Raw genomic sequence first — 144179 nt, 5'->3', positions numbered from 1 at the left:
TTTGGCCACCTCATGCGACGAGTTGACTCATTGGAAAAGACCCTTATGCTGGGAGGGATTGGGGTCAGGAGGAGAAGGGGACAACAGAGAATGAGATGGCTGGATGGCATCACCGACTCGATGGATATGAGTTTGGGTGAACTCGGGGAGTTGGTGATGGACAGGGAGGCCTGGCGTGCTGAGATTCGTGGTGTCGCAAAGAGTCAGACACGACTGAGTGACTGAACTGAACTGAACTTTGCATGAAGCCACGAGGAAAGAGGCATGAGTAATAAATGTTCCCCAATCCCACCTGAAACTGCTAACTAACATGATATTTGACCAGAAAGTAAAACAAAGTTTGTATCTATTTGAGTTGTTCTAAAATTACTACATACTTGTAACTTTTTCTCCAGCATTATTGAGATATAATTGATAGATAACATTATGAGAGTTTAATATGTACAATCTGTTGATATCATATACTTTCATATTGCAAGGTTTCCCTGGTGGCTCAGATGGTAAAGAATCTGCTTGCAATGCAAGAGACACAGGTTTGATCCCTGGGTCAGGATGATCCCCTAGGGAAGGGATTCTTGCCTGGAGAATCCAAAGAAAAGAGGAGCCTGGTGGGCTACAGTCCATAGGGTTGCAAAGAGTCAGACAAGACTAAAGTGACTTAGCATGCATGCAAGAAATAATCACTTAGGTATTTGGCCTGTAAATGCATCAGTGTTGTCTCTTTTGAACAATAAGTGGAAAATAACATTATTGGATTACAAAAGTTTCTGACTTAGAATAGCTTTACTGGTATAAAGATGACCTTAACACTCAACCCTGACACCACCTCCCTCACAGTGTTTTTGAAGTGGAAGTGTACACGCATCTATTTTGGAGCATATCCCTAATTTGGGGAAATATACATGTCACCTAAATCACACTAATTAAATTTTAGTCCATGCTTAGTATCAGCCTCTAATTCCACCTACCCTGCAGACCCCAAATCCACATCTGTTCTTTGATAAAAGATGGAGAATAGGTCTGTTTTGCCAACTTCTAAAATGGGAGCTTATTCCACAATTATTTTGACAAATTTGCTTCAATGAAAATTTGCAACATTGGAAACGGGTCCAAAATGCAGGGTCACGTGCTTGACCACCCAGCCAAGTTTTGCCAATGGCAAAATTTAATTGTCAGGCAGTGTTCAAATTCAAGTATGTGACTACTGATGTTATTGTTGATGACTGAGGAGGAGAAAATTATACTCATTTCTTTTTTCCTTATTTTGACTTACAGAAAAACCTACAGAAAATTTACTGGTGTATAGACTACACATTACCACCTCAACTCTTCAGTTGTTTACATTTGTTTAATGCATTTGCTTTATCATTCTCTCTCTCTCTGCCTGTGGCATTCTTATGTATTTGCATATAGATGCGGGCATGCTAAGTCACTTCAGTCATGTCTGAGTCTTTGGACATGCAACCCCATGGACTGTAGCCCACCAGGCTCCTCTGTCTGTGGGATTCTCCAGGCAAGAATATCGGAGTGGGTTGTCATGCCCTCCTCCGGGGGAACCTTCCCAACCAGGGATCGAACCTGCACCTCTTATAGTCTCCTGCATTGGCAGGAGGGTTCTTTACCACTAGTGCCACTTAGGAAACCCTTTGTATACATGTGTGCATATTTTTTCTGAACCATTTGAGTGAGTTGTAGACATCATGATGCTTTCAGCTTGAAACTTTAGCATTCTCTAAGAAAAAGGATATTTTCTTATTTAAGCACAACACTGCTATCATGGTCAATATTTTTATAGCTGAGCTATCTAAGAGACAGTCCATGCTCAAATTTTACCAATAGTTCCAAGACTGACCCCTCCAGCTCTTTTCTCCTCATCCATGACCATACATGCATTTAGTTGTTTCCTTTAATCTGAAATATTTCCTGAGACTTGCTTTGTATTTCTTGCCCTTGATATTTTTGTTGCTATTGTTCAGCCGCTAAGTCATGTCCGACTCTTTGCAACTCCAAGGAATGTAGCACGGCCAGGCTTCCCTGTCCTTCACTATCTCTTGGAGTTTGCTCAAACTCATGTTCAATGAGTCAGTCATGCCATCCAACTACTTCATCCTCTGTCACCTTCTTCTCCTGCCCTCAATCTTTCCGAGCATCAGGGTCTTTGCCAGTGAGTTGACTCTTCACATCAAGTGGTCAAAGTATTGGAGCTTCAGCATTAATCCTTCCAATGAATATTCAGAGTTGATTTCCTTTAGGATTGACTGGTTTGATCTCCTTGCTGTCCAAGGAACTCTGAAGCGTCTTCCTAGCACCGCAACTCAAAAACATAAATTCTTCATCACTCAGCCTTCTTTAAAGTCCAACTCTCACATCCATACATGACGACTGGAAAAACCATAGCTTTGACCATATGGACCTTTGTCTGCAAAGTGATGTCTCTGCTTTTTAATATGCTGTCTAGGTTTATCATAACTCTGCTTCCAAGGAGCAATTTGAAGTATAGTATGGGCTTCCCTGGTGGCTCAGAGGTTAAAGCATCTGCCTCCAATGCGGGACACCCGGGTTCGATCCCTGGGTTGGGAAGATCCCCTGGAGAAGGAAACGGTAACCCACTCCAGTATTCTCTCCTGGAGAATCCCATAGACAGAGAAGTCTGGTAGGCTACAGTCCACGGGGTAGCAAAGAGTCGGACACGACTGAGCGACGGAACATAACGGATATTTGAAGTATACAAGCAGTTATTCTGTGAGGTGCCTCACATATAGAGTTTGCAGTTTGAGGAGTTAAGTTATAGGACCCCATTGCCTGAATAGACCTGCCCCATCAACACATCCGTGTATCTGTGATGCCCAGCATTGGGGAAAGTGCTTTAAATTGAGACAGTCTTTCCTGAACATTCCTAAAACTTCTGTATAATTTTAAGTCCATGTTTTAAAACTGATTATAGCACTTTGTGATAATATTAGTTACAAAACAGGCTACTTAGCTATAACAGAGACTCAAACATGGCTTGTACTGAACCACATTTCCCTCTCATTAAACAGGTTAGGGAAGAATGTTCCAGAGCGGGCTGGGTGCCTCTGCCCTGGTCAGCACGCAGTTTCTCTCCCTAAAGCAGAACAGCTGCTCCGGGTCTTCCTATCACCCCGTCAGTGGGAAGGGCCAGAGAGGTGTATGCACATCCCTTTTTAGAGTGATGGTCTGGACATATGGCAGCGTCTCCTCTGCTTATGCACACCATAGTGCAGAACCCAGTCCCACAGAACACAGCAACATGCAGGAGACACTGGGACATAGGTCTCTCACGACAGCCACACATCTGCAGTGCCATTACTAAAGACAGGGAGAATGGTACTGAAGGTGCATCTGACAGTCCCTGGTCTGGAAACTAGTCACACATGGCACTATGTGCTCAGTCGCTTCAGTCGTGTCTGACTCTTTACAACCCCATGGACTATAACCCATCAGTTCCTCTGTCCGTGGGATTCTCCAGGCAAGAATGCTGGAGTGGGTTGTCATGCCCTTCTCCAGGGATCTTCCTGACCCAGGGATTGAACCTGCATCTTTTATGTCCCCTGAATTGGCAGGTGGGTTCTTTACCACTAGTCACACATTAACACTCTGATCAGCAGACCATCACAGAAAGACTACACTACCCAAAGATACAACATATTGAGAAAGGGGACTTAGTGAAAAGTCCATCTTATATAAAGTCTGCCTAGGCAATAAAGCCCCAGTTGAGAAAATGCAAAGGAAATTGCTGAAATTGGAGACTTCTTAAAGATCCATTAGATGCCTGAAAAAAAAGTTCCATTGGCCTCATCTCAACCTTGTTCCTTACTGAACACTGTCCTTTGTATTAGTACATTACACTCCAGTGACACAGAACCACTTGCAGTTTTCACTACACACTGGTTTCACGTTCTTTCCAATTCACATCTTACTTGTACTTCCACAAGGAAAGTCCTCCTTGCCATCACTATCCACTTGGCTAATACCAGCTCATCTTTTAGCAGATCTCACCTCCTCTAACTCTGGGAATACAACGAGTCCTGTCAGACAGATTACATCCACAGGTCTCAGCATCCCAGCACCTTTACACATCTGTCTACTTGACTCTATGCTTCTTGACATAGATAGAGACTGTCTTGCCAGACTTGGACCTTTGTGTTCTGTGGTTCTGAAGTGCAGGTCCACTTTGATTACTTTGTCCTTATGTTGGAGGGTGACTGTAAGGATAAAACTGCTGCTGCTGCTAAGTCACTTCAGTCATGTCCAACTCTGTGTGACCCCATAGACAGAAGCCCACCAGGCTCCCCCGTCCCTGGGATTCTCCAGGCAAGAACACTGGAGTGGGTTGCCATTTCCTTCTCCAATGTGTGAAAGCGAAACGTGAAAGTGAAGTCGCTCAGTCGTGTCCGACCCTTAGCGACCCCACGGACTGCAGCCTACCAGGCTCTTCCATCCATGGGATTTTCTAGGCAAGAGTACTGGAGTGGCTTAAAACTAGGAGGTCATAAGAGCCATAGAAGGTATTCTAGGACATTTGCAGGGTACGCTCGAGATGGCTTGATGGTTGAGGGAGAGAAACCAGTGAAGAGAGAGAGACCACAGATAGGAGAGAAAACAACCTGGTCAAGAAAAGAGGAGGGAGCAGAAATAGGAGAATGGGGCTTATCAAAGAAGATTATCTAGATATGGAAATGAGAATAAAGAGACCGTAGAGGAAGTTACAGAGAAATGCTGAAGTAGGGAGAAGGCGAAGTGAAGTTAGTTGTGTATACACGTCCATAAATCAAGAAGTCATGTCCCAAGTTCCTTTCAAATTTCTGTGCTTATGTCAAAAAGGTTAGCTTTTAAATTTGACTTCCTACCAAAATACAAAGCAATATCTGTCCTTCATTTGAGACCCAAATTCTTTTTCCTATACCATTTTCATTGGAAACTTAACCTTCACGTAGAGTTCTGGTAAAATCTAGCAACTCCTTGTTTACAGTGACTTTTATATAGCTAGCATAATTTTAGGAAATAAATAGAAGAGGGATGTGAAGCAAAAGACTTGATTCTGATAAGCAGTAACAAAGTACAGATATTGTTTCTTGATGACTTTCGAATTATTTTTTAAGAGAACTGAATTGTATGAAAATAGTAAATATCAACACCATAATCTAGTTCATTACCAGACTCACACTGGGCAGAGGGAAAGGTTTACTTGTTTTGTTTTGTTTTAATCTCTCTCTTCCATTTGTTCTGTCCTTTCACTCTGTCACATCACGTTTTTCTGAAAGCATCACCTCCTAGGTGATCCCAGGCAAATCCTATTTTATCGTCTTGGGTGATATCTCACAGATCCCAGTAAATCAAGATTTACAGCTGATAATGTCGCCTTTGCAAAGGGGGTGTTAATACCCCTTTGATACAACTCAGCCAATCCAGAATTCTCATCGTGGGTAACAATTAAATGATGAGGCTTCCCAGAAAGTGCTAGTGGTAAAGAACCCATCTGCCAATGCAGGTGACATAAGAGACCTGGATTCAATCCTTAGGTCGGGAAGATCCCCTGGAGGAGGGCATGGCAACCTATTCCAGTATTCTTGCCTGGAGAATTCCATGGACAGAGGAGCTTGGTGGGCTACAGTCCATAAAGTCACAAAGAGCTGGACAGGACTGAGTGACTGATCACATGTACACAATTAAATGATACAATCAATGATTTTGGTGCAACGCACCTTAGGAAGGAAACCAGAAGGGATCTCATGAGATTTTCTTTCCAATTAATGCAGGTGATTCTTCAAACTTTCTGAAGATGAGAGCTTCTGCTTTCCTTCCAAACAGTGGAGTTTGGCTCTGAATGTGGTCTTTTGGGGGGTTCGTCAATGGCTAACAAGAGATAGAAACAATGAAATAATAGTAATCGGTGCTTATTCAATGCCTGTTATGGGCCAGACATGTACTACCCACATTAACTTTGTTATTTTCTTTTATTTCCACAGTAATCCTGTGAGCTACCACACTGGCCAGTGTTCACAAATTAATAGCAAACCAATGAGTAGGAGGTAACTAGTGCAGCAGTGGAAGCCCAGACACTAGACCATGACACTGCATCCCAGGATTCCCAGGAAGAAAACATCTGTGATTCCCTTCAAGGCCCAGGAGACAACAACCATGACCTTGACTTGTACACAAAGTCACATGCCCGCAGGATTCTATGCCTAAAGGGTTCCAGGTGCCAATTGTTTTTGCTCTAAGAATTGTAGTTGTCACTAAGATTTATACCAGTCATTTCACAATTCTACTATAAGAATCTCATAAAAACTAAATCAAACATTATAATAATAATAAATATATTGAAGTTCTGTTCATAATAGCCAAGATGAAATAATCTGAAGGCTCATCAATGGATGAATGGATAAATAAAATGTGGCATAGATAGACAATAGAATACTCTCTGGCCTTAAAAAAGAAGGAAATCTTGCCACACGTGACAACCTGGGTGAACTTTGAAGACCTTACACTAAGTGAAATAAGCAAAATAGGCACAAAAGGACAAACAATGCATGACTCCTGTCATCTACAGGAGTCAAAATCATAGACTCAGAGAGTGGAATGGTGGTTACCAGGGTCTGGGGATATGGAATATGTGGAGCTGCTGATCAGTGGCCATAAACTTTGCTTTTCAAGGTGGATAAGTTCTAGAGATCTGCTGTACAATTCTGTGCCTACAGGTAGCACTGTATTGTACATCTAAAAGTCTGTTAAGAGGGACTTCCCTGGGGGTCCAGCAGTTAAGACTTTTTGCTTCCAATGCAAGGGGCAGGCACGGATTTGATGCCTGGTCAGGGAACTAAGATCCTACATGCCACGTGGCATGGCCAAAAAAAATAAAAAATTAAATAAAAATCTGCTTAAAGGGTAGATCTCATGTGAAGTATTCTTAACTAAATAAATAGCATCTTTTTATTAAAAGCAGTGATTGGCCTTTGAAATAAGTATATTTTATTTGAAAAACACTTTTTGTGCTCTTTATTGATTGTGTGTGGACATACACACACACACACGTGTGTGCGCGCACACACACACAAACATGCACACAGGCACACAAATGATTTACCGCCAATAACATAATACACTTATCTGTTTTCATATATATCATGTGTTCTCAACTGTACTCACAGCATGCAAAAACGGCTATAATTAACATAACGAGGTAAACTGATGCCCTGTTGCTTTTCGGCTTCACTGTGTCTCCTTCTGGGCTGGCATGAGATTCAACCTCCAAGTAGTCTTTGGCATTTGATAGCAAACTTTGCTTTGCAATACCAGTTTTTAAAGTTCTTATCTACAACAGGTGTTCTTGCTATTCTTCTGACTGCATTTTATAGCTTATTTTGGAGGTGACTGTAAGGCATATTTCCCCATCCTACCCCTTCCTTATCTAAAGAACATGACACTAAAATTCCCCTAAAAATATCTCCTTTATTCTCTTCCCTGTGTCTCTTCCTATTCTAGTCTCACCACAAGAATTTTTTTTAATCTAATAACAAAAATGGCTGCTTTCCCAAAGCTCAGAAAGAATTGAAATGTGGGCAATCTGGCTCATTTCTCTATTAACCATGCAGTCAAGGTATAAATCTGACAGCTTTCTCAGAAATATCTTTGCTTGTCAGTATCATGGTAATGATTCAAGAACAGTTGGGCTAAACACCTCAGACTTTTCTAAACACACAGCTGATGCCATGTTCTTTTCCTTTTATGAGCTGTTGTTGACATTGAGATTTTCCACAGCTTCGGAGTCGTTCTTCTACCTCTGTTGGAAGGATGGGCTATTGCAGTCAACGTGAGTTGCTCTGACAAAAAACGTGCTTAGAACATCCTCTGGTGGTGATAACGGGAATCATCGGTTTCAACACAATTAAAGGGTCACTTCCCCATTTCACACAATCAACACGTCCCTGGATACATAATAATAATAATAGAAATACCTGCTGCTTTAAAGGCATTTCCATTCCCAGGCCACTTGCTTTAGTCCCTCTGCTGTCAAAGCTGTTAACACATAGTGGCAATATCTCATCACAGGACTTGTTATCCACTATTTTTCTATCACAGGTGTAAATCTGAAAGTGAAAAGCAAAGAGATCTTACAAGCCGGTTTTTCAAAAATTCCACAAAACTTTTGAAAAAAAAGTTCTCATGTGCAAAGTTCCACAAAGATAAATAAAATATTATTCCATAAAGATGAGCATTAAAAATTACTCCACACTAAGAAAAAGTCAAACTCATAGAAACAGAGAGTAGAATGGGGGTTGCCAGAGTTTCGGGGATGAGGGATGTTGGTCAAAGGGTACAAACTTCCAGTTATGAGACGAATAAGTTTTGAAAATCTAATGTGCAATATGGTGACTATAGTTAATGATACTGGATTGTCTACTTGAAATTTTGCTAAACTAGTTGATCTCAAGGGTTCTCACTACACAGACACACACACACAGTGGTAACTCTGTCTAACTCTGTGGTGGCAATCATTTCACAATGTATACCATATCATATCATCAGGTTGTACTTTTTATTGTGGCCACCCCACACAATATGCAGGATATGAGCTCCCCAAGCAGGGAAGGAAACTGTGACCACAATAGTGGAATCTTAACCACTGGACCACCAGGGAAGTCCTGTGTTGTACATTTTAAATACAAGCCATTTTATTTGCCAATTACACCTCTATGAAGCTGAAAAAAAAACTTGCATAAATAAAAATGAAACATTATTCCACAGAGATAAACAAAATGCGTTGCTTGGATTTCTTAGTCATGGAAATTAAAATCTAAACTGTCTGATTCTAACAGTTTGAGATTCCAGAGCTGCTAGGTGACATTCCTTCTCTCAATGGCTATGGTCTTCAGGCTTTGTTTCAAAGCTGCAAACACTACTAGAGACTGTTTTTTTCTTTCCCCAACAGTAAATTATAGAAATTGGTAAACAATGACAGTCTTTCTGGGGAAGGAAGGGCTAAGGCATCAATTATGAATTAATTAAGCTTACTGGCAAACAAAACCTGTGAATGAGGTGAGAATCAGCATTCACTTAAACCAGTGATAACAGCGGCTGAGAGCATCACGCCTCCTGATATAGGCACGTGTTCTCTGTATTTTATTACACATCATAGAATGAATTAAAACTAATGAGGCTGGCTGGTATGACTAATTTCTTTAATGATTTTGATTAATGGAAAGTTTAAAGAACGTGGCACATGACTATCTGTTGAATGTCATGGTACCGATGTTTCATACATCAGCTGGCTCCCATGGAGGTCATCATCCACAGGAATTACTCTGTAAATGTTTCCTTTGTAAATCTTTCAGGATGTAAAAAGGTAAATGTGAATATGCTTTTCCCATTCACAGACTGGAATATTGAACTTAAGGCAATCATATGTTGAAAATAAGAACACTACAGTGTTAAAGAGGGCTTCCCTGGTGGCTCAGATGGTAAAGAATCCGCCTGCAATGCAGGAGACCTGGATTCAATCCCTGGGTTGAGAAGATCCTCTGGAGGAGAAACTGGCAACACACTCCAGTATTCTTGCCTGAGAATTCCAGTCCTTCAGAGAGCCAGAGTCCACACCAGAGCAAAGCCTAGAGACTAAGCACTCACAGAGAGCCTGGGAGGAAGGTCACACCTTATGTTCCAGATGCTGAGACCAAGGGCAAACACCAACACTAGACGGAGCAGCCCTGTAGGAAGCACTGGGTTTGAACACACTTCTCAGTGTGGTCTAAGTTAGTGACTACAAAACATTAGATTTACAAAGTAATAATTCCCTGTGTGATGACATCACCAGAAGGCAGGTGACCTATAAAAGGCAGCTACTGTCTCCATTCACTAGACAGTTGTGTGACCTGAACTGATGAAATCAGAAAAAAAACACAGCCACAGTATTTTTTTAGTCTTGCTCCCCTCACCACCGCCCATCCTCAAACCCATGGAACAACAACAGAAAAATGTATATTTTTGTTCATTGAAGGGTTATAGGGAAGGAGATCTCATAATGTCCTAGCACATAAGAGATGGGATGTAGAAATCAGCACCTACTCACCTATTATCACACAGTGAGAATGAATTAAACATCTTTAATATGCTTTCCTGACCCTTTATTATTATTATTACCTGTGTGTTTGAGTGTATGTGCTCAGTCGTGTCCAACTCTTTGTGACCCCATTCAGTGTAGCTTGCCAGACTCTTAGGAATTTTCCAGGCAAGAACACTGGAGTGGGTTGCCATGCCCTCCTCCAGGGGATTTTCCTGACCCAGGGATCAAACCCTCATCTCTTGTGTCTCCTGCATTAGCATGCAGATTCACTACCACTCTGCCACCTGGGAAGCCCCTTATTATTACCTAAATAACCATAAATACATATATAAAAGTCAGCATACTTTTAATACAAACACTGGTTCTCCTATGCCCGAAGAACATTACTGTGTGTGCCTGGAAATATCCCTCAGGGCTGGGGAGAAACTGTTGTATAAATGTAAAGCAAAGTGATGGAAGAGATTTGCCCTGGAATTAAGCTAGGAAAATATTAGAGAAATGTTAAGAAATAATCAGGAGAACTGGTTGTATTACTTTCTGCTGGGCCTGCTGTTTTCAGTGTCATTTATCATAATTCATCATTGGGCCTGATAGCAATACAAATGTCTAGCAACAATAATACTTTGCCTCCACCTAATTAGCTAATTGTTTTCCCAATTCAGATCATCAAATATTCTTGTACCCTCAATCAAATAGGTGCAATAGGGATGCAAAGAAGATATCATATGAGTCCTACTCTCAAGGGGGTTACAACCAAGTGCGTGTGTGCATGTTCAGTTTTTGCAACCCCATGGACTGTAGCCTGCCAGGCTCCTCTGTCCATGATATTCTCCAGGCAAGAATACTGGAGTGAATTGTCATGCCCTCCTCCAGCGTATCTTCCCAACCCAGAAATCAAACCCACATCTCTTAACGTCTCCTGCCTTGGTAGGCAGGTTCCTTACCACTAGACTACCACCACCTGGGAAGCCCCTAATGCAGCCTAGTACTGGAGAGCAACTGTAAGGTGGAGTGACACAGTCGATGACCACAAAGGGTTAAAGGAACAAAGACAAGACAAGCTACGTGAAATGCGATATCCTCGGAAAGGCAAAACAGCTTATCCTGACACTGTATTTGGTAAGAAGATCTTTCTACTTGAGAAGGTCATGCGTTCATTCTTACTCTCTGGCACATATTATAAATAAAACAGTACCCTCCACAGCAGTGGACCTTGAACTTCAGTTTGCATAAGGATACCTAGAGAAATGGGAAATGTGGAGACGTCACCCCAATTCCTAAGCATCTGATTTGGGCAGGCTTGCATTTTAATGTGTATTCAAGGTGCTCTTGGCATGGGTCCTTGGGCCGTATTTTGAGATATATCACTTAAACATTGATACTTGGCTCAATGTCCTTCAGAAAGTTTACTCCTTTTAAAGTTGCATTTTACTCATTTCTAATGAGGGGGATGAACCTAGAGCCTACTACACAGAATGAAGTAAGTCAGAAAGAGAAAATCAAATACTGCATATATATAGAATCTAGAAAGATGGTACTGAGGAATCTATTTGCAGGACAACATTGGAGACGCAGATGTAGAGAACAGACTTTGGACACAGTAGGGGAAGGAGAGGGTGGGATGAATTGAGAGAGTAGCCCTGAAACATATACATCAATTACCATGTGTAAAATAGACAGCCAGCGGGAATTTGCTATATGACATAGGGAACTCAAACCCAGTGCTCTGCGACAACCTAGAGGAGTGGGATGGGGTGGGAGGTGGGAGGGAGGTTCAAGAGGGAAGGGACATGTGTGTGCTTCTGGCTTATTCATGTTGATGTATGGCAGAAACCAATGCAATATTGTAAAGTAATTATCCCTCAATTAAAAATAAATAAACGTTTTAAAAGCTGCCAAAGTGAAATGACAAGGGTTCGGTAAAGTTTTGTAAGACACTTTATAAAGACCCTGCTCTTCCCTCCATGACACCCATGAGCTAGTCCCCTTTGGCACAACCTACTCTGTACTGGAAGTTAATATGTGGTTGCATTTTTATCAAGGCTAATGAAGAAGTCTCGGGTGGGTTAAACAATAGGAGAGCAAAACTCACACCATAAGGTCTAGATATATCTTGTCCATAAACCATTATTTGGAAAGAAGTAGACATATTTGACATAAAAAGATTTAGAAGAGACAGACATAGACACTTTCACTCCTTTGCCTTCCAAATTTTATGTGATATCTTATCATTATATTCCCAAAATGTGTTCAGGTTTACGTGACATTGATTTGTTTTTAATAAACCCATGCCGCCTGAGTCTCAATTCATTTGATTGTAGAATTCTGAATAGACTATAAAAACAAATTTCTAGAGTTAATGACCTAAAAAATTGCCATTAATTGAAGTACAAGCATCTATTTCAATTAAAGAATGTCACAATATTTAGTTTACATCTCATAGCTACCACCGTAAATTTAATCATTGGCATAATTTATACCAAAGAGCAATTTGAATAATTTAATACACTGTACTTAATGTTGGTCATTAGATGTAATTGCAAATTTATACTATTATAAATGCAATATGCACCGTACTAGTCTTTATTCTGTTTATTTCCTGTCATATTGTTTACTATTAAAAAACAAAACAGAGGAAACTATCTCTCATAACCAAATAGCCTTAGAGAAATTTTAACCCATGTAATCTCATGGGCAAAATCCATCTTTCATAAACAAACTCATAAAAACAACAGACTTTATAAATATTTAACAAGCAAGTACTCGAGATTATTCAGCAGATTCAATTATCTATATTCTGATTTCTCTTTTTGTGCCAATTAGCCCTTATCAGCCAATATTCAATTTCTATAGAAAAAAAAGCAAAAATCAGAGGCACGATTACTTCCTACTTCTAACATTCCCATCTCCAGGAGATGAAGGTTGATATCATCAGGGATAAGTTGGGAAGAGCATGGACCCTTTATACTATGATGAGATGTTGCCTCCCCTCGGTGGTCTCCTTCCCCAAAACATCATCCCAGTCAAACTAGGGAAACATATCAGACAAACAAAATTCTATCTTGTAAAACCGAGGGAGGTTCTGCAAAATACATGACCAGTATTCCTCAAAACTGTCAAGGTTATTAAAGAAAAGAAGGCGGGGGAAGCCTGAGAACATGTCACATCCAGAGGAGGCCAAGGAGACTTGACAACTAATGTAACCTGGTGTCTGAATGGAAAAGTGCAGCAGGAAAAGAGCACTGGTGAGAACTAATAAAATGTGAATTCAGCGTGTTGAGGTTGTTGTTGTTTAGTCGCTTAGTCATGTCTGACTCTGTGCAACCCCATGAACTGTAGTGCACCAGACTCCTCTGTCCATGGGATTCTCTAGGCAAGAATACTGGAGTGGGTTGCCATTTCCTCTCCAGAGGATCTTCCCAACCCAGGGGTCTAACCCACATCTTCTGTGTTGGCAGGTGGATTCTTTACCACTGAGCCACCAGGGAAGCATGAATTAAGTATGGATTTAGTTCACAATAATATACCAGTATTGATTCTTTCATTGTGACAAATGTGCTATCGCAACTTGAAGGGTTAACAATAGGGGAAACTACAACCTTTGCAACTTTTCTGTGAACTGAACATAATTTAAAATAAAAAGATTAAAGTTGAAAAGCAATACTATGAAAAGACCATGTAAGATAATACTCAATAATAATGACATATGATTAACAAATGACATATGATTAATATCCAGATTATGGTCTACAAATTGATTAGGAAAAAAAGCCCAAAAAATAGTAAAGTAAGGAAAGTACCAGAACAGTTTTTTTCCTGAAAACAAATAACATATACTCAATAAATATGAAATTATGTTAAATGTACACAGAGATCAAGGAAACACAAAATGGTCACTTTTTAACCGTTACATTAGGAAATGTACACTGATTAAGTCTAGGTCAAGATTAGAGAAACTGGGTGGCTATGCACTGCTGACAGAGCTGTGAATTATTACAACATCTTTGGAAAGAATTTGACAGTTTATATTAAAATCATAAATGCTTAGACCATTAAGTCTAGAAATTCCAAATGTCATTATTTATCCTAGACATATGGTGGCCAGAAAATAGGTATAAAGACATTTGTTGCTGCAATGTTTATCAAGGTAAAAACTTGACAACTATATCTATATTCATAAATAGCAAAGTGAAGTGAAAGTCACTCGGTTGTGTCCAACTCTTTGCAACCCCATGGAATATACAGTCCATGGAACTCTACAGGCCGGAATACTGGAGTGGGTAGCCTTTCCCTTTTCCAGGGGATCTTCCCAACCCAGGGGTCAAACACAGGTCTCCCACATTGCAGGGGTATTTTTTACCAGCTGAGCCACAAGGGAAGCCCATTCACAAACAGAGAAGTTGCTAAATAAGTTACACTATTTGATAGCACATATATACTATGTATATGATACATCAGTTCAGTTCAGTCGCTCAGTCATGTCCGACTCTTTGTGACCCCATGAATCACAGCACACCAGACCTCCCTATCCATTACCAACTCCTGGAGTTCACTCAAACTCATATCCATTGAGTCGGTGATGCCATCCAGCCATCTCATTCTCTGTCGTCCCCTTCTCCTCCCGCCCCCAATTTTTCCCAGCATCAGAGTCTTTTCCAGTGAGTCAACTCTTCGCATGAGGTGGCCAAAGTATTGGAGTTTCAGCTTTAGCATCAGTCCCTCCAATAAACATCCAGGATTGATCTCCTTTAGAATGAACTGGTTGGATCTCCTTGCAGTCCAAGGGACTCTCAAGAGTCTTCTCCAGCACCACAGTTCAAAAGCATCAGTTCTTCGGTGATCAGCTTTCTTCACAGTCCAACTCTCACATCCATACATGACCACTAGAAAAACCATAGCCTTGTCTAGACGGACATTTGTTGGCAAAGTAATGTCTCTGCTTTTTAATATACTATCTAGGTTGGTCATAACTTTCCTTCCAAGGAGTAAGCGTCTTTTAATTTCATGGCTGCAATCAGCATCTGCAGTGATTTTGGAGCCCCCCAAAATAAAGTCTGACACTGTTTCCACTGTTTCCCCATCTATTTCCCATGAAGTGATGGGACCAGATGCCATGATCTTTGTTTTCTGAATGTTGAGCTTCAAGCCAACCTTTTCACTCTCCTCTTTCACTTTCATCAAGAGGCTTTTGAGTTCCTCTTCACTCTCTGCCATAAAGGTAGTGTCATCCGCATATCTGAGGTTATTGATATTTCTCCCAGCAATCTTGATTCCAGCTTGTGCTTCTTCCAGCCCAGCATTCCTCATGATGTACTCTGCATATAAGTTAAATAAGCAGGGTGACAATATACAACCTTGACGTACTCCTTTTCCTATTTGGAACCAGTCTATTGTTCCATGTCCAGTTCTAACTGTTGCTTCCTGACCTGCATACAGCTTTCTCAAGAGGCAGGTCAGGTGGTCTGGTATTCCCATCTCTTTCAGAATTTTCCACAGTTTATTAGTATAAAAAAGGAGAGTGACCCAAGATTTTGTTGCTCAGGGAGAAAAACAAGCTACCAAAGAGTAAATTGTTGCACTTTAAAAAATAAATAGGAAAAATGCTAACAAAATTATATATTTTATCCGGGAACCCTAAATTACATAAACACACAGAAAATAATGTGGGAGATGTTTCCTAAATGGATGGTAGTGGGTACATCTTGCGAGCTGGGGAGACACAACATGTGTTAAGGATGCTTAACAAAAGGACTCCAGCCAGTACCGTCTGCTACGGATTTGAGAACCAGCTCTCCCACTGGGGCTTCCCAGGTGGCACTAATGGTAAAGAATCCACCTGCCAATGCAGGAGATGTACGAGATAGGTTCGACCCCTGGATCAGGAAGATCCTGGAGGAAGAAATGGCAACCCACTCCACTATTCTTGCCTGGAGAATCCTATAGATAGAGGAGCCTGGAAGGAGTCCATGGGGTCACAAAGAGTTGGACATGACTGAAGCAACTTAGCACACACATCTCCCACTGAGTGTCTATTGGTTTCTGAGGAATAAATCCATCCACCATGAATAATTTTATGGCTTCAAAAGCTACTATTTTAACAGCTATATCTTCCAAGCCCATATAAGATGGCTCTAAACTATAACTGACTCTAGCCATGCTCCTTTTTTTGACTTGTATAGTTAGAACTATTTTTAAATAAGAAATAAAAGTACTCTATCTGTATTATTCAGAGACTATCCAGAATCAGAAATGTCCTGAATGGCATTTAAAAGTCCTTGGAATGCTATCATGTGCTCTTGATGTTATTTAAAATTTCTATGTCAGCAACAGCAGGAATCGAACTCACATCCCCTGCATTAGAAGGCCAAGTCTTAACCACTGGACCCCCAGGGAAATCACAAAGAGCAAAAGTTTTAGCAGCACCAAATGTGAAATCAATGTTGTATATATGAAAGAACTCAGATGGAGTTGAAAGTTTCAAGATGTATTCAGTACCAATAAGATGAAGACACACTGACTTCTATAGACAACAGGTAGGATGCAGCAAGGTTAATCAGGGAAGAAGAAAAAAAGTCTAATTGTATTCCTTCCACATAGAGAAGGAATTTTGTTCTTAAAAAATACTGTCTTGTATTTTCAGCTAATTGATACAGACACCATAATATAATCTCCACCTTTTGATAAGTATGTTTGATATATAATTTAGTACTACAATAGTTTGGTCAAAGTACTCAAAGGGTTTCAAGTTTGTTAACTGTTAAATCCAATATGAGGACCATATCACAAAACTCAGATGTTGGGTGCTGCATGGTGCTGAGGTTCAGATGCTCAAATTGGCATCTGGTCTCCTCACCCAAGGAGGCAAGTCCGCCTCCATCTTGAACATTCAGTGAACTTTACATAGTGAAGGAGCTTAAGAAATCTAATGAAATATAATCTTAGTTTAATATGCTTCAGATAGCTACCTTGTTCTTTTCTTCTCCCCTCTGTTTTATACCCCTCAGAACTTCAGTCCAGAGATCATTGTTTTGAAATAACAGAAGCATTAAAATGATCTTAAGTTGATGTGAATGATTAAATTATCTTAAGTTGAAAGTGGAAAATTATTTGCATTTTTGAGAAAGATAATGAAAATGATATGGTTATCTCTGCTTCCTCCCCACCTCAACCAAAAAAAGCTTTAAAAAAATTGAAGTGAGAAATTACTACTCCACTCAACGAATAAGAAAATAAAAAGCAAAGAAAAATTAAATTACTTTCTTTTCAGAGTAGAGCAAAATGCAGAGTTTCCTTATATGAGAATGAAGGAAAAATCCATTTCTGCATTTATCTCATTTTTGTTTCATTATGTTTTGTTTCAATATAGTCTCCACTGCTGCTGCTGCTGCTGCTGCTAAGTCGCTTCAGTCGTGTCTGACTCTTTGCGACCCCATAGACGGCAGCCCACCAGGCTCCCCCGTCCCTGGGATTCTCCAGGCAAGAACACTGGAGTGCGTTGCCGTTTCCTTCTCCAATGCGTGAAAGTGAAAAGTGAAAGTGAAGTCGCTCAGTCGTGTCCGACTAGTAGCGACCCCATGGACTGCAGCCCACAGGCTCCTCCATCCATGCGATTTTCTAGGCAAGAGTACTGGAGTGGTTTGCCATTGCCTTCTCTGATAGTCTCCACTAGGAGATGGTAATATAATGAAGAAAAGAGGTTTGGGCAGAAAGAAAGGTAATAGATTCAAATAATGTTAATTATCTCATTATCTGCTCTTATATTTAAAGTCTGGGTATGATTGCATTCCCTGTGGAAAAAGGAAAATATATCTGGTGGTCTGATTATAAATAGGCCAATATTTCATTCTTGTGTTACAAAAGAAAGAAATTTTAAGTAAATCTATATGTGTGCCACTTATTTGAGTAATATATTTCTAATCCTACAAGCATTTGGGAAAATAATATAATGCAAAGCCTCATTTTCCCCAATGGAACAATGCTATAATCAGAGGGATAACTGTGAGATACTTACAGTTAGAAGTAATAAAGTTGAAGAAAGAGTTAAAATAAAGTAAGATAATAGTCTGGCAAGAAATGAAAATGAAAAGGGAATTTTTATGACTTGCTGCAATTTGGTTTTATCTTGAATGAATATTGAATTCAAGGAAGCACAATTATTGGTGGTTCCTAGAAAAGAATGAATTCCATGCTTAATAGTTAATAAACTCAAATTATATCAAAGTAACTTTTAAAAACTTATTTCTTTTATCTACAGAATTCTATAATATCAGGCAGGTAGCTAGTGGCTATAATCTCCAGGAGACTGTATCACTGTGATCAAAATCTCATAAATTCTGGAAGAGGCCAATAATATAATCAGGACAAATTACAGTGTAATAGAGTATGACTGTTCTTGTGCAAATGTAATGTGACTGTCCCATTATTTGCATCTCATATTTTAAGATAATAGTAAAAGAAAAAAATCATGTATAGAAATTCACTTTTTAAAAAGAACATTAATTTTAAATTCAGACAATATAAATACATTTACTAATCAGTTAAAACTGTGAAGGTCATGTGACTCAGAATATTATATCTGGAATAATTTTTTTATTGTTCACCGTATACAACAAGAAGCTTAAAAGGGAAACTAGAACGTCCATAAAATCAGTTATAATGAAATACGCAAAAATTGATACAAATGCTTGGTCCAGAGTTAGCTATTAGATCAAGTTAACTTCCCCAGGTTAAAGCTTTTAATGATATGAATAGATAGATTAAGGTAGAGATACACATAAAATTTTCATCAATACAATGGAATCACATTAATTTGAAGCTCACAAATTTTATAGATAGATCAAAAATTTTTATAATTTAATAAATACCCCAAAGCTTCAAAATCACATCTGCAGCGATTGCAGCCATGAAATTAAAAGACGCTTACTCCTTGGAAGGAAAGTTATGACCAACCTAGATAGCATATTCGGAGAAGGCAATGGCAAGCCACTCCAGTACTATTGCCTAGAAAATCCCATGGATGGAGGAGCCTGGTTGGCTGTAGTCCGTAGGGTCGCTAAGGGTCAGACATGACTGAGCGACTTCACTTTCACTTTTCACTTTCACACATTGGAGAAGGAAATGGCAACCCACTCCAGTGTTCTTGCCTGGAGAATCCCAGGGACAGGGGAGCCTGGTGGGCTTCCGTCTATGGGGTCGCACAGAGTCGGACATGACTGAAGTGACTTAGCAGCAGCAGCAGATAGCATATTAAAAAGCAGAGACATTACTTTGCCAACAAAGGTCCGTCTAGTCAAGGCAATGGTTTTTCCCGTGGTCATGTATGGATGTGAGAGTTGGACTGTGAAGAAGGCTGACCGCCGAAGAATCGATGCTTTTGAACTGTGGTGTTGGAGAAGACTCCTGAGAGTCCCTTATACTGCAAGGAGATCCAACCAGTCCATTCTAGAGGAGATCAATCCTGGATGTTCATTGGAGGGACTGATGCTAAAGCTGAAACTCCAATACTTTGGCCACCTCATGCGACGAGTTGACTCACTGGAAAAGACTCTGATGCTGGGAAAGGTTGGGGGCGGGAGGAGAAGGGGACGACCGAGAATGAGATGGCTGGATGGCATCACCGACTCTGTGGACATGAGTTTGAGTGAACTCCGGGAGTTGGTGATGGACAGGGAGGCCTGGCGTGCTGTGATTCATGGGGTCGCGGAGAGTCGGACACGACTGAGCGACTGAACTGAACTGAACTGAGATAGTAGAATTATCAGACTACAAAATAAGTAATTTATTATAAGCCAAGGTTAAAATTATCAGCAGCATAATAGAAACTGTTACTCAATGACTTAGATCGTTTGGAGAAAAATCAAGTACAAAGTTTAAAGTTGAAAAATATAGTAACTGAAATTAAGAACTCAGTGGGGGAGTTTTCACAAGACATCCAGCTGAAGAGTTAGTGAAACAGAAGATAGGTTAGATGAAATTAGTTGAGTGAAACATGGCGTAACAAAAAGATTTAAAATAATGTTTAAATGTAGGTGATGTTGTTGCCGATGTTCAGTGGCCAAGTCATGTCTGACTTTTTGGGACCCCATGGACTACAGCACACCAGGCTTCCCTCTCCCTCATCATCTCCTGGAGTTTGCTAAAACTCATGCCTATTGAGTCAGCGATGCCATCCAACCATCTCATCCTCTGTCATTCCCTTCTCCTGCCTTCATTCTTTGCCAGCATCACGGTCTTTTCCAAAGAGTTGGCTCTTTGCATTAGGTGACCAAATTATTGGAGCTTCAGCTTCAGCATTAGTTCTTCCAGTAAATATTCAGGGCTGATTTCCTTTAGGATTGACTGGTTTGATCTCCTTGCTGTCCAAGGGACTCTCAAGAATCTTCTCCAGCACAATTTGAAAGTATCAGTTCTTCAGCTCTCAGCCTTCTTTATGGTCTAACACTCACATCCATCCATGACTACTGGAAAAAATCATAGCTTTCACTATGTAGACCTTGTCTGCAGAGTGATGTCTCTGCTTTTTAATATGCTGTCTAGGTTTGTCATAGCTTTTCTTCCAGGGAGTAGGTGTCTTTTAATTCCATGACTGCTGTGTCTGATCTGATGTTAATCTCATTCAGTCTATTTTTGTGTGTGTATGTATTGTATTTTTCACCTCGCAAAGTTTCCTTTGGTCCTTTATCATGTTTATCATTTCTTTCCTGATCTTTTCCATGTTTTCTTTTACACCCTTGAGCATATTTAAGATTTATAAACGTTGTCTTAAGATCCTTGTCTCCTAATTTATCTCTGTCATTTTTGGTGATGATTTTCCTCTGGGTATTGGGCTAGTTTCCTGCTTATCTGCAAACAAAGTAACTTCTTTATCATTTACTGGTCACTTTGAGGGTTATGTCATTCAGAGTTGGATTTTGTTTGTTTGTTTTCTTTTAATGAGTATTTGCTTCTCTGGCACTTTCACTTGTACACCATTTTGACCCCTTCAAGGCTTGTTGCTAATCTTTATCAGGTGAGCCCAGAGAAGATGACTCTAGGAGTAATTTAGCCCTGAGATGATGGAGTAACCCCTGGAAGAATTTTGCCAATACCCCATGTCATACCAGGAGAAGGCAATGGCAACCCACTCCAGTACTCTTGCCTGGAAACTCCCATGGACAGAGGAGCCTGGTAGGCTGCAGTCCATGGGGTCGCAAAGAGTCAGACATAACCGAGCAACTTCACTTTCACTTTTCACTTTCATGCATTGGAGAAGGCAATGGCAACCCACTCCAGCGTTCTTGCCCGGAGAATCCCAGAGATGGGGGAGCCTGGTGGACTGCCATCTATGGGGTCGCACAGAGTCAGATACAACTGAAGCGACTTAGCAGCAGCAGCATGTCATACCAGATTTCTTCATGCAGGTTGAGATCATGAACTCTCCCCAGTCCTGTGTGAGCTCCTGGAATCCTTTGGTCTACTGCTTCCTGGTGGCTCTTTTCTTGACTTCTGTAGATTCAGCTCCTACATGTGCAGATGAGTATTTAGCCAAAGACTCAGAAGGAACCCTCTGCAGATCTCCAGCACTCTCTACTTTCCCTAGTCCTCTGCCCATGAAGTGTGACTGCATCAGCCTCCCCAAACTGCCATCTCTGTCTCCCTAAGTCAGTAAGCCATCAGCTCCATGTATGTCCTCCCGCCCTGTACCACAGCCTGGAAACTGCTCCAAGCAGTTAACCAGGGCACTTACAAGGCTCAGTCCATTGTGTTCCTTCTCTTGGGCTCACAGTCCAGTTTTCTAGGTTTTATGAAAGAAGAGCAGCTTCTAAAGCATTTAATTCTTCCTGGGCAGAAGTGGAAGTCCTGCAGTAGCTACTATTTCATGCTTTCTTAGGATTTAATAGTGCTAATGCAGCCTACATTTAAACCTATCTAAAGAACTTCCCTGGTGGCTCAGATGGTAAAGAATCTGCCTGCAATGCGGGAGACCTGGGTTCGATCCCTGGGTTGGGAAGTTTCCCTGGAGGAAGGAATGGCTGCGCACTCCAGTATTCTTACCTGGAAAATCTCATAGACAAGGAGGCTGCTGGGGTACAGTCCATGGGGTTGCTAAGAGTTGAACATGACTAAACAACTAACACTTTCAAATAGCTGACAAGTTTAATCATAGGCTGCATTAGCACAATTAATTACTAAGAAAGCATTCTTGCCTGGAGAATCCCATCTACAGAGGAGCCTGGCAGGCTATATAGTCCATGGGGTTGCAAAGAGCTGGACACGACTGAAATGACTCAGCATGCGTGTACACAAATGTAAAAATATAGTATTTTGTCTATTTGTGTCTGAGAGTTTTTAACCCAATCAAATTCCAGGACAAAAACTGTTGGCATCTAAGGTTTTCTTCCTCCTCACCCATCACTTGACTGTTATCTCCTTTTGCTCCTTCAAATATTTGCTTAAATTCCTGTCTCTCATTATAAAATATTCAGTGATAAGACCTGACATATAAGGGAATGGATATGCCCTGCATTGGGTAGGCTGTCTACTGCTCCGCACTTAGGGAATACCAAGAAAACCTTACTGCAATGAGCTGGTTGGTCAAGGGTTAAAGATTAGTCATTTCTGTTTCAAAAATGACAATACATTACTTGTCACTTCCTGAGTGTGAGTCATTCATATCAGCCTGATAGCTGGCATTATAAAGAATAGATCTTTCTTTATGACTTTTTTCCATCAGATTTTTGCTATTTCTGAGGCAAGTGTCACAGAAAAGCAATATGTATATACATTCTCTGAGCAACTGCACCAGGTAAAACATTAAAAGGATGGGAGGCTGGCTTATAACTATGTCTGTGAGGAGGGGCAGGGGACATGTGGAAGGGTGGGGTAATTGAGGGGAAGAATGGAGAAAGAAATTTTGAACACTTGGCCAACAAAGACACTGCTGTCAGTGCTGAAAATGTGAAGAGAATGTTAGCATCAACAGGACTCTACCCCCAAAAGAACTCTAAGGTTTTAATGCTGTATCATAATCTTCCCTACAGTACCAAAATGTTTAAATGCTGTATGTTAGAAAAGTTCTCAAACAAACACAAAGATAGATATTGAGGACATCTTTGGTGGTTAAAGGGAGGATTTCTGCTTCATGCCATGCTTCACATTTTTGACAAACAGGCTGAGCTAATATGACAAGTTTTCTTTATAGTTAATTCTTGATGGTGAGAAAATGAAGTGAAAAAGTGAAGTCGCTCAGTCGTGTCCGACTCTTTGTGACCCCATGGACTGTAGCCTACCGGGCTCATCCATCCATGGGCTTTTTCAGACAAGAATACTGGAGTGGGTTGCCATTTCCTTCTCCAGGGGAATGTCCCGACCCAGGGATCAAACCCGGGTCTCCCACATTTTAGGCAGACGCTTTACCGTCTGAGCCACAAGGGAAGCCCATACATATTCTTAATTTTATTACCATTATTTTAACTCTCTCTAAACTTCAGACTTACAGATTTATTGTTCAAAAGAAATGTTTCAGAAGTTTGACTTGGTGATAAAGAGAAGATGGAGAGAAGATCACAAGAAACCTTTCAGGAAAGCACTACTATTATTCTAGCTTTACCAGCAAAGAATCAAAATGTCCTTGTCAAGACTCAAACTGGTCTAAGCAAAATGAAACCCAAAAAAAGGTGCGGGGGAGTTGGGGGGAAAGCTTGAAAAATTTTCCTCCACACTTATAAGTTCTTTAGGCTGATCTAATAATTAAACAACTGAGCGACTGAACTGAACTGAACTGAATAATTAAACTGACGCGAAACAGATTAACAGGAGAAAAGCAGGTATGACAGGCTCACAGACATGAAAGAGTCAAAGGCAGTCAGGCAATTGAGGCTTATCTCCCATCCTGAGCTAAGGAGGCTGTGGTTGGGGGTAGGGGCGGGAGGGAGACTGGGGCTTCAAAAGGTAGGAAGACAGTTCACAGGAAGATGGGAAGAGACCGCATTTGGTAAACAAATGTTTGGCCATGCCAGGCAGAGACAATGGGACACACACGCCGTACTCACACAAGAGGACACAGGCATTGCCGACTCCCTCCTGCTCACCACACCTGGCCCGTATTCTTTGTGGCTCTCTCTGCTGACTGTTCTCTTTTCTTGATTGTTTATCTGTCCTTTTTACTCAACTTCTTTCATTTCACATAATTACTTTGAAATTTCTGATTTTGTGTATATCATGAGTGCATACCATTTATGGGGACATTGTTTTTGTTGTTTAGTCACTCGGTCATGTTCAACTCTTTGCAATCCCATGGACCATAGCCCACCAGGCTCCTCTTTCCATGGAATTCTGCAGGCAAGAACACTGGAGCAGGTTGCCATTTTCATCTCCAGGGGATCTTCCTGACCTGAGGATCAAACCTGTGTCTCCTGCATTGGCAAGAGGGTTCTTCACCACTGAGCCACCAGGGAAGCTTTATGTGGATATACCACAATTCATTTTTATGTTTACTTGTTCATGTACATTTGGACCATTTCCTGTCTGGGGCTGTCACATACATGATATGAATATGTGTGTGCAAACATTCATATAGACATGTGCTATCCTTTGTCGTGGAGAAACTACCAGACTTCCCACAGTGGCGGTACCATTTTCCATTTCCACCGTTAATGTATGAGCATTCTAGCTGCTCTACCAAAAGCAGACAGTTCTTAGACCAGGCCCTCTATTTAAATCCTTTAGTCAGTTAAGGGGTACATAAAAAGCTCTTTCTGAGTCTTTTGGACCTTGGTCATCTTCAGCATAGAATAATCCACATACCAGAGTGGCACATTTTGGAGACGCTCATTCTGAACTCCTTTAATTCCATGGAACTAAAATATCCAGAACTGGATCCAGTAAGCTTAGATACAGCAACTCAAAGCACATTATCAGAGCTCTCTTGTGTGGACTCTTTACAGCTCCATAGACCTCCTCCTCTATGGGTTAAAATATACTCTTTATGTGGTTTCCCTGGTGGCTCAGTTGGTAAAGAAACCTCCTGCAATGCAGGTGGGGAAGATCCTTTGGAGAAGGAAATGGAAACCCACTTCGGTATTCTTGCCTGGGAAATCCCATGGGCTGAGGAGACTGGCAGACTATAGTCCATGAGGTCTCAAAGAGTCAGATACAACTAGAGCGACTGAGTACACATGCACGTGAAAACCTAGTTAACACCGTCCTCGTAACTCGAGCAGCTCTCTCACTCCTCTGTCCAGGAAACTCCAGCAAAATTCTCAGACTGGCTCAGTTCAGGCCATGAGTGCTCAGTCACTTCAGTCACGTCTGACTCTTTGTGACCCCATGGACTGTAGGCTACCAGGCTCTTCTGTCCGTGGGATTTTGCAGGTAAGAATACTGGAGTGGTTACCATGCCCTCCTCTGGGGAAGATTCCCAAAACCAGGGATCGAGCCAGCATCTCTCGTGTCTTTTGCATTGGCAGGCAAGTTCTTTACCACTAAGCCATTTTGGAAGCCCTCAGGCCATGGGCCCATCCCAAATTATTCACAGTGGCCACAGGGGTTGAGTGTTTAGACTGCCCTCTCTGAGTCACTTTATGGAGGAGGTAAGACCTTGGACTTCCCTCGTGGCTCAGCGGTAAAGAACCCGTCTGCAACACAGGAGACTCAGGTTTGATCCCTGGGTTGGGAAGATAGATCCCCTGGAGAACGGAATGGCAACCCACTCCAGTGTTCTTGCCTGGGAAATCCCATGGACAGGCTGGCGGGCTATAGTCCATGGGGTCGCAAAGAGCCGGACACGACTTAGTGACTAAACAACAAGAAGATCTTGACAACTTTGCTAGATGAGAGAGTTGTAGTTCCGGAAAGAAAATTGGTTGGAAAACAAAAGGTAGTATATTTCCACAGAAATATGCTCAGAAAAACAAGTTGAATATTCAAGATTCCATAATGGTTCGAGGCTGAGCACTGGAGTGAGTAGCACGTATTTACTGACTAAATAAACTTGAGTCTGTGTTCTAAGCTCCAAACCCATGCCCTTTCCTGCACATACAGCCTCTTATTTTTTGAACAACATACCCAAGTCCCTTATGTCTCCTGTAGTGGCAGGTGGGTGTTTTACCACTAGAGCCACCTGGGGAGCCCTGCTGAACTACCCCTAAATTCTCGAAGCGAACAGAATTCACCATGTGGACTGACAAAGAAAATTAAAACATAAAATGATAGTTCTTAGAAGCACAATGCTACATGACACTGCTCTATTGTCAATTCTTTGTACTACTCTTGGCTGCAAGGATTTGCTAATGATCTTGCTAATTCTTTGAAAATGAAGCATTTTCAGTGCACTCAACCCTCCAACATCAGGGGTAGTTTAGCTTAAGAAGAATGATAGAATCTGCTCCCTTAAAGAGAACAGGACTATTATGCTGCTACTATTTCCATCTGTGTCTTTCATCTATTGTGTTTTATCTTCTCTTTTTCTCAGATTCTATCAATAAGAACGCTTGATTTGAATTAATGGGAGAATGAGCTGCTAGTGTCTGTTAAATGTTTTTAAAAATCTGTTTTATCTTTTAAAAATCGAAATGATTTTTCTTTTCCTTTCAAAGTGAAAAAGGAAAGAGGAACCTGAAAATTATCAAGCACCGAGGGAGACATTTGCATTTAGGCTCAGGCACTAAGTTATTTTTCTGTTGTCAACGAACGGAGAGCTTGATTTTAAGTGTTGCCAGCTTCTCTCTAAGCTTCATTATTCCATTCGGCTCCACGATAAAAAGAAAGAAGTTACAGATACTCTTTCTTTATCATCTAGGATTCCTGGGGAAAGATTGAAGCATCCTTTCTGGCTTTGAGGGAAAATGTGTGACTTTCATTAACATGAACAGGAGTGCTTTGCGCTGGAAGAAGAGACTCCATGTTTTAAATGCCTGAGTGATGATTCCTGCAAAGCTGGAAAAGGCTTTTTGTCTCAGGGTCTCTGCCTACTGTTGCAGGACAGGAATTATGAATCACAGTAGGCTGTCCTTTTAAGACAGGCTCTCCATCCACAGTGATTCCAGGACACTTGTGCAGAGAAAAAGATGTCATTGCAAGCAATGCCATGTAGCAGGCACACTTCATCACTCCAGCACTACTAGAGAAGGCTTCCAGGCAACACACTTGTTACCACTGGAGAAAGAAAGACTAAGTTAATTGAAACACCATGTAACACTCTTCTTTTCTCTGGTAGATTTAAGGTAAAACAAAAATAATAGTATTGCTTTTGTAGTTGCAAAGACTGAAGAAAACCCGTTGAAATATATGTGAACACAACACCCTGATTTCTTTTTAGCATCCCATATGTACTATGTAAACAGAAGTACATATTGTTTTTTATGTTCACATCTGAATAAGAAAAATAGCCTTTTAAGTAAAATAATTATGGAATAGGAAGAGATAGCAATGGTTTTTTAAAGATCCAATAAATCATATAAACTCATCTTTTAAAAAATGTTTGTAAGTTGCAAAAGGTATGAACAGAAGAAGAAACGACTGAAATTAATTCTGAAGACAAATCCCCATCAAAATGAGAAAGTGCACCAGCTTACTAAATGAAAAAGCACTCGTGTGGCATAAAGCAGATAGAATAAATCAGCTTTTAAAGGGGTACAAATATTCAAAAGGAGGGCTGTTTAAAAACAAACAAAAAAGAAGTTAGAAGATGATGAAACTGCCAAAGTGAGGAATGGGCCAGGCCAGTGGCCCAGGAGGGTTTACCAGTTCTCCTGGGGCTGCCCTGAATCTCCTAAGCTGGACTCTTGCTCAGCCTGGAGACCCACCCAGTCCACCAACTGGTGCCCTCAACTCCCAGTGTGCAGGCAGAGGACTACCCAGTGCACACCAACTCCCCTGGCCTTGTAGACACCCGGCTCCAAAGTCCTCACAGATTGGTCTTATGCTGCTTGGTCTGGAGAAAGGAGACTGGTAGGAGTCCAGGATGTTGCGAAAGAGTTGAAGGGTCTGGGTGTGTCAGAGCTGACCCAGACATCCTCTCAGAGAAAGTGTAGAAAATAGAAACAGGGTCAGAAACTGCTAGGACAACCACACGTCTGTTATTTTTTACCAAGAAGACACACCCATCCTGAGTATGACCCCTAACAATTGTGTTGTCAGCAAGTTTGCTTGCCTTTAGGATAATAGTGAACACCAAGAATTTACTGGCTGTTTTCCAGGGGCTTTTTTTTTTTACCATGAAATCACAGATTTAGCAATGAGAGCTTAGAAAAGCTGGAGGAAGACACACACAGAGGTCTATTTTGCATTTCCAAAAAGATAAGTAAATCTGAAGTTAGTTGTTACTGAGGCTGACTTGTGTCTGGTGCAAGTTCAGAATCTTTTGTCTAACTGGGAAATCTGTCAGGTAACAAGAATGTGGGGGGAAGACACACAGTGGGAACCTGTCAGAGAGTCTGGAAACACAGTCCTTACCTTTGAGGCGCTCCAACACTACCTAGGAGGATCAGACAGGAGCACAATGCAGTTCTTTTAGGGACAATTTACAAGCAAGACATTTCAAAAGGCAGAGAGCTATTTTATATCTCTTAGAGCCTGAGGAGTCATGTAAAAAACTTGCAAATGACTCTCCCCAAACAGTAAGCTGAGGGCAGCAGCTCACTCATACGTGGACATGTCTATTTGTTAGATGAAGAGGTGAAGATGTGATACAGGAAGCAGCTTCAGGCACTGGCTTTCAAGCCAGCAGGTAGAGCAGGCACGGTCACGTCTTGTCTGCTTCTCTGTTTTGCTTCTTGGCCCTGATCTCTCACTCTATGCTCATACCTCTGGGTGACAGGCTTGTCAACCTCCAGTTTTACACCATTCCAGTCCATGATGAATTATACATGGGGTAACCTCCAGAAGACAGCAACCTCATGGTGGAACCTCTTCTGAGTCTTGCTTCTGCCTCTAGTTGAAGGATGTGGGTGCACCATTTATCTCCAGTCTTTCTGGGGTCTATTCCAGTGCCTGCTACTCAAGGCCTCCATAATCAACATGCATAATGGATAGCTAGAAAGAAAGTGAAAGTCGCTCAGTTGTGTCCGACTCTTTGAAACCCCATGGACTGTACAGCCCATGGAATTCTCCAGGCCAGGATACTGGAGTGGGTAGCCTTTCCCTTCTCCAGGGAGTCTTCCCAACCTAGGGATCCAACCCAGGTCTCCCGCATTGCAGGCAGATTCTTTACCAGCTGGGCCACAAGGGAAGTCCAAGAATACTGGAGTGGATAACCATTCCCTTCTCCAGGGGATCTTCTTCGAACCCAGGTCTCCCACATTACAAGCAGATTCTTTATTAGCTGAGCCTATCTCCTATAAATAAAGATGTAACATCATCATCTAGCTCTCAAAGTCCTCAGGCTGCCTCCTTCATCCTGCCTTTTATCATAACATCTCTCCACTCTCTTGTACATATTTTAATTCATCTATAATGCTTCATGCTCAGACTCTGTATCAGGTCGCTGGCTTCGCTTCCTTCACACCTTTTCTCCTAGTGTTTTGCACACCTGGACCCCTTCTTCTCACCTGCCACACCACCTTTTAAGTCTTATGACACCTTCTCCATAAACATGCCGTCCACCTCAGGATAGTCTTTTTTTCTCTTTTGAACATATAATTTGTGCCACTCCTATGGCCTTTTGAATTCTAACTGGGTGTGTTCTGGGAAAGTTTTGAGTTTTCTTTGCATCAGCACAGTAACTGACACACAGAAATCAGTAACAGTGTTTGTTGAATAAACGAATAGCAGACTTGTACCCTGTCCCCCTCACTGTTAAAAGGGAAAAATATTAGACGTTAGCAACCATGTTTAATTTGCAGCAAAAGAGGAAGAAGGATGCAAATAAGGGAGAGGGGCTTAATTACTGCCCTTGATTTTACCCACTTTCCCGAGCCATCCACACCATCCTCCATGTATCCTTCCTACTACCCAAATGCCTATGCATTTGTGGATACAGAGACCCACTCTCCTAAACAAAACAAAAAATCTGCATCAGGACAGGCACTGTATTAAAGACAGCTAAGGACTAAGTTTGAGTTTGAGTGTACTCCGGGAGTTGGTGATGGACAGGGAGGCCTGGCGTGCTGTGATTCATGGGGTCGTGGAGAGTCGGACACGACTGAGTGACTGAACTGAACTGAACTGAAGGACTAAGTGGGGGCTTCCTTAGTGGCTCAGTGTTAAAGAATCTGCCTGCCAATGCGGGAGATTTGGGTTTGATCCCTGGGTGGGAAAGGTACCATGGAGGAGGAAATAGCAAACCACTCCAATTCTTGCCTGAAAAATCCCTTAGACAGAGGGGCCTAGCATTCTACAGTCTGTGGGGTCACAAAAGAGTAGGACATGACTTAGTGACTAAACAAAAGCAACAGACTAGATGACAAGCATCAAACAAAATCATCGTAATGGGCTTTTCTGACCCCAACAACACATAAACCTCATTTGATTCTATTTTCTGCTTCTGAGTGAGCCAGACCATCATCTTAGGTGGCATCTCAGTGAGTAATAATCCTCTCTCTCCATCATTTAGGGACCCCTGTCAGAGGACTGCTCTCCAGAAATCTCTGCATCTCCAAAAAAAGACAATGCATCAGTTAGATGCAAGTATGAAAGCACTTTGCTTCAGGGATGGTTTTATAGTAAAGGATGGGGACATTTGTTAAATGTTTCTGATGGATAGAAGTTGAAAGGAAGATAATAATATGTTGCTACATAAATTTCACTGGTCCTAAGCGATCATGAAAATAAATGGAATGTGTATATCAAGAAAACTTGTCGATGGTGAGACTATACATTGGGGGTGTTTAATATAAATATAAAAAGGAGCAAAATAAAGCAGTGGTCCAACATGGTATGATTAATTAGGAATGTGGAGGGGGCAGAATTAAAAGGACTACTGTTACCTCATACTTATGTGAGGATCACCTCCCACAGACTGACATCCTGTTATGGAGGGACTAGTCCGATATGTAAGGAATCAAGAATTTTAGTCTCAGGAGTCCTCAAGCTTCCTTGTCAATTAATTCAGTAGTCACTGTGCTGCTGACAAAAGTCTTGCCCACTTCTTACCTTTGCAATTCACTACCATTCAGGTTCAGTTCAGTTCAGTTCAGTTGCTCAGTCGTGTCCGACTCTCTGCGACCCCATGAATCACAGCACGCCAGGCCTCCCTGTCCATCACCAACTCCTGGAGTTCACTCAAACTCATGTCCATCGAGTCGGTGATGCAATCCAGCCATCTCATTCTCTGTCGTCCCATCTCCTCCCGCCCCCAATCCTTCCCAGCATCAGAGTATTTTCCAATGAGTCAACTCGTCACATGAGGTGGCCAAAGTATTGGAGTTATCAAATCCCTTATGATTATATAGTGGAAGTGAGAAATAGATTTAAGGGACTAGATCTGATAGACAGAGTGCCTGATGAACTATGGATGGAGGTTCGTGACATTGTACAGGAGACAGGGATCAAGACCATCCCCATGGAAAAGAAATGCAAAAAAACAAAATGGCTGTCCAAGGAGGCCTATTTTCACAAATAGCTGTGAAAGGAAGAGAAGCAAAAAGCAAAAGAGAAAAGGAAAGATATAAACATCTGAATGCAGAGTTCCAAAGAATAGCAAGGAGAGATAAGAAAGCCTTCCTCAGTGAGCAATGCAAAGAAATACAAGAAAACAATAGAATGGGAAAGACTAGAGATCTCTTCAAGAATATTAGAGATACCAAGGGAACATTTCATGCAAAGATGGGCTCGATAAAGGACAGCAATGGTATGGACCTAACAGAAGCAGAAGATATTAAGAACAGGTGGCAAAAATACACAGGAAAACTGTACAAAAAAGAGCTTCACAACCCAGATAATCACAATGGTGTGATCATTCACCTAGTGCCAGACATCCTGGAATGCGAAGTCAAGTGGGCCTTAGAAAGCATCACTACGAACAAAGTTAGTGGAGGTGATGGAATTCCAGCTGAGCTAATTCAGTTCCTGAAAGATGATGCTGTGAAAGTGCTGCACTCAATATGCCAGCAAATTTGGAAAACTCAGCAGTGGCCACAGGACTGGAAAAGTCAGTTTTCATTTCAATACCAAAGAAAGGCAATGTCAAAGAATGCTCAAACTACTGCACAATTGCACTCATCTCACATGCTAGTAAAGTCATGCTTAAAATTCTCCAAGCCAGGCTTCAGCAATACATGAACCGTGAACTTCCATATGTTGAATCTGGTTTTAGAAAAGGCAGAGGAACCAGAGATCAAACTGCCAACATCTGCTGGATCATGGAAAAAGCAAGAGAGTTCCAGAAAAACATCTACTTCTGCTTTATTGACTATGCCAAAGTCTTTGACTGTGTGGATCACAATAAACTGTGGAAAATTCTGAAATAGATGGGAATCCCAGACCACCTCACCTGCCTCTTGAGAAACCTATATGCAGGTCAGGAAGCAACAGTTAGAACTGGACATGGAACAACAGACTGGTTCCAAATAGGAAAAGGAGTGCGTCAAGGCTGTATATTGTCACCTGGTTTACTTAACTTATACACAGAGTACATCATGAGAAATGCTGTGCTGGAGGAAGCACAAGCTGGAATCAAGATTGCTGGGAGAAATATCAATCACCTCAGATATGCAGATGACACCACTCTTATGGCAGAAAGTGAAGAGGAACTAAAAAGCCTCTTGATGAAAGTGAAAGAGGAGAGTGAAAAAGTTGGCTTGAAGCTCAACATTCAGAAAACTAAGATCATGGCATCTGGTCCCATCACGTCATGGGAAATAGATGGGGAAACAATGGAAATAATGTCAGACTTTATTTTTCTGGGCTCCAAAGTCACTGCGGATGCTGATTGCAGCCATGAAATTAAAAGACGCTTACTCCTTGGAATGAAAGTTATGACCAACCTAGATAGCATATTAAAAAGCAGAGACATTACTTTGCCAACAAAGGTCTGTCTAGTCAAGGCTATGGTTTTTCCAGTGGTCATGTATGGATGTGAGAGTTGGACTGTGAAGAAAGCTCTGCACCGAAGAATTGATGCTTTTGAACTATGGTGCTGGAGAAGACTCTTGAGAGTCCCTTGGACTGCAAGGAGGTCCAACCTGTCCATCCTAAAGGAGATCAGTCCTGGGTGTTTATTGGAAGGACTGATGCTAAACCTGAAACTCCAATACTTTGGTTGCCTCATGCAAAGTGTTGACTCATTGGAAAAGACCCTTATGCTGGGAGGGATTGGGGTCAGGAAGAGAAGGGGACAACAGAGGATGAGATGGCTGGATGGCATCACCGACTCAATGCACATGAGTTTGAGTGAACTCAGGGAGTTGGTGATGGACAGGGAGGCCTAGCGTGCTGCGATTCATGGGGTCGCAAAGAGTCGGACATGACTGAGCGACTGAACTGAACTGAATTCAGCAATTGCTGACTTTTTTTAGCGATTCATCTAAAATCCAGTTAAGACAAAACTATCACAATTTTAATGTTCTAGAACCAGATCAAATTCCACAGCTTAAGTGACAGTGAAAAAGTCACTCAGTCATGTCTGTTTGTGACCCCATGGACTGTAGCCCACCAGGCTACTTTGTCCATGGAATTTCCCAGGCAAGAATACTGGAGTGGGTAGCCATTCCCTTCTCCAGGGGATCTTCCTGACCCAGAGATCAAAACCGGGTCTCCCACATTGTAGGCAGATTCTTTACTATTTGAGCCACCAGGGAAACTGCAGTTTATGACTCCCATGAATCAAATGATCATCTATTTTACTTGCTTCAGATTCTCTTGCTAGAATATTTTCAGGCAGAGACTTTGGAAAGTTCAGCTACTGTCGTCCATTTGGTTGGTAGCAGGAGGACAACTGAAAATCTATGTCTGTGCAGGTTTAAGAGGTTTGTGTATACACCAGAATGAAGCGAAGGGTCCACTCGCTGCATTCGTCTTCAATGTTGTGTCATTATGATAAAGTAGGATTTATCAGTGTAGATGGGAAAATTGAGGAGCATACTTTTACTCATCCATCTGGCCCTCAAAGATATCTTATTTTTTTACAATTTTATTTATCTATTTTTGGCTGTGCTGGGTCTTCACTGCTGCGGGGAAATTTCTTTAGTTACAGTACACCAGCTTCTCTTTGTGGCGGCTTTTCTTGCTGTAGAGCATGGGCACTACGGCATGCAGGCTCAGTAGTTGCAGCTCCTGGGCTCAAGCACAGGCTCAGTAGTTGTGGCGCACGGGCTTAGTTGCTCCATGGCATGTGGGATCTTCCTAACCCAGGGATTGAACCCATATCTCCTACATTGGCAGGTGGATTCTCTACCACTGAGCCACCAGGAAAGCCCCCATGGTGTAATTAATACAACATTAATTACAGGGCTCCAAGCAAGGAGAATGGGCAGCTCATGCTCAAAAGACCTGAACCACCTGATTGCTTTCAAGGAAGGGTTTTTAAAGGGTTTGGGGGTTGAAGGTTGCAGTTCATGGACTTTCTTTTCATTGGGTGGTAGTAAGGAAACAGGACAAAGTTTCAGGAATCTTAATCCTTTCCTTTCAGTTCCAACAAGTCTGAAATCTATGGGCTTGTGGTCAGGGTGTAGTCACCACCTTCCAAGGAGGTGAGTTAGAATCCTAGTTTCTGCAGAACAACTCAAATATATGGATCGATTACTATGGATATGCCTTGAGGAAGAACTAGGTCTGTTTTATAACTGAACTATTATCTAAGCTGTTATCAACCTGTATCTGCACATTCCACAGGGAATTTGGCTTCATTGCAATTCTCTGCTCCTTTACTTGGCTTCTTTAATGTCTGCACCCACAACAGGTACATTCTCTTATTTGACACCACATCCTCCTGCAGATGCCATTGGCCTCCACCGACTATTGTGGTTCTCTTCCCACATTTCAGCAGGAGAAGCTGTACCCAGCTTCCTGCTACTCATCTTCTGGCTCAAAAGATGGTTGTGGAAACTTATGCTGTTGGGGAAAATTGGAAATATCCTAGAGGAATTCAAAATTAAAATAATTCTTCATCAGATGCAGAGATTTGACCATATGAATACTTGACACATTTTTCTCTCTGGTTAAAAATAGGAAAGAAAGTTGCCCTTCGTTAAATCAGAGGACAGAATTAAGAAACTCCAGAAATCAATTACATCAACCTATGTGGCCAATTTTCAAAATATGATTTAGAAAGGAAAATATAAAGCTTCTTTGGGCTTAAATGTTATCTGTCTACTTTAAGCTAACTCCCAACCTAGTGATTATGATAACTAAAATATACCTAATACAAAGGCATGAGATGGCAAAAACAACACAGACCAACTGTTGGTGATTCAGAAATAAGGTCTCCAAGGATGGTATTGAAAATACATGTTCTCTTGCCAAGGATGTAAACATTAGCAACAATGGACCCTTTACTCTTCTGGGAGGAGTGGATGGGAAGGGGTTTTGAGAACAGAGAAACACAAGGCTGGAGCCCAAAGGTGGGAACTACATTGAGAAATAATAGGTGTACAACGTCCATGAAATGTTTTCCAATAAACAGTCTTGTTCAAGGACTAACAGTAAGCATGGCCTCAGGCTCTGGGAGATGCATGGCTCCTTGGAGTTAACTGCTCTCCTGTATTTATCTGGCAAAAGGGTACCACCTAGAACATTTCTCACACTTACGTAAATGAGAAATGCTTCCTTGGTGCTCTGGAAGCATTAACTCCTCTTCCTGGGAAAACCAACTGACCCACAAGAAAAACTGCATTCACGTTTCTTTTCTGCGGATATAGAAAACCAAGATCTGTGAAAGTATAGGTTTTTCTTACCTAGTCCCTGTATTTTCCAAACTGCTTCACGTTTCTGGTTATGTATGAAAACTGAGGTTGACCATCGTAACTACTGAGCCTAAGAGGCAAAATCCTCATAAGAGACTTCACTAGACATGCATGTGAATTGTTTCTTGAATTTTTGGAACTGTGTCATATAAAGATCATTTCTCAGTATGAGTAGAAGAGTAAGGGGAAACATGTTAATTATAAAGATTTTTTTAAGATTATTTTATTCAAAGAAGATTTGCTGAAAACAGCTTCTATTAAGAAATTTATTTAATATGCCTGAAATTTCTGGGAGTTAATTTTCATCCCAGTCTTTTGCTATAATAACACTGTAGATTTCCTTTATGCCACAAAGAAGCATCTTTACGTTATAAAAGATAACATGTTTTTCATGCAATGTATAGACTTTATTATGTATTTTTTTAAAATCCCTTTGGGCCAGATTCTAATATAATTTCAGAAGAAAATTCCTATTGAAGTTGACTGAATTCCAATGTAATTTGAAAGCAATTAAAGTTTATCAAAGGAATTTTGCAGTAGAGTCAATCTGGAAATGAATCCAGCCCAAAAGGGAGTAACACAAGTGTATCTGCTTTTGAACTGTGGTGTTGGAGAAGACTCTTGAGAGTCCCTTATACTGCAAGGAGATCCAACCAGTCCATTCTAAAGGAGATCAATCCTGGATGTTCATTGGAGGGACTGATGCTAAAGCTGAAACTCCAATACTTTGGCCACCTCATGAGACGAGTTGACTCACTGGAAAAGACTCTGATGCTGGGAAAGGTTGGGGGCGGGAGGAGAAGGGGAAGACCGAGAATGAGATGGCTGGATGGCATCACCGACTCTGTGGACATGAGTTTGAGTGTACTCCGGGAGTTGGTGATGGACAGGGAGGCCTGGCGTGCTGTGATTCATGGGGTCGCGGAGAGTCGGACACGACTGAGCGACTGAACTGAACTGAACTGAACTGATCTAGGTCTTTGGAGCAGTGCTAAGAAATTCCTTAAGTTTTATTGACTCACTAAAACTACAGTGTTGCATTGGATGGTAGGAGTGTAAAAGCCTTACAAGGTCAGTCATTCATGCAGATTCATTGAAGTTTTAGAAATTGAAAAGTTTCTTAAAACTCAATAGCATCATCCCCAAATGGGTATTCCTATATAACCAGAAGTAGAAAATTTCTAGTATACTTTATTAAACTGTAATCTAAGTCAAACACAACATAAAGTTTCCAATAAAACTTTTTCTTCTATGTTGTTATCATTCTTAAAAAAAGAAAAAGAAAAACCCATGTGAAGGGTCATGGGTCACCACCACATGCCCTGAGTGTCAGCTAACAGTGTTACACAGAAGTAGCACAGGAGCGACTTTCTGGTGGTCCAGTGGTTAAGAATCCACCTTCCAAGGCAGGGGATGCACTTCCATTTCTGGTCAGGGCACCAAGATCCCACATCTAACTCTGACTGGGGAATAACAACACAGGGGTGACTAGAACCATGTTCTTCTCTAGAACTAGAGAAGACCTTGAGCACCGCAATGAAGACCCAGCACAGCCAAAAATTAAAAAAAAAAAAAAATGAGCAGAAGAAAACACCTCTAAACAAAGGAAGCGAACATAGCAAAAGAGGAACAAATGTTTCTGTGAGCCTCTCTTGAGGGATTATGTTACATCATTGATGTAGAATGCCTCATTTTTTACATAATACTCTACACTATGATGCAAATAATATTCTGTATGAAATAAAATAGAGGTTGCTTTTTATCATATCGATATCTGCTATACTAATATACTCTAACAGAAGTGCGTGGATTCTAAGGAAAATGAGGTTTCTGGGGTGCCTCTTCATGCGCATGCTATCTTGAGGCACAGTCTTGTAGAGGTCAGACTTGAAAGTCATTAATCAGCACATACTAATTAATTGCTCTTAATTAAATAGAAAAATAAAATAGAGAAAATTTCAGAGTAATAAACACAGTAGGTTAATGACTATTATTGTTATGTCAACTTCACTTTCAAGAAACTTTAAGTTATCCAAAAGCAGGAGTCTACCCTCAATCACAATGATGGTATTTGACACACAATTTTGCTCACTCAAGTGAAAATTCCAAAAGGAACTTGACAGCCTAACCTTTTGAGTAATGTACCATCTTAGATGACAGAGCATTACAGCCAGAATGGCCACAAGAGAAGTTCCACAGACCTGCTTCCCAGTGAAATAATCATACCTGATAGAATTTTTTTTTTAAAGTGAGGGGAGAACTTCCCTGGTGGTTCAGTGATTAAGAATTTGCCTTCTAATCCAGGAGGTGCAGGTTCAATCACTGGTCAGGAAGCTAAGATCCCACATGCCTCATGGGCAAAAAACGAAAACATTAAAAAAAAAAAGAAAGAAAGAAAGAAACAGTATTGTAACAAATTCAGTAGAAACTTCAAAAATGGTCCAAAAGAAAAACTTTAATTTGAAAAAGAAGAAGAAACAAAGTGTCCAGAAATTTTCCTAAGGACATGCAACAAATGGAGAAAAATGTATTCAAGAAAACTCTCCTGAATCTCAGTAAGATTATTTGGAATCTGAGCCATAAACACATTCATTCCAGTTTAGTAGGATTAAATACCCATTTTAGGTGGGTATGGCCAGAAAGATGGCGTTCCTTCTTCCTTCAAACCTCAATCAAGAGACCCTTAAAAGGTTTACAGAAGCTAAATTTCAAGAGCCCCTAAGCCCCCTTTCACCACCCAACCCCCCTCACAGACAGAGGTTTTCCACCCAGAGGCAGACTGAGAATACCAGGACCTTGCTCACCTTAACCTCAGCTTATTCATAGGGTGGAAGTTTCATGCTGGGTGAGACAAGCCACAAAAACCAGAGGCTTCACCCCGACCCAGAACACTGCTTGCAAAGCAGGAGAGTCAATCCACAAGAAGCAAACCACTGTCCCCAACCACAGCTCCAGAGCTATGACTCCAACTGCCCAAGTATCTACCATGAACCATCCTGGCTTCCGTTTTCAGGGATATTTGGTGTGGTGTTTTTTTTTTTAATTGCATTTAATGCTTTTCATTATTACAACCTCCACCCAATACATCTAAAACCTCTCAACATATACTTCCTAATTCCACCTGTATTATTTCCAACTTTGTATCATGAAATCCCTCAAAATTGGGTCTATGTTACTGAAGTCATTAGTTTTACAAGAATAATTAGAACGACTACTAATAACATGTACTAAGTACTAGCTTTGTGCCAGGCACTCTACTGCTTTACATAAATTATCTCGTTCTGCCACATCTAATTGCATCTAAGCATATGCTTAAATTTGCCAATAGCACTTAATATTAATTAAAATAAGGATACTGATCATCTTTGAAAGAAATATCTCAATATACTGATGTGAAGCCTATAGAATAAAATATTTTAAAGACTTACAAAATGTACACTACTTATTATGCCATACTATTAAATTTATGTTTCTATTATGGAAAATAAAGCTATAAAATAAAAATAAAGTATCTGCTTTTTATCCTGTTTTTTTCTTACACCTTTCTCAAATTCCTAGAAACCACAGCTTCTCATATGTCGAATAAGTATGATTAGATTCGTATATTCAATTAAATTGTCTAACTAAGAAAGTAATATATAAAGTAAGTATTATGTTCTTGCATTAACTCCCAAATTATATTTTATAGCAAATCACCCTGCCATTAATCATGGTTTGCAGGTTGAAAAGTAACACAGGATAAGATTTTTACTAATCCTTCACATTCCATTTTGAAGCTGTATGCCGCTCTTGATCAGAACTCTCATTTTATTATCAAGAATTACATTATTCTCCGAATGAGTGAATTTTCTGTTGGAGACAGGAAATGAAGGACTGCAAATGCTGGAAATGTATATTTCCTGTCTCAGTGTTAATACATGATATATATGCATTCATATTAACAATAACTCTGAAAACTAGTTTCATTTCCTCTACACATAAGCAATAAACAGTAAGTGCAAAAGTGTGAATACTAGCAGCAGTGATGTGGATACAGAGTATGGGGTTCCATTTGAATGTACAGCCATTTCTAATATTTCATTAGAGCATGTGTACAGGCAACTGTTGCAGATGTCCATCACAGTTGGATTAGATGAAGAAAACAATGCAGGGTTTGAGGATAAACCGAAGCTGCAGCTCAAAGTGTCCGTTTCTTATCCAAGGGCACCATACGACCATTGTCTTCCTCCTTCAAGGCAAAAAAGAAGGAGTCAGTTATGTTACTGATATTCTTCCACAGCAAACTGAAAAGTCTTCTCTACAGTCCAACAGGAGACAGCAACAACAAGAAGTTTTGAAAGAAAACATGAAAATTTCAAAAATATCTTCATGCTCAAGTTTGTCATCTCTGCAATTTTTCCACAAAGTCTATCATAACTTTATTTCTTTGACAGAATCTATTAATGCAAAATTTCATAGAAACATATATTTTCAACCCAAATAAATGAATGCTTGAACTGTTTTCTAAACAAAAAATTTGTATGTCATGCAAAATAATAAATAAAGCTTTTAGTTGTTGTCATTAATTTCCTGTGTAATAATTGCAGGTGGTAACTAAGCACAAAGACCACTTCTTCCTAGTCCCCAAATTATATTAAATAAATAAAGAAATAATAAATAAATACAGAATAACACAGGAAACAAGCAGACATTTTAAGATAACTAAGAGTCTTCTCATTTAGAAAACAATATCAGCTAAGATTTTCATTCAATACATCTACTCGTGTTACAACAGATGGGCTGGGGAAACTCACAACTGGTTCATACAGTTGTTAAACATAAACTAGTTCAGCTTTTTGGGGGGCAACAAATATCTATTAAAATAATGCACATACTTTTCATCCAGAATTACACTTCTTGGCACTTATGATAGAGATACAATCACCTAATTATACAAAAATTTTATGCGTAAGAATATTCACTGCAGAAAAAAAAAAAAACTAGAGAAAAACCAAGCAATTTCCTTCTTTAATAAACTATATGATACAATAGAATACTTTTAAATTCTTCATACAAGATACATGTATGGATTTCCTTGTATATACATACATACACATGACCACACATGTATGTATATATTCACATCAGTTCAGTACAGTTCAGTTGCTCAGTTGTGTTCGACTCTTTGCGACCCCACGAACCGCAGCACGCCAGGCCTCCCTGTCTATCACCAACTCCTGGAGTCCACCCAAACCCATGTCCATTGAATCGGTGATGTCATCCAACCATCTCATCTTCTGTCATCCCCTTCTCCTCCTGCCTTCAATTTTTCCCAGCATCAGGGTATTTTCAAATAAATCAGCTCTTTGCATCAGGTGGCCAAAGTATTGGAGTTTCAGCTTTAGCCTCAGTCCTTCCAATGAACACCCAGGACTGATCTCTTCAGGATGGACTGGTTGGATCTCCTTGCAGGCCAAGGGACTCTCAAGAGTATTCTCCAACATCACAATTCAAAAGCATCAATTTTTCAGCACTCAGCTTTCTTTATAGTCCAACTCTCACATCCATACATGACCACTCGAAAAACCATAGCCTTGACTAGATGGACCTTTGTTGGTAAAGTAACAACTCTGCTTTTTAATATGCTGTCTAGGTTGGTCATAAGATTCCTTCCAAGGAGTAAGCGGCTTTTAATTTCATGGCTGCAGTCACCATCTGCAGTGATTTTGGAGCCCAGAAAAATAAAGTCTGCCACTGTTTCCACTGTTTCCCCATCTATTTGTCATGAAGTGATGGGATCGGATGCCATGATCTTAGTTTTCTGAATGTTGAGTTTTAAGCCAACTTTTTCACTCTCCTCTTTCACTTTCATCAAGAGGCTCTTTAGTTCCTCTTCACTTTCTGCCATAAGGGTGGTGTCATCTGCATATCTGAGGTTATTGATATTTCGCCCGGCAATCTTGATTCCAGCTTGTGCTTCCTTCAGCTCAGCGTTTCTCATGATGTACTGTGCATATCAGTTTAATAAGCTGGGTGAAAATATACAGGCTTGACGTACTACTTTTCCTATTTGGAACCAGTTTGTTGTTCTGTGTCCAGTTCTAACTGTTGCTTCCTGACCTGCATATAGGTTTCTCAAGAGGCAGGTCAGGTGGTCTGGTATTTCCATCTCTATATGGAACAAGTTATTAGAAAACATTAATAATGCTAGGGTATATATTTCTAAACTAAATTTCAAATAAGATAGTGAGCCATGATCAAATATTTTAAGATTATGCCTCAAAGTTATGATTTTGAAGGTAAAATAGGATGCTGTTTATATATGCATTTGACAACAATAACCCAACAAATTATAAATCAAAGTGACTGACATAAAACTAACTGATGATCCACACTGTCAAGCCTCAGAATTTCAGAGCTTTTTAAAGGAAGCCTAAAGTTCTTCCCTGGTGGCTCAGAGGTTAACGCATCTGCCTCCAATGCGGGAGACCCGGGTTCGATCCCTGGGTCGGGAAGATCCCCTGGAGAAGGAAATGGTAACCCACTCCAGTATTCTTGCCTGGAGAATCCCATGGATGGAGAAGCCTGGTAGGCTACAGTCCACGGGGTCGCAAAGAGTCGGACACACCTGAGTGACTGAACAGAACAGAAAAGTGAGCATGCATGAATTTTTTGCAAAAGGAAAATAAACTGGAGGCCCCCTTTCCACTTGCTCAAATATGTTCCACATAACTCTGGAAGTTAGGTGCAAAAAGTGGATCTGTATTCAAAAGAACAGTGAAAACTCTGATCAAATTGAGTAAAACATGATTCTTTCATACGAAATCATCTGTCTCTAATACGCTAATGTGCATTGTTAATCTCCAAAAGGACAATATCATATTCAGTTCAGTTCAGTTCAGTCACTCAGTCGTGTCCGACTCTCCGCGACCCCATGAATCACAGCACGCCAGGCCTCCCTGTCCATCACCAACTCCCGGAGTTCACTCAAACTCATGTCCACAGAGTCGGTGATGCCATCCAGCCATCTCATTCTCGGTCGTCCCCTTCTCCTCCCACCCTCAACCTTTCCCAGCATCAGAGTCTTTTCCAGTGAGTCAACCCGTCGCATGAGGTGGCCAAAGTATTGCAGTTTCAGCTTTAGCATCAGTCCTTCCAATGAACACCCAGGATTGATCTCCCTTAGAATGGACTGGTTGGATCTCCTTGCAGTCCAAGGGACTCTCAAGAGTCTTCTCCAACACCACAGTTCAAAAGCATCAATTCTTCGGCAATCAGCTTTCTTCACAGTCCAACTCTCACCTCCATACATGACCACGGGAAAAACCATAGCCTTGACTAGACGGACCTTGGTTGGCAAAGTAATGTCTCTGCTTTTTAATATACTATCGGATTCCCCAAATGTATGGGAACAGTCACATCTTGATTTAATAAACATCTCGAGGGAACACTGCTCTGCAGAACACAGTTGGGAAAGGGTGTTCTAGAGGCGGAGATTACAAGTTTATGAAAGTAATTCAATTTCATTTTAAGAATATATCCAATTTTCTAAAAATTAAGCTGTGTGCGCTATGCTTAATCACTCAGTTGTGTCCGATCTTTGCAATTCCATGGACTGTAGCCCACCAGGCTCCTCTGTCCATGGGGATGCTCCAGGCAAGAATAATGGGGTGGGTTGCCGTTCCCTCCTCCAAGGCATCTTCCCAACTCAGAGATCGAACCTGGGTTTCCTGCATTGCAGGCAGATTCTTTACTATCTGAGCCATGAGGGAAGCAAAAAAATTAAGCTACCATGGTCCAAAACATCAATTAGACAAAAGATAGATAGATAGACAGATCCTCTTTTTCCTCTGTCAGCCACCATCCCTCTACACACACACACAGACACACACACACACACAGACACACACATCACACACTGTAAACACTTCCTTTCATATTCCCAATACAGTATAGAGCAATTATGGTTGGATCAATATTCAATTTCTTTTATTGTGATGATGTAAATATCATTCAGCTTCCCAGGTTGTGTTATGGTAAAGATCCCATCTGCGAATGCAGGAGACATAAAAGATGCAGGTTTGATCCCTGGGTTGGGAAAATCCTCTGGAGGAGGGAATTCAAACCCACTCCAGTTTACAGAGGAGCCTGGCGGGCTACAGTCCATGGGGTCGCAAAGAGTCGGATACCACAGAAGTAACTTAGCAAATATGGAAATATTATTCAAAGCAGAACTACCTGTATTAATATATCATTCATTTTCCTTTCTTGCACAACTTTTTGTTTTCTCTGGAATGAATCGTTATCTCAAGCTTTCCCCTCCTAGGTTCAGTTCAGTTCAGTTCAGTCACTCAGTCGTGTCTGACTCTCCGCGACCCCATGAATCACAGCACGCCAGGCCTCCCTGTCCATCACCAACTCCCGGAGTTCACTCAAACTCATGTCCACAGAGTTGGTGATGCCATCCAGCCATCTCATTCTCTGTCGTCCCCTTCTCCTCCCGCCCCCAACCTTTCCCAGCATCAGAGTCTTTTCCAGTGAGTCAACTCGTTGCATGAGGTGGCCAAAGTATTGCAGTTTCAGCTTTAGCATCAGTCCTTCCAATGAACACCCAGGATCGATCTCCCTTAGAATGGACTGGTTGGATCTCCTTGCAGTCCAAGGGACTCTCAAGAGTCTTCTCCAGCACCACAGTTCAAAAGCATCAATTCTTCAGCAATCAGCTTTCTTCACAGTCCAACTCTCACATCCATACATGACCACGGGAAAAACCATAACCTTGACTAGACGGACCTTTGTTAGCAAAGTAATGTCTCTGCTTTTTAATATATTATCAAGGTTGGTCATAACTTTCCTTCCAAGGAGTAAGCGGGTACTCAATCTCAAATTGCCTACAGTTGTCTGACTCTCCTCTCAAGAAGTTAAGATATATCATGCAGTCTATCAACTTTGTATTTCTGGAGGAAGCTCTTCTAGAACTTTCTCGGCTGCTCATATCCAGACTTACACCCTCCACGCTGGCCATCTCGCTTCACCATCATGCTGGGGATCTCCTTTGCCTTTCTCCTTTGTCAGATCTCCTGTTTCCTGGATCCCACATCTGTTTCCTTGGATTACTTTGGTCAAGCACATCTGCCGTTTGAGTAGAGGTCTTCCTGCCAGGGTACTGACGGATGAGTAGGGGAGGAGGGCTCCTGGAGATGTAACTGCTTCTCCAAAAGCTATTAACAAGGCCAGATGATTTGAGCCTCCTTCAACTTCTAGACACATCCGTTGCCACCAATTCCTGGGACTTTGAGAGATACCGTCATGTAAACAGCCTTGTTCCTCGTGTGTGATAAATCCATTCCCGCACAACCACCTGCTTCCAAAATACTGTTCCTGCCGTTTCTTCTTTTGTTTTCTCTATTCTTGCAGGTTTTCACACTTAAAAAAAAAAACTCTTTCCTGTTATTTTAACACACTTCATGGCGGAAACAAAACTAAAAGCCTTTCTATTTAGTGGATTAGCATGATTTGATACATAAGCCCCTTTAAATGCATTTGTATATTTTCTAAACTTTCTCTAATAATTCTATCATTTGGAAATCAGAACATAAACTTACTTGCAGGGAAGGAAAGGTGACACGGATGTACAGAATGGACATGTGGACACGGTGGGGAAAGGAGAGAATGGGACAAATGGAGAAAGTAGCATCAATATATACACGCTATCATGTGTAAAGTGGATAGCTGGCGAGAAGTTGCTATAAAACACAGGGAGCTCAGCTCTGCACTCTGTGATCACCTAGAGGGCTGGGATGGGGGAGGAGAGGGAGGCTCAACTGGGAGGGGGATATATATATAATTATGGCTGATTCATGTTGTTGTATGGCAGAAACCAACACACTATTGTAAAAAAAAAGTTTAAATTTACCTGGTATAAAAATCTACAGAAATGACATTTGGAATATACAAAGGTAATCAGGCCGACTTTCTCCCTCCTTAGGACTTCTTCCAAATACTCATTTATCTATATATAACTAATAAGAAAGTTTAACTATAAAAGGAAATTTTCTATTACCCAATGATCACTGTTCATAATGAGACCCTGAAGTAAGGTCATAATCTTAAGAAGTCTTCTAAATCATCAGCTATTTCAATATAATTATAACAGATGCTATCTTTCATGTGACTATTTCTGAACCTTAAATTATCTTCTATGAAGACACCCTAGGGAATGAGCACAAATCAAATTACCATTGAAGAACTTCCTGAAAAGCTCTCAAAAATAAAAAAGCACATGTGCACGTGTGTCCTTCTTAGAAGCTGCAGAGTTGCTTGGCTGATCTTTGTTCCAGGGAGTTTGGTTCAGCTGATAACCCACTGCCGTGTCCCTCTTTGAGTAAGATAAGTCAGTAAAAAATCTCTAAAAGCAGAGTCTTTATACTTCAATAAAAAATATTAAAGAATTTTTTAAAAAGAAAGAATGAGACTCAGAGATATTAGTAACTTTGTCAAGGTCACACTGCTAACTGGTGATGGAGTCAGAATGGAACCCAAGCCATCCATCCACAGATGGGCCACAGAGGGCCTCCATATTCAATCCAGTGCTCGTCCCTGAGAGGAGGGTTTGAGAGACGCTTGTTGCTTCATTCTATTGGGTATTATTTGAATTTTCTGCAGTGAACATGTATCCTATTTAGAGGCACAGGGACAAAGAACAGAAAGAAAATCAAAGAATGACTCTTGCCACAGAAATTTCAATAGGAAAATGGAGATGAACACATTTCAAGACACTGAAGAGTAAAAAAGGGGATGAGAAAGAGGTGAAAAGTAAAAACTGACTGATTTTCAAAAGGGCAAAAACACCTTGAACCCATGATGCAAGAATAAATTAGCCTAACACTTAGGGCATATTGGGGCTTTCCAGGTGGGACTATTGGTAAAGAATCTACTTGCCAATTCAGGAGACACAAGAGACATGGGTTCAGTCCTTGGGTTGGGAAGATTCCCTGGAGAAGAGAATGGCAACCCACTCCAGTATTCTTGCCTGGGAAATCCCATTGACAGAGGAGCCTGGCGGGCTACAGTCCATGGGGTCACAAAGAGTCAGACACGACTGAGTGACTGAGCACCATCTGGGGATGATATTACCAATGTGATACCAAAAATGAAAACTTGGATGTCCTTTTTCCCTAGAAATCTCAATCCTAGGAACCTATCTAAAGAGATAAGGAAGGACTTCCCTGGTGGTCCAGTGGTTAAGACTCTACCTTCTAATGCATAGAGCACAGGTCCAATCCCTGGCCAAGAAGCTAAGATCCCACATGCTTTGTGGTGCAGCCAATAAATAAGTAATTTTTTTTTAAGAGAGATAGGAGGCGATCAATCCTGGGTGTTCATTCGAAGGACTGATGCTAAAACTGAAACTCCAATACTTTGGCCACCTCATGCAACAAGTTGACTCACTGGAAAAGACTCTGATGCTGGGAGGGATTGGGGGCAGGAGGAGACAGGGACAACAAAGAATGAGATGGATGGATGGCATCACCGACTCGATGGACATGAGTTTGAGTGAACTCCGGGAGTTGGTGATGGACAGGGAGGCCTGGCATGCTGTGATTCATGGGGTCGCAAAGAGTCGGACAAGACAGAGCGACTGAACTGAACTGAACTGAAGGAGGCAAAGATATGCAAGGACTTCATAATTATCTGTCCTTTGTCATTTGAAATGTGCAGTGAAAAGAGCTCAAGGTTTGCAGTGAAACCTACCTGGGTGCGAACCTTTGGTTTGCAGTGTACTGTCTGTGACCTGAGCAAGTTACTCAACCCCTCTCAGACTTAGGGTCTTTATTTCTAAAATGAAAATAAAAGAACATGCCTCACAAGATCAATGTGAGCATTAAATGAGATAAAATATAGCCCAGGGTCTGAAACACAAAACAGCGTTCGTTCTTTCCTGTCATCACTCACTAGAATGTGTCACTTAGAATGAAGGTGTAGGGTTTCTCTGGTGGCTCAGTGGTAAAGAGTCTGCCCGCCAGTGCAGGGAACATGGGTTCCATCCTTGGTCCAGGAAGATCCCACGTGCGGCAGAGCGACTCAGCCTGTGTGCCACAACTACTAAGCCTGTGCTCCAGAGACTGTGAGCCACAACTACTGACGCCCACCCACCTAGAGACCATGCTCCGCGACAAGAGAAGCTGCCACAATGAGAAGCCTGTAAACTGCAACAAAGACCCAGCACAGTCAAGATAAAATAATAAAGTAAATAAATTTTTAAAAAATAGATTGAATGTGTAAACTTTAACCAAAACTCAAGAACACACCAGGTTGCTTTGTATATCGCATACATGTTGTTATTGTTTAACTGGTAAGTCATATCCAACTCTTCTGCGCCAAAGTATCATAAACCACTAAACTTAGCTTTTAAAGTTCTTCCCAAGCAAATCTACCTTATGCTATTTTGACACTTTCTCAATCTCAATTAGCACTAAACTCATTAACAAAACTGTTTTATACACAACAGTGAGTCACATTTTTCTTCCTTCTTCCCCAATCCCAAGTGTGTTGTAAGGGTGATTGAGTATCTAATTACTTCTTAATTGAATGCACATATTACACATTTTTCACTAGGTTCAAGTTTAATGCTTTCAGTCCAGAAATCAAAGTCGATGAAACTAAGTTGAATTGGGATTTGAGCAACTATTTTAAGGAGAAGGTTTGTATTATGGCTGCTGCTGCTGCTGCTGCTAAGTCACTTCAGTCGTGTCCGACTCTGTGTGACCCCATAGACAGAAGCCCACCAGGCTCCCCCGTCCCTGGGATTCTCCAGGCAAGAACACTGGAGTGGGTTTATAAGTAAATGTGGATTTTAGCATTATTTCCTATGGAAATATTTCAGGTCCAGAAATGTGCCATAAATGACTAATTTAGATGATTAATAACACTGTTATTCTTATTTACAATCTTTTATTCCTCATTACAGTGATTTTATTGCTCCTGCTGCTGCTAAGTCACTTCAGTTGTGTCCGACTCTGTGTGACCCCATAGACGGAAGCCCACCAGGCTCCCCCGTCCCTGGGATTCTCCAGGCAAGAACACCAGAGTGGGCTGCCATTTCCTTCTCCAGTGTGTGAAAGTGAAAAGTGAAAGTGAAGTTGCTCAGTCGTGTCTGACCCTTAGCGACCCCACGGACTGCAGCCTACCAGGCTCCTCCATCCATGGGATTTTCCAGGCAAGAGTACTGGAGTGGCTTGCCATTGCCTTCTCCGGATTTTATTGCTGGGACCAACTAAATATAATCATTCTTGAAATAAAAGATACCATTAGAGAACCATTGATTGTACCCCGACTAAAATTAGAATGAACATTCATTCATGTTTGTGAAAAATTACATGAGTTTCTCTGTATCATAAAGGTTACTAGAACTCTCACATGCTGCTAACACAAGAAAAACATAAATCTTGGGATACATTCATCTAAAATATTCATTTATGGCAAACCATAAAAAATATTACTATCAAAATGGTGCTCCAATTCAGTTCATACTTTACCAGGAGACTATATCTTGAGGTTTTTTGTTTTTATTTTTCCTTTTGCTTTATGCAGGAGTTAAAATTAAAAACCTCTGAAGTACGTATCTCATACAATGAAGGTTTGTTTGCTTGTTCCTAGATATGGAAATCAACCATCTGTAATAATTTAGTTGAAGGCCTCTTCAGGCATAAGACTAGATTAAATAACTTTCTGAAATCCAATTCAACTCCATGCTTCTAAGATGTCTTTGAAAATATATTCTGCAGACAAGCCCTCAAGACTTATGAGTTTCTAACCACTAAAAGTATAAGAATTTAGAAATTTCTTAGGCATTTAAAGAAGCAATGTGATAGAAAATTTGTTGTTTTTTGGTCAATAAGTCATGTCTAACTGTTTGCGACTCCATGGACTGCAGTACGCCAGGCTTCCCTGTCTGTCACCATTTCCCAGAGTTTATTCAAACTTATGTCCATTGAGTCTGTGATGCCATCCAACCATCTCATCCTCTGTCATTCCCTTCTCCTCCTGCTTTCAATCTTTCCCAGCATCAGAGTCTTTTCCAAAGAGTTGGCTCTTTGCCTTAGGTGACCAAAGTATTGGAGCTCCAGCTTCAGCATCAGTTCTTCCAATAAATACTCAGGGTTAATTTCCTTTAGGATTGACTGGTTTGATCTCCTTGCAATCCAAGGGACTCTCAAGAGTCTTCTCCAGAGCCACAGTTCAAAAGCATCAATTCTTCAGCACTCAGCTTGCTTTATGTCCAATTCTCACATCTGTACAAGACTACTGGAAAAATCACAGCTTTGACTATACAGACATGATAGAAAATAGACTCATCCAAAGCCAACATGGTTTTACTGTTTTAACCATTAATTTATTCTGAGACTGGTATTGCTGTGTTTAATTGCTCAGTCGTGTCCGATGCTTTGGACCTCATGGACTGCACGCCATCATGCTCCTCTGTCCATGGGGATTCTCTAGGCAAGAATACTAGAGTAAGTTGTCATGCCCTCCTCCAGGAGATCTTCCCAACCCAGGGATCAAACTCAGGTCTCCTGAATTACAGGCAGATTCTTAACTATCTGAGCCACCAGGGAAGCCCATGAATACTGGAGTGGGTAGCCTATCCCTTCTCCAGGGGATCTTCCGGACCCAGGGATTGAACCAGGGTCTCCTGCAATGCAGACGGTTTCTTTACCAGCTGAGCTACCAGGGAAGCCTGAGAGTGATATTACATAATGTCAAATTTCTTGATAGGAGAAACCTCCATATTATCCAACAAATGTTTCAGATTCTGTATAAGATATTGGGCATTGTCTAGACTATTTTAGCATTGTATGCTACCCAAACTAGCTTTAACTGGCATGTTTGTTTAATTAAAACTGAAGGATCACAATGATCAGACTGGCCATCATAAAAAGACTACAAGCAGTAAATAAGGGAGGAGTGTGAAGAAAAAGGTACCCTCCTCCACTGTTGGTGGGAATGTAAATTGGTACAGCCACTATGGAGAATATATGAAGGTTCCTTCCTTTCCGTTCCGTTCCGTTCTGTCGCTCAGACATGTCCGACTCTTTGCGACCCCGTGGACTGTAGCCTACCAGGCTTCTCCGTCCATGGGATTCTCCAGGCAAGAATACTGGAGTGGGTTACCATTTCCTTCTCCAGGGGATCTTCCCGACCCAGGGATCAAACCCGGGTCTCCCGCACTGGAGGCAGACGCTTTACCTTAAAAGACTAAAAATAGAGTTACCATATGACCCAGCAATCCCACTCTTGGGCATACATTGAGAGATAGTTCAAAAAGATACATACATATATAGTTCAAAAAGATGCATGCACCCCAGTTTTCACTGCCACACTATTTACAATAGCCAGGATGTGGAAGCATTCTAAATGTCCATCAACAGAGGAATGGAAAAAGAAGATGTATTACATATACACAATGGAATATTACTCAGCCATAAAAAGAATGAAATAATGTCATTTGCAGCAATATGGATGGACCATAAGAAAACTGGAAGAAAGGCTAGTCTGCAAAGGATGATCATGGGACTTCTCTAGTGGCCCAGTGACTAAGAGTCCATGTTCCCAATGCAGGGGGCCTGAGTTCTATCCCTGGTCAGGGAACTAGATCCCACATACTGCAACTAAAAAGAGATCTCATGTGCTGCAACTAATCCCTGGTGCAGTCAAATAAATAAATAAAAATCAATATTTTTTGAAAAACACACAAAAGTAACCAAGTGGATTTGAACAGCAACAAAAGAAATTTTTTTAAAAAAAGGAAGATCATAAATTCAATCTGTACTGAGTCTGAGACTCAGTATATAGGTCTTTGGCACATGCAGAAGAAAAGTCATGCAAACAGCTGGACATGCAATTCCAGAGCTTAACAGGGAGACCTGGTGCAGGCATATAAATGAGGGTTATCTGCATTTGGTGGTAACAGAGGCTGTGGGTGTAGGTGATTCACCTACAAAGAGAAGAGGACCCCTAGGCTGAACCATGAGGACTCCAACAGCAAGTGCCCTCCGGAAAGGTCCCTTTATGTGCTGGGTTTTCATAGTTCCCTGGGTCTATGACAAACACGCTTTCCTAAGTTTCAACGACGGAGGGGACAACAGAGGACAAGATGGTTGGATGGCATCACCAATTCAATGGACATGAATTTGAGCAAGCTCCAGGAGATGGTGAAGGACAGGGAAGCCTGGCATGCTGCAGTCCATGGGGTTGCAAAGAGTCAGACATGACTGAGCAACTGAACAACAACAAAGTATCTATGAACTTCATCATGGAAAAGAAGAACTGGAAAGAACTGACAGTAAATGAGGTGGAAAATGAAATGAATGCTTCTTTGTAAATAATATTTTCTTAATAATCCCCAAACTGGAAAAATAAAATTTAAAAATTGATTTGAGGAAATACCAGTAACGTGTTTAGGTGAGGTAAGCCTGATCTTGGTGTCTTTCTTATGGAAAATATGTGAAGTTTAAAATAATGAAATCTACTATACTTACGGTATCCTAACATAATAATGTTCACCATAAAAGCTGACCCGTGACTGCGAAATGTTTTTTCTTCCTCCCAAAAACAATTTTGTTTAAATTCAAGTGAAGGGGAAGGGATAAATCATTCATCAATTTTACCCTCAATAAATAATTAACATTTCAATACACACAAAAAAAGAGACAGATACGGAAGTAGGGATTATTTTCCTTCTTTGGTCGTCTTGAAGAAATGTCTATACAGCTTTGATATTTTTCATTCTTGGGTTATTAACAGCTTTTATATCATACAACAAACACATAATAGATGGGTTGAGCACCCTTGGTATTTTGGCCTTTTCTTGAAATCATTTTGAAGTCCTTGAGGAAATTCATTCATTTTTGGACAATTCTATATGATACAGTAAATAGAAAACAGTTATATCCATCGAGCTCTCATTTCTCACCCTAATGCTGTATATCATATTAAATTATTACAGTGAGTCAAGTCCAAGTTCTATTGACTAAAAATATGGCTCTGAGCTTTCCATTTATCCTGGAAGGATAATAGCTTTTGCCTACTTGGTCATTCAGAGTTGACATTATCCCTTCCCCACACAGCCCCTTTTCCATAATGGCTTGGCCTTTTCTAACCTCCAACTTTGTTAGGTTATAAAAGAAAACTGATACAAAATTGATGCTAGCTATAGCATTTATTAAACTTAAGAAGACAATGTTATTATTAACTGCAAAAGTATACATGGGGAAGAATTCAGTACAGTCTGAATGTGACTTCAAAGACCCAGAAAGGGTTTCTGCCCAAATATGAGGGTAAGTTTGACACAAGAATCATTCAGAGATACTTATCTTTTCTCTTCTTCCTTTTTTCTGTTTTTTGTTTTTTTTTTTTCTAATCTATTTGGAGCACACTTATAGTTTCCCCTTATTTTGAGTTTTGTGGCATTGGTTTTTACAGTAAATAATTATAACTAACTATAGCCAATTATTGGAGAAGGAAATGGCAACCCACTCCAGTGTTCTTGCCTGGAGAATCCCAGAGACGGTGGAGCCTGGTGGGCTGCCGTCTGTGGGGTCACACAGAGTCGGACACGACTGAAGTGACTTAGCAGCAGTATAGTCAGTTATAGGGACTTCCCTGGTGGCTCAGACGGTAAAGTGTCTGTCTACAATGCGGGAGACCTGGGTTCGATCCCTAGGTTGGGAAGATTCCCTGGAGAAGGAAATGGCAACCCACTCCAGTACTCTTGCCTAGAAAATCCCATGGACGGAGGAGCCTGGTGTCCATGGGGTCGCAAAGAGTTGGACACGACTGAGCGACTTCACTTTCTTTCTTTCTTTCTAGTCAGTTATATGTACGTAAACATGTGTGCTGCTGAACAATTAAGCTGAGTCACAGGGGAAACAGGCCAATTTTTAAACAGAATAGCTTTCTAACAACTGGCTAATATTTAATGAAACAAACAGGCAAGTAATTATTTCATTCAAAGGTTAGTATCAATATTATGATAGAGTCTGAAGTCATATTCAGACTGTACTGAACTCTTCCCCATGTGTACTTTTGCAATTTATAACATCGTCTTCTTAGATGTAATAAATGTCACAGTAGCATCAAATTCTATAATACCTACCTTCCAATGAAATAATTACTTGTCTGTTTCATTAAATATGAGCCAATTTTTAGAAAGCTATTCTAACTGTTCATATATTTGCCTGAATCCCCTGTGACTCAAATATTGTTAAAGTGTACACATGTTTGCAGTAACTATAGCTAATCATAATTGTTTTCTGTAAAAACCAATGTCAAAAAATTCTAAATAATCTCCTTTCCCTCCCTTAAAAGGGGAAACGACAAGTGTGCTTCCAATAGATTAGGAAACGAAAAAATGGAAGAAGAAAAAAGTTAAGTATTTCTGAAAGATCCCTGTGTCAAATTTACCCTCATATTTGGGCAGAGACCCTTTCTGGGTCTTTGAAGTCACATTATTATGTCAAAGGCAGCAAAGAAACTGTCCAGAAACCTTGGTCTTATTTCTGGTTTGTTGTTAGTAACAGGTTAGGTTTGGTTTGGTTCTCCTACACCCACAAAGCTCGATGGGTAAATTGGCTCCCAGAAATCTGAACTAGCCTTGTATCTGAATGAGTTATATGTGAACTCTTTAAACAAGTACAAAACCATAGTTCATACTTCTTAAATGGTAATATAAAAAGTCCCAGGTAATTCATGGGAATAATAAGTCTCGGTTATCAAAACCCTCCAGATGTCTAGACATGTCATGTAAAAATGAATGTCATTTTAAATCCCAAAACTAAAGTTATTTTAGTAAAGCACAGCTAAAATAAATCTGAATTATTTTGAACACTTTTTTAGAAAGCTATCAGAAAAAAAGTTTTTTTCCTTCTCAGTTCTAAGAGCTTAAATGAAACATTCATGCATTAAATTCAAAGTCTGACTGTCAAATCATTTCACTTTAATAAAAATTTGAATTACCTGCCTTAGGGCATTATTAAATATCAAATAAAAAGCACACATCCATAAGTCTGATTTCCCAGTATAATTTTTATGTAGAAGTATGACTAGATTTGTATTATACATTTCAAGATAAAAGGATCAAAAATGTATTCATGAAAGGATACAGTCAGAAGTGAACTCATCTTTGAGAGAATTTCTGCACATTCTTAAGAATCTGGGGGAAAATGACCCCCTTTCAGGAATCTCAGCCACCAAGACAAGGATAGCAATCCATCCTCTCTCTTAAAATATCTATACTGTAATTAACTGAAGACTTTTGGGAATTACACATTGTCCTCCTATCATACAATGAATACAAAACATATGTATCTGAAATATATGTAATCTCCTCATAAACATTTAAGGGTATATGTGTGTGTCTAAGACAGAGATAACATAGGGATGATTATTTAGATGTTTAGAGAGGCAATTTGCATGGAGGGCAGGATATGGATCAAAAACTCAAGCCAATAATCTCATTTCATAAAAAGTGTCATTTATAGTTACTGATACTCACAGAAGAGTATACCAAACCTACACTGGATAAATTCATAAACTCATGTTTACCAGCCACACTGTGCCTCTCTGCCTGCCCTCCGATGAGTCCTGCCTGCAAGCCCTCCCCCCACCCTATGCTCCCAACTTCTTCCAGCTTCCCCAATCCCCCTTAAACAGTAAAGCAAGTCACAAAACGCTGTCTATAAACCACCACCTCCTTCCTTCCTCTGACTGCATGGAAAGTGTCCATTCCCTTAACAAAAGTCAGCCTCCACTTGTGCTTAGAATTCCATCCCCTGGCAACTTTTCAGAGACTTCACTGCTAGGATTAGCCCCTCGAGAAATAGCATCTTCAGCCCTGCCCACCTACTGGCTCATTCCCCACCCCTCATATAGAAAGTTCCAATATTTATTTTGTTAAAAAAAAAAAAAAGCCTTCATTTGGAACGAAACTGGGTCATCTGTAGAGATATAGACAGACCAAGAGATGGTCATACAGAGTGAAGTCAGAAGGAGAAAAACAAATATATTAACGTGTATATGTGGAATGTAGAAAAATGGTACAGATGAATCTATTTGCAGGTCAGGAATATAGATGCAGACTTAGAGAATGAATGTGTGGACACAGCAAGGGGAAAGGAGGGCGTGGGATGAATTGAGAGAGGACCACTGACGTATGTACACCGCTGCTGCTGCTGCTGCTTAGTCACCAATTGTGTCTGACTCTGTGTGACCCCATGGACTGCAGCCCACAAGGTTTCTCTGTCCATGGCATTCTCCAGGAAAGAATACTGGAGAGGGTACACTCCACTCCATACTGAACACTGTATGTATGAGAATACTGGAGGAGTGCCTTGCTCCAGAGGAACTTCCCGACCCAGAGATTGAACCCAGGTCTCTTGCTACAGGTAGCTTCTTTACTGCTGAGTGGCCAGGGACGCCCCATATACACACAACCATGAGTAAAATAGATAACTAGTGGGAAGCTGCTGTCATCACAAGGTATCTCCACCTCCTCCCTTCAAACTCCACTTCTGCCCACTGCAACCTATATCCCTTATCCTCCTGCTATCCTGAGGGCCTGAGTGTGGAGATGCTCCCTGACCTCTGACCCTTACTGCTTATGACAGAGGGCTCTGTCAGTCAGGCTGCCTGAGTCCAACTTCCACTTCCACTGCTCAGCAACTTTGGGCAAATGACCTAACTTCCCGAGTCTTTGGTTAACTTGTCATAAAGCAACACATAAGGTTTTACGAACACATGAGGTCATCCCCATGTATTATTAGAACATTATATGTACACACACATGCAGACACACATAATCTATGCCCACGACTCCCACATTCTGTTCAGACCTCTTTTCTGATCTCCACTCTTGAAATTCCAGCTTCCTTCATGACGGGTCCACCCACTGTTGTGATTGACAGGCCACTCTCAGTTCTCTCTCTCTCCATCTCAGACAGAACCTCCTCCAGCTTCCCTGTTGTCACTCTGCCTACACAGTTTCTAAAGCCCCAAACCCTAGCTGTTATCATTGATAATTCCATCTCCTCTCCCTCACATCCAACTTACCCCTAGATATCACTTTCAAGGACTCTTTCACAAATGTAAACCTCTCTCCATCTGCACTGTTCCTAGTCTGGTACCCAAACCTCCATGCCTTGCACCTTGGTTACCCAATGGACTTCTAAAATAGCTTTCTACTCCCCAAGCCTGACCCACAGTAATCCAGTCCATTCATTCTCCAGCCACTGTGATCTCTTGAGAATAAACAGGGGTCAGGCCACTCCCCTGAGAACCCTTAGATGTCAACACATTGACAAATGAAATAAAGACTGACAATGCCCTTGAAGACAGGGCCCTGCCTGACCCTCCCTTTCATCACCACACCCCAGACTCAGAGGGCTTCTTTCAGGTATCTCAGCGCATCAAAGTCTTACCATCTCCACAGGGAGGGGACCCTCGAGGGTCTTTGCAAAGATATTCCCTCTAGCCAAAATCTCCTCCACTCCACTTTTTTGTTCTTCTCATTCATGGAATTTATTACAATTTGTAATTGTACTTTTGAAATGTTTTTACATTGTCCTGCTCACCATCTCAGGCTTAAGCTTTGGTTTTTTTAAAAATATTTTTTGATGTGGACAATTTTTTGAAGTCTTTATTGAATTTGTTACAATATTGCCTCTGTATTACACTTTGTTATTTTGGCCATGAGGAATGTGGGATTTTAGCTCCCTGAACAGGATCGAATCCACACACTCTTCCAGGAAGGTAAGTCTTAACCACTGGACCACCAAGGAAGTCCCAGACTGAGCTCCTGGAGGCCAGAGATTTCAGTCCCTCTGTGACTCCCCCATCCACTGGACCACGGACACAGGGTGAGAGGACATACCCCCAACGGACCACTAAACGGTCAGAGCTCTGTCCTGACTCCTAGGAAACTGTTCCAACAGACACTTTGCTCTCACGGGAAGCAGCGGTTTCACAGCAACACACTGACCCAGGCATGTGACCCTAGGCAATCTACAAGGTGAAGGAGTAAACCCGTACACAGGCATTTATATATATTTTATATTTTCCTTGTTTGTGATGTTTATTTTTTTAGCTCCTTAAGGGTAAGTAATACATACATTGAATCCAATATATTAAAGTGTATAGATTATTAGAATATTCCATCAGTAAAGAAACATGCTGCATTTATATAATCACCAAGTACTTCTTGATCTATAGAATAAAATCACTTCCACAGGTAAGTATTATCACTCTGGCCCGATCTACCCTCACCACCTACCCCAATAAGCAAGATGACCAAATCTGCACTGGACAAGTGGCCAGCTTTGAGGTTCAACAACTTCCAGTCCCTTTCTTCATGCTCTCCATTCATCAGGAGATAACAGCTGCAGTTTCAAGCTATGACAACACAGCAAAGTACCAAAGAAGAAGTACTTGCGTGTGACCATTACCCTGCCTTGGGTGCCTTCCCTTATGAAAGCTGATATTAAAGAATGAAATAGAATGAAAGGCTGCACTGCTGGGAAAACATAAGGAATGTAGATTTTTCCCTAATAGGGCATGAAATTTTTACAAAACACCTGACTTGTAATGAATGGGGCTTGAGAATGTGTCCTAAATTTCAATGAAGTGCATTCACATTGTGAAATTAACAGGTTCATCATGAGAGGGGCTTTCACGTGCAGGCTCAACCGTGTGCCTGTTTTCCTCATTTAATCCGCACGTACCCAGATGAAGACACATCAGCTCCTGGTTTCTTTGGCTACTGAAACGCAGCTCTAATGACTCTGTCACTGAGTGGCTGAGTGGGTCTAAAATTGTCTCCCAAAATCCCATCACAGCCCTCCACGAGCTCTGCCCCCTTCACGTGTGTCCTCAGCCTTCGAAATTCTTCAATCTGAAAATAAAAGCAAAACAAAACAGATTAATTGTCGACTGGCCACGAGCAAGATGGGAATCTCATCGATGACTTAAAATATGCATAAATTACAAGCATCTAAAAAGAGAAACTTAAACTTCAAAAAAGAGAAAAACTGAATTCATTCTTCCAGAGCTAAAACATTAGACACAACCTCTACGAGAGGAAAGAAGACAACAGAAGCAGAGATAGGAAGGCCTCCAGATAAACCCAAACAACCATCAAAACCTGCTGGATCTGTTCATGCAAAAATGATATACACCTCTCTCAAATAGCTCTTACGGGTTCAGTTCTAGCGGTCCAGTGGTTAAAATTTGATGCTTCCAATGCAGGGGTCACTGGTTCTATCTATGGTAGGGGAACTAAGATCTCCACATACTGCTTGTTGTGGCCAAAAAGAAAAAAGAAAAAGGAGATAATCTGTAATACCTAAAAAAAAAAAAAATTCTATGTCTGTCGTAACATAATAAGAAAAAGTGAACAAATGAAGAAATGTTCTGAAATGCTTCCCAAGTATATCTCTATAACGAATCATGGTGTTAATGTATGCTAACACTGATTATATGTTAAATATATTAGATGGAGGCTTTTTCATCAAAAAACTCCCTTTGCTGCTTGTTGAGCCCTCCAAAGAGCAAAGAATGCCTCTGATTTTTCAAAAGTTTAAGCCCATCTTCTTCCTGTGGCAACAGTGATTTTCAAGTTTATCTCCCTTCTCAGGCAGCCTCCCCAGATCCCGTGGTTTCCAGTTACACACTATTGGTTACCACAGTCCCAAGAGACCATTCCCATCAGCTGCACTGCAGTCTCCCTAACTGGACAAGTTGCACCTCCTGAGAACTCATAGTCTGCCAGACACCACCCACTGGAAGTGTTTGAGCAACAACACATGATGAGCTTTCGCCAAGCTCACTGCCATCTAGCAGTTGATTTACCTTTGTCAAATCATCTATTATTTTCTTTAAATGCCACATAAAATCACATGAGACATTCTTTATTCCTTACACAAAAGGAGAAACTGGGGCCAGACAGCTTACGGAAGATTCCAGATAATCTGGATCTGACAATTCCAAGGCCCTTCCCAGTCCCACAGCCACCTCTTCAGAAATTCTGGTCATCAGCAGACCCTATAGCCAGCATATATCCCAGGACATTGAGCAAATGTGACCTGAATAGCATCAACCGACCAAAGCACCACCATCTGTGAATCAGAGGCTTCTACCCACAAAGGTTCACACAACACCAACACAGACTTAACCCAATCATGAAAGGAAAAACCCACAAGATAGTAACTAATTCAGGGTTCTAATGAAAATCTAGAAATCCCCAGACTTCAGAGGACCCATGGGACTCCTATAAAATTTCACTGGTCCATTCTCCTAAGAAGAGGTTCCCTGACTCCAGAAGAGTCAAATCTCACAAGATTCTGATTCAATCCACTCACATATGAATTGGAAATCAGAGGTGGGAAAAATTAAATGGCTTGCTAGATCAGAACCCAAGTTAGAAATTTGACTTCTAGGGTTTCCCTGGTGGCTCAGCAGTAAAGAATCTGCCTGCCAATGCAGGAGACACACGTTCTATCCCTGGCCCGGGAAGATCCCACATGCCACAGAGCAACAAATCCCATGCGCCACGACTACCAAGCCTGTGTGCTAGAGCTTGGAAACTCCAACTACTGAAGCCAGTGCACCCGAGAGCCTGTGCTTTGCAGCAAGAGAAGCCACCACAATGAGAAGCCCTTGCACCGCAATGAAGAGCAGCCCTGCCTGCTGCAACTAGAGAAAAGCCTGCACAGCCATGAAGACCCAGCACAGCCATGAATAAATAAATAGAATTATAAAAAGGAAAAAAATTTGACTTCTAAAGTTCTATTTTCCTATGTCTTCAAATACTGTTTGATTTCCCTAAATGGGTTAACCCTGATCCTATTAGAATTGTCCTATTTTTTAAAATAACATCTAGATGCTGTTTTTATATGGAAGTGCCAGTCATATACGGAGAAGGCAATGGCAAGCCACTCCAGTACTCTTGCCTAGAAAATCCCATGGACGGAGGAGCCTGGTAGGCTGCAGTCCGTGGGATCGCTAACGGTCGGACACGACTGAGCGACTTCACTTTCACTTTTCATTTTCACACATTGGAGAAGGAAATGGCAACCCACTCCAGTGTTCTTGCCTGGAGAATCCCAGGGACGGAGGAGCCTGGTGGGCTTCCGTCTAAGGGGTCACGCAGAGTCGGACACGACTGAAGTGACTCAGCAGCAGCAGCAGCAGCAGCCAGTCATATAAGCCATGAGCTGTTAAATCTATATAATGGTTTCTCACTAGACCTTCTCAGGGGTTTATAGGAGGGAATATGGCAGCACTCATATTGCTTGTTGCACCTGAAAAATGTCTAGAGTCAAATCTTCATGAGGATCCCTTATAATTACTTGTGAGGTGCATTGTAGTTTTTCCTAAGAATGGAGTGAAAGGGAACCTTCTTAGTCAGAGGAACCTATGATTTTTCAAAAACAAGATGAAGGTCAAGGACACCAACTGCATCCAAAGGCTGGTTCTTGTCCAGTCTCTGCTACCCAAGACCCAAACAACCCAACTGCTCTTCCTTTTTAAGCTGTTTCCACCTGTGAATAACCAACATGATGGTGATAACAGTAGTCCAGGGTTGATATGAGGTAAATAAGATCATTCATGAAAACCCTCAGGATAGTTCCAAGCACACAGAGAATGTTCATAAATAACCACATGACTTGTCAAGTCCAACAGTCAGCATTTGGAGATGATTATTCAGCTACAATTTTGTATGCAAAAAAGGAGACTAGAAATAATAAACCAACTGACTAGGAAACAGAAGGTTATCTTTCCTTCCATTCCCTCTGTGTGTGTAAGTAAGAGCTTACATTATCTGTGTGTGTGTGTATATAAGAGCTGCAATCAGAACCTGTAAACCCAGGACAGGGTCACCAATGAGCACTGTGGACTCAAAACTTGACTGTCTCAAGGTATTTCAAGAAATACTCCATTTCTTATTGACTCTGAAGCTTATTCCAAAGCTGAGTTAACTTTATATTTACGTATTCTGAACTGAATCTAAATCTTTCAAGCCCCAGGCCTCAGCCTGAAATACCTTCTGTGAAAACAACTTCTTCTAGAAGAGAAGATCTGAGTCAACAGCCGGCCAGTCTCCAATCACTGCCTTCTCAGAGAGAACTGCTTCACAAGAAATGTTTTTCTCTGATCAGAGTGATGCTTTGAAGACTTCAAACATCAACAAAGATACGGGGGAAAAAACACATCCCTCTGAAATGCCAATTTTTCTGAAGTAACCACCCCTCAGAACCCTTTAGTCACTTCAAATGGTTTCGAGTGCGCACTCTGTTATCGCACCCCAAAATGAGGCACGGTGAGAAAGGAGCAGGATAATATTCCGAGTAAAAGTCTTCAACTAAATTCAAACGCCAGGGCCATGCAGGGGCCATCATTATCAATCAGGACGTACGAGGTCATCGATTTTTAATGCTCCTCTACTTAAACATGGCATTTGTGTTCAGCCAATTTAAAAGAGAGAGATGGAGAGGAGAGATTTATCACTTGGGAGACACGTTCTCACCTGTGAAGGTAGAAAGCTGAGCAGCCACTGTTCCCTCAACCGGGTGGCACACCCATTGGTCTAAGACGTTCATTCCAAACTTCACTGATGTCTGACCTTGATGATTCACTCAAAGTTCAGCTTTAAAACTGCTTTCTTCATGAGAGCAGTCAATAGGCTAATTTCTAGGATCTGAAGTTTGGCACACATTGCTTTTAGTAGTTCCCGGGGTCCTACACACATTTTGTAATAGACTTGTTTTGATTTACATCTCATGTGTCATCATGTTAAAAGAAAACTAACACATAAAAGTCCGTGTTCTCATCTTATTTTCCTTTATCACCAGGAAATTAATACATGAATTGCTGTTGCTGTTTACTCGCTCAGTCATGTCCAACTCTTTGCAACCCCATGGACTATAGCCCACCAGGCTCCTCTGTCCATGGGATTCTCCAGGTAAGAATACAGGAGTGGGTTGCCATTTCTTTCTCCAGAGGATCTTCCCAACCCAGGGATCGAACCCACGTCTCCTGCATTGTCACTGGCAGGCCAGTGACAATAGTTACAGATCATTTTTTTAAATGTTTTAAATTACACTTATCCAAATCCATCCAATTGTGTGGGTTTCTTCCTGTAGCATAGAGTCTGCTAACCAGAACAACACTAAAAAGTCAACCAACCGACCAGGGGCTCCCAGTCCCAGACACCAGGATTCTAGTGCTCAGGAAGATGTAAACGGTTCATGACGGGCTCAGCTGTCAGTACTCAGGAGTCAGGCACCGACTCCTCCTCCTGGACTAGCAGGCAGAGGATGGAATCCACATCTCCTGCACTGGCAGGTAGATTCCTTAAGGCTGAGCCTCCAGGGAAGCCCATAACATCAGCTACTTAGTTACGTATGTTACCCCTATAAGAGGACACACTATTTCTTCAAAACAAAGCTTTGTTGCTCGGTGTAATCAACTTAGTAGCCATCCACCTGCCATTTGCTCTTCTTTTTGTTATTTTCTATATCACTCCTCTCTGCCTCTGTCTCTGTTTCTCTGCTCCTCTTCAAGTGCAACAAGGTGAGGCTCCTCAATTCTTGGTTTTGATTCTAGAATCACACCTTGGCTCTGTAGTTCCTCTCATTTTTACTGCCCTCTCTGGACCTTCTCTATTTTGGACTCTGCTTTCTCTGGAACTATAAAGCAGCAACAGTGAAACATTCAAATCAAGGACAGACTGATTCATTTTCTCCTAAGATTACATTTTTTTCCCTAAATCACTCTAAATTGCAATTTAATGTACACGTGAGTGTGTGTGTGTGTCCATTTCCACACTCCTGCTTTCTGAACAGATGCTGGAATGGAGCTTTGCACTAACAGCACCTACACCTTCTTTTCTTGAAAAGAAACCGGAAAGTTATCCATTCCCAAGAGTAGTTGAAATTATTCCTTCAAATACACATTCCTTTGGCTTTAGCTCCCTTTGAGGAAGACACAGCTTATTTCCCAATAATTGAGGAGCACGACTTAGTGAGTTAGGTTTAGACATTGTCACTGGCCTCACTCAGGGGGATGGTACAAAGCGAGGCTCCCTTTGAAGCCTACAAGACCAAAAGGCATGATGAGTTATCTCTGGGTTGTTGCATAATTTACTGGATGATGTGGAAGTAAGTCATCACATTACAGACTATTGGTTAACATCCCTAATACTGTGCCAGCGAGAGAATCCTTTGTAAAATTCTAAGTGGATTTGAGAATTTTTTGTGGCTCAGCCCGGTTCATTCAAACTGACTTTCAATAAATAGACATTTACCGTGGTTACAGAGGAAAACTTTATTTTTCATTAAAGATTTGACCTATTTTTAGAAAAGTGCCCCTAAACTGCTGAACAAATGTGACCGCAGACCCTGAGCTGCTTCTGCGTCCTCTGCCAGTCTGACCCTTCCCCTGTAACTAACACAGTTGAAACTCTTATCCTGGGTCCCTTTCAGCTCAATGCTACCCAGAAATATCTCACTTCAGTTAATGATTCAGTTAACTGGCAATGACAGTCCTTGTTCATGAATCTTTTCTTGCGTTATGGCAACACTGAAAAGCAATGAAGTCTTTCTTCATGGCAAACTGGCTGGATGGGCTGGGGTGTGGGCCTAGAGCAGCCAGAACAGAATAAAGAAAGGGATGCTGGAGGAATGATACTGGAGAACATAAGCCAAAGCTCAGCAACGAGAAGCACCAAGATCCACCAGTGAACACACCAGGGCAAGAAACAAGAGTCAAGGGTGAAGACTTCCCTGCCTGTGGATAAGAATCCAGCTGCCAGTGCAGGGGACATGGGTTTTATCCCTGGTCCAGGAAAATCCCACATGCCAAGGGGCGACTAAGTCCAAGAGCCACAACTATGGTGCCTCAACTCTAGAGCCCGAGAACCAGAACTACTGGCTTCTTCTCCACGTGCAGTAACTACTGAAACCCATGCACCCTAGAGCCTGTGCTCTGCAACAAAAGATGCCATTGCAATGAGAAATCCTTGCACTACAACTAGAGAACGCCCATGTACAGCAACAAAGACCCATCACAGACAAAAATAGTAAAACAAATAAATGGAATTAACTTTAAAAAAAGAGTGAAAAGTGAGAATCAAGCAGTGGCTCCCTGGGCATGTGTTTACAAGGCATCGTTACAGTAAGTTCCCTATATAGGAAAGAGTTCTGTTACAAGAGCATGTTGGTAAGTCCAGTTTGTTTGTAAGTCCTACAAAGTTAGCCCAGGTACCCAACTAATACAACTGGCTATATAGTACTGCTCTGTAATAGGTTTATACTTCTCACAGAAATAATACATAAACAAACACAAAAAAGAAAACATTTTTGACCCTACAGTACAGTACCTTGAAACATACAGTAGCACAGTGCAACTGCTGGCATACTGGGGCACGTTTGCATCTTGAAAGTTCACAACTTAAAGCTTCATATGTAGGGAACTTACTGTATTTTCCACCTGAATGAGCTGCACTCATCTTATTTAGATTCTCTGTAGCATTTGTCACTGTTTACCTCCCTTCTCCACAACTTGGAAATCCTCTCTCCTGTCCTGGATCCCAGGACATCACTCCCTCCTGGCTGTCCCCAAGGACTGTGGGCAAGCCCTTGACTCCCTGTGTCCTCCACCTGCACGGAGGTTTTGTATTCAGCTGGGCTGGCTTGTCTCTTTCTCAACCTGAGCTGAACAGATCATCAAATCCATTTCTTTTTCCTGCACATGAAGCTAGAATTCACTTCTCAGCTTCCCCTACAACCAGGTGTGGCCATGCGCTGAGTTCCAGCCAATAGAATGGAAGCATAAATGGTGTTCTCCATTTCTCAGTGTAGTATTTAGAAAGCAGTCTCCCTTCAGATCCTTCCCACGCTTTCCCCTCCTGCTCACTATATGCCCACACCTAAGAGAAGAGAGGTATTAAAGATGGCAGAGTGTCTTGCAGCCCCATTCCCTGAATGGCTACACAGAGAAAAGCCTTGACTGTGAAGCAAAAATACATCTGTTGGATTTTATGAGTGCAAAAAGAAAATAAATTCTTACTGTGATAAGTCACTGAAAATTTTTTAAGATTTTTGTGATGTGGACCATTTTTAAAATCTTTATTGAATTTATTACAATATTGCTTCTGTTTTATGCTTTGGTTTTTTGGGCCTTGAAACATGTGGGATCTTAGCTCTACAACCAGGGAGAGAACCCATATCCCCTGCATTGTAAGGCAAAGTCCTGACCACTGGACCACCAGGGAAGTCCCCAGTCACTGAAGTCTGGGGTATATCTGTTACAGCAGCTACCATCTTTGCTGTTAAAGTTCATCTATATCTCATTAGTCCAAACCTCTATTCTTAACATTCAACTCAAATTTCTAATATCTTCCCTCTCCTTTAATAGACTAACTCCTAATATTTTTCAGGAGTTATTTCCTGGACCTTCCAGTATGAACTGGGTTTTGGTCCTATGTGTTTCCAGAGCTCCTTACTTATGACACAACATAGTTGCCTGTATGAACATCTGTCTCTCCAACTCCACAGTGAACTTTTAAAGAATAAACACTGTGTTTTAATCTCTGAATTGTCTGTTTCTGGTGGCACTCAGGAATAGTTTCTCATAAGAAAAAAAAAAGACTGAATAGATAAAGGAATTGAGATTTGTCATATTAAAAACAGGAAGACCCAAAGGTGGTGTGATCAAAGTTTCTAAAAGAATGAAACAATGAAGATGCTGAATGGGTATCTTTTAAAATTAATCCTCAGAAAAAGAGAAATAAGAAACTGTCCAAAGCTGAAAGAGGTGTTCTAAAGATTTAAGGACAAACAAAACAAAGCTTTTCTGAATAGTGAGTAAACTTGAACTTGTTATAAAATATAAGAGGTATAATAAAAGTCTGTAAAGAATTTCTAAAGGAAACTCAGCTTATTTATTGAGCATATTGTCTAGGTCTTTTGAGATTGATCATTAATAACGTTGTCTTCTTAGCATTAACAAATGCTACAGTTGGTATCAAATATTGTGATACTAATAACATCAAAATCAATGTTTAAACACATTGTAGTGACCTTGCATCCTTCCCCACCAGTAACATCCCAGTGACAATTCACCTTGGTGCTTCACACACTGCATTAGCATCTAGAGCACCTATGCTGCACCCAAGGTGGGAGAGAGCAGACCAAAAGTGGGCTAGGGAACAATCCAGAACTTTACAGGCCATTCTTTCTAGGTCCCCCACCCTCTCCATACAGAATTTTCCTGTACAAGCCAAGAAAGAGCTATTAGAAAGCCTGAGTGTGACTTACAGAAATAACCAGTGTTCTCACCTCACCTCCAAGAACATTTTCCTCTCCAATACCTGAGAAATCCCACATGATACAGTAACTAGACTAATGAACACTTTGGGTATTTCACTGACTTCTATTTACTCTATAAAAACTGACTTTTAAAGTACAGATGGTAAATGGGAGCTGGGTTTTGTTCATCCTTGACCTTTCAACTGCTTTCACTGGCTCGAGACATTTATCTGAAGAGATATGACTGATCTAATTGAGCCAAAAGGAGCAAGAACATGAAACAGACATTTCCCTTTTACAGAGAGAAAATTTACCCTTCGTCCTGGAAGCTTAAAGCCCTCCTCTCACCTGTAGCTGGGATATCGTCAGAGGGTATCGGAATAATATCCAGGTCACACCTTCACTGCAGGGCGGGATGGTGAGAGAGCCTTCATAGACCCAGTAATCACGCAGCAAGGGGTCTGTGCCACCACATGGACCAGTCACAGAAAGGTGAGTTAATGAAAAATAACTTGGGAGAGTCCAACAATCATTTTTAGAATTACAAACTGTCCAGACAACATGTCTCAGAGGGATGTCATTTTTAAACTGCAGCCTCACATATATATTTTTAAACTAATCATATGACGAGAACAATCAATAGAAAACATGATGTATCCTCTATTACTTATAGTGATTTTGTATCAGTGAACTCCTACACATATTTAAATACGGTTGTATAAACTAGATATTTAAACACTTGATATACTATACCAGACGTGTGTGTGTGTGTGCGCGCGCGCACACGCGCTCAATTGTGTCCAACTGTTTGTGACCTCATGGACTGTAGCCTGCCAGGCTCCTCTGTCCATGGAATTCTCCAGGCAAGAATACTGGAGTGGGTTGCCATTCCCTTCTCCAGGGGCTCTTTCCAACTCAAGGATCAAACCCTTATCTCCTGCACTGCAGGTGGATTCTTTACTGTCTGAGCCACCAAGGAAGCTCAGTGGTAAAATGTTTATTATCTCAAAAAGTTTACTCCCAAGTTTAGAACAATCTGAAACTGGTAACAACTACAAAGAATATTAATTTTAAAGAAAGTTTACTAACTCGTAAGATACAGTTGTGTATATTCTGAGAAAAACAATGCAGTCACAGTCACAGTTAAAAGTCACCCAATGCAACCAAATAAATGCTTACCTGGTAATAAAGTGTTAGGATTAAAGCAGGGTATTGTTTTGGACTTTCCCTGGAAAAAAGAAAGCAACATACCCCACGTTAACACAAAATTTTAGAATAAGAACATTTATAAGCACTAAAAATCATGGTTGAAGTCTTTTCGTTTTGGCCACACTGCACATGTAGGGTCTTACTTCCCTGACCAGGGATCAAATCCATGCCCCTTGCGTGGAAACGTGGACGCTTAATCATTGAACCCACCAGGGAAAGCCCTGAAGTCTTTTCTGAATGCCAGACCCCATAGCTTTGTAGGTGTGTCAATCTGTCTTCTCACTGCAGTGACAGGGCTTGGTCCCAACAAGACGTTCCTGCTCTGAGTCTATAACTATTTTTGCTATGGCCATGGCTCAGGCATTTCCCTATAATTCCTGGTGTGAAACTTAAAATTGTCCGTCCAGTGTCTGTCTGCCCCTCGACACTGCCTTTCCTGCTCCTGGCGTAGAGATGTGGGCCTTGAGCCAGGGAGTCTTTAGAAATAACTTTCCTCCTGAAACTCTACTCTCAGTTTCTAACCTTCTTGGCGGCACGGTGTGTACATGCTCAGGGGCTTAGTTGTGTTCGACTCTTTGCAACCCCATGGACTCCAGAATACTGCAGTGGGTCGCCATTTCCTTCTCCAGATTTTCCTGACCCAGGATCGAACCCGGGTCTCCTGTGTCTCCTGTACTGCAGACTCTTTACCTGCTGAGCCACTGGGGTGAATCAGCCTAAGTCACCTTCTCAGGGAGGCATCATCTTATGACTTATGTGAGCTTCTGTTGCTTTTCTTTTCACATAAATACTCTGAAGTGTGGTTGCCACAATTTTTATTTCTTTCATTTACACTACCTTCCTATAGCCAGAGGGCAGAAAGAGGTACTCAGGAGGACTGGGTTGCTCAAATCCTACACAATCCCCCCCAAAAAGTCCTGTCTTCAAGCATAGCCCTTGGCTGCCTCCTGGGAGATCATTTCTGAGTCCTTGAAATAAGCCACTGATAAGAGTGGCTCTGTGTGCCTGAGGCCTTGGGCAGGCTGTACCAGTTGGACCAGATAAGTTTATCCCAACAAAGTAATTTATGGTGGAAGCCTGGTTTTGCTCAGAGTGGGGATGGGAGGGCTGGAGTCAGCATAGCTGAAGTTATTCCCTGAGGCACCACCCAGGCATAACTGACCCCCAATAAAATCCCTGAACACCAAGGCTCGGGTAAACTTCCCTAGCTAGCAGCGCTTCACAAGTGCTTCATTGCTGAGAGAATCAGATGACCCCCAGGCAACTCCACTGGGAGGGGACGTCTGAGAGCTTGCACCTGGCTTCTCCAGGACTGCGCCCCATCCACCTTTTCACCGTGATGACTTTTGATCTGCATCCTTTCACTGGAATAAACCAGAATCAAGAGACTGACAGCTTGTCTGAGTCCTTTTAGGGAATCTCCAAGCCTGAGGATAGGCATGGAAGGCTCTTACCTAACCAGTATTATTATTTTCTTTTAGAGAATGACTTACCTTATACTGAATATCCTGGAGGATTTCAGTCACAGCCTTCAGGCCCACGTGTTCTTTTCCGATCTGCAATGTATAAAGTATAAACCATAGCCACTAGGCATTTAAATACGTAAGTAAAATAACCAACTGAAGTTTAAGTTCACCTGAAAGTCCTTCTTGGGAATACAAGACTTACTTCTTAATAAATAGGTCAACATCTTAACTAAAGGTAATTAAAGTACAAGAAAGTATTAGATATGTTCCTGGACATTTCCAAGAATCTATTCTAAATTTACCTTTCTAGGTACAGATTTTACCCACTGTGCTACATATTTATATTTATATATTTATAAACATATTTATGTTTATATATATCTAATCACATAACACTGTAATATAAAAGTTGCGAGGATATTTCTAAATTAGAATTATTCACACATGCTCAAAGCCTTCTATTTTTACTTTTAGCATTTCTAGATCATTACTATAAAGACTGGATTCATGTTGAAAATTTTTTATTAACTCCAAAAAATAAGTATGTGATTTCATATGCTAAAGTCACTGAAATCGAGACAGTTATTGATTATCATTGGACATAACTCTATAATCACCTATTTGTTCTTAAATAAATAAGAATATGCTGTTTGTAGCTTTCTATTTTAAAGCATTATATATCATTACATATTTTCAGTGCATAAAATGTCCCAAGGAATTTGAGACTTTGATGTGAAGTATTTGTGACTCTAAAAATTTTAAGTGTAATCTCATTTTTAATTTTTAGTCAAGTTTCAACAGTTTCCGTCCATGCTAATGGAAGGCAGTCACAACACAGACCATTTGTAACCTCAGATAAACAATCCTTGTTATGGTTTACTTTTTGTTTTGCACATAAATTTTTGGAGAATGATCCACAAGGACCTATAATAGCTGTCACCATGTTCACATGCCCTGTTTCTCTCCATTGTGAAACAACTTGGGAAAACACTAGGTCAAAGGGGATCAAAGGAAACAGGTGCGACAGGAAACTTACAACCTAAGACAGGCCAATCAGTTCCAAATATTCAATTTTATATTTTCCAAGTGTTTGCAATTCCTGAGATAGGCTCGAGAAATAGAAAATGAATTACTCTGTGTGTGTGTGTGTGTATCTTAGGCAAAATGTACTCCTTGGGGTCAAAGCGTGGACCTGTAGGCAGACACTTGCACTCCACTTTCAGGGAAAAACAGACTCCTTTGTTGTATTGGTGGCTCAGACAGTAAAGAACCTGCCTGCATTGTGAGAGACCCAGGTTCAATCCCTAGATCAGGAAGATCACCTAAGAAGGAAATGCCTACTCACTCCAGTACTCTTGCCTGGAAAATTCCATGGACAGAGGAGCCTGGCAGGCTACAGTGCATGGGGTCACAAGGAGTCAGACATGACTGAGCAACTAACACTTCCACTTTCCGTTGTACTGGTTTAAGCAGAAAGTAGTATTTGGACGCTTACACCCACAGGTGGGCTCTGTCGTCACTTCATGCATCTCTGATCAGAGCATAATTCTTTGAACAGCCCACATCTGAACACTGTGAGGCCACACAGTTTAGTGGCCCAGGAACAAGGTCACTTGCGTTGGATGCTGGGTTCTGACCTTGACTCACTTTTCAGTCTTCAGCAAGTTTACCTAACCTCTCTGTCCTTCAGCTTTCTCCTCTATACAGCAGGGAGGATAAAAGGGATGCAGTTGAAAATAAGACTCAGTCAATCAAAAACCTTAGAATAGGGCACGGTGCATCAGAACTCAGTGATTATTACCCAGGTCACTCTTACTCAGAATGCTGCTGCTGCTGCTAAGTCGCTTCAGTCGTGTCCGACTCTGTGCGACCCCATAGACGGCAGCCCACCAGGCTCCACCATCCCTGGGATTCTCCAGGCAAGAACACTGGAGTGGGTTGCCATGTCCTTCTCCAATGCATGAAGTGAAAAGTGAAAGTGAAGTCACTCAGCCGTGTCCGACTAGTAGCGACCCCATGGACTGCAGCCCACCAGGCTCCTCCATCCATGGGATTTTCTAGGCAAGAGTACTGGAGTGGCTTGCCATTGCCTTCTCCACTCAGAATGCTACACAGCATCAAATACAGCACTTAATAACTATTACTGCCTCCTTCTATCTATAAGGGTTCTATACTTTGTGGACATAAATATATTTTGCAACCAACTCCAGCAATCACTCCATCTCGTTCCTTCCTTTCTTTGTCAAAGTCCTGTCTGAAGAGGTTACAGCCACCAAAAAGAAAACACAGATGAGGCTCTGCACAGCCCGGTCCCTAAAATCCTAAAACAGTGCGGGTGACAGTGAAACCTGGAGCCAAGAGTCCACCCGCAACTAGGTAACTGCTGACCTCTGCCCTTCACCGTCTTTCACCACTGCCCAGAATGCCAGCCCTCCGGTCAGTTTCCTCTCTGAGAACCTCAGCCCTGCAAAGCCCTGAATTTTTCAACTTCTACGGCAATCTCTTCACTTCCCACCACACCCTCTGGATGGGACGATGCCACATCCTTGACAAACTCCCTGACACCTCTGGGTCTCTGTGAACCCCTTGGATCCACTCAAGGTCTTCACTCCAAGCCTTTTGAGTGGACACTGTGCAGCCTCCCTCAAAGATGAGATTAAGAGTTCTGGCCAGTGCCTGGCTATTGACTTCTGATGGGTCTTCTGTTCCACAAGCCCAAGGCCAGCCCCCTCTGAGTGAACTGCCCTCCTTCCGTGCTATCCTGCTCCACTATCACTCACTGATCCACTGGTCACAACCAATGGTTGTTCCCTCCTGCGGTCGCCCCAGAGGACTTCAGCATCCCTGGGTGTGACCTGGCCTCTCTCTTGACCCCTCAGTCCATGCCCCTCAGCTCCATCCCACCTCTGTCAACCAATCCTGAGAATGTACCCTGGATTTGTTTTCACTCTGACACCCACAAGTCCACAGACCATCCCCTGTGACCGTAACTGCGCACACATCCATCCCTCTCTTCTCTCTCTTCCTCTTCACTGATCACAAGAAGTCAAGCCCTGGGGTCCCTCTTGGCTCTGTCTCTTTCCTTTCCTGCCTACCCTGAAAGACATCTCTCCATCCTCTAGTCCCTCTGCCTTCCTAAATCAGCTGCTCTGCAACCCATCAATGCAGCAATTAATTTGCTAGAATTCTCTGCTCCTCACGGTGGATGGAGAGACTAGCCCACTGTCCGCTGTCCTAGACTGTCTGTTGTGCCCAATCTCAAGTTGGTCTCCCACCCTGACAGTCAAGTCTGTCGTCATTCACCTCCTGAGCCATTTCAAAACTCAATCTCACACCACATTTCCTCTGCTCTATAAATGATTTTGCTGTGCATGTCTGAGAGAGAATACAGGTCATCAGGCATGAACTCCCCTAATTTCCTGTCTTTCTTCACCTAAAAGTGCTTGCCATTGGTGTCCACCCTTTCCTCCTAACCCTCTGTTTTGGAGAAAGGGTGGGGCCCCTCCTGTCCGGGGTCAGTGCATCCCCATAAACTCTCATCTGACACCTCCCACTTCCTCTGGGGCTCTTCTACATCAATCATCTCCTTTCCTGCAGTACTTTCAAACTGTATCTGCATTAGTTTTTGTTTGTTTGTTTTTATATGTAATTATTTATTTGGCTACACTGGGTCTTAGCTGGGATAGGAAGGATCTTCGATCTTCACTGTGGCATGAGAGATCTTTTTGTTGTTGTTGTTTTCCGGACGCAAACTCTCAATTGCAGCATGCGGTATCTAGTTGCCCAACCTGGGATCAAACTCGGGCCCCCTGCACTGGGAGCGCAGTCTTAGTCACTGGACCACCAAGAAGTCCTGCACTTGCTCTTTTTGCTCAGAATAAAAACATAGGCCCATATCGGATCTCAAAATGAAACAAACTGAACCTCGCTGTGCACATCACCGCTAGTTATCACCCCTTCTGTCTTTGCGTCAAGTTTTTTGAAAGGGAAGTCCATCCTCACTGCCTGGACACCCTCCTCTCCACTTTCCCAGCCTCTGACCTAAGCGCAAGGCCCCAGATGTGGTCCTTTCCTCTCTGCCTCGGCTGACACTCAGGATCAGCCCTTCTTTCCTCCGTGAACATCTGTGCTCAGTTTCTGTGATATTGCTCTTTCCCGAGAAAGGCATCATCACATAGATAATCTGGATCTACCTTCACTGGCAGGAGGATTCTTTACCACTGAGCCACCTGGGAACCCCCTCCAGGGTCTCTATCAGCTCTAAATCTTTTATTGCATCAAGAAGATAGTACGACAAAGTTTAAAACAGTCACCTGAAAAACTAAATTAAAATCTTACCTTTGAAAGCATACGGTCCAATTTGTACATTTTACTGTGTGTCAGATGCTCAGTTATGTCCAACTCTTTGCGACCCCATGGACTATAGCCCACTAGGCTCCTCTGTCCATAGGATTCTCCAGACAAGAATACTGGAGTGGGTTGTCATTTCCTCCTCCAGGGGTATATTTCACTCAAAGCATATAATGTTCTTTGCCCACCAAAGAGCTCATATCTAAACTTTATATCCACCAAGGTCTTTGCCAGTCTTATTTCATCAGTGCTTTTCTACAAGGCTCTTCCAATCATCTTAGAAGAAAAATTACTCATAACAAATAGCTAAAGGAATCTATGCATGATTATACTATTGACTTTTCTTAGATTTTGCAGTGAGGCAGGGTCCAAAAACATTTCCTGAAATTCTTTTTCATTAATAAAATGAACTCTGCCATTAGGAGATATTTTCTAATTCATTTCTCCGATGACTCTGAATGCCATTCTGAAGAAAATTTCTGATAACACAGTGAACCACTTTCTACCAGTGAATATGGCTGAACTTGATCCACAGAGACCACGTTTTCTTTTTCTTTTTTTGAATTTTATTTCTTTATTTTTGGCTGTGCTGGGTCTTTGTTGCTACACACAAGATTTCTCTAGTTACTCTGAGCGGGGGCTACCCTCAAGTTGTGGTCCCCAGGCCTCTCATTGTCGTGGCTTCTCTTACAGAGCACAGGCTATAAGGCCCTTGGGCTTCTGTAGTTGCAGCACATGGGCTCAATAGTTGCTGTTCCCAGGCCCTAGAGCACCGGCTCAATAGTTATGGCACATGGCCTTAGTTGGTCCGAGGCATATGGGATCTTCCGGGACCAGGGACTGACCCATGTCTCCTGTATTGGGAAGCAAATGCTTTACCATTGAGCTACCAGGGAAGCCCCAAATTTTCTATTTTTAAACTATCAATGTTCTCTGTATAAGCACTTAATGTCCCTTCTAAGTAGTAAAACTGAGAGAGAACAAAAAACCTTCTGCAAAATAAATTAGAAAAGAAGCATCTCTGCACAATGTAATCGTCTTAGCAGGAGACCGTTTACCTGGACAAACAAAGCGATGATAGCGATTCCATGGGGCTTCCCCACAGCCTCATCGATGCTGCCAAACAAGGTAGAGTTCCAGTGGATCAGGTGGAGCTGGATGAGCAATGACAGAGAGGCAGCCTCGTTACTAAAGGGACTACTGTTCAGGAAAACAAAGATATACCAACTTCTCCTTGACCCTATCCATACGGTATGGTATGCAGCAAGAGTACCACAGATAGACACAAAGAGATGACCGGTTGAATCCTGGTCCTCTGTGTGAATTCCTTCCTTTTTATTTCTCAACAGAAGCAGGGCTCAGCGCCTCTCAAGTTCTGCTTCTGTCCTGATCAGGAGCACATCTGAGCGGACTTGCAGATTTCAAATTGACTTCGTTGCCTTCCTTAGATGACATCCCCTCTGGCTCTCACTGAAATGAAACTCCAGGTCTGGTCACAAACATGAGAACTCATTGAAAGGATTAGTACTCCAGTACTGTGTCACCCACCATCTCCGTCAAGAATGACACAGAGACAGTCTAACATTCTGTAAATTAGTTCAACTTTCTAAGAATATGTAGAGATAGCATCCTATGAAAAGCATTGCATCTTTTTTAAAGCATGGTAAAGTAATGAATGCCAATGTGGAGCTCTTTTTTAAAAAAGGCCATTTCCTGCACTGCAGATAAAATTTTATCTGTGAAGGAATGACAAACAATAATACTCCAGAGGACTCTCTCACTCTTAGCCCTATAGAGCCCTGTGGTTTTCAAGTTTATCTAGAATACACACTTGCTTCTACAGGGCTGATAAAAACTTGCAAGAAGCCAAATTCAATTCCCTGGTTAAAATCAAATGGCCGCTGAGGTTCTCAGTCTAACAGTAGTTAAGTAAACCTTCTGCCGAGAATACTAATCATTGCTTTACATTTTAATCAAGTTATAATTACTTACCTCCTGAAAACAGCCTCATTTAAGAATTAATCCAAAAAGACACACTAAAATTCAGACACCTTGTCCATTTAGCATCCATATTAAAATATGAAGGAAAATTATCAAGGCAGATCGCTTTAAGTTTGAAGCGTCTCTTGTTGTTTCCCCAACTAGAATTCAAAATTATAAAGCTGACCACTAGAGGGAAGTAATGAGGCCCTCTGTCTATAATACAGAAATAATAACCCAGGACAAGACTCTCCAGAGCTTCTTGGACTGCAAGATCAAACCAGTCAATCTTAAAGGAAATCAACCCTGAATATTCATCAGAATGACTGATGCTGAACGTGAAGCTCCAATATTTTGTCCACTTGATGTGATGAGTCCACTCATTGGAAAAGACCGTGATGTTGGCAAAGACTGAAGGCAACAGGAGAAGGCAGCGGCAGAGGATGAGATGTTTAGATAGCATCACGGACTCAATGGACATAAGTATGAGCAAACTCCGGAAGATAATGAAGGACAGAGGAGAAAGACATGTTGCAGTCCATGGGGTCGAAAAGAGTCAGACAGGATTTGGTGACCGAACAACAAAAACAACCCAGGACAGGTCAGGCTATGGAAATGCTCTCACGAACTTGGTTGTTCAGTTGCTCAGTCGTGTCTGACCCTCTACAACACCACAGACTGCAGCACGCCAGGCCTCCCTGTCCTTCACCATCTCCCAGAGCTTGCTCAAACTCATGTCCATCGAGCCTGTGATGCCATCCAACCATCTCATCCTGTTATCCCCTTCTCCTCCCACCTTCAATCTTGCCCAGCATCAGGGTTTTTCCTAATAAGTCAGCTCTTCACAACAGGCCAAAGTATAGCAGCTTCAGCTTTAGCACCAGTTCTTTCAATGAACACTCAGGATTGATCTCCTTTAGGATGGACTGGTTGGATCTCCTTGAAGCCCAAGGGACTCTCAAGAGTCTTTTCCAACACCAGTTCAAAACCACCAGTTCTTCAGCGCTCAGCCTTCTTTATGGTCCAACGCTCACATCCATATATGACTACTGGAAAAACCATAGCCTTGACTAGACGGGCTGTTGTTTGCAAAATAATGTCTCTGCTTTTTAATATGCTGTCTAGGTTGGTCATAACTTTTCTTCCAAGGAGTAAGTGTCTTTTAATTTCATGGCTCCAATCACCATCTGCAGTGATTTTGGAGCCCAAGAAAATAAGTCTGTCACTCTTTCCGCTGTTTCCCTATTTGCCATGAAGTGATGGGATCGGATGCCATGATCTTAGTTTTTTTAATGCTGAGTTTTAAGCCAGCTTTTTCACTCTCCTCTTTCACCTTCATCAGGAGACTCTTTAGTTCTTCTTCACTTTCTGCCACAAGGGTGGTGTCATCCGCATATCTGAGGTTATTGATATTTCTCCCAGCAATCTTGATTCCAGCGTGTGCTTCATCCAGCCTGGCATTTCGCATGATGTACTTTGCATATAAGTTAAATAAGCAGGGTGACAACATACAGTCTTGACATACTCCTTTTTCTTTTTGGAAATAGCCTGTTGATCCATGTCCAGTTCTAACCACTGCTTCTTGACCTGCGTACGAGTTTCTCAGGAGGCAGGTGAGATGGTTTGGTATTCCCATCACTTTAAGAGTTTTCCACAGTTTGTTTTGATCCACATAGTCAAAGGCTTTAGCATAGTCAATGAAGCAGAAGTAGATGTCTTTTCTGGAATTTTCTTGCTTTTTCTATGATCCAATGGATGTTGACAATTTGATCTCTGGTTCCTCTGCCTTTTCTAAATCCAGCTTGAACATCTGGAAGTTCTCAGCTCATGTACTATTGAAGCCTAGCTTGAAGAATTTTGAGCATTACTTTGCTAGCATGTGCAATGAGTGCAACTGTGTGGTAGTTTGAACATTCTTTGGCACTGGCTTTCTTTGGGATTGGAATGAAAACTGACTTTTCCAGTCCTATGACCACTGCTGAGTTTTTCAAATTTGCTGTTATATTGAGTGCAGCACTTTCACAGCATCATCTTTTAGGATTTGAAATAGCTCATCTGGAATTCCATTACCTCCACTAGTTTTGTTCATAGTGATGTTTCCTAAGGCCCACTTGACTTTGCACTCCAGGATGCCTGGCTCTAGGTGAGTGATCACACAGTTGTGGTTATCATCTGGGTCATTAAGATCTTTTTTGTATAGTTCTTCTGTGTATTCTTGCCACCTCTTCTTAATATATTCTGCTTCTGTTAGGTCCATATTGTTTCTGTCCTTTATTGTGCCCATCTTTGGCACAATATGGACCTATATATGAAATGCTCCCTTGGTATCTCTAATTTTCTTGAAGAGATCTCTAGTCTTTCTCATTCTATTGTTTTCCTCTATTTCTTTGCATTGAACTTGGACTGCCCAGTAAATGTAACTGTCAAAGTGCTGCCTTTAAGAAAGCAATGTTCTATAACTCTTCAATTAATAATGAAAGACAGACTGATTTAATCTTTCCATTTCTGGCTGCAATAGTAGCTTTGGCGTCCCAGTGGTACAGATAAGTGTACAGTGGAACAGATAAGAACTGTTTGCCGTAATTAAAATCAACAAGAAAAAAAGGCCAAAGTTGAAATCTATCTTGATTTCACAAATTACAAAGTTCAAATATATGATTTTCTTACTTGTCATAGTAACAGTAAGGAGTATTTTTTTCTGAAACAAACTAAAAATGCATGTTTTGAGGTTGGCTGCTTTCAGTTTTTTTGTCTTCCTTTTTGTTCCTTTGCCACTCCTCCTAATTCAGCAACATCCCATCACTCACACCTGTTCTTCCAAAACTACTTCACATGTTTTTGTGTTTAAAAAATGCAGAGTCCCCACTCCTTGAGTGTGTGCTGCTCATGGTGATTTTGTTTCAAAGAGTATGGTACAGGATACCTGAAAGTGGAGAAACATGGCCAATGGCACCTGTGATCAGACCAACATGAGCAGTCATCAGATATGCTGATACAGGCACCCTGGGCATGATATGATGAACATGACATTTTATCTCTATGTTCTTCCCCCTATAACCCCATAACCCCAGTGTAACCCATAATCCCAGTAACCCATAACCCCAGTGTAACCATGAAGAAAACATCGGACAAATCTTAACAAAGCGATATTCTACAAAATATCTGACCAGTGTGTCTCAAAACTGTCAAGGTCACCAAAGACAAAAAAAGCCTGAGAAAATGTCACAGCCAAGAGGACTCCAGGGAAACAAGAGAACTAAATGTAATGTGATGTTACAGATGAGGTCTTGGAAGAGAAAAGGGACTTACTTTAGGTGAAAACGAAGGAAACAGTAAAATAAGGACTTGGCATATCAAGATTGGACAACTAATTATGACCAATGTACCATACTAAGATGTTAAAAACACGGGAAGCTGGGTCTGAGTTAGATGTGAACTTTCTGTGCTCGTGCTCAGTCGCTCAGTCATGTGTCCAACTCTTTGCAACCCCGTGGACTATAGCCTACCAGACTCCCTCTGTCCATGGGATTTCCCAGGCAAGAATACTGAAGTGGTCTGTCATTTCTTTTGCCAGGGGATCTTCCCAACCAAAGGATTGAACCCACATCTCTTATGTCTCCTGCATTGGCACTGTTGTACCACTAGCGCCACCTGGGAAGCCCAATTGTATAGAATTTTCTGTACTATTTTCATAACTTTCCTATAAATCTAAAACTGTTCTTAAAAAAAATACAATCTATTATAGAAAGGAAGAGGGAACATCCAAGCAGTTCAGTGGTTAGAACTCCACACTTTCTCTGCCAAGGGGTGGGCTCAATCCCTGGTCAGGGAACTAAAATACTCTAAGTACGGAAAAAAGAAGAAAGAGAAAGAAAAGAAAAATAAAGGGAAATGCTGGCACTTCTACTAACCCAAGCTAAAAAGGATGACAGAGGATTGCTATGACCTCCATGTGACTAGTGAAATAACAGAGAACAAAAACAGCAAGACACTCTCTACCACCTGGTTTTCATCCTACCGTCTGGACCTTAAATAATTACTGGAGACGGGATGGCAGTTAAGGAGCAAAAGAGAGTCTTCCCTCACAGTCCACAAGGAACCCAAGCTTTAGAAAGAAAGCTCTGGTCTGGGATTTATGAGACACTCTCTTCTCGTGGAGGTGCTTTCTCTTATTGTTAGCTGCTCAGCCGTGTCTGATTCTTTGCGACTCCATGGGCTACAGCCCACCAGGCTCCTCTGTCCATGGGATTTTCCAGGCAAGAATACTGGAGCAGGTTACCATTCCCTTCTCCAGAGTATCTTCCCAACCCACGGTTTGAACCAGCATCTCCTGCATTGGCAGGTGGACACTTTACGGCTTTGCCTCATTAAGACCAAACAAAACATCATCAGAGATCCCCTTTCCACAAAACTAGAAGATAGTTAATTCAAGTACCGGGAAAATTTCTAGCACATTCTGAAAACCAGTTATAACTATTACTGGTGACTTAAATGCTCAGTCCTCATGCATCACACACTCTACATTTTTGCCACCTCTCAGCTTTAGCTCCCTCTGTGTTCCCCGAGCCCTGCCTCACTCCAACCTGTATAAGTTTGCTGCCATAACAAAGGACCACAGACTAAGTGGCTTAAACTACAGAAATCTATTTTCTCAAAGTTCTGGAGGCTTGATGTCCGAGCTCATGGTGTAGGCAGGGCTGGTTTCTCCTGAAGCCTCTCTCCTTGGTCTTGCAAACACCCACCTTCCCCCTGTGACCTCACATGGTCTTTCTTCTGTGTATGTCTGTGGCCAGATTCCCTCTTCGTGTAATGACACCAGTTACACTGGACTAGAGCCTGCCCCAATGACCTCATTTTAGTCTAATAACCTCTGTAGAGATCCTGTCTGCAAACACAGTCACACTCTGCTATATTAGGAGCTAAGACATGAACAGATGAACTGGTTGGCAAGGGATGGGGGGACGGAGGGTGGGGAGGGAAGACCCAATTCAGGCCCAACACGGCCTATTTTCCCCTTTCCTTCCTCCCCGGCTTAATAAAATTTTTCCAGATCTGAAAATCTTGAACTACTTATACCAACTCATCGTCTCCAAGGGCCCCTTCTTTATTCCTGTCCTCTTGTTGTTGCTGTTCAGTTGCTCAGTTGCATCCAACTCTTTGTGACCCCGTGAACTGCAGCACGCCAGGCCTCTCTGTCCCTCACCATCTCCCAGAGTTTGCTCAAGTTCATATCCATTGAATCGGTGATGCCATCCAGCCATCTCATCCTCTGTTCACCCCCTGCTCCTCCTGCCCTCAATCTTGTCCAGCATCAGCATCTTTTCCAATTAGTCAGCTCATCGCATCAGGTGGCCAAAGTATTGGAGCTTCAGCTTCAGCATCAGTCCTTCCAATGAGTATTCAGGGTTGGTAAGCATTCATCTTATATTCTGCCTTATATTAGTGTTGGTTCAGTTTCACAGAGCAAAGTCACTGTGCTTCAGTGCTTGTGATGAACTGAGAGCACTTTGGGGGTAATGGGGCTGGAAAGTTAAAGAGGGCTTCAGATAGCACAGAGGTTTAAAGGTTAATCAAAACTGTGCTTTGGGGAATGTTAAAGCAATACATTATTGCATTGAATATGATTATTACTTCTGCTGCTTAGAACCAAACTCCCCCACACTGACATCTTTCCTTCAAAGGTCTTCTTAGAAGAACAGGGATAGATGAAAGTATTTGGCATGGGAGATGGGAAGATAAGCTAGGTGGCTATGACAAAAGTTCCAACAGAAAACCCTTATTCTAAGGGTGCATCCTTTGTGCTAAGTCGCTTCAGTTGTGTCTGACTCTTGGTGACCCCATGGACTGTAGCCAGCCAGCCAGGGTCCTCTGTCCATGAGATCCTCCAGGCAAGAATACTGGAGTGGGTTGCCATGCCCTTCTCCGGGAGATCTTCCCAACCAAGGGATGAACCCACATCTCTTATGTCTCCTGCATTGGTGCTCTTTTACCACCAGGATCACCTGGGAAGCCCATTCTAAGGGTATCTGATGGTGGACTTCGTGTGACACCATGGCTATGGTGGCCAGTTGTTTGGTCAAGCACCAGTCTAGATATAGCTATGAAGGTATTCAATATTTTTAGCTCTGATAAGGTCTAAATCAGTTGACTGAGCGACTTCCCTGGTGGTCAAGTGGTTAAGAACTCGCCTTCCAATGTAGGGACACGGGTCTGATCCCTGGGCGGGGAACTAAGTTCCCAAATGCAGCTAAGTTCATGCCCCACAACTAGAGGCCCACATGCTGCAACTGGAGAAAGCCCACAAGGAAAGAGCCAGCACAGCCAAAAAAAAGACAAACAAACACCCACTGTTATTCTCTCAGCATCATGACCCTCATTCCTTCCTATTTAAAAACTCTGACCTAGGATAAAAACTATAAAGCATCGTTTAACTGTTTTAGAGGAACTCTCTGCTCTTCTGCTAAAGGGCTCACAAATTCCAATTTCCTGCATTGATGATGCCGCTAGGCCATTAGAATCTGTGAAACGTTCATCTTAATGTACTTAACTCACAGCGATGGATAAATTTGTCCAAAGTTATGAAACTGTGACAGGCCATAGCCTTATCATCATTTATTTGTCACCGAGAAAAATAAGTTTGAAGAGTTCGTGGCAGCCTAACAGAAAGCTATCTTCAAGATAAATGAGGTTTATTATTAACATAAATAACATGCCAGCATTAAAGTACAAAAGAGTGAATCATGAGGAATGGAAAAAGCAGTAAAAACTGAAAAGGCAATTATGACTCACATGTTCCTCTCCCGGCCCTGTATTCATACAGGTTCATGTCTTCTACCTTCAAATGCCTGATGCACTTTTCCTTTCCAATGGCTCCATGTCTCCTCAAGCTGAGCATTTCCACAACTGACATCCAGTCCCTGTTGCTGTTTCCTCCATGGAGCTCCCAATGCCCGGGGACCTCTACCATTTTATCTTCAACTCACCAGGGCTCTCTTGACCCCTAACGCAAATGCATTTCAAAGCTCAACCGGCATAGCCAAATAAATAAAATATTTTAAGTGAATATTAAAATAAAAAGTTCAGCCAGTCTCTGACACCACTCTCATCATATTTCTCTGTTCAAAATCTCTAATTTCCTCATTTCCAACCCATGAAAGTGTAAGTGTGAAAGTGTTAGTCATTCAGTTGTGTACGACTCTGTGACCCGATGGACTGTAGCCAGCCAGGGTCCTCTGTCCATGGGATTCTCCAGACAAAAAAACTAGAGTGGGTTGCCATTCCCTTCTCCAGGGGATCTTCTCAACCCAAGGACTGAACCCAGGTCTCCTATATCACAGGCAGATTCTTTACGATCTGAGCTACCAGGGAAGCCTATCCATACAGGACTTAAATTTCTCTAACCCAATCCTTCCCCATCTCACTATAACTATCCTCCAAGTATTCATATCAAGTGTGACTCGTGATCCCTCATGACACCCTCCCCATTCCGCTCACTTGGAATGCTGGCCTCACTGTCATGCCACTTATCCAAAATCTGCCCCCACTCCCTGACAGGCATCTGGCAGATAGACAGATCAGAGAGAGGGATGATGGAGATGAAGACAAATATGAATCACCAGATACAAAGGGGAAGGGAGAACTGGAGCTTCCACCCTAAACCACTGCCCAAAAGAAGGCTGAGTCTAGATTTAGGGAAGAACTGAAAGTTCCATCTTTAGTCAAACTGGTTCCCATCCACTTCCCTTAGTGGTCCACTGGCTAAGACTCCACACTCCCAATGGAGGGCGCCCAGGTTCAATCCCTTGTCAGAGAACTAGATCCCACATGCCACAACGAAGACCTGGCACAGCTAAATAAATAAATATACGTATTTTTAAATTTTGGAATTTCAAGAAAGAAGATGAAGTGAAATGTCTGAGAGACAAAATGAGAGCTTTGAATAACTGAAAAACAGTAAAGAAAGCACCTCCTCTCTCCAGAGCCACTCCTAATTATACGCTGCAGTCATCCATCTGTAGATAAATTGAGATTTAGTGTATATTATTTTCAGGTGTGGCAGCACTTAAGATGTCATTGTCAATACATTACAGCATTATTATTCAGAGAAGGACATTCAAAGTGTAGACAGAATAGAGACAAAGCACGTAAAGCAAGAAATGGAAAATAAATTATTTGAAATTCTATCTCTGTCACCTACTTGCTATGTTTACCTAAATTATATACTTTCTGATATCATTAAAAGAGAAATAGGAGGTTGTGTTGGAACATTTCAGAGCAACTTCATCTATTAATATACTAATACCAAAAACTATTTATACGCTCCTAAGGTTCAGAATCCTCAGTCTGAAATGGCACTCATAAATCAACTATATTTCAATTATTTTAATGTTAAAAAAAGAAAAGCACTAGTTCCATGCAATTTATGAAAAGGTTTTTTCCAAAGCAGAATGATTTCCTCTTTGAATGCTTGTCTCCTCTTGTTTACTTTGATTTGGCTGCCCCCTTAGGAGCAGGGCATTGCAGTGTGGCTGTTGTTGCTGTTCAGTTGCTACGTTGTGTCTGACCCCTGGCAACCCCATGGGCTGCAGTACGCCAGTCTTCCCTGTCCTTTACCATCTCCTGGAGTTGGTTCAAACTCAAATCCATTGAGTCTGTGATGCCATCCAACAATTTCATCCTCTGTCACCTCCTTCTACTCCTGCCTTCAATCCTTCCCAGCATCAGGGCCTTTTCCAATGAGTCAGTTCTTCAAAAAATGTGGTCAAAGTACTGGAGCTTCAGCTTCAGGAATAGTCCTTCCAATGAATATTTAGGGTTGATTTCCTTTAGAATTGACTGGTTTGATCTCCTTTCAGTCCAAGGGACTCTCAGGAGTCTTCTCCAACATCACAATTTGAAAGTATCAATTCTTCGGTGCTCAGCCTACTTTATCATCCAACTCTCATATCTATATGTGACTACTGGAAAAACTATAGCTTTGAGTGGTTATGACTCTTTTCCCCGCCAAAAAAGAAGCTGACTTTACGAAATTCACTGTGGAAGGTTGGGAAAGGCTCACTGGAGCAGTCATGCGAATCAAAGAAAAAAATACATCATTTTGAAATATTTTATATTTAATGTAAGATCAGAAGCAATTAACATGATTCATTGACATTGGTTTCTCGGTTTTCCAAGAAATATCCTCTGTCTTATTTTCAAGTTATGGCTGCAATTAAGCTGTTGTAACTTAAATTCTCTGCATTTCATGTGTCACTCTATAAAGCAAAGAATGTAAAGAGACCATGTCAAAGGCTCTTGGCATTATAGAATGTAAGCCATGTAGACACTGCATCTGTCATCTGAGCCCCTCTGCCCCCAAATGAGAACCACATTTGACAACAGAGCTCTGAAATAACCGTGGCATTTATTAAAACATTTACTGAGCACCAGTAACATCAAGGGCTTTCGTGTAACTCTGCTTTCAACATTGGAAATACAAAGACCTCAAATAGTTTTATAAAAGAAGCCAGGATATGAATAAATAAAACTATGAAACTGATAGCTCATCAGAAGAAAAAGATGAGAGGAAAGGGTGCCTGTGCCCTGTAAGTGACAGAGGATGCTCTGAGGATATGTATTTATTTAATGGGACTTCACAGGTGGCTCAGTGGTAAAGAATCCACCTGCCAGTGCAGGAGATGCAAGAGACTTGGGTTTGATCCCTAAGTCAGGAAGATCCCATGGAGAAGGAAATGGCAACCCACTCCAGTATTCCTGCCTGGGAAATTCCATGGACAGAAGAGCCTGGCAGGCTACAGTCCATGAGGTCTCAAAAAGTCAGACACGGTTTAGCAACTAAACAACAGCAACAGTTTATTTCATGAGCACTGGTGCTATCTGCTCTGCTAGGCACCTTCTGTACAAACATCACCTTGCTCAGCCCCCACAGTCATCTCCATCACTGTGGATGTTGCTGTTCAGTCACTCAGTCGCGTCCAACGCCTTGCAATCCCATGGACTGCAGCACACCAGGCTTCCCTGTCCTTCACCATCTCCTGGAGCTTGCTCAAACTCACGTCCACTGAGCCGGTGATTCCATCCAACCATCTCGTCCTCTCTCATCCCCTTTCCCAGCATCAGAGTCTTTTCCAGTGAATCAGTTTTTCACATCAGGTGGCCAAAGTAATGAAGTTTCAGCTTCAGCATCAGTCCTTCCAATAAATATTCAGTGTGGATTTCCTTTAGGATGGACTGGTTGGATCTCCTTGCAGTCCAAGGGACTCTCAAGAGTCTTCTCTAACACCACAGTAAGAAAGCATCAGTTCTTTGGTGCTCAGCCTTCTTTATGGTCCAAGTCTCACATCCATACACGACTACTGGAAAAGCCATAGCTTTGACTGTACTGACCTTTGTCGGCAAAGCAACGTTTGTGCTTTTTATCTCCACCATGGTAGATGCTATGACTGCTGCCAACACCACACCTAAATGAGAAGGGAATGGAGGCACAGAGGAGGAGAGTAGCCTGCCCAGGGTTGCACAGCTGACAAGTGACAGAGCCAGAGCCTGGCCCAGGGGGTGTTGCTCCACCACCTATATGCCAGCTCTCTCCTACAAAGAGAAGACTGATCAGAGTGGAACTCACAGCATGATTATTCACAAGACACATGGAGGAACGACAAACAATGTTCTCTGTAGAGACAAGAAAAACCAGAGAAGAAGAAGGGAGTGTACTACCCAGGAAACAGCTACAATCCAGCCAGGCTGTGCCCAATGCCAAGGGCACAAGGTGCCAAGTGCACACTTGGTATGAATGAACACTCTTTCTCACTATGAGCTCCTGCAAAAATTACCTGAGCCCTGGGGTCGCATCTGTAAAAGAGGGATCAGACCACCTCAGTATAAAGCCATTACAGGGACAAGGGACCTCATTTGGAAAGTTGCTGGTGAGTATCAGGTAGGTGCTGGCCAGAGCCAATTAGAGGGGGGAGAAGCAGAAGGTGCCAGTGGAAAGGTGGGCAGGGCTGTATTTAAACAGCTCAGTCTTAGAAAACGAAGATGTGCTTATCTACCTTCCGTTCGGTTATTTTCTCATTATGCCGCCTGAACTCACTATTTACTTTCTTAAGGTTTAACGATAATTAATAATGCTTTATAGAAAAGCAGGTCACCAAAGGCAGTCAGCAATTCACAGGCCTCCAGGAAGCAGGCTGATAAATGGGGAAAAGATGGAATGGCACAGGGAGGAGGGAGCTGTGAAAAAACGGAAACTCGGCGTCCTGCCCAAAGGTGCTTAAATTCCCAAATTTCAAAGCCATGGCACCAGGGGGGATTCAGCCCTACATCCAGCCCCAAGGGCCACCGGTCTGCAACCCCTCGTGAACACCATTAATATTCAAACACCAAAATCTCCTGCCTGGAAGTGAAAATTAAATCATCTGAAAGGAACTGTCTCTCCTTCCTGCCAGGGCCTCCCTCCTGCCTCTCCATCCCCCCCTCCACCCTGGCTCCTTCCTCCGGACTCATGGCCTAGTCAACATCTGCCTCTGCTCAGTTCTTCCCCACCCCCTCCGTGGACCTTGAGTCTTTGGCCAGAAGCCTCTCTCTCTATTAGCTCCTTTGTCGTCATCACTTAAATATGTGCAGATTTTTCTCATCTTAAAAAAAAAAAAAAAAAAACACTTCCTTGACCTCACATCCCTTCCTACTACTTTGTCTTCACAGCAGATTTTTTCAAAAACTTATCTATTCTCCCCATCGCCACTTCCTCCAGGATCCACCAAAATCCATCTCTCATCCTGTCACTTTAATGACACTGCTCTCCCTGAGTCCACGGGGACCTTCTTCTACCTCACACGTCGGGCTTGGGCTGACCTGACTGCCCCAGAGCATCTGAGACCCTCCTGATCTTCTCAAGCTGCCCCTTCCTATGTACTCGGTGCATCACGCTCCTGCAGGTTTCCTTCTCCTCAACACCAGTTTCATCTTAGGTTTCTTTCCTGGTTTCCTTCTCCTGACACCCCTCTCCACCACCCCGACGGGTGACACTATCAGGGCTCCATCCCTTCACCTCTTCTCACTTAGCATATTCTTGCTGGGTGACCCTATGGCTTCACTTGCCATCTAGATGCCCACGATTTCAAGGTCAACATCTTTAACCAAAATCTCCACCCCAAGTCTAGATCCTGCTACTTAACTGCCTACTGAGATACTTTACAGTCAGCATTTCATAACTGAAGTTCCTCCACCACCCCTCAGACCTCTGTCTCCCTCTGCTCCCAACTCAGTTAACAGACTCAAGTCAGAAAACTCTTCTGTCCATCTCTTGCCTTACAAACAACCAAGATTTATGTCCTGACATTTCCCATCTCCTTACAGTCTCCCAGATCCAACCACCCAGCTTCTTCCCAGTAGCAACTCCTTTCTTTAGACATCCATGACCATTGCTAGAATTCTGGTCCAGGGCTCTTAACTAGCTTGCCTCTTTGCCTCTGAAGCTGGCTTTTCAAATTCACTAAAGACTTCACCCTGCAGTTCTGTCATGTTGCCTGAGTAGGAAAGTTCATCCAAGGTGTTTCCCTATCCTAACTCTTTGGGTACAGTCCAAACTCTTTAATATGCAATGCACTAAAAGAATATGTCTTTCTATAATCTTGGAAAGTGTGGCAAATTCGGTTTATCATGTGTTAAATGTTTCAGGTGAGTTGACGATAAAAATTACAGAAATAAGCTCTTTTTAGTAGTAAGAGTTCACAAAAAGTGACTTTAATTGGATTTAAATTTCGGAACTATTTCATTTCTTTGCAAAATACCATTGTCAATTTTCACCCTCCAACTTTACATACCCCAGTCCATTGCCTGATAATCTAATTTTCAGGAACCTTTTTTTTAAATCCAATTACAATATTCAAAAGATTACAATTTATGTTAAAAGAAAATCCATTTTACTCCTCACTGTACCTGAAAAGGTACTCATCTGTGAACACAGCACACTCAGAGGCTTTCACTTTCTGAATGGCAATTCAGTTCAGTTCAGTTCAGTCGCTCAGACGTGTCCGACTCTCCGTGACCCCATGAATCACAGCACGCCAGGCCTCCCTGTCCATCACCAACTCCTGGAGTTCACTCAAACTCATGTCCACGGAGTCGGTGATGCCATCCAGCCATCTCATTCTCTGTCGTCCCCTTCTCCTCCCGCCCCCAACCTTTCCCAGCATCAGAGTCTTTTCCAGTGAGTCATCTCGTCGCATGAAGCAATTATCTAGAGCAAAAATCAGGACCATTTCATTAGAAATATGAGAAGGCACAGACTGCAGACAGAAAACAATGGTAGTTGGTCCAGGGCTCAGCCATTCCCAACGTAACCTTGGGCAACTTATTTAATGCCTCTTGACCTGATTATTCAGCTGAAAATCAAACATAACATCTACCTCTAAGGGATATTTTAATGATTAAATAAGATACGGTATGTGCCTGGCACATGGACAGCCTTCAAAAGCATTAACACCGTCCCCACAATTTCCTGAGGACTGCTGTAAACTGAAACTTGCATTAACTCCAGGACTAAAAGATAATGCAAAAGACATAAAACTTTGCAACAACATGAAAAGTGAAAGTGAAGGTCACTCAGTCAAGTCTGACTCTTTGAGATCCCATGGACTGTACAGTTCTCCAGGCCAGAATACTGGAATGGGTAGCCTTTCCCTTCTCCAGGGGATCTTCCCAACCCAGGGATTGAACCCAGGTCTCCCACGTGGCAGGCGGATTCTTTACCAGCTGAGCCATAAGAGAATAAGCATCCTGAATCTTCAAATTATGGTGAGAAGAGTGAACTTTGACAAGTTACACAAATAAATGTATACATAGAGATATATGTAACAGACTATTACCAAAACCATTCCCCAAGAAATGGTGGAACTCTCCCCACCTACCCACAACTAGACAAAGACACAGAAAGGTTACCCTAATCTCGTGGACAAAAAAGCTCTGTAAATATCAACACCTATGCTAGTCCCCGGAGAAGGCAATGGCAAGCCACTCCAGTACTCTTGCCTAGAAAATCCCATGGATGGAGCAGCCTGGTAGGCTGCAGTCTGTGGAGTCGCTAAGGGTCGGACACGACTGAAGTGACTTAGCAGCAGCAGCAGCATGCTAGTCCCACAAAGTGCTTCCTTATTTATGTAAGTCTTGTTATTTACTTTTAAATCTTAACAAATTGATCCAACTCACTCATTGCTCAAGAGTTGCACAAAGGACCATTCTTTGGCAAACTCACCCTAAACCACATCATTTCCCAGGGCTCATTAAAGGGGACAGTGCTTCCCAGGTAAGTCTTCAGCATAAGACTCTGATACCAACACAGGAGCAGGGCTCTAGGGAACCAACCACGAATCAAATGATTTTCAAGGACATTTTAGAAAACTGGATTTTTACTTCAGTTCAGTTCAGTCGCTCAGTCGTGTCCGACTCTCCGCGACCCCATGAATCACAGCACGCCAGGCCTCCCTGTCCATCACCAACTCCCGGAGTTCACTCAAACTCATGTCCACAGAGTCGGTGATGCCATCCAGCCATCTCATTCTCTGTCGTCCCCTTCTCCTCCCGCCCCCAACCTTTCCCAGCTACTGACCTAAAACACAGAGTTCAAGTTTCTTTTCAATGCCATGGTAAGGTGAAGTATCAATTTCCTTGATTGAGGTAGAACTTGGACCAAAACAGCCTGGGTCAACAAAGGTCAACTAGGAACAGGAAAGACATCAATGGGTGTGAACCAGAAAAAGCACAATTCAGATAGGAAACTTCACTTATGTTTACATGGCAATGCACTGCAATTTCATGCAGCTCATATTGACATGGGGGAAAAGGATTTCCAAAACAAGATGATAACGTGTTGCACATATTCCAAAATGTATAATCATTAAAGCTGAAATGCTTTAAAGGCTAAGAGGGTAGATGTGGGGGATCAATTAGGAAATGAGAATTTTTACTCCTGGGCTAGTTTGTCCAGGACTGGCTGGAGTCTCTACTTTGAAACACTCCTGATTGACTGGTCTGTATAGTCACTGATGTCTAAACTAGTATATACTTTCTACTACTCCAAGCCCTTAGCATCTTGGCCATCCAAGCCATTCTCTAAAAACCTATAGAAATTCAAATAATACAAACAAAAATGTTCCCTAAAAGTATATATTACAGATAGCATATATGTACTCACTGAGATGCTTCCTAGGAGGCTCTGTGGTACAGAATTCACCTGCTAATGCAAGAAACTCGGGTTCAATCCCTGGGTCAGGAAGATCCCCTGGAGGAGAAAATGGCAAACCAATCCAGTATTCTTGCCTGGAGAATCCCATGGGCAGAGGAACCTGACAGGTTACAGTCCATGGGGTCGCAAAGAGTCGGACAAGACTAAAGCGACTTAGCGCGCATGCACAGCTGATCTTGACTACTTCCCCCCATTCTCTCTCCCTCCTGGTATCCCCACATCATTTAACAACACCCAGTGCTTCCTAAGCCTCCCATTCAAAATCTCCATTCAGTTTTGACAAGAATAATACTATGTACATGCTACTGAATATTATCCCCCCTCTCCTCCCCCCCCTCCCCCGCAAAATTATCGTAGCTGGTCATCCCAATTTTGTACCTACTATCTTTCCCAAGCTTCTAAAAACAAGGTCTGGGAGAAAAAGGCAGAATCATCTCCATTCTCTCAAATCTTTGTCCCCGCAGGGCTCAATATTTATTCAGTAAGAGATGTCACCTACATATTTCTGACATTAGACTCAAACAATCAAGGATAATTTTTTCCACCAACAGGGCTCGAATTTAACTAAAATCAAGAAGCAAAAAGTCTAGTTCTCCAGAGGTTTTTAGCTCACCTGTATCAGTAACGAAAGTAAGGCAAATTCTAATCATCCAAAGAAAACTTCCATGGTGTTTGCACAAATATGGTCCCCCCACAAATTTTGAAATGAAGTCTTCAGTAAAATTGAGATGAATGTAAGTATAAATAGCCACATAATCTGAAGCATCTTCATTTGTTTCTTTCAAAGTCAAAATCTTTCTTACTTCTGCCACTTCTTTTAATTTTTAAAATACTGAAACTTAAGAGAACACATCCTAGTAAAGTCATGCTCAAAATTCTCCAAGCCAGGTTTCAGCAACTGTGAACCGTGAGCTTCCAGATGCTCAAGCTGGTTTGAGAAAAGGCAGAGGAACCAGAGATCCAATTACCAACATCCACTGGATCATCAAAAGCAAGAGAGTTCCAGAAAAACATCTATTTCTGCTTTATTGACTATGCCAAAGCCTTTGACTGTGTGGATCACAATAAACTGTGGAAAATTCTGAAAGAGATGGGAATACCAGACCACCTGACCTGCCTCTTGAGAAACCTATATGCAGGTCAGGAAGCAAAAGCTAGAACTGGACATGGAACAACAGACTGGTTCCACATAGGAAAAGGAGTACATCAAGGCTGTATATTGTCACCCTGCTTATTTAACTTATATGCAGAGTACATCATGAGGAATGCTGGGCTGGGAAAAAGCACAAGCCGGAATCAAGATTTCTGGGAGAAACGTCAATAACTTCAGATATGCAGATGACACCACCCTTATGGCAGAAAGTGAAGAGCTAAAGAGCCTCTTGATGAAAGTGAAAGAGGAGAGTTAAAAAGTTGGCTTAAAACTCAACATTCAGAAAACTAAAATCATGGCATCCGGTCCCATCACTTCATGGCAAATAGATGGGGAAACAGTGGAAACAGTGGCAGACTATTTTGGGGGGTTCCAAAATCACTGCAGATGGTGACTGCAGCCATGAAATTAAAAGACACTTACTCCGTGGAAGTAAAGTTATAACCAACCTAGATAGCATATTAAAAAGCAGAGACATTACTTTGCCAACAAAGGTCCATCTAGTCAAGGCTATGGTTTTCCAGTGGTCATGTATGGATGTAGAGTTGGGCCATAAAGAAGGCTAAGTGCTGAAGAATTGATGCTTTTGAACTGTGGTGTTGGAGAAGACTCTTGAGAGTCCCTTGGGCTGCAAGGAGGTCCAACGAGTCCATCTGAAAGGAGATCAGTCCTGAGTATTCATTGGTAGGACTGATGTTGAAGCTGGAACTCCAATATTTTGGTCACCTGATGCAAAGAGCTGACTCATTGGAAAAGACCCTGATGCTGGGGAAGATTGAAGGCAGGAAGAGAAGGGGACGACACAGAATGAGATGGTTGGATGGCATCGCCAACTCAATGGACATGAGTTAGAAAACTCCAGGAGTTGGTGACGGACAGGGAGGCCTGTCCATCCATGGGCTGTGTGCTGCACTCCATGGGGTTGCAAAGAATCAGACACGACTGAGAAACTAAACTGAACTGAACTGAAGAGAGCCATCAGGCACACTGATGGGATATGGACATCAATGTTGAAAAGTGATACCAAGGAAAGGGTGTGACCAAGGAAGAGAAAGACTCTGGAACCATCAACTCACAACAGCAAAATGCAGCAATTCCTAGGAGCTTAAACATCAAGAAAAATGGGGGACTCCCCTGGTGGTTCAGTGGCTAAGAATCTGCCTTCCAATGCAGGGGACTCAGGTTTGATTCCTGGTCAGGGAACTAAGATCCCACAGACTGAGGAGCAACTAAGTCCTTCTACCACAACCAGAGAGTCAGAGCACTGCCATGAAGATCCTGTGCACCCCAACTAAGATCCAACACAGTCAAATAAATATTTTTCAAAAACACCAAAGTTGAGAGGTTCTGGTGGGTGCTACCCAGAAAACTCGGACAGAAATGCACACGACCCTGTGAAAATCAACAAATTCAGACCATCAGACTACAGAGAAGGAATGGAAAGTCCAACACTGAAAATGTTCTCCCTCGAGAACACAAATCAACTCCAATTAACAAGTAAAAACTGAAATCTAGTCATCTTTAGTTTAACTCACTCTTCTATTATGTGGAGAAATATTAACTCTAATTAAGACTCAAATTACACAAGGTTTAGTGCAGCTTCAAACATTTTCCTCCTCACCCTACCTTCAGCAAAGGGCACATCTTCACAATTTTTTAAAGAACTGTGACCCCAACTATTACTGTTCTTTACTTAATTTGAAAGCATGTTGGGATGAAAAGCACTGCAGGTAGTAAGAGGATAAAATGGCACTTGCTAAACTAATGTCATTTATTAATCCGATTTTATTAGCTTCTCCCCAGCATGGTCCCTCACTTGCTGACTCCCTCTCTTTCCTATTAATTGTGCCATCACTATTTCAATTACTCAAGTTCCGCTTCACAGCATCACGCTGGCCACCCTAATCACTCCTCAAGCCCCAGCCCATGTCCTCTCCTACATCTTTACATCCACCTCTTTTTTTTCCATCCATTTCATTTTTATCCAGCAAACTCCTACCCAGACATCAAAAGCCCAGTTCCAATATCCACCCCTTCCCACTGTTCTCTCTGAGGGCAACAAAAATCCATTATTCCATGATGTGTGTCCCCGTTTACATTTTATCCCTTAAAGCTATTTTCCTATATAACAGGCATTTTTAATAGGTCACATCTTCTTGGAAATAGGAAGTTCTTCTAGACCTAGATTATTTCTTATGTATTATCCTACATCAGCACCAACCACAGCAGCAAACATGAAGGAATTGTTTCCTATGAGTATCGTGAACTGTTTTTCATTGCTGTATAACCTTTCTGAAAGTGAAAGTCGCTCAGTCATGTCTGACTCTTTGCGACCCCATGGACTATACAGTCCATGGAATTCTCCAGGCCAGAATACTGTAGTAGATAGCCTTTCCCTTCTCCAGGGTATCTTCCCAACCCAGGGATCGAACCCAGATCTCCCACATGGAAAATCCGCAGGTGGATTCTTTACCAACTGAGCCACAAGGGAAGCCCATAACCTTTCTAGAGTTATCAACTTACATGCATGCCCTGTGTGCATGTATGCTCAGTCGTGTCTGACTCATTATAACCCCATGGACTCTAGCCCGCCAGGCTCCTCTGTCCATGGAATTTTCCTGGCAAGAATAGTGAAGTGATTGCCATTTCCTCCTCCAGGGGATCTTCCTGACCCAGGGATTGAACCCTCGTCCTCTGTGTGCCCTGGGGAAGTTCATCATTTCACATGTTTCTATCTTAATTCTGCCTCTTCCAACCAGACAACAAAATCATTAAAAACAAATACTATCAAGGAAAACAAAGGCAGAACACTCTGACAGAAATCACATCAATACCTAAAAACAAAAATAAACAAACTGGACCTAATTAACTTAAAAGCTTCTGCACAGCAAAGGAAACCATAAACAAAATGAAAAGAAAACCCACAGAATGGGAGAAAATATTTGCAAATGAAACAACTGACAAAGGATTAACCTCCAAAATATACAAACAGCTCATACAGCTCTATGTGAAAAAAAACAACTCAATCAAAAAATGGGCAGAAGATCTAAATAGTTCTCCAAAGAAGAACACACAGATGTCCATAAAGCACATGAAAAGATGCTTAACATCACTATCAGGGAAATGTCAATCAAAACTACAATGAGGAATCACCTCACACCAGTCAGAACGGACATCATCAAAAAAACTACAATGAATGCTGGAGAGAAGGTGTGGAGAAAAGGGAACCCTTCTACACTCTTGGTAGGAATGTAAATTGCTGAAGCCACTTAAAAAACAGTAAGGAGGTTTCTTGAAAAACTAAAAATAGAACTACCATATTTTCCCATAATCCCACTCCTGGGCATATATCCATAGAAAACCATAATCCGAAAGCATACATGGACCCCAATGTTCACTGTGACACTACTTACAACAGCCAAGACATGGAAGCAACCTAAATGTCCAACCAGATGAATGGATAAAGATGTGGTATATACACACAATGGGGTATTACTCAGCCATAAGAATGAAACAATGCTATTTGTAGCAACATGGGTAGTCTTAGGCATTATCATACTAAATGAAATCAATCAGATGAAGACAAATATCATATATCACTCATACATGATATCTAATTTTTTTTAAAAGATACAGATGAACTTATTTACAAAGCAAAAACAGACTTAGGGATATTGAGAACAGACTTATGGTTATCAAAGGGGAAACGTGGGCAGGAGAGATAAATCTGGAGCTTGGGATGAGCACACACACATTACTATACATACAGGGTAGATAACCAACAAGGACCTACTGTATGGCACAGGGAACTCTACTCAGTGTTCTGTGATAACCTCTATGAGAAAAGAATCTGCAAAAGAAGGAATGTATGTATAATTGAATCACTTTGCCATACACCTGAAACTAACGCAACACTGTAAATCAACTATATTCAATAAAATTAAAATATAAAACAACAACAAAGGCTGTCTTCTTACCTTTTATATTTCTCACAGAAAAGCGTGAAAATGTTAGTCGCTCAGTCATGTCTGACTCTTTGTGACCCCCACGGACTGTGGCCCACCAGGCTCCTCTGTCCATGGGATTTCCCAGGCAAGAATACTGGAGTGGGTTGCCATTCCTGTCTCCAGGGGATCTTCCTGAACCAGGTATTTTTTACCTGGGTCTGCCTGGCTTTAAATACAGACACTTAACCAATGTCTGCTAACTGAATGGTGTACATCAACTCTACCATCTTGCCTTCCTAGCAGACTCAAAATTTAGCAATATCTTTCTTTCCACTTTCTCACGAGCTACAAAGTAACCCACTGAGCTCAGCTGAGGAGAGGGCAGCAGGATCACTACAGCCTTTGCCCCCACTATGACCCAAGCCACTGACCAAACACAGTCAAGCTTTTTAATACAGTCAAGTTCTACATCAGCTAGAAAAAAGCAAGGTTAGCAACACAGTTAAAGCACGTCAGGGCTGGTAAGTTCATTAGGAACAATGCCCACTGATAAAAATCTGTAGTATTTGTTCTCCATAACAAGGTAGATAAGTGATAATTGTGTTTAAAAATTATTGAAAAATATTTCCAGAGCCATACAATGCAAATTCGGAACAGGATTAACGATTTAAGTCCTGGACATGGGGCACATGTTTTGAAAAGTGAAGCATCTGTAAACTGTCCTCATCTCTTTGGTTTAAAAGCTGGTCTAAGTTGAGATGGTGAATTGGGCAAAAATCCACCCAAGAAAAATAAATAAATAAATCCTGTACATGTTTCAAAATCCCTGCTTACGCCAAGCCTCAACTCCTTCTGCTGCTGCTGCTGCTGCTGCTGAGTCACTTCAGTCGTGTCCGACTCTGTGTGACCCCACAGACGGAAGCCCACCAGGCTCCCCCGTCCCTGGGATTCTCCAGGCAAGAACACTGGAGTGGGTTGCCATTTCCTTCTCCAATGTGTGAAAGTCAAAAGTGAAAGTGAAGTCACTCAGTCATGTCTGACCCTTAACGATCCCACGGACTGCAGCCTACCAGGCTCCTCCATCCATGGGATTTTCTAGGCAAGAGTACTGGAGTGGCTTGCCATTGCCTTCTCCGTCAACTCCTTCTAGAAAGAAGAAAACTGTGGGACTAAATTAGGCATAATGGAGCGCAGGCAGGAAGGGATGTGGTCCCAGATGGTTAAGTGAACAAACCTTCAGTAAAAGGAAGCCGGACTTCCTTCACTGACCACCAGATGCAGCTCATGTCTAATGCCACAGAACTGTAAAGGCTACTTGGGAGAATTTTGAAGAGTTAGTCTTATTAACAGGAAATACCTCTTCCCTGTTCCTTGTTCCCATAAAGAGAGATTTTTCCCTAAACAAAGCTGGCCTGCCTTCCACCCCTTCAGCTAACTCCTCCCTCCTCTTTTATGAAATTTGAGCTACCCTTAGAAAGCAGGCTAATAAAGCCAACCTAGAACCTCTCCCCCACAACCCCCACCTCCTTACCCACTTTCTTTCCCTCCCTTCTCACTTCCCCCCTCCCCACTGCCTATAACCGAGTAGGCCGACCCTTCCCTCTCTCATACTAAGCTATGTCTCCAACGTCCTTGATCTACCACAAAGGTGATGCTTTATTCTACATTATCCGATGACTCTAATGATGCCTACTTCCTATTTGCTCAGAGCTCACGCTGGGGAGAAGCGATCTCTTTATGGGATCTCCCGGGAGAATTCATCAATTTACAGACCCACCAAGGAATATCCATGAGATATACATTAACTCTGAAGGCAAATAAACTGGTTCCACTGAATAAACTCTCTCATTCAGAGTTCTAAGTGATTTGGTAAGCTGGGTTTAGAAAATACACTTGCCTTAGGGTTCCCAAGTGAAAACATTAATTGATTTAAAAAAGGGTCCATCTTTCATTTGCCAGGTCTAAAAATTACAAATGTTTTCCTTTTATACTTAATGTTTAAAATCTGGATTTCTTTTTATCTACTCATTTCAAGGTTTCTTAGGAAAAAAAACTGTACCATCCCAAGTTACAACATTTGCATCCAACAGAGCTAATTGTGCCCTTACAATGCTTTTAGGAAACACTTTAATACCAGATTTTGTAATTAAAAACAATTGAGAAATGGAATACTTCCTGCCACATCAGTAAACAAAGACATCACAGCCATCGGCAATTGCAGCCACCCCAGGGATGGTGAACTGGTGAGCCCTGAGGGGACTCAAGAAGGAAAGAATACCTGCCCTCTAGCAGCCACCAGACTGCAGTAACTCCCTAAGGAGAGCCCTGAGGAAACTCAGGATGTGAAACACAGGACACTGGCCCCAGATAGCTGAGGTGCAAATCAAAGGAATAATTTCAGTGAGCTCAGACTCTTGCATCTTCCCATATACAGAAAAGCACTAAATTCCTTAACTTGGGATATCTGCTTTTCCTTTAATTAACAATCATCTTTTGACATTCAGGCTGCCTGTTCTTTGATCCAAAACTTCTATATAACCTGGCTCCTCCCTTCGTTTCCTTGGGGCAGTTTCTCTCAGGGTCACTTGAGATTCTGCCTCCTGAGTTTGAGGTCCTAAAAATTCCCACTAAATAAAACATAACTCTCAACTTTTAGGTTTTCAATACTTTTTTTAAGTTGACACAATATTTTCCACCACCATATTCAGTGCATTGTGCTTCCAGTATTACACCATTAATTTTTACAGCCTCTTGCTAAGTTTCATAAGGGTGGGGAAAACTTCATTACCTTATGTACCGATGAAGGAACTGAGGTTAAACACCCATAGAGAAGTCCCACAGCCAGTACCATGGTGAACTGGAATGACAGTGCAGCCCTCCCTGACTGACAATCCAGGTCACCCTGAAGGAGGAAACAGAACAGGCTCTATCTTGAAAGCAGGACTCCATCTTGGGCCAGACTGTGGACTTTGAGCTATATGCCCAGTATCTATGGAAATGACAAACCAACTGGAAAACCAGGCCCCTGGAAGGGAGAGCCCCAGGGCTCTCCATTGCTAAAAGAATACTCTAATTAGCTGTGTAACTGAATAGAATCATGCATTCTATTATGCTTACTGCGGTATGACCACAGGCCTATTGATAATTGTCCACTGTTAACTACCTAGGCTTAAAGTATCTGAATCACAGGTTAACTTTGATTGCATCTTTCTTTTCCTTTGTTCAGACTAGTGTTAGGGAATTTGGGGAGGTGGGTTTGTACACATACACTTAGGGTATATAAGGTTTTCACAAAAACTGATTGGGGTCCTTGGCTAAGAGGAGACTCTGCCTTGGGCCCTCCAGTGTTATAAACAGTACTCCACTATCTGCATTGTCCTTCTGAATGAGTCTGTTTCCTGGGACGCGTGGCTTCAACAGCACTAGTGGTAAAGAATCTGCCTGCCAGTGCAGGAGATGTAAGAGATGTGGGTTCAATCCCTGGGTCAGGAAGATCCTGGAGTAGGGCATGGCAACCCACTTAAGTATTTTTGCCTGGAGAATCCCATGGAGAGAGAAGCCTGGCAGGCTCAGTCCATGGCACTGAGCACACACACAGGGGTTTTAAAGAAAAAAAAAAACTTCAAACTTTTTTCTCCATTCATAGTCTCTGCATTTCTTATCTGTAGGAACAAAAAAAAGCTTTTGGTTTCGCCCTCACGGTATTTTCACTAGATTTTTATCATCACAACCACAATGACGTTCCCCCATCACTTCCTAATGATAGGAAATACGTACTGAAGGGTTTACTCTTTGCCAGCCTCTGATCTTAGGCTTCCATGGTGGCTCAGACAGTAAAGAATCCGCCTGCAGTGTGAGAGACCTGGGTTCAATCCCTTGGTCAGGAAGATCCCCTGGAGGGAGGGCATGGCAACCCACTCCAGTATTCTTGCCTGGAAAATTCCCTTGAACAGAGGTTCCTGGCAGGCTACAGTCCATGGGGTTGCAAAGAGTCAGACATGACTAAACTACTAAGCACAGCACAGCCTCTGATCTAGTTTAAAGCCCCTTCTAAGGACAGGAACATCAAGGCTGTACACAGTTTACTAGCTTGCTCAAGGATGCAGAGCCTAGATTTTGATCCTAGTTTTCTGACTTCCAGCCCAAACTCTTTCCAACTACACCATCCTGACCCCTCCTGTGAAGTTCCACTGTTACTGGAGGCCGCAGCACTGGTATCAGGTTCTCTGGTTGCTTTCCTGAACAAAGACCTTTCCCAACTCTTCCCCACCATCAAAAATCTCCTGTCCTGTCTCTCACTGATCCTAATGTTGCCAGGTTATCCTAGTTACTCTAGCCTATGGCTACCTGTAACAGGGTTGTACATAGCACAGTGCCTTCTGCATACTAGTTGATAAACATTTCATCTGGCTGACAATCAATTACATCTTAACATATCTGCTTTCTAATAAATGCCTTCAAAAGTCTTCCTCTAGATATATCCAGAGAAAACTATAATTTGAAACAATACATTCACCCCAATGTTCATTGCAGCACTGCAGGACATGGAAGCAATCTAAATGTCTATCAACAGAGGAATGGATATGTATATTCCACATATACAATGGAATATTCAGTTCAGTTCAGTTCAGTCGCTAAGTCGTGTCCGACTCTGCGACCCCATGAATCACAGCACGCCAGGCCTCCCTGTCCATCACCAACTCCCTGACTTCACTCAAACTCATGTCCATTGAGTCGGTGATGCCATCAAGCCATCTCATTCTCTGTCGTCCCCTTCTCCTCCATATTACTCAGCCATAAAAAAGAACAAAGTAAAGCCATTTGCAGTGACATGGAAGGACTTCAGTTCAGTTCAGTTCAGTTCAGTCGCTCAGTTGTGTCCGACTCTCCGCGACCCGATGAATCACAGCACGCCAGGCCTCCCTGTCCATCACCAACTCCCGGAGTACACTCAAACCCATGTCCACAGAGTCGGTGATGCCATCCAGCCATCTCATTCTCCGTTGTCCCCTTCTCCTCCCGCCCTCAACCTTTCCCAGCATCAAAGTCTTTTCCAGTGAGTCAACCCGTCGCATGAGGTGGCCAAAGTATTGCAGTTTCAGCTTTAGGATCAGTCCCTCCAATGAACATCCAGGATTGATCTCCTTTAGAATGGACTGGTTGGATCTCCTTGCAGTATAAGGGACTCTCAAGAGTCTTCTCCAACACCACAGTTCAAAAGCATCGATTCTTCGGCGATCAGCCTTCTTCACAGTCCAACTCTCACATCCATACATGACCACGGGAAAAACCATTGCCTTGACTAGACGGACCTTGGTTGGCAAAGTAATATCTCTGCTTTTTAATATACTATCAAGGTTGGTCATAACTTTCCTTCCACTTAGAGGTTATTAAACTGAGTGAAGTTAAGTCAGACAAAGAAAGATACATATCACATTGCTCACATGTGGAATTTTAAAAAATGGTACAAATAAACTTATTTACAAAACAGAAATAGAGTCACAGACATAGAAAATAAACTTATGATTACCAATGGGGAAGAGGGGAGAGGGATAAATTGGGATTGATATATAAACATAAAAAAGCTGAGCACCAAAGAACTGATGCTTTCAAACCATGGTGCCAGAGAAGACTCTTGAGAGTCCCTTGGACCGTAAGGAGATCAAACCAGTCAATCCTAAAGGAAATCAACTCTGAATATTCACTGGAAGGACTTATGCTGAAGATGAAGCTCCAATTCTTTGGCCACTTGATGTGAAGAGCCAACTCATTGGAAAAGACTCCTATGCTGGGAAAGATTGAGGGCAGGAGGAGAAGAGGGTGACAGAGAATGAGATGGTTGGATGGCATCACCAACTCAATGGACATGAGTTTGAGCACACAAGAGTCTATTTTTTATTGGAAGGCCAATTAAGAGGATATGTGTTTCACTAGAGGATTTAGATCTGTTGCTGCTGCTGCTGCTGCTAAGTCACTTCAGTCGTGTCCAACTCTGTGCAACCCCACAGACAGCAGTCCACCAGGCTCCTCCATCCCTGGGATTCTCCAGGCAAGAATACTGGAGTGGGTTGCCATTTCCTTCTCCAATGCATGAAAATGAAAAGTGAAAGCCATGTCCGACTCCGTGCGACCCCATGGACTGTAGCCTACCAGGTTCCTCCGTCCATGGGATTCTCCAGGCAAAAATACTGGAGTGGTTTGTCATTACCTTCTCCATTAGATCTGTTCGAACCCAATTTTAAATATTTCTAGGGACTTTCTTGTGGCCCAGTGGTTAGGAATCCACCTGCCAATTCAGAGGACACGGGTTCAATCCCTCATCTAAGATCCCACATGCCTCGGGGCAACTAAGCCCTTGAGCCACACCTACTGAGTTCCATGTGCTGCAACTGCTGAAGCCCACACACCTAGAGCCCGTGCTCTGCAACAGGAGAAGCCACCACAGTGAGAAGCCTGTGCACCACAACTAGAGAGTAGCCCCTGCTCACCCCAACTTGAGAAAATCTCCGCTCAGCAACGAAGAGCCCGTGTGCTGCAAGGAAGACCCAGCACAGCCCCCTCCAGAAGGGATAGCTTCTGTATTAAAAAAATAACAGACATCTTTTAAAAATGTCTACATGCGGCAAGTCTATAGCCACCTCTAAATTCATTATATGTCACACTCATTTATAGGAACTGATTTTTTATTTTGCACAAATTTGCCTTTACATGGTAAAACCAGCTACACTATTAATCCTTCTTTCAGTTAGTTTAGCAAGAAAAACCTCCCATACATTCTCAAACAATGATAATGAATAATCTACTACAAGAAATCCTTATAAATGTAAAATTGAAGGTAGGTTCAAAGTAACTACTTAAAGGTCAAGTCAGCCTTATACAATTCTGTTTCAAAGAGGAAACGGCAAACTGCCATATCATGTGGTACAGCTAAAAGAACATTTCTGTTTGTTCAGCACTATAATTTATTTTCTACTCAGTAAACTGTGAGATTTCTGCTCTAAATACATTTTAATAAATGAAAAAAAATAAATAAACATGCTGAATCAGAGCAGGAGGTATGATTTTTATGGAATAAAAAGGCAAGTGTTCATTACAATTCAGGAAAACATAAAATCTGTTTTTATTTTTCATTACCCAAATGTGAGAGGGAGTTCCCCAATTAAGACCACTGAAGAGGCCACAGCACAAGGTTCTAATTTTTCCACCTGACTATCCAAGAGGCCCAATCTACTAGTCCTGTGGATAATTCCTGGATACCCAAATGATCATAAGCATTACAGTTGAGAGAACTTTTTCTGGTCAAAACAGTAACATCACCCAGAGAAACTGAACATTCAAATGTGAAATTGCTTCCTTTACTGTCAGTCTTAACTCTTCTTATTGGCAAGATTCCCCTTATTTCCCATAAAGCAACCACAATCCCAAGTATTCACTAACATGGCAAATAAACTGCTCTCAAACTAGAGCTTCTTTTCTAGTAAGACTTGCCTTTGGAAGGTAAAAAAATAAAAAAGCATCTCTCGGAACAGAAGTCAGTTCACAGATCCTGAGTGTCCTTTGCCATTTCCTGCAACAGCTGCTTCCTCTCCAGATCTTTGGGAGCATCTCAGAAGGGGTGGGGAGAGTTGATGGTCCATTAAATCCACCCCAATTCTCAGAAGGTTGCAAGGTTGCTCCCTGGAGACCCCTGTACCTTCACAAAGGCCCTCTGAGTTTTGTCTTCATAGCCTGTAAAGCCCAGGCACAAGGTCACAGTTTCACTAGAACCCTTCAGAGCAAGGTTAAAACAAGCCCACCTTGGACATCCCTGGCAGTCCAGTGGTTAGGAATCCACCTTCCAGTGCTGGGGATGCAGGTTCAATCCCTGGTCTGGGAACTAAGATCCCTCATGCCTTGGAGCACAGCCAAAAAAAAAAAAGCAAAAACATGCCCACATCTAAATGTGGGTGCATGCAGACATAAATGCCCCTCCCAGGGGCAGTGGAGAGGGGGACACAGACTTCAGTGTTATCTCCTTCCATCTAAACCACCAAAGACAAGACCAGTAGTAAAGGATAATTCTTAAATGGAGCATTTAATTAACCAAAGGACATGCTTCTACATCATGGTTTCCTATAAAGTGCTCTGTGACCCTCAAACTTTGGGAGCCTCAGACTTCTCTGAGGTTAATAAGAGTGTATAAAGTTACTTCAGCATAACTTTTCTAGGTGATCTCTAAAGTTCTTCTTACAAATAAAATATTTGACCAGACGCCTTGTATGTCTAATCCTCATCATGGTCTAAGTCACTGAAGTTGTCCTGTTATACTTCTTTGGAAAGTCAATGGAAGTCTCTGTTTTGGAAGAGATTCACAAACTTAAAGCTCAACTTGGGATGCCTGTGGAAATCAAATAACTTGAAAAGATCATCAATTCACTATTAACCAATGAAACTCTTCTTGTTACCTCCTCAGGAAATGAATAAAAATCAACATCTTTCTGTCAAATTAATAAGAAAGTGAGTCGAAAGGCAGCAACCCAAAGGTCAGGAGTTGTTCACTCAAAGAACACTTAAATGGTAGACACTACTATTTGCCTGAAAACAACAGAAGAAGTGTGGGATATCTGGAGACCCGGGGCACTGAGGGGACGGGGTATAATATTCAGGATTGGCACTTTATCATAAGATACATTCTTCATAGTGTTTTGTTGGCCTATTTTACAACCAAGGTCTGACTCTTCACAATTGAAGACTCTGCTCAGGACTTCTCTGAGGATCCAGTGGTTAAGACTCCTCGATTCCAACGCAAGGGGCACTAGTTCAATCCCTGGTCGGGAAACTAAGATCCCACGTGCCACACCATGTAGCCAAAAAGTTGGTTTTTCTTTTTTTATTTTAAAAAAGGACTTCTGCTTCACACAACAGAACTTTATCTTATGTACTCGACTTTCCATAGACAGCTGGTATGTAGCTCAGTTCTCGCTGAGCCCTTCGGAGTACACAGAGCAAGAGCTTCTCTTTGACTACAATGTAAATAAAGATAAGAGTCGGCCCTACAATAGCTGTGTCTCTGTCTGGATAATTCACTGTCAAAGGGTAAACTTTTAGGCCCAAAAGGGACGAAAGTCAAACCCAAGCTCCGATCTCCTGCTGGTGTGTGGGCAGGATTGGTGCCCATTCTGATAAAACCACCATTCATCTGTAGTGAAATGAGGATAATGGAAGTAACCAGGGAGATTTTTTTAAAGTTCAGTAGATAGATAGCTGGTGAGAAGTTGTGGTATAACACAGTGAGCCCAGCCAGGTTCTCTGTGATGACCTGGTGGGTGGGAGGCGGGGAAGGGAGGGAGGCTTAAGAGGGAGGGAACATACGTATAATTGCAGCTGACTTGCCTTGTTGTATGGCAGAAATCAACACACATTGTAAAACATGTACCAACAATTCTACATGCAGGGCAGCAAAGGTGACACAGATATAAAGGACAGACTTTTGGACTCAGTGGGAGAAGGAGAGGGTGGGATGATTTGAGAGAATTGCATTGAAACATACACATTACCATATGTAAAACAGATAGCCAGTACAAGTTTGATGTATGATGCAGGACACCCAAAGCCAGTGTTCTGTGACAGCCTGGAGGGATGGAGTGGGGAGGGAGGTGTAAGGTGGGGGTCAGGATAGAGGGGACACATGTATACCTATGGCCCATCACACTGATATATAGCAAAAACCATCACACTATTATAAAGTGTCCTCCAATTCAAATAAATAAATTTTTTAAAAGAATTTTTAACGTGAAATAAAAATAAATAAATAAAAGTTCAGTCTATTCAATGTATAGGCTGGTGTTTATCCTGAGACCATATTCTTCCTACATTTAGTTATTAAATTAGAGATTCTCTCTTTGCAAAATGATAGGGAGAGCAGAGAGCTAATATTGTTATTTGAAGGAAAAAAAAATAAAACTTAGCCATACTATTGATCTCTCCATGCCCCAGATTTTTTTCTTAATTTTTCTGCTCTGGCACAAAACCTGAATGCCTATAATATACTCACCCATAAAAGTATGAGTGTAGCGATCCCTGTGTGAAGATTAATCACAATTTACCAGGCGTCAAACGTTAGACTATCTTGAAGTAGCAAAGAACATGACAGTCTCCACATGCAAAATGACTAAAACACAACTCATATCCTGAAAGTTGAATTTGAACTTAAATATCTGGAAATTCCTCCATTAATTGGATTTGAAACAAAATTAATATGAATACAATAAATAATTGTAGTGATATGGTGGATGCACAAACGATAGAGCTAATCACAAAATTCATAGAGTATTAAAGAGTTGAACATCAAGAGCTAAGATATGCAATGACATCCAAAGAAAATACGAAGCTTCTACAGCCACCAGCAGGACAAACAGACAGGAATTAATCTGACTGGATCCCATACTTGTCTTAAATCAACAACCTTCTACTCACACTTGCTGTCTTGATCAAATATCATGACACAAAATATCCACACGGCAAGAATTCAAGCTGGTAGACATCACCCAGACACTTGTAAAAATAGTTAATACATGCAAACCCATTATGTTTTAGGTAACAGGAAGAAAAATGCAGCACAATTTTCTTTTCTCTTATTAAGGCACTGCCATTTAAGCAGAAATCTGGAGTTTTCATAATAGAATTTAGTTTACAAGATGGAAACATGGCAAGAAACGGCAGGCAGCCATGAAAGCATGCGTGTTTCTGAAAACTGCAAATCTCAAGTAAGAAAAGCAGAAAGGACATGCTTGATCCATCTTGCTGAGCGCAAGAGCTGCAGTTTAAATTGTCTAATGCCACAAATTGCATTAATTTTTGAAGTGATGTGGCTGACTACTAATAGTATCAAACATATATTCAGAATTGCTTTTAGGCCTGTATTTATAATTTTAAAAGGGCTTCCCAGGTGGCGCAGGGGTAAAGAATCCTCCTGCCTATGCAGGAGACGCAAGAGATAAGGGTTCAATTCCTGGGTGGGGAAGACCCCCTGGAGTAGGAAATGACAACCCACTCCAGTATTCTTGCCGGGAAAACTCCATGGACAGAGGAGCCCAGTGGGCTACAGTCCAGGAGGTCACAAACAGCTGGACATGACTGAGCACACACACACATAATTTTTAAAAGTCAACAGGCAAGCTTGATGAATTTCTGTTAAAAGCTATGCCCATGTTACACGCAACAGACAAGGTAAATATTTGTTTACAGTGTTTGTTGAATAAACCATCCATTTAAGTTTAAGTAAAATAAACAAAAAGGAAGTATGTTTTGAAATGTCTTTTGTAGATTAAAGTCAGTCTTAAACTGTAAATAAGATACAAAAAGTGTCCTAGAAAGGTATTTTTCTTAAATCATGTACCCCAAACAGTACCTGGTCCCCTCACTCTCCACTATTCCTTTGGCGATGTCCTTATGTTCCAAGTGGATGGCAGTTCAGGACAGGGGGATGGTGGCAATTTATCTACCTATCTCCACTTAGACATCTCATTCCCTCCTCAACTACTCTACATGGAGTCCTTCTTTCTTTCACTGAGTCAGCCCTCTCCGCCTGAAAACCCAGCTTACCCTTCACCGCCTCCATTAAAACAAAACAAAACAAAAAACACCTGACTCACAGTTACCTCCCTCTATGTCTGAGCACCCACAGCACTGATGCACTCAACAGGACCCAGCACTAAAAACCAACATCAGATGACCAATAGAAGTACTTTTCTCTAGGACTTGATCAGAGAGAATCTGGGATAACATAGAATTCAAATATTATTCACCACCTATTTTGGAAAAATTACAGTCAGTAATTCCATCATTCTAAACATAAAAATATTTCTGGAGAAACAAAACCAGAATTTAATCTCCACTCAGCACAAACCATTACCTGTGCTTAACGGACCAGGACAGTTAAACCTTCATCAAGTAGCAGGGCCAGTCTGAACATTGGATCCGGAAGTTCTTTTTGACTTCGGGGAGAAAAGCACATATCACTGACTCACTTAAGCGAATAAAACTCCAAAAGGCTCTAAGTTCTGTGTGTCACAAGCAAAGTCACTGAATCTTCATCCAGAAGTTGGTGCTTTCCCAAGGACTCCCATCTCCTAAATTTTTGATTAGACCAATATATCTTTGAAGGCGAGTTGAAATGGAGAAGATTTTCAAACACAAAGAAGAGGGCAGGATGACAGCCCAGTGTTTTCCTGTCCCTCCGCAGCCCTCAGCTACTCTGCAGATTTATTTATTTGGAATTGTCTTTGGTCCTCTCTCTTCTTTCATATGTTCTGGCGTGAACTCTTCCTTCTCACGTTGGATGGGGATACGGTAGCAGCAAGAGGTGACACAGAGATGGGCTGGAACTGTTGCAAGGCACTAGAAGTGAGAGGATGTCTGTGGACATTGAGGAAAAAAGTACCGAGAAAGGTAACGTTTGAAGACCCAACGTCGTCCGTCAAGGCCTTAAAGAAGTATCTCCTGTTATTGTCCACAGTATCACAGACCACATACACTATTCAACACACCACAATGTCATCTGATGTTGGTTTTTAGTGCTGGGTCCTGTTGAGTGCATCAGTGCTGTGGGTGCTCAGACATAGAGGGAGGTAACTGTGAGTCAGGTGTTTTTTGTTTTGTTTTGTTTTGTTTCTTCCCTCCATCCTCAAAACACGTAGTATTTTTTTCATTTAATATTTCTTTTAAGACCTTGAATTTTTTTTAAGGAAGAGATATTTTGAGCTTTCAAAAGAAAACTTTTTTAATGATTATTTAAGCAACACTGAGAAATATTTTCTCTGATTTCATTCTTTAAGGTACGTGTATCACTTATATAAACAGTAGTGATTTCCAGGCAATGAGGTAGATATGAATGCGGCATCTGGCCATGAGCAATTCCATACTGCAGTACACGCAGCTGGGAATGATAGAGAGGAAGACTGGCATTTTGATGGCCCCTCAAATATACCATAACTTGTCACTGATGGGCTATTTCCCAGGAGAGAAATATGGTCCTTATAGAAACAAATATGAACAACAGAGGCATCCTGTCAATTGCACCAACATGGGTTGTCTCGATGTTCCTGGCACTGGACTCAATGTTGGAAGGAACATAGTGAGAGGGAGACTGTCTTAGCTTGGGCTGTGATAACAAATTACCATAGACTGGTAGCTTAAACAACAGAATTTATTTCTCATGGCTCTGGAGGCTGGGAAGTCCACAATCAGGGTACCTGGTGAGAGCCCGCTTTCTGGCTTGGAGATGGTCCTGTGTCCATCACCCAGCAGTGAGCAAGGAGAAGCAAGCTCCTTCTGGAGTCCATGAGGGCACTAATTCCATTCATGAGGGCCCTTTCCTCATGACCTCTTCTAATCCTAATCACCTTCCAAAGGCTCCACTCCCTAATACCATCACATGGAGGGGTAGAGTTTACAACATATGAACTGAGGAAGGGGGGGTGGTAAATCACAAACACTTCAATCCATAACAAGAGCCCACAGTTAGTGAGAAGGACTCTTTAAACACTAAAGGTTACAGTGCATGAGATCAATGCCTCAGCAGCCATCTATCAAGGAAACTGGGAGCACAGATGAGGGAGAAATTAATTCTGCTTTGGGAAGGAACTCAGAAAGAGTCCCATGAAGAAATGACATGCTAACTAGATATTGAAGAAGAGCAGGAGTTGACTAAGAAGGTAAGTAGGAGAGTGACTTCTTCAGACAAAATAACTCTCTGAAAATCTCTCTCCCCCTAATTGCTTGAGATGAAATCAACTTACCAATTTTAATCAGAACTAAACTAGACTTTTAATTACCATTGAGGTTTCTCCAAAAGTTGTTTTCTGCTTATCATCTATTCATACCATCCACAAAAGTGACCTGCTAAATCTGCAGAATTTTTACAATAATAATAATAATACTATGATGAAACTTAACAGCATAGATTATCTTTATAACCAACAGTTCATGCGCATTCTCCAGGCCCACGAAGGCTAATGGGAAGTTTCTTCTGCTGCCAAAAGCTTACTGAGGACTTTTTTATTTTAATATAAATTGATAAAATTCAAGAACTACACAGCTACTTGGAAACTAAATCATTTTCAGTAAATCACCAAATACTCTACATGAACAACAAAGTTTTGGTGCTGTTCAAGCTGATTTGTTCTTCTTACCTCCATGGGAAAAGCTTTGAAATTAACTGTGTGCTCAGAACCACGCTGGTTTTCTCTTCCCCAGTGAAATCTAACTTCATACAGCTCAAATTCATGCCCTTGAGGCAATGGACCTCCTGATAGAACTGAAAAAAGAAAATAAGTTCTACTTAATTACATCTCAAACACATTCATTGGCACAGCATTATAAACATTTGGGGACATTTTTTGCCAAGAGGTCTCATAAATTCTACAGATTAAATTCACATAGCCAAAATGAGGAGAGTATAACTACTGTGGGATGAATTCATACTATCATCTTGATACAGCAGACATTCAAAAACTCTAAAATACTTGAGAATGGCATGTATACGTTAACTTCTTATATATTTTAGGCATAGGAGCAGACAGGAAATAAACCTAGCAGCTATCACAGTTTCCCCTGAGACTTAAACTTAGCATTGATCAGGAGACAAGAATATGACCTGAGTCTCAGACTGACCAATAATTTTCTATAGACTTATCACTAAATTAAACATTGTTTATAGATAATCCATTACACAAGCACACTTTCAATTAAGAGAACAGATGTTAGCTGGCATAATTACCCATGAAGCCAATTGTTATTAAGCCAACCTGGTTTTTCAACAATGAAATCACAATTTTTAAAAAGCTACCTATCATCCAGTGTTACATAAATGCAAATGAAATAAAACTGTGATAAAATATTCACAATATTTAAAATATTAAATTTTAGTTCTATGGAGCCCTGTTTCTGTGTCTCATTTCTGGAGATAACCTAGAACTCTGTCCCAAACAAAGGCACTCTGAAGGATGACGGAAAATACATCTAGTCTTGAAGTAATAAAATACTGGGCAGGGAACTAAGATCCCGCTTCAAGTCACTGATCACTGCTGTCTCCCTGAGATCAAGATCAGTCTCTTGCTAGCTGCCCCCTAGCCTGCACCATTTGAAATGGAAGCACCCTTCACCCTATGTGTCTATGACCCAACCTAAGGCTTTGAGGCATTGGAGGGGGGAGGCGTGCGGGGGCGGGGAGCAGATGGGGGTGGTGAGGGGCACAATTCTAACACTCCACTCTTAAAAAAGAGCAGAAAATTGTCTTGGATGAGGCTTAGCTCCACAAGGTTAAGGAAAAAGAAACAGGAATATTGTGAAACAAAGAGTATTAAAAATATCTTTCCCCAAAACATTTTCATCAGGTACACACACACAGAGTTTCTGAAACCGTTACAGAGCAGTTCACCAGTACTTTCTTACAGCAGTGGATGAAGCTGATCCTGTTAGTGAGTTCAGGGGCAGAAAAGAGAGATCTGAGCTTCACCTGTACACCTCCCACCTGCCTAGTGGCCAATATTTCTTCAGATTAAAACTTGGAAATTGAGAGGATATTTTTAAATCCCCTGAAAATTCAAACTGCACAGATGTATGTTTTACTGAAGAGAAGTTCTGGGCTCACAGGGGTTTCACTGAAAAATACTTCAACAAATACTTTTTGATCACCTACACTGTAGCAGGCACATGGTGTTTAAGACACATGGATGTTGACAAAACAGACAAAACTCACTGGCTTCATGGACCTTACATCCTGCTGGGATGAAATGCAAATGTATATATTTATGAAGATCAGACTTTTACTGTGATATTTATTTGGTCATTATAGGGCTTCCCTGGTGGCTCAGACAGTAAGGAATCTGCCTGTAATGTGGGAGACTCAAGTTCTATCCCTGGGTGAAGAAGCTCCCTTGGAGAAGGGAATGGCAAACCATTCCAGCATTCTTGCCTAGAGAATCCCATGGACAGAGAAGCCTGGTGGGTTACACTCCATGGGGTCGCAGAGTCAGACACAACTGAACAACTAACACTTTCACTTTTGATCATTACATGGTCCTCATGCTCAAGAAAATGCTAATGAAACCAGATCCTCGGGGTCTTACATTCTACTGGGTTGAAAAGGAACACAAAGAAGGGAAGCGTTTTAACCAAGCTTGCTCCACAGGTAGGTGACAAAGGGGAAGCTGTCAGCCAAGAATTGGTTCTGGTACCTTTCACTTTTCCTGCAGACAAATAATCCAAAGTTAAACCACACTAAAATCACAGGGTCATAAAAACTGACAATATCCTGAATTCAGAATTTTATGAGGTTCCAGGTAAAAGCATTACTTGTTCATCCCCCACAAATGATTGTGTTTACAGACTACAAATAAATAGCAGCTCTCTTTCAACCATCTGGCAGCATCCTCTCAAAGCATTATTCTTCCTTTGGACCATTTACTTGCTTTACAAGAAAACTAGTCATACCAAGAGAAGAACACTTAGCATTTTATGAATATCAAATTTTGCTGAGTGATATTTTGTCACTCTATGGCAGGTTTATTAGTTGTGGTACCATCACGTTCAATAAAATTACAATGAAACATGAAACTCACACTGATGATGTGCTGCATTTCCTGAGAATAACAAACTTGTGAAAAGGACACAGGATATACTGTTGTCATTGCTACCACCTCCATTGTCTTGACTGCTTTTTCTTTGATAGGCATGGCCATTATGCTTATAGACATAAAAGAGCTCCTTTCAGAAGCTTCTGCAAAATTTGAGAATCCCATAGAGACATGACACATATACACTCCCCTGAAACTATCTAAGCTTCTATAACCCTTTGCTGAAAACAGATTTGCCAGAGAGTTCAAAGGTTGAGTCCCCCTCATTTCATTCGAGTTCAACACACATGGTTTGAGATGGACTCCATGCCTGGCCATGTGCTGACCACGGAGTGTGTAAAAGGAAGGTTATAGCCTTGCAATGGCAAGGCATTCTCAGTGCTGAAGGAACTAAAAGTGATTGCATTGGGGCAGAAGGGAAAGGGGCTTCCCCAATGGCTCAGCAGGGAAAGAATCCACCTGCAATGCAGTAGATAGGAGTTCAAGCCTTGGGTCAGGAAGATCCCCTGGAGGAGGAAATAGCAACCCACTCCAGTAGTCTTGCCTGAAGAATACTATGCACAGAGGAGCCTGGTGGGCTACAATCCAAAGGGTAGCAAACAATCAGACACGACTGAGGACAGAAGTAAAAAAGAAAAAAAAAAGAGCAGAGGAAAATGCATAAGGCAGTCGGAACCCAGCAGGATCCAAGCCAAAACCAAAGGCAGGCGGGGGTTGTGGGGGGAGGGGAGGAGTTAGAAAGTAAGTCAGGGAAGACTTTACAGAGGAGGTGACAGCTAAGCAAGTCTTAAAGGGTAAGCTAAGTGCATAACTGAGAAACTATACTTTAGAAGCAGGAAGAAGAGACTCAGAAAGACTCAGAGGTGGGAAATGGCCAGAATGCATGCCAAGAGAATAAAGTCAGAGGTGTCTAATGGCCAAAGGCAGGCCTCAAGGTACAAAATTGGCCGGGTGCAGGTGGGCAGATGGCAGTCCAGGCAGACGGGCTGGAGTTTATCTTGGAGAATCATCACTAGTTTTTAAGCATTGGGCTAATATTTTTGCATTTTAAAATATTACTCCCAGGTCTGGGACTTCCCTGGCGATCCGGTGGTTAGGACTCTGTGTTTCCACTACATGGGGGTACCAGTTCCATCCCTGGTCTGGAAACCAAGATCCTGCATGCCACGAGGCACAGCCAAAGAAAAAATGGATTAAAATATTACTCCTAGGTCTGCATAGATGGTAGATCAGCAAAGTGCAAGCCCAACTATTGAGAAAGCTGAAGCCACAGCCAGGCAAAGAGAGCATGACCAGGAGACAGAGCCTGATGGAGTCATGACCCCAAATTCAGGAAGACCAATGCCAATGGCCCCTGATGCATCCCCTAAAGGATCAGAAGTCCCTAAAGTTCACTCTCAATAAGATTTTTAATTTATTTCTAATTGAAGTATACCTGCTTCACAATGTTCTATTAGATTCTGCTGTACAACGTGAATCAGCTATAAGTACACACATATCACCTCCCTCTGGAGACTCCCTCCTACTCCCTTCCCACTCCTCTAGGTCATCAAAGAGCACCTCTCAAAGGTTTAAAGACCTTATGACCTCAGTTTAATTTTCAAGGAATCCCAAATATTTTCATAAAACATTCTAAAAAATAGTATTAATCAGTTCTTTTAACATTTGAAGTCTTCAAAGCAACAATCAATATGTTTAACAGTCCTTAGCTTTTAACCTACAGCTTTATTTCACATTAAAGAATAAATATCATCAGCTCATAAAGGCAGTGCTAACACCAAACAAGAGGGAGAGGAGGCCAGGTAAACTGGGTCTATAAGCAAAGTGAAGCAGATGAAGATGACAGTCGAAATAATTCAAGCCCCCCAGAGTCAGCTAATAATAAATATGATCATAAAGAAATTCACTGGCGACCCACTCCAGTACTCTTGCCTGGAAAATCCCATGGACGGAGGAGTCTAGTAGGCTGCAGTCCGTGGGGTCGTGAAGAGTCGGACATGACTGAGCAGCTTCACTTTCCCTTTTCCCTTTCATGCATTGGAGAAGGAAATGGCAACCCACTCCAGTGTTCTTGCCTGGAGAATCCCAGGGACGGGGGAACCTGGTGGGCTGCTATCTATGGGATCGCACAGAGTCGGACACAACTGAAGCGACTTAGCAGCAGTTATCCTCATTTACATGAACTTCTCTAAGAAGAGATAAGTTAATTTGTATTTCAGGTAGTAAATGATCAATGCTGCTGCTGCTGCTGCTAAGTCACTTCAGTTGTGTCCGACTCTGTGTGACCCCATAAACGGAAGCCCACCAGGCTCCCCCGTCCCTGGGATTCTCCAGGCAAGACTGGAGTGGGTTGCCATTTCCTTCTCCAATGTGTGAAAGTGAAAAGTGAAAGTGAAGTCGCTCAGTCGTGTCCGACCCTTAGCGACCCCACAGACTGCAGCCTACCAGGCTCCTCCATCCATGAGATTTTCTAGGCAAGAGTACTGGAGTGGCTTGCCATTGCCTTCTCCGAAATGAAAAATAAATACATATTGATGGAGGGAGGGTTATCATTTGAGGACCAGCTGAAGGAACTAATTATGTCTGGAAAGGAAAAATAGCAATTTCATGGCATGATGGTAGTAGTCAATATTTTAAAGAATGTCATGTGGAACTACAATTGCAGGACCTCCCTGGTGGTCCAATCCGCCTGCCAATGTAGGGAGATATGTTCGATCCCTGGTCTAAGATCCCACATGCTGCAGGGCAACTACACCCATATGCCAAATTACTGAGCCTGCATGCCCTACAGCCTGCGCTCTGCAACAAGAGAAGCCACTGGAGTGAGAATCCCTGCACCACAACTAGAGAGTAGCCCCCATCTGCCACAACAGAGAAAGCCTGCAAGCAGCAAGGAAGACCCAGTACAACCGAAAATAAGTATTAAAATAAAATTAAAAGAAGAAAGCACAATTACATGTGTTCTGTATAGATCCAGAATTCCGCAATAGAAGTGGTGACGGAGATCCCAGGACTTTTTTGACGTGGTTGCACTCGAAAGCAAAATGGATCCTCTCTCAGTGAGGCATGAATATATTTTCCTGAGCTGTTCAAGCTGAAGACACACAGCTACTGGCCAGAGGGTCTGAGATCGGGGGCTGGAATGGTGGCCTCCAGGGAGCCAACCCATTCAGTGAATCTACGATTTGGTCACCTTCCTAATCTCATCTGCTGCCTTGTTGTATCACCTACACAATCAGACTATTTTCTTCTCAAGAAGAGTGTCGATGAAGAAACTTTGAGAAATTCCATCAATTAAGGACAATAGGGAATGAAGAACCGGCAAAAGAAAGGTAGACAAAATTAAGAAGAAACATCCAGAGCTGGTGTGTCACAGAGACCAACAGGAGAAGGAGTTTCCAAAAATTCCACTGCAAATGCAGCGGAATTAAAGTACTATGGCTCAGAGGTTAAAGCGTCTGCCTCCAAGGCGGGAGACCCGGGTTCGATCCCTGGGTTGGGAAGATCCCCTGGAGAAGGAAACGGTAACCCACTCCAGTATTCTTGCCTGGAGAATCCCATGGACGGAGAAGCCTGGTAGGCTACAGTCCACGGGGTCGCAAAGAGTCGGACACGACTGAGCGACGGAACAGAACGGAAGGATCTTAAAGTGGTCCTTTAATCGTGGGATGAGGAGCTTATCAGTGACCCTGGTTTGAGAACTTTCAGCAGGAGGTCTGGAGTGAAAGATTTGTGCTCATGACATCTCTCAAATTTAAAACCCCAGATAGGTTATTAAGGGCTTCCCTCATAGCTCAGTAAGTAAAAAGTCTTCCTGCAATGCAGGAGACCAAGGTTCGATTCCTGGATCAGGAAGACACCCTGGAGAAGGAAAGGGCAACCCACTTCTGTATTCTTGCCTGGAGGATCCCACGGACAGAGGAGCCTGGCAGGTTACAGTCTATGCGGTCGCAAGAGTCGGACACGACTAAGCAGCTAAGCACACTTATCTAAGGAAACTACACCATAAGGTTTATGCTAGAAGCTTTCACTTAATAAGTTACAGTTGTTGTAACTCCTTTTAGTAATTCTGTACTTTTTAATACAAAACAAAAAAATTTAAGACTTTTTATATAGACTATTTTTAAAGTCTTTAGACCACCAGGGAAATCCCCGCCAAAAATTTTTAATTGTGCTTATTCTACAAATTTTTTATTAAAAAAAAAAAAAGCATCCAAGGAAACTTCGATGCATTACTACCAAGTGAAAGAAGCCAAGCAGAAGCGTATAAAATGCGTGATTCCAGCCACATGACATGAAAAATTCAAAACTACAGAGATAGTATAAGGATTTGTGATTGCCAAGAGCTGGGGAGAGAGACAGAAGAACAGGAGGAACATAGAATTTTTAGGGAAGTGAAACCATTCTGTATGATATTACAATAGTGGGCACATGTCATTAAACATTTGTTTAAGCTCCAACACACCAAGAGCAAACCCTAATGTAAACTATGGACTCTGAGTGTTGATGAGGTGTCAATGTGGGTTCATTAACTATAATGGATGTACCCTCTGGTTACACGCTTTTTCACCTGTGACCAACAACCATAATACCGACAGCCAGGTGTGAGCCATCACACGGCTTCCCCCAGAGAAATCCAGAAACCTACAAAGGCTCCTCCAACAACACAGCCTGCTCCTACATGACCACGTTACTGTGACAGCCACCAGACCTCAGTCCCTGCCCACAGGCAGAGCCTCTAACTCGACTTTCAGACCCATTACTAAATGTGAACAAAGAGCCAAAGATCACTGGACATTTGAGAAGAACCTCCAACACAAAAGAGAGAGACCAAAACAAACAGAAGAAACCCAGAATAAAGCAGAAACACAGCAGAACAGAAAAAAAGATCCCATAATCAAGAAATAAACACTGGTAGTTTTTTAATTTTTAAAATTCATAGAATAAGCACCATATATTAGAAATTAAAAATATAACAGAAGATTAGAGATAAATATAAGACAATTAGAAGACAAATATAAGAGAACAGAAGTTTAATAGAAAGATGTAAGTTGAGGAAATCTAACAAAATAGAAGAAAAACGACTAAAAAAAAGAGTTAGTGGAAAAAGAGGGAAAAAACAGAAAACTTATCAATTAAATAATATAAGAAAGTTCCTGAGAAATAAAAGATAATTATCTTTTGATTTTTGGGCTCACCAAGCACCCAGCACAGAGACACACAAGGTATTTACTCTTACAAGCCCTTCTCAGCAAATTACTAGAAGATGAACGGTGGGAGGGAATAAATCAAAACCTCTCTGAAAGGAGGGAACAGTCTCAAAAGAGGATCACATCATCCAGCAAACATGGGATTGAACACACGGACAGTCAACTGACTTCCTAGGCCTGAGATCTAGGATGCTGCAGGCAATGGCAGTCCAGGTGGGCTGGAAGGGTGGATATGAGGGACAGAAAGACTTCAAAGGACTTTCTGAATATCCTGGGAGAAGATGTGCCTGCCAGCCATCAGAGAGTGTGGAAATGAAACCATGATGGATAAACAAAAACCAAATAAACAATAATACACTAACGCCAGGGGTGGGGGCCCCCCACATTATTCAGTAAAGGAAATAGAACACAGCCTCAGCTGGAAACAACAGTTGCACAGTCATAATAATAAAGACACTGAGCTAATTTAAATAAATATAATTTAAGTATGCAGGGACGATGGGAGGCAAAACTTCCAAGTGCTCAGTTGCTCAGTCATGGCCAGCTCTTTGTGACCCCATAGGCTGTAGCCCGCCAGGCTCCTCTGTCCATGGGATTCTGCAGGCAAGAATACTGGAGTGGGTTGCCATTTCCTCCTCCAGATCTTCCCAACCCAAGGATGGAACCTGGGTAAATATAAACTGCTCCAGACACAGGTTTCCTTGTTACTTTTTTCCCAAGTATGGAGAAATACTGAAAAGGGAGAAACAATGAAGAAATGACTGTAGTGGCAGAAAGGAGACAGGCGTCTGACGGAGCAAGGTCTCCAAAGAGGATGGAGGAAGGGGTCAGAGTGTGTGCGCCGAACAGGCCCAGACAGAAACACAGACAACTCTTCCTCGATAGTCAGGAGAGGACCGTGTGGGCAGAGAGGAGAAACAGTGCTTGATGGGCTCTGTTTGGGGGCGTGGCAGGGGGCCACAGAAAATTGTGAATGCTTGAGAAGGCACCAGAAAAAAATGGCAAACTCAATGTGATGGAGTAAACTTGATCTCCGAGCAGGAATGAACACAAATTGTCTTAATCGACAGCATTTGGACTTGTTCATTCCTCCACACTCTTGTGACACGTAGAACACCAGGCTGCATTTACACTGACACCATAGAGGACTGTGTTGTCATTAATAGGAATCTTCAAGAACCATCCTACCCATCTGTATACAAACCAACACTCAATCACCATGGTGCCTGATGTGAAACGCATGCTAGTTGTACAGATATGTAAATGTTTATTTTCAGAAATGAAATGGTATGTCGACATAAACCAATACACTTTACAGTGTAATACCAACATTATCTTAACATGTTTTTTATGTCAGGACAGTCAGCATTCAATAACTTTACTATGTATTTTAAAATTAATACATGATGTCCCATCATAGATAGCCCTCCCCCAAAAAAACCTGACTTAAATTCAAGTTTATATCTGACACTGTCTCTTTGACTGTACCTTAGATTCTATTTTGGGAAATATCCGTACCTTGTCTAGACTCAGAGTAGCTGGTAAGACTCTAAATTAAAGCTCAGGAATATTCACAATGAATAAAATATTCATAGTTGGAAATCAATACCTGCCCTGTCTAACAGTAAACCCAAAGATTTTATTGCTTGAAATATCAAATTTATCGATTCAGAATTAATTTGAGTACAGTTGGTCTCTGTTTATTAAATACTCCCCAATATTTCAACACATTCCTAATTTTACATTCTTCCCAAGAAGTATAGTTAGTATTCACTACGAAAAGCCAGAAATTAATGCTAATTTTAAAATATTCTGCTCTCCTCTCCCGCTATATTTAAGCAAAAAAGCAATTTCCTTGGTAATTATCCAACAGTTTTTCTAAAAAGACATTTCAGATCCATCTCAAATGGGTTCAGAAGGGAGGAGGAGTTAAAAAAAATAAATAAAAGTAAGAGCTCTGTTTGCCATTTAAATCTTTCACTGAGTTTAGAGACTGATTTTGACTGCTGTTAATTAAAATTCTTCTTGCCATATATATTATATATTAATATAAGAGAGAAAATTAATTTGAAAAGTCTATCTTGGATGCCAAATAATATCAATAAATGCTCATCTTTAGTTTTACAAAGCAGTAAAACAGAATTATAATTATCTAAATGATTTGAGCTAATCAACACTTTGGACAAAACAAAGATTCGTATACTTGTGTATGTTGTTGCTCTGTCGCCCAGTCATGTCCAACTCTTTGAGACTCCATGGACTACAGCAGTCCAGGCCTCTGTCTCTCACCATCTCCCAGGGTTTGACCAAGTTCATGTTCATTGCATCAGTGATGCCGTCCAGCCGTCTCATCCTCTGACACCCTCTTCTCCTTCTGCCCTCAATCTTTCCCAGCATCAGGGACTTTACCAATGAGTCATCTGTTCGCATCAGATGACCAAAATACTGGAGCTCCAGCATTGTACATTTGTACATACTTTTCTTCAAATTTCACCGAGCTGGAATTTGACCAACTAAGGTTGTTCCAAAAACATCATATAACATGGGACAATCAAATGACACCTTCATAATTTCATCCTTTCAAAATGTTTCAGAAAATAATTCCCCCAAAATGCATGCTATGGTATATAAAGGTATCCTGACAACAGAGCTAGGTTGGTCCTACCATTAAGGTCATACAAGCTAAATTAGTTTGGCAACGACTTCTAGTTTAATAAGAAGCACATAGAAACATTTAAAATACCTGATTTCGACTTCAGGATAACCTGAATGGTATGCCCGTCATTGGCGACCTCACAGTCCCGGCAGACCACATAATTCGGGGAGAGGCGGATATCCAGCAGTGAGGGGTCATATCGAGCCTCTCTTGAATTCAAGTTAATGGGAGACTGGTACTCCCCATTAGCGTCCGGAAACACCAAGCCCCACTCAACACCTGAGGACAAAATGAAGCAAACTTAAATGGAATGAAAAAATAAGTTACAGTAAAATTTAACAAGGGAAAACTACTTTAAACATTGTTTATGATCCTTACCAATATTAAGAAGGTTATGACTACCGTCTCTTTATAGAAGACATGGTATTAATAAAGTGTGTGCATTTTTGCATTCATAGGTTGAATGGACTAACGTTATCAAATATCACATTTGGAGTCCCAGACTAACAAAATGTTCTATTTGTCTACATAGAGGTACTAATTTATGTCTCTAGGAAATTCAGATCATCTTTAAGTGATTAGAAAAAGAAACAATACCACAAAATTTTCCTCTGTTCATTAGTTCAAATATGTTAAGTACTTGGAAAATTCCTGTAACTTTCAGTGTTTAGTGTGAGTCAAAAACCAAAAATCTGATGCTAGTGAGTAAAAATTTCTTAAACAGTAGTTTGAAGTGTGTATATTCATATATACAGGGCTTCCTGGGTGGCTCAGTGGTAAAGAATCCGCCTTCCAAGCAGGAGACATGCTATCCCTAGGTTCTATCCCTAGGTTGGGAAGATCCCCTGGAGAAGGAAATGGAAACCCACTCTTATATTCTTGCCTGGGAGATCCCATGGACAGAGAAGCCTGGCAGGCTACAGTCCATAAAGTTGCAGAGTCAGACATGACTTAGCAACTGAGCACACACACTCCTATATATACATACCTATATATCATGCATATATAGATAATACTCTTTCCATATTTGCATAATGCAAGTTATAAACTCTACATTTGTTGCAGATACGTAGTCAACATCAGCACCAGTTGTTAGCTCCATTAGGAGTCCTACATCTTCAGGGATACATTTTAGGAATCTAAACTTTTTATACATGGTCAATCCCCATCTTGCCAGACCCACTGATTCAGCTCAAAAACTTAGGACTTGTTCAGAAAAAGTTGAACGGTGTCAGCATCCTTCTAGAAAACTCAGTAGCTCAAATAGATACTTTCTCCCCGCAGGCAAGCAAGAAACAGTTTCACCAACGCGATAAGAGACAAGAATCTGAAAAAAAGTGAATATATGCGTCTGTATAACTGGATCACTTTTTTGTACACCTGAAACTAACACAAAGCTGTAAACCAAAGAATTTTTTTTTTCAAAGAAAGAAAATAAGAGCTTCAGTAACGCTGCATTCTCAATGTGTTCAGTAACAGTTAAGGCTGCTCTTCTAGCTACCAGCCAGACGGAACTGTCACCAACGCAGCCTTCGGGCTAGCCCACCGGACGCGGGCAGGTGCCAGCCGCTGCCCGGCACCGAGGTCGGGCTCCCAGAGAAGCTCGCGGGCGATGGGCACGCCCGCTCTGCCCGGAGCACCTGCTGCCCCTAAAGGGCCGAGGACCCACGTGGGAAGAGGGGCGGCGGAGGCGCGGGGAGCGCGCCAGAGCAGCGGGACCCACCCCGCGGGCCAGCCTCCGGACGCGCGGCGGGTTACCTTCCTCGTAGCCCCACTCCACACCTTCCTCCTCTTCCTCCTCATCCTCCTCCTTCTCCGGGAAGGCCACGGAGTCTTCGATGAAGCTCAGGTCAGCCATGGGGAGGCCGTGGGTCCCCTCGGCGCTCTCGCCCGCGGTGCCTGGGCGCCCCTGCAGGGCGAGCGCTCCGGGGCGCGAGTCGGGTGTGAGCGGGGAAGTGTGAGCGCGCGTTCCAGGGGGAGCGCTGCCGTGAGTGTGAGCGCGCGTGTGTGCGAGGGTGATGAGTGTGAGCGGGGATGAGTGTGAGCGCGTGCGGTGAAGGGCAACGTGGATGCGAGCACGCGCGCGTGCCAGGCGGGAGTCTTTAGGGCGGCGAGCCGGACACTCGCGGCCCGAGTCCAGCAGGAGCGCAAGAGAAGCAGCGGCTCAAGGAGCGCGAGCAGGCAGGTTATAAACCCGACCGGGGCGGGGCTGGCACGGGAGGGACCGCCCCTGCGCTCAGGCCGGGCCTGCGGTGGACCGCAGGGAAAGGCCGGGGCTCCGGGCCGAAGCCCTGGAAACGGCGGACCCCGCCCCCCAACTTCGGCACGCACACCGGACCTCCCCAACACACACACACCCGGCTCCCGCGCCTTCCTTCTAGAACCCCGGGGTCTGCCCTGAGCATCCAGTGCGCAGAGCCTTGGCCAGGGCTCCCTACCCTTATGTATTGTCATCTGATTCCAGGAAATACCACAAAGAACGAAGGGAGTCGAGAGAAGAAAGATGAATTACCCCATGAGAGAAGGCTTGAGAACCCCTTACCAAAACCAAAAAACTTTACCGCTCCGAATCTCTGTCATTGAATATTCACTTTTTAATTTAATTCATCCTTAGAGGCCAGTGGAAACGAGTACGGAAAATTTTTCAGGAAGCCTATAGTTCCTACAAATATTTAAGGGAAAAAAATTGTTTAATATAGAGAAGTAATTTAGGGAAATTTTTCCATTTATAAAAGGCATAAGGAGTGAAAGGCAATAAAAGAAGGCTGTTTAGTTTTATTTCAAGCCTGGGTTGCTGCTTCGGAAGCTGCTGGCTGTGTACACAGCTCCCAATCGCCCGGGGAAATCGTGTAAATAATGAAACGCACACATTACATAACAAACAGGAACTTTCCTGCTCCAAAAAGTCATCTTTTGAATATGCTTCTCAATCCAGCGTGAATGACTTCAACCTCCTGTTCCAGTCAATAACCTAGGGCAGGTCAACCTCACGTTCTTAGGACTGTGTGCATAATACAACCCACTCCAGTATTCTTGCCTGGGAAATCCCATGGACAGAAGAGCCTGGCGGGCTACAGTACATGAGGTCGCAAAGACTGGGACACGACTGAGCATGTACGAGGGCGGCGAGGGATGGAAGGGAATGGGGGATAGATATAGCCTTTAAAAATAATGAGCACTGTCCCAAATATTAACCACTTTCTACTTAAGTTCTTCTAAAAAGAACATTTTATTTCTTTGTTTTTTTTTTAATCTCAGTTTTATTTATTTATTTTACTTTACAATATTGTATTGGTTTTGCCATACATTGACATGAATCTGCCATGGGTGTACATGTGTTCCCCATCCTGAACCCCCCTCCCACCTCCCTCCCCATCCCATCCCTCTGGGTCGTCCCAGTGCACCAGCCCCAAGCATCCTGTATCATGCATCCAACCTGGACTGGTGATTCGTTTCACATGTGATAATTTACATGTTTCAGTGCCATTCTCCCATATCATCCAGCCCTTGCCCTCTCCCACAGAGTCCAAAAGACTGTTCTATACACCTGTGTCTCTTTTGCTGTCTCGTATACAGGGTTATCATTACCATCTTTCTAAACTCCATATATATGCGCTAGTATACTGTATTGGTGTTTTTCTTTCTGGCTTACTTCACTCTGTATAATAGGCTCCAGTTTCATCCACCTCATTAGAACTGATTCAAATGTATTCTTTTTAATGGCTGAGTAATATTCCATTGTGTAAATGTATCACCGCTTTTTTATCTATTCATCTGTTGATGGAGATCTAGGTTGCTTCCATGTCCTGGCTATTATAAAGAGTGCTGCGATGAACATTGGGGTACACATGTCTCTTTCAATTCTGGTTTCCTCGGTGTGTATGCCCAGCAGTGTGATTGCTGGGTCATATGGCAGTTCTATTTCCAGTTTTTTAAGGAATCTCCACACTGTTTTCCATAGTGGCTGTACTAGTTTGCATTCCCACCAACAGTGTAAGAGGGTTCCCTTTTCTCCACACCCTCTCCAGCATTTATTGCTTGTAGACTTTTGGATAGAGGCCATTCTGACTGGCGTGAAATGGTACCTCATTGTGGTTTTGATTTGCATTTCTCTGATAATGAGTTTCACAGTCTTGAACATTTCAATCAAGTTTCTTTTTAGAAGTAGGTTCATACATTCATCAAATGCTGCAACTCACAGAACTCAGGAGGATCTTGATAATAAGATCTCTTAGAGACCTTGAGCTCATCAACAATGTCCATTCCCCTCTGCCCCCAAAATTGCATGGATGCTAGGTGGCAGCCATTGTGTGACCACCAATTTCATTTAAAGGAGCATGTGAGTTATAGAGATGTTTGCCAAACCAGAAGACAGCAAAATCTCCTGGAAAAGCTCAGTTTTCTGTGAGTAAAAGGTATGCCATATGTCATATGCCATATCTCCCCACAGATAGGCTGAAAGATTGAATAGTTAATGCTGGATTTTGCTTCTCATAGACAAATTTGCATATAGCCCACAATGTATCACCATTCATAAATCTAGTTAACTACTAGACAGATGTATATTTACCCATATTTGTTCTCTGTGAATTTTTCAACTTCATGTGTATAATGTAACTGCTCTCTGCCAGCCTAGGGTACCCTGCCCAACAACATATGAGCCATTCCACCGTGCATCCACATATTCAATTAACAGCCTTAATTGCTTTGAGACTGTGTGCTTCAGATTTCTGCTAATTAACAGCACCTTAAGACCTTCTCTTCTTAGATCCCCATACTGTATTATCACTAAAGATGGAATTTCTATTTCTAGTTATTATAAGGTATCTGTCACCATGAAAACCTAAACACATAGATCAAAAATATAGGCCAATTCTTTGATTTACAAAATAGAACAAGCACACCTAAATCTAATATCAGAAAGTCTAAAAATATCCATGTTCCATATTATGAGCGTAAGTACTCAGCATAGCCCTCTGTATAATTTCAATGCATTTCAGCCTAGTATCATATTTAAGTCCTTAAATTAACTGTATATTGCTCTCTTCAAGTGTTTGCATAACTGAGATCAAACCACATCCTAAAACTATTTATTGAAACTAAGACCTATGTAACTAATTACTATTTTATACTAAGAAAAGAAAAATAGAAACACCTAAAAGGAACAAAATAATCTAGATGACACAAGAGCAAAGAGATACTGGTATTGTTTCACAGAACCTCACGCTTACACAACCCTCTGCTCCCAATCTTTTCTCCCCTTTTGCCTATCTTACCAAGGTTTTCTTACTGTACTGGTGAGTTTGAGCCCTAGAATTGTCATTAACAATCATTACCTTCTTCTCTTATGCATGTATGCTCTGGGAACACGTCAAGAATGGAGCTAGCGTTTGCCTTTCAAGAGGCTTCGAACCAGATCCTCAATTTCTGAACTTCAACAACAATGAATTGTGTTCCTTTGTGTGCACTTGTCTGTACTAGGCACTATGGGAGACCCTAAAACATAAAATCCTGTTTCTGCTCTCAAGGAATTCACAGTTGTCTTGAGGGTGAGGAGGTAGAAGTAAATAATTAACTATAATAAAGGCAATATATTAAATAGAGACACAAGTACCATCACATCTAAGGAAGATGCGATTCATACACAAAGGAGTGATCAAGGAAAGTTTCTGGGAAAAGGCAGCATTGGAGGCAAACCAAAAAAGATGAGTAGAACTTATGGTGGCTTGAGTGACAGAGTAGCGTTACCAGCACAACTGATGATGCTAATCATGGAAGTGCTTGTTTTAGATCCTTTTTCTCCTCTAAATGCCTTGTGTAACCTGCCAAAACCCACCCATGATCCTCAAAACAGGTGGGCTTCAGTGGGCTTGTATCTGAAGTAAGACACTTCTCTGGTTGTTTTGTTTGCTAGTCTGATTTTTGGTTTGTCGGTAAAGACATCAAAATTTTCCTCACTGTATACATTTTTGATTTCTGAAGTTTTTAAGCTTTGTTTATTAGGCAAGTTCTGATTCTTTTTGGGGGGGTTGGGTGGGGATTCGGTCTTCATTGCAGCATTTAAGCTTTCTCTAGTTGCAGAGCACAGGCTCTAGAGCATGTAGGCTCAGTAGTTGGGCTGAACAGGCTTAGATGCCCTGCAGATTGTGGGATCTTAGTTCCCCAACCAGGGATAGAACCCAAATCCCCTGCATTGGGAGACAGATTCTTAACCACTGGACCACCAGGGAAATCCTTGATTTTTTTCATATTTCTTTCTTCAACAGATTACTCTCATATTTTTCCTGTTTCAAGTTGCACTTGTCAATCTAATTTGCATGACATATCCGTGGTCTCATGTCTTCAGAACCATCAGCTTTTAATCTCAGGGTTCTGTGTAGCTGTGGTAAATTGTGTAAATTATATTCCTGTCATTTTCTGGTCCCTTCTGTGAGATTGTACCTCATTGCTTTGACCAATTAAATATGAGTGAAGTGCACATACCACTTCCCAATAGAAGCTTTAGGAGTTATTGTGTGGGTCCACCACCATGTTTGTCTCTCTGCCCCAAAATGACCCAAGCCAAGAAAAGCACTGCTCCTTCAGTCAGTCTGGATCCTGGAATGAAAAACATAGAGGTCAGACCACAGCCATTCTGAAATCAGCATGTAATGTCAATGAGAAATAAACCACTGAGATTGTGGGACTGTTTGTTATAGCAGCATAACCTAGCAAAAGCTGACTGTTACAGTAGTCATTCAGGTAAGTACAAGGGTAATCTCCATTGGCTCAAATGCTTTTTTACGTCTATGCCCTTATCTCTTTCTTGCAAACTTTTTAGCAGCCCAGGCTCTACCTGGGATCCTCACAACTTCACCACACCATGAGAAAGTCCTTATACCTTGAAACCCTCCCATCTCTTACAGTAAACATGAGCCATTGCTCCCCTCACTTCTCTGAGATCACACAAATTACACCTGAGACTCAAAGCTTCCTCCAGCACCAAAATGACAGACGCTGAAGTCGGGACATCTGAGATCATTATATTGATGGCTCCATATCTCTCTTTATAGCAGGTAAAACTTTCTGCAGAGAGCCTTCCTAGTAGTCTGCCAAATGATAGCCCCTACTGTGTTCTGTTGTGTCTGAGTGATCCCAGGCACTGTAGCCTCCTGAGCTCCTCTGTCCATGGGATTTTCCAGGCAAGGATACTGGAGCAGGTTGCCATTTCCTTCTCCAGGGGTCTTCCTGACCCAGGGATCAAACCCATGTCTCTTGGGTCTCCTGCATTGGCAGGCAGGTACTTTACCACTGTGCCATCTGATATCCCCTACTCAAGTGGTGAAAGTGTGTCCATAACAACCCTGTGTAGATCTCTAGTCCTGAAATGAAGATCATGTTTGAAATTAATATTGTATAACTGCCCCACTAGACAATGAGCTCCCCAACGGCAAGAAGTTCGTCTCATTTCTCTATGTATCTCCTCATGGTAGGACTCAGAAATTAGCCTCCATGCTCCCTCTGATTAACCTTTATCAATATGTTAGTGCAATAAAAGTTATGCTTGCTACAGTGGAAGCTTTCAGGGTGCAGTGGAGCCACAAGAAGGGAGTGACCAAGTTTACTTGGTGGCAGGTGTGTCAATAGGGGCTTCATAAAGGAAATGACATGCAAGCTGGATTTTAGAAGATAAATAAGTGTTCTTTTGCCCACAGAAGGGAGGAGGAAGCCAGGTAAGAAGGGCATTCCAGTGCAAAGGAAAAACAAACAGCAAAAACTCGAATATAGAAGCCAGCCTGGGCTTACTTTTCAATCAGGTTTATTTTCTTTTCCTGAGGTGTTAATAGAAGGTTTTCTGTGCTGTCAGTGAAAAGGTAAAATGATACCTTTAAATGGTTTGTCTCTGTTTTAGTGACTTTTTAAAAAAAGAGTCTCAAAGTAGTCTCATGACATGAAATAAAATACAAAATAGATGATAGGTGGGTACACACTGTTGGCAGAGCAACAATACTAAGCATGTATTGAGGGGAATTCCCTGGTGGTTCAGTGGTTAGGATGCAGCACTTTCACTGCTGGGACCCAGGTTCAATCCCTGATTGGGGAATTAAGATCCTTCTAGCCACAAGGCACAGCCAAAATTATATAAATAAAATTAAACATAAATAGAATAAAATAAAAATGTTTTGAGCCCTCTTGACATGAAGGGATGATGCAGCAGCTAGGTTAGAGTAGCCTGCTGGCCACACTTGTACTTCTGTTCCCTCAACAAGGACACCTCCCTCTGCCTTACAACATGCTATTGGCAATAGGAGATGCAGCTATGCTTATCATGTAACGTAACAGGGCAATTCACAGGAAAATATCTGAGCACCTGCAATCATCTCCAGTAATGGCCACTGTCATTCCTGTCCTGAGGCACATGAGGGGGGACTCCTGTTACCCTTCCCCCAACTCAAGGCTGGCTGTGTGACTTGCTTTATCCAGGAGACTGTGGTGGCATGACCCTGGGCAAGTTCAGGACTTAGCCTCTGAGAGGACTAGCCAATTCCTCTTTTGCTCTTAGGAACCAGTCATCATGGAAGAAACTCTACCATCCTGAGCCAGCAATGCTGTGAGGAAGCCCAAGCTAGCCACATGACAACACCGAGGCACAGGTGAGCAGGACCTTCCAGCCCCTAGTAGTCCCAGCTGACAATATGTGGAGCAGAAAAATTGCCCATCTGAGTCCTGCTGGAATTCCTAACCCACAGAGTTGTGAGAGATCATAAATCATTGTTTAAAGTCACTAAGCTTCAGGGTGGTTTATTATGCAGCATGAAGAACTGAAACAGCAGTAACAGTGTACCAGACGCTATGCCAAGTATTTCTCATAGATTGTTTCCTTTAATTCGCATAAGAGTTTAAATATCATCCACATTCAGATGAGAAAAGAAAGGCTCAGATGGTCTGTGGTCACAGACAGAGGAGGTGGGTGACCTAAGGTCTGTCTCTCTCTAGAACCTACGCTCAGAACGGCCAAACTGACAGCCTGCAGAGCTGGTGAACCCAGCCGCCATGCTCTGTCTCTACAACCAGGAGAATATGGGTTGTAGAACAGCCAGAAGCCAGACAACTTAAATTCGCATGCTAGCTCTATTGCATCCTGGCTCTGGGTGAACTGCAGGATCCTCTCTCGTGGGCTGATGATTTGCTAATCATATGTATGGAGCTTCCATGGTGGCTCAGTTAGTAAAGAGTCTACCTGCAATGTGGGAGACCCGGGTTCAATCACTGGGTTGAGAAGATCCCCTGGAAAAGGAAATGGCAACCCACTGCAGTACTCTTGCTTAGAGAATTCCATGGACAGAGGAACCTGGTGGGTTACAGACAATGGGGTCACAAAGAGTTGGACATGACGGAGTGACTAGCACTTATTATGTGTGTGTAATGTGATTTTGATCATTAATTCATAGTAATATAATAAAAGGTGTTTTTTAATAGATGAAGAAACTAAAACTCATAAAATTAAGTGCTAGACCAGTCTGGGCAGCCAGAGTCAAGAGTATCAAAAATAGAAGGATCAAGCAAGCTAAGGAAGGAAGCTTGGGAAAAGAGACATGCACAAGTAAAACTTTTTTTAATTAATAGACTTTATTTTCTGAGCAGTTTTTGCTCCAAAACAATTAAGCAGAAAGGACAGACAGTTGCCACCTACCCCCTCACGTCAGCCTGGTTTCCCCTATTATTAGCATCTTGCATTCAGTGGTACATTTGTTTCAATTGATGAGCCAATGATAACATACGCTATCATTAACTAAAGTCCATAGCTTACATTAGGATTCGCTCTTTGTGTTGTATATTCTGTATATAACTTTAAGACTCTGATCTGCTGCTGCTGCTGCATCACTTCAGTCGTGTCCGACTCTGTGTGACCCCATAGACGGAAGCCCACCAGGCTCCCCCGTCCCTGGGATTCTCCAGGAAAGAACACTGGAGTGGGTTGCCATTTCCTTCTCCAATGGGTGAAAGTGAAAAGTGAAAGTGAAGTCGCTCAGTCGTGTCCGACCCTTAGCGACCCCACGGACTGCAGCCTACCAGGCTCCTCCATCCATGGGATTTTCTAGGCAATAGTACTGGAGTGGCTTGCCATTGCCTTCTCCGAAGACTCTGATCAGGTGTAAGTTATTCTGTGACCATGCGTGAGTCCATCTCTGTTGCTCCTCTGAACTCTCCTCTGTCTGTTCTTGGATTTGTCTTAGCCTCTGCTCCAACCTCAGGCTTGCCCTGCTGACTGATTTGATTTCTCCTGATAGACTTCAGGGTTGTCTCTCATTAGGTGATTTGCTAATCACCTTTTATATACTATATGTGTAATGTGATTTGCTCATTAATTCATAATGATATGACAAAAGGTATTTTTTTATTGATAAGGAAACTGAAACTCAGAGAATTAAGTGCTTTGCCCTGTTCACACAGCTAACAAGTGCAGGAGTTAACCAAGTATAACCAGCCCTATAGCCAAGACTTATTCCATACCCATTTCCTACCTGTTACCTTAGAGTCAACTTTTAGCCACTGTTTTACCAAAATCCCATTCAGAATGTCATTAGTTATTCATCCATTACATTTGCAATGGTCTCTCAATGGGATATAAATTAAGTGCTTCCTTAGTTGATCTAACAGGGACTTCCCGAGTGGCAAGTGGTAAAGAATCTGCCTGCCAAACCAGGAGAACCACAAAACTCAGGTTTGATCCCTGGGTTGGGAAGATCCCCTGGAGAAGGAAATGGCAACCCACTCCAGTATTTTTGCCTGGGAAATGCTATGGACAGAGGGGCCTGGCAGGCTACAGTCCACAGGGTTGCAAAGAGTTGGACATGCCTGAGCGTGCACATGCACACACTCTTGAGAACTCTTATGGAGACATGTATCTTATTAAACATATTATTATTATGAGCAGAATATACTATGTTGGAAGGTGGGACAGTGTAATGACTGTGTTGTGTAACAAGCTTTGATCTTGATCAAGTCATTTAAGTTCTCTTTGCCTCAGTTTCCGCAACAATAAAATGAAGACAATGATAGTACCAAACCAAAGCGGGTGTTGAGAGGATTGACTAAGTTCAAATAGGTAATGGACTTAAACTGAAACAGTCAGTCCTACTATTAATAGGATGCCTGTTGTGAAAATGCAGATTTGTTCCAATGGAATTGATATATTAGGGAACAATTTGAGCACACCAAGACTTCCCTGTTTGCTCAGGCCACTTTCTTTTCTGTGAGAAACACGAGACAGAAGCGGAAAAAAACTGCACCCAGTTGACCTGAGTCTTGTAGGGACCATACATGCATAAACTCAGATATCGGCCAGCTGCATCTGCCCTGACAGTTCTCCATCAGACTTAAGGTGACCTTCTTTTCACCCCTTCAAAGTAAGTCATATGCTGCAAACACTTCCACAAGAGCAGCATCAGGTCTTTTCCAAGTTAAAATGTCACACTTATTTTTAGCATTTATGCATTTCTTAACCTTAAACAAGTGTTAAAAATCTCCTTCCATTCTATTCAGTTCCTTTGGTTCTTTTCAGTATGTCCCTAAGGAAGGGTTTGAATGTTGTTCCCCATCCCATGTTCCCCAGAAGCCTTGTGACTATTTTTGTCAATTTGGCAGAGCACAGTGTTTTTTAGGAACACATGTATCACATTATAGCAAAACAGACTGTATCTGCCACTGATAAGCACTCAAATTGTGTAACTATTACGGTTGTAATTATAAGAAACTGACATTTGGTGTACATTACCTGGCTATTTTTGTAGATCATGTTATCTTTGAGTTGATTATTGTCATGATTAGTTTGATTATTGTCCATCTTGCTATTATTATTATTATTGTTATATTCAGGAATGTCATTATGATTTATGTATTTGTGAGATTCCCCAAAATTCTAAATGTTATCTGTTTATTTTTTCATTGGAAAATAATTGCTTTGTAATGTTGTGCTCAGTTCTATCATACAATGTAATCCATACAATATAAATATCATACAGTGTAAATCAGCTCTGTGTATTCATATATCCTGCCCTCCTGAACCTCCTCTCCATTCCTCCTATCCCCCTCCTCTAGGTAACCACAGAGCACTGAGCTGAGCCCTCAGTGCTATACAACAACTTCCCACTAGCTATCTATTTTATGCATGGTAGCTATCTATTTTATACATATACGGGTGCTTCCCTGGTGGCTCAATGGTAAGGAATCCACCTGACAATGCAGAAGGTATGAGTTTGATCTCTGGTCCAGGAAGATCACCTGGAGAAGGAAACGGCAACCCACTCAAGTATTCTTGCCTGAGAAAACTCCATGGAGCCTGGCAGGCTACAATCGATGGCACTGCAAAAAGTTGGACACAATTGAGCAACTGAATAACAGAAACAACAGCAAAGTTTCTATACATCAATGCTACTCTCCTTCTTCCCCCACCACTGTGCCCACACGTCCATCCTCTATGTCTGCGTTTCTATTTCTGCCCTGCAAATAGGCTCATTAGTTTCATTTTTCTAGACTCTATGTATATTCATTTATATGTATTTGTTTTTCTCTTTCTGACTCACTTTGCTCTGTATGACAGACTCTAGGCTCATCCACTACAAATGACTCAATTTCATTCATTTTTATCGCTAACTATTACTTAAATAAATGCAACCAATGTCAATCCTATAAGCAGACATGGGAAAACCACACTTCACACCAAAGCAGGGAGGGAAATGGGCAGGGTGGACAAGTATGAGTCAACCAGCATTGAACTTACTTACTCAATCCTCGTGACAACTCTGTGTTGTCATTACAACTATTTGACAGATAAGGAAACTGAGGCTCAGAGAGTTTACATAACTTCCCCCAAAATAGTAGAAACAATAATTGTGAAATTAGGATACGTGCATAGTCTTCTAGCTTCAGAGATCATATAGCCCCCATTATTCCCATAATAGAAGATTGTGATTCAAGAAACAAGTTGGACAACCAGTAAATACCTACTGCCTGACCACTGAGGAGCTAAAGCCTGTCTTTCAGAAAAGCATTTGACGTTCAAAATGTATTGGGTCCCTACCAATATACACCATATAGTATCAAGGTGTTAGCTAAATAGACCTCACTGTTTCTCACCCTGACTACTGCAGTTGCCTATTAGCTGCCCACTCCTCCCCACCCTATCCCCGCCACCACTCTAAAGTCTATTGAGTTGGCGAAAAAGTCCGTTCAGGTTTTTCCATAAAAGAGTACAGAAAAAACAGAATGAACTTTTTGGCCAACCCTGTGTCTTGACTGTTCTACGTTCTCAAAACTCCCGTGTGTGCACTCCACACAGAATCTATCTCAGCTAGGTTGAATCAACGCTGCTCTGTAACTCCTACAACAGTCCATGTTTTTCACACTGCCTGTGGTGTTTCCCCCTCCAAATGGAGAGCCTGTCTGGCTCATCTTCCTGTTCCGCCCCCCTCACCATCTACAAAACTCTGCTCAAATTGTTTCTTGCTGGTGGTGCAGTGGTTAAGACTCTGTGCTTCCAGTGTAGGGGGTGCAGGTTCAATCCTTGGTCAAGGAAGAAAGATCCCAAACAAATTCTTTCTCTCTAGGAAGTCTTCCCTCACCTCCCAGTTTTCCAAAGAAGGTGCTATTCTTGAAGCATTTGTACCAGCATCATTGCTTCCATGTCTTTCTCCAGCATTTGAGTATAAGCTCCCAAAAGACAACGTCACATTTTATTCATCTTGGAATCTCCCAGACTTAGTAAGAGTCAGGTACTCAAACAAAATCCTTGTTAACTGACTCACATGACCAGATTTTCATCGTTTTAAAAATAAACCAGAACAAATGTTTTGGAAAGTCCATAATTTGACTCTAAAATGAAAATTCTGGCTCTGCTAAGAATGATTCGGAACACTTCCAAGCAAACATAACTGAATTGTATTGTTTCATGTATTACAGACTTTGAAGGTCAAAGTCCTTCTCTTACATGGAGTCTCTGAGCCACAATACAACTGAATCAGTTCTTTTTAATAGAACACTTCATAAAATTTTATTACATTTTGAAAGTCTTCACATTTTTATCTTTTAAAACCACTGAAGTTTTGTCCTCCTTGGGAATTGCCCCAGCTTGGATAAGCTTTTCTCTGTAACAGAAGCCTTATGGGAACCTACTGTTCCAACCGGCAAGCACATCCAAGACCATTTATGTTTCGAGTTGATGGAAACCTTGTGCATTTGTGATGACTAACAGAAAATGACCCTGCTGCCTGTCAGAACTTCCAAAGGAGAAGAAACAATTTGTTTCTGGGTAAGGGTCTGTGTTTCTTTGTATCTTCTAAGAAGAAACTTTGGTCTTCTTGGCTACCAAGACAACCCAGACCTATCTCCTTTTCCAAAAGACCGAAATGCAACTCCCCTTTCCCTTTTCTACCTTTTCATAACTGCTTTGATATCAACTGATGATTTTTGAGGGGGCAAACCAAAAAATACAAGAATTTCTTGTATTTCTTTGCAAGAATTTCTTCGTATTTCTTGTGCAAGAAATACAGGTTTTGATGGCATAAGTTGAAAGAGGATATGGGTGGATAAAGTCATTGGATAAGCACCAGTAGACAAAACCCTATGAGGTTCCCAAGGAGAAATCTAGATGCATTCCAGTTGGGAAATGATTTGGTGTCAGTACATGAGATGCAGTTTGTTATTTGCCAATATCTGGAATAATAAAATTAAGAAAGCTCCTCTTAGAAATTAAAAGATTTTTAGGAAACATTAAAAGGCCTACTTCATGCAGTTAATAAGTTTTGAAAAATTATGATATAATTTTTTAAATCTATAGCTTCAAGAAAGATTTAGATACATTCAAGGATTCAACAGCCAATGGATATGTTACAAAAACAAAAACAAAAAAAGTAGTGCTATTTATGCTTCCAGGGCCTCACACATTGGAAAGTTGTGTCCCATCACTGAATGCCCTTTATAAGAATGTAACAATATAAAACTGCACTTTTGACTTAGTCTTATGTTAATGTTTACTTAGTCTCATTGAAATCTGTAAAGGCTGTTGAAAGTCAAATGCAAATAAAACACTAGGTGCTCAAGAACGAGACAATGATATAACAGACGAAACTTTAACAGAGTTTGAGAAAGGCAGAACGCTTTGGAGTCCCACTCTGAAAGTCTTAATGTCACTGAACAAACAGTCAGACCAAACAGTCAGACCCAACTCAGCAACTAAACAACAACAACGAGGGTAAAGCTTGAGAATGTAAATCTCTATGACTCAAAAATATTATTTTAAGTGAATTTTAATTAATGAGTTAAATAAAATATTTGACACATACTCGTTTTATTTTTGTGGTTTTACCGTTCTGAAAATTATGCCATTAACACTCCTGAAATGGGTCTCCTAGCGCCCAGGAAGACACACTGGATGCTGTCTGAGCACCAGGGCCTCCTCTGCTTGCCTGGTTACTCCATCTTTCCTAACTCCAGGACGTTCTAGTGACCTCATTAGCACTGCTGAATCAAAGCACTTCATTCTTTTCTTCACAGATGATACTCTAGCTGAGTTTCCACTACCCAGTACCTTTAATTTTATTGCTCAAATGCTAGATTTTTTTTTTTACATCTATGCCCTTCAATTTTAAAGTTGAGAATTTGAGTACTTTATTCCAGCCTGAAGAAACGACTGTCATTTCGTTTATGTCTTTATCAAAGCGCAACTACGTGCTCAATCACTTCAGTCCTGTCCAACTCCTTGAGACCCTATGGACCATAGCTCACCAGGCTCCTCTGTCCATGGGATTCTCCAGGCCAGAATACTGGAGTGGGTTGCCATGCCTCTTCAGTGGATCTTCCTGAACAAGGGATCGAACCCACACCTCTTATGTCTCCTGCAGTGTCAGGCAGGTTCTTTACCACTAGAGCTACCTGGGAAGCCTATCAAGGTGTAAACAGGATACTAGAAGTCACTCATAACGCAGTCAGAACTCAGGGAAGCATTTGGTGAGCAAAGTCTGCTTCCACAGGTGGGATGAGAGGCAGGAGGAGGGAAAGGATGCCTCGCTATAAACGAGGTCAAGCAGAGGCTGCTGCGGTGATGTAGGGCTGAAACTTACACAGTCTGCTCTTTAGGAAGGACAATGCAGAACTGTCTGCTATTAATGCCCTTATGTAATATTATACTTCAATAAAATGACCCTCCTCAAAAGTATATAAAATTAAGACTATAATATTCCTAGAGCCCCTTCAAGGGTCTTGCCAGGGACCCCATGGAAGTGAGGGGCACTGAGCCGAGCTTCTTTGGCTTCCCCGTGAATCTGCTCTGCATCTGCCAACTGGCTGGTGCAGAGCAGGTCCTCAGTGCCTGGTGGGCTGATTTATATACAGTCACGGTTTTTATGTAATTTGTTTCTGTGACTCCCTACCTCTAAAGAAAGGTATGTATAAGACTCTGTGCATCTGGTTTTTAGATGTATTTCAAAGTTATCCTGAGCTTATTCTGTTTTTAGATATCTCATCCACAGCTATTTTCAAGTGCCTGAAGTTGTTATTGTTCAGTTGCTAAGTCGTGTCCAACTCTTTGAGACCCATGGACTATAGCTCACCAGGCTCCTTTGTCCATGCGATTTTGCAGGCAAGAACACTGCAGTGGATTGCCATACCCTCCTCCAGGGAATCTTTCCAACCCAGGGTCGAACCTGAGTCTCTTGAGTCTCCTGCATTGCAGACAGATTCTTTACAACTAGCACCACCTGGGAAGCCCTACATAGCTTTAGAACAATATACTTAAACAATACTTATATGGCACTGAATCGCTATATGCCATTCTACTGCTGCTGCTAAGTCACTTCAGTCGTGTCCGACTCTGTGTGACCCCAGAGACGGCAGCCCACCAGGCTCCCCCGTCCCTGGGATTCTCCAGGCAAGAACACTGGAGTGGGTTGCCATTGCCTTCTCCAATGTGTGAAAGTGAAAAGTGAAAGTGAAATCGCTCAGTCATATCTGACTCTTAGCGACCCCATGGACTGAAGCCCACCAGGCTTCTCCGTCCATGGGATTTTCCAGGCAAGAGTACTGGAGTGGCTTGCCATTGCCTTCTCCAGATGCCATTCTAAGCATTCTGCAATTGTTAATTCAGTTAACAATCCAACTGGGTGGTACTGTTATTCCCATTTTCCAGATGAGAAAACTGAGTCTCTGAGAAGTTAAAAAAGGTGTGTGATTCAGACTGTAAGTGATGGAGACAAGATTTGGACTGTCTAGCTTCAGTTTCCACACTTTTACTGCTGTACCGGACCACCATAAGAACCTGAGTTTAACCTGATATGTTTGTCAGGAAATGCTTCTAAACTTTAATGGGCACACACATCTTTGAGGGTCTTGTTGAGAAGCAGATTCAGGTTCAGTTGGTCTGGTTGGAAGTCTGATATTCTACATTTCTGACGAGCTCCCAGGTGATGCCAATGTTGATAGACCAAGGGCCACACTTTGAGTTCAAGGGTCTAGGATCTGCTGTAGTTTTTTTTTTAATATCATATACTCGTTCATAGATCTTTCTTTCCATGTCTGCTCCTGTGCTTGTGGGGAAATTCTCTGCAGACTTTACGTATGGCAAGTCCCTTGCATACAAATGAGTTCTATTCCAAGCTTGTTCGTAAGTCCAGTTTGTTCATTAAGTCAAACAAAGTTAGCCTAGGTACTCAACTAACACAGTCGGCTATATAGTCCTGTACTGTAATAGGTTTATAATAGTTTTTACACAAATAATACATTAAAAAACAAACAGAAAATAAAGAAAACATTTTTAATCTTACAGTACAATGTAAAATACAGAAGTATAGCACAGCAGCTGACACACGGGGACTGGATCAAGTGAACAGACAAGAAGACTTACTGACTGGAGGAGGGAGAGGAGGTGGGAGATGGTAGAGCTGAAGGACTGTCAGCAATGGGAGACAGCGGGCAAGCTGAGCTTGACTCAAGCCTGATGTTGATGGCACAGGTGCAGCCTCCTTGCTGGAACTAGATGCGTATTAGCATCTTTGAAAGTTCACAGCTTGAAGGTTTGTAGGTAGGAGATTTACTGTATCATCACCACCTTGAATACCTGTGGCTCCGATCAAAACCATCCAGCACTGGCACATCCCACGTGGAGCGAGGAGGTGGTCAGAGGTCAGGAGAGAAGCAGAACCAGGGAAGCAGGAAGAAAGAAAGTCCAGGCGCAGCTACACCCAACCTTCTTGTGAAAGTTATGATGCATGTGTGTTCATGTGTGTGTGTTGTATGTATGTGTATAATCCCCCTCTGGATTTTAATTTCAACACAGATAATGCATGTCCAGGCCTTATAAACCATGCATTCTATGCATATATGTCCTCAGTCCATTGAAGACTGCCACTGTGAGGAGCATGTGTGAGATGAGGTTATTTCAAATATCTGCATCATCGCTGGGTCCAGATTCATCCCCTCCATCAAAAAGAATGAAACTTAAACCACCTTCTCCTTTGACTGACTTTTCCAGAATGCCTCATTTATTTTACAAACTACAGTTCCAAAAGTTCCATGAACTCTGCAGTGTTGTCTTTTCACCCATTAAACAGGCGATTTCCTTTTCCTTAAAGGAATTCAGGACTTGCCCCCCAACTCCTTTGAATGCGGATGACTTCCAAAGGCTTTGCAGTTTTGCTTTGTTTTTTAATTAAGAGTGTGTTCAGTTGTGTCTGACTCCTTGCAACCCCATGGACTATAGCCTTCCAGGCTCCTCTGTCCATGGGATTTCCCAGGCAAGAACACTGGAGTGGGTTGCCATTTCCTCTTCCAGAGGATCTTCCAGATGGAGAGGGAGGACTTATTTCTTTTGAGGCCCCTGAGTCATGAAACGCTTTCTAAAAATCCAGCCTATGTCAGTGGGTTATTTCACAATTCACAGCAAATTCCAAAATTTTAGATTGGAAATTGGAGGAGGTAGTCCAAGCTCAAGAAAGCGTTTTGATTTAAACATGATTGCTTTATATTTGTGCCAAATGATACTGTGACAATAGTGGCTGAGGTACACAGAGTGTTCTCTGGAAGCCAGGTGCTCCTGTAAGCACAAGCTAACATCGCTATGCCTGAGCACCCTGCAGGACTGTTCTCATGCAGTTCTGATGGCTCTGCATTCTAAAATAGATGACCACTTCTAGTCATTATACACAAGAGGTGCATGGTCATCTCTGCCCAGTATTACTGTCACCCAATGGTTGTGGGTTGATTTTTTCCTTTTAGATTTTGTGTGTGTGTGGACCATTTTTAAAGTCTTTATTGAATTTGTTACAATACTGCTTCTGTTTTATGTTTTGGTTTATTGGCCGAGAGGCATGTGGCATCTTAGTTCCCTGACTAGGGATCGAACCTGCACCCCCTGCACTGGAAGGCAAAGCTTTAACCACTGAACCACCGGAGAAGCCCCTGCCCAATGCTTGTTTGAGTTCACAGGTGCGCAGAGATGAAGCAGATTGCCCAAGGCCACACAGCTCCATGTGCTGGGCCTTGGCCTCCACCCCAGATGAAAGGGACGAGAAGGGTCAGAGTCTTGGGTGGAAAGCCTGACTTCAGGTACCATAGCTGAAGTGCAGCTCCTAAGAAAGGGAAGGTAGGTGGCTTGATGTGAGGGGTTGAAAAGGAGTCCTCACATAAACCAGATAAATGGTAAAAAGCATTGGACCTGAGTATGGTGAGATCTGCTGTGGGCACATTCACCAGAATGACATCTCCCCTGCATGCATACCCTCTCACTGTGGCCATTTCCCTCAGAAACTCTTGACTCCCTGACCTCCTACTAAGTAGCAGACACTTTATTAATATTGTTCAGTGACAGGGACTTCCCTGGTAGTCCAGTGGTTAAGACTTTGCCTTGCAATACAGGGGGGTGTGGGTTCAATCTCTGATCAGGGAGTAAGATCCCACATGCCTTGGGGCCAATGAACGACCAAAGCGTAAAAGGAAGCAATATTGTAACAAATTCAATAAAGGTTTTAAAATAAAGTCCACATCAAAAAATCATTAAAAAAAAACAAAAAACTTTGTTCAATGATAGCCAGTTGTGGGATTTGCTTTAATCAGATGTGGTTGGTAGGAAGTTAATCCATGGACCCTGCAAAGGGACAAAAATGGTGCTCATCTAAGTTTTATCAATTGCTGCATACTAAATTATTCCAAAATGTGAGGTTAAAAAACATCATCTCACAGTTTCAGTGGGTCAAGACTCTAGGCTTGGCTTGGATGCCAACCTCTGCCCCTCACGAGGCTGTGGTCAAGGTGTGGGCTGGGGCTGCTGTCATTGTGGGGCTCGACTGCGGCAGGGTCTGTTTCCATGCTCACTCACGTGGCCGTGGGCACTCTCTGTCCCTGGTACCTGGTGGCTAGAGATGTCAATTCCTTTCCACGTGAGCCTCTCCAGATGGCAGCTCAGGTCATGACTGCTGGTTTGAGAGACAGAGAGAGACAACCAGATGAATCCAGAGGGTTTTTTATAACTTAACCTGGAAGAAACATTCTATCACCTGCCCATACCCCATTCTATCTGATAGAAGCAAGTCCCCAAACCCAGCCTACACTCAGGGGGAGGAAATAACACAAGGTGTGAGTGCCCTCAGCAGCAAAAGGAAGACAGAGATACTGGGAGAGGTTTGATGACGGAAAAGTCTTATCGGATCTTAAGATTATAACGTTTGATACAAAAACACTTCTCCACACAGCTAAGCTGCAAGTCTATCAGTCAAATCATAGAAATACACAAGAAAAATGCAGCGATGTTTTCTTTTTGCACGAGTTATCTCCAACTCTTTAGCAGTTTTCCTTTCCTAGCTGCACCACTTGACCCTTTCAAGTCCCAGGACTATCATCAGTGATGAAGCCAGCATTTGGGGCGTGTATCTAGGGTAACAATTTGTCATCAATAGTTGACACTTTTAAAGTGAAGGGACACTATTTCTGATTATACAAGGACAACAGGCAAGCCAGGGAGTCTGAGCATCTGCCTCTGAAACCTCCTCCGCGCTTTACTGAGAGCCCTTCTCCCCTCCCTCATTCTCTCTCTCATCCTCCCCCACCTCTGCCCTTTCCTCCCGTCACTGTCCACACTCTCTCTGTATCACTGCTGTTAAAAGTGAGCTGGAGGACTTCCCTGGCCCAGGGCATAAGAAGCCACCTTGCAGTGCAGGGGACACCAGTTCAATCCCTGGTCCGGGAGGATCCTACATCCTGCGGGGCAGCTGCGCCCACAGGCCACAACTATTCTGCCTGTGCTCTAAAGCCTGGGAGCCACAACTACTGAAGCCCACACGCTCCAGAGCCCATGCTCCGCAATGAGAAGCCCACATACCACAAGGAAGAGTAGCCCCCTCTCACCACAACTAGAGAAAGCCTGTGCAAAGCAATGAAGGATCAGCACAGCCAAAAATAAATACAATTTTTTTAAAGTGATCTGGAGACAGAGGGGTCATCCTGGAGCACCTGCTAACGATGCTCCATGGTTCACACCATGTCATCTCCTTGGGTACCTTGTTCTGCAGCTGCCTTCAGAGATGAAGGAGCACACACCTGTGCTCCCTGCCATGACTCGGGTTCCCAGCCCCACCCAGCGGTGCCACTGCAGCCACTGAAGGGTGTGTCCTCTGTCCCCATCATCCACAACTCAAGAGGCATGTACGTGTCATGTGTGTGTGTGTGTGTGTGTGTGTGTGTGTGTGGCATATTCCCAGATAGGATATTGGGAAGAATTAAGAGAAATACATGAGTATGGGTGGATTGGTTTTTGTTCCTTTTCAAAAAATATTTATTTACTTATTTATTTATTTGGCTGTGCTGGGTCTTATTTGCAGCACACAGGATCTTCCATCTGTGTTGCAGCATGCAGGATCTCTTTAGTTACAACATGTAAACTCCTAGGTGTGACGTGTGAGGTCTAGTTCCCTGACTAGGGATCGAATCAGGGTCCTCTGCACTGGAAGTGCAAAGTCTGAGCCACTGGACCACCAGGGAAGTCCCAAGATTTGTTCTTAAAAAGCATCTCTTAAGCTAATGTACCATCATCATGCATTTACAAGTTAACACATCATTAAAAATATGTACTCTGGTGTTTGCCCCAACTCAGATATAGGAACTTTGTTACTAAAATTGAATATAACAATGAGGAACCATTGACCTCACTAACCAAGTATCTGCAAGCCTGGTCCTTCTCTAAGGAAACAGATTTTTACAGCCTCTTTTAGCTTATCGCCCATGGATAGGCATTAGCCCAGTTGTTGTTAGAGAGGTGAAATTTAGGAAACTACATCCATGAACTGAGTTATTCATTACAATGATGCTCCTTTCCATTATTCAGTTACTCTCCTGTTTTTCTTAGTAGACATCCTTTAATTCATCCTAAGAAAGCATGCTTGTGAACTGAAGAATATTTTCTTAAAACTGAAAAAGAAATTTCTTACCATCTTAATAGCAATGATTTCTGGATCATAAACACAAGAGCAATTCACACTGAAATTAACAGCTATAGTTTCTAATGATCTGGAGAAGCCATATGTCTTTTTAACTGCTCAGTCACTCAAGACAGATGGACATAAATGTGAGTTTTCTTCTTTTTCTCACCTCAAGCAAACTAAATTGGCAACAAATAGGAAATCATTTTTCAGAGCTATTGCAGTGTGCATGTACAGTATTATCAAGTATAGTCTAGACTGCTATTAGTTTTGCAGCAAAGAAATATTTCTATCATACGGTCCTTATCAATAGAATTAGCTAGAAGGATTGATAACTGGTAGGTAATATTCTCTCGTGAGCTGGCTTTAAATGGGTCACATTGTTCTCCATTTCATTGGAAACTGAAAATAGATGCTATATCAGTAATGTTTTTGAAAAATAGCACATTATCTGGGACTGACTGAGGTAAGGGGGTGGTATATTTCTTTATAAATTAACCCTCTAGGAAACCGTAACATTTTAAAATCTGACACACGCTTCATAGCTCATCTATTCCCAGCCCCTCATTTTCTTAATCTGAAGAAGCAGATATCCAGAAATATTAAGGGACCAAAGTAAAAGAACTATTTAGTACAAGTATTATGATTTCAACTGTAAAAATCTGTTT

General features: G+C 41.9%; 1 protein-coding gene across 1 annotated transcript; it reads right to left on the bottom strand.

Moving 5' to 3' along the window:
- Nucleotides 1-38336: 38336 nt before the first annotated feature.
- CA8 (carbonic anhydrase 8 (inactive)) lies at nt 38337-123217 on the bottom strand. The gene is made up of 9 exons (XM_055432428.2): nt 122828-123217; nt 121157-121348; nt 110759-110883; nt 75325-75420; nt 69944-70006; nt 68421-68469; nt 67590-67702; nt 58656-58825; nt 38337-40129 (listed from the first exon to the last, which is right to left on the bottom strand). Exons 1-8 carry the CDS (start codon nt 122925-122927, stop codon nt 58691-58693), a joined length of 873 nt encoding a protein of 290 aa, XP_055288403.1. The 5' UTR covers nt 122928-123217; the 3' UTR covers nt 38337-40129; nt 58656-58690.
- Nucleotides 123218-144179: the final 20962 nt, after the last annotated feature.

This window comes from Moschus berezovskii, chromosome 16 (assembly GCF_049115385.1).
Source record: "Moschus berezovskii isolate FMDL1 chromosome 16, NW_MosBer_1.0, whole genome shotgun sequence".
NCBI lineage: Eukaryota > Metazoa > Chordata > Mammalia > Artiodactyla > Moschidae > Moschus > Moschus berezovskii.
Note: the sequence above shows the minus strand (reverse complement) of the source record. Positions and strands in the feature narration are given on the sequence as shown.

Coding starts and splice junctions, on each gene's coding strand:
- CA8 (XM_055432428.2), bottom strand. CDS start 122,927: ATGGCTGACCTGAGCTTCATCGAAGACTCCGTGGCCTTCCCGGAGAAG. Junction 68,470..69,943: donor TCCAGGATATTCAGTATAAG/GTAAGTCATTCT, acceptor TCTTTTTTCCAG/GGAAAGTCCAAAACAATACC. Junction 58,826..67,589: donor TGACGATATCCCAGCTACAG/GTGAGAGGAGGG, acceptor TTTTATTTTCAG/ATTGAAGAATTTCGAAGGCT.